Genomic DNA, 144,179 nt, shown 5'->3' with positions numbered 1-144,179 from the left:
ATATATATATATACACACACACACATATACATACACACACACAAAGGTTATATGAATATCAATAATAACACATCCTCACACCTATATACACTGACATAAATATACCCATTTATAAATTAATATATCAGTATCCACAATATACAAAAAAGGAAAGAAAACAAACAAACAAACAAACAACAGCAAATCCCCACCCCAACTGATCCCCAAGTTTAAAACAATTTCTACAGGGTAATTAGCTGAAGCCTAGCAGAAGTAGCAGTGTAGCAAGACAATGACCCTAAACAAGGAAGTAACGTCACCGCAGAATAGCTTCGAACAAGAAAATACATCTTTTGGAGTTGCCATGTCAGAGGAAAGACCTTAAAACCTCACGAGAACTGTTCTCTTCAGACATGCCACAAATGTGTTTGAGCTGAAGACTTCTGGAAAGAGGGAAGGTCCTAAAGTCCTCGTGCAGGTCTGACGCTCAACAGGGCGTCTGTGCAATTGCTGCAAACAGAGATTGGAAGGAGATTGAATCACATCTAGATTTGGGGTTGTTTACTGGTTAGTGAACATGCACACCTGACATGAGCTCTACAGTAGAGTTTTGTAAAAGTGCAATGAGTGCGTGTTAAGTTCCCCCATGACTTCAGCTCCCACACCCTGGGTGGGGTTGGCGAAAGGACCTTTCTGTGAGGAGTTTGCATATTCTCCTCATGTTCCCTTGGGTAGCTAATGTGAGCTACCCTCACAAAAACATGCAACAGTCCTGGGCTATACATGCGCCTCTGGCCAGCCGGGTGGAGGGGATCTGGCTGGAATAACGTGATCCTTCCACGCTCTACGTCCGGCCAGAGAAGCCCCTCCCTGTTTGGTGAAAAGAAGCTGCTCACTCCTCAGGTTAAGAAAGAGACCTGAGCTCAGTGCAGGGCCTCCTGGGGTTGGTAGAGGGAGCAATGCCCAGGACTGACTTAGGTAGGAGCACTGGGTGATGTCTTGATGGGGTTTTATTTTATCATTTCAAAATAAAATTATCATATATCATATAGATTTCTGTTTGTAATTGCAACCTGGCTCACAGTGCTTTAAAAATGTGTAACCTCTGGAAACGTATATTCACAGGGTTGCATTTTTGTCTCCCACCAAAAACCCTCAGTGGATACCCACCCACTACAACCACTCATGTGGGTCAGGAGGACAACCGAACCAAGAGAATTAGAATCTGCCTGTATGGAAGTGCGTGTGAGAGGCTGCACGTGCACGCGCTCAAAGGAAAGCAGAGGAAAGCACTCCATGTGAGCCGGTGTGTGCATACGTACATGGAAATGAATATTCATTCATACTCATGCGCCTGTGTTGTGGTAACCTCAAAGGGGGAGGTGGTAGTGCTGTCGGCAGGTTAATCCAGCCCTCAGGCAAGGCATCAAACTTTCAGATCAGACAATCAATAATTCAGACAGCACCTTGTCAGAATCCATCACAGAAAACCAACCGAGAGACAGGCACCAGCAGGACAAAGGCACAGAGTTGATTTACAGCATTATATCATACACATACAAAATAAAGGTGGACGAAAGCTCCCTGCATAATTGAGCACCGATAAATTGGCCCAAATCGTATGGTGGATCCACATATATGCTTGGGAGACATGCACACACATAACTGCTATTTCACTTCAGATCACATCACTTTTACCTTCAAATACTCTATTAATATTGATTTATAGTTATATGTAGATATGTCGATATATAGATTTATAGTAATTTGTATGTATATAAAAGGTAAATATATGAGCCAGTGTATATATAGCATATCTACTCTTATATAGTTATTCAAGTATATTGTTATACCATTGCTGTGTATTGTTCTCTATTATATTGTAGTATTATAGTAAAGTAATGATAATGTAATACTATACATTATAATTACTTCTATTATTACATACATACATAGTAGCACAACTAAATGCTGTGCATTTGTTTTGTTTTTGTTTGTGAGGTCTGCCCAAGTGCTGTACATATGTATATATATACACCGGTATATATATATATTTGTATTCTGTTTTTTTAATTTTTTGTACTCTTTTTTTATCGTGCATTTTCAAAATAAAATCTTCAAATCAAGAATGTCAGAAACAAATATTGGAGTTCAGTCAGAGATGTACTACTCTTCTTTAGATACACAAGCAAGTCCTTGAAGTCCGGACCACCGTATTAATGTGGCCGTGGCACTGTTGCTGATGCTCTGCAAATCAGAGAAGCATAACAGCCATGTCTGTTTTGGTGTGTGTGATGTGGGGAGAGTGAACTGGTGGGGGGTAAGCAAAAATTGAGGGATGTTGGGCACCTGGGTGTATAATGGCTATTAGAGGTGACTTTCAGTGGGATCAACTCAAAACACTCGCACAAACAAGCTCAATACCACCACCCCCGCCACCCTCCCACCTCATACCGTCACAGACACAGAACATTAGCTTATAACAATATCAAACTACCATGCAGCAACAGTCGGCCAGCTCTGCATTTGCATATGTCATGAAGTAAAATTGCCAACACAAGCATGAACTCCATGCTGATCAGAAAAGAATAATGGATCTTAGTGTTACAACCTTAGAGAAGCAACAACCTACACCTTTTTTTTCTTCGTGCCAGTAGTTATTCAATAAAAAAAAAGAAAAGAAAAAATATAATAATGTGGGAAATACTAAGTACCCCTATACTATTTCCTTAGGATTTAAGAAGACAAATTACAGGAATGCACTACTAATCATCAGCCCTAGACATACCTGTCAAGTTTTGGATTTAAAAATACAGGAAATTTTCCACCACCCGCTGTCCCACCAGCCCAACCGAGGTCCAGTATTTTACATTTTAAGACAAATTTACGAGAAATCCAAAATAACTACCTGTCAACCACTTACAAACTACAATAGAGGGTATGCATTGACGTCACTTCCCCACTGGACCACGCCCCCTTACTCACACTGAGTGTTAAAACATCAGCAAAAATGGCTGCAACTAGTGGAGAAGACGGGATAACAGCCGATTATCGGCTTAAATTAAAGGCAGTTGGACTTGACAGTGACCCGTACAGTTACCCCAAGAACCAGTGGTCCATAGACATTAATATTTGGCCACTAATCCAGTTTCCTGATAGTTGTATGTCCTTAATTTCTACGCCGGGGAAATACACGAAGCAAAGCTTGAAGGCATACAAAAGTCTTGACACTTGGTCCTACTTCAAGGATTTGTTGGCGAAATTAAAGTGGTGAGGACACCGAACTTTATGATTTGACCGTTTAAAGTTAGCTACCCAAAAATCCAACATTACCTGATACAAAATGGGAACCGCAAATCCACGTTTCGGTGCCTAGAATCCAGTTGTTTCTGCGAATTGCAACGATCCATTTGTCTTTCTTAAGCTTATTTTTCGGCAGTCTGTAAAACGATAACTCCGATTTCTCGCTAAATCTATGAGTACAGTCGATTGCACAACAGCTCTTTCCCATTTTAGATGTTTTCGAGTGCTCAAACTTTCAGTTTGAGCACTCGAAAACATCTTTCTGCCACTCAGTGGGCGCAACCCGCTGTGAAGTCGCATCTGTGACGTCATGCGCATTCCTCTATTATTTGCTCATGAAATGCTGTGGACATTCCTATGTATTCCTATAATAGAGTCCCAATGAAAACAATAAGGGGAATTAAAGGGGACCTATTATGAAAAACACGTTTTTTCTTGTTTTAACATATATAAAGTGGTCTCCCCTCAACCTGCCAGCACAGGGGAGACAAAATACCATGAATTTCTGCAAGCTCTCTGACCCCTGCCTTACAGAGTCCCCCAGTGTCACGTGGTTTTTTTTGAGCCGATGAGAATCTGCTCCCGTCGTTACGTAACGACGGGAGCAGATTTCCATAGGTTCGGCCTCCGCTGCTGAAACCACGCCCACAACCAGCTCTCTCCGCTGCTGGAGCGGTCCTTCCTTCAGCCAGTCGGACACGGCGCCGCGGCGGAGCGGATCCGGGTTAAATCATCCAGGTTCCCGGGTGGTCTGGGAGCTGGGTCCTCGGGGGTCTGTCCCAGGCTGGACCAGCTTCACCCTCGGAGATTTTCAGCCGAATCTGTCGGTTTGATCCCCGGTAACGGGCGATGCGCATAGGATGCGCTCCGGAGCCGATCTGTGCGCCCGCCGTGGGGTTGCGGCGCCCGTCGCGCAGCATCCGCCGGGCAGATCCGGCTGAAATTCCGCTGGTCGGTCCCCGGGAGTCCCTGCTACCAGTCCAGGCCGGTTCCTGCGGTCCCGGCCGGTCGGAACCGGTCAGATTCCCCGGTTAAAGCCGCGGTGCAGCAGCGCGCATCCAAAGCGGGGTTTCCGACTAAATTGTCCAGGTTCCCAGCCGCTTTGGGAGCAGGGATTTCTGGGGTACGTCCCAGGCTGGACCAGCTTCAGCCTCCGAGATTTTCAGCGAAATCTGTAGGTTTGATCCCCGGTAACGGGCGATGCGCCCCGGAGCCATGCTGGGTGCCCGGTGTGGCTCCGGGGCCAGCGTTCAGCATCCGCCGGGCAGATCCGGCTGAAATAGTGCATAAATGTTATTTATATACAACTCATATTTTATTTTTCTAACAATAAAGTTTCCATTTGTGAAAATTCAGTGTTGTATTAATTTACAGGCTCGGGCTGCTCTGGTGGAGCGAGGTTTATTCTCCTCCCCTGCTACACGTCATTCAGGGAGCCAATCAGCACAGAGCCTCATTATCATACCCCCCCCTTCCCGTAGAATGGAGCACAGAAAAAGGGGTTAGAAGCGGTAAAACTAGTGACAGGGCCCACAGGCTGGATTTATGATTTATGTAGAAAAAACAAGCTTTAGATTGTTTTTAAGACATTCAAGGCCTGTTTAAAATATACATTAAATGCCATAATAGGTCACCTTTAAAGCACACTTATTTATTATACATATTTTCAGTTTATATACTCAGTGATTCAGTGATTCAGTGATTGTCTTCCGGTTTGGGAACCACAGGATTTCGTCTCTGCTTTTTGTGGATGACGTTGTCCTGTTGGCTTCATCGGACCGGGACCTTTAGCATGTGCTGGAGCGGTTTGCGGCCGAGTGCGACGCTGCAGGGATGAGAATCAGCACCTCAAAGACCGAGGCCATGGTTCTCCACCGGGAAATGGTGGCATGCCTTCTCCGGGTGGGTGGAGAAGTTCAAGTATTTTGGGGTCTTGTTCACGAGTGAGGGAACGATGGAGCGGGAGATTGACAGACGGATCGGTGCAGCGTCCGCAGTTATGCGGTCGATGTACCGGACCGTCGTGGTGAAGAAGGAGTTGAGTCGAAAGGCGAAGCTCTTGATTTACCGGTCAATCTACGCACCTACCCTCACCTATGGTCATGAACTTTGGGTAGTGACCGAAAGGACAAGATCGCGGATACAAGCGGCCGAGATGAGTTTCCTCCGCAGGGTGGCTGGACGCTCCCTTAGAGATAGGGTGAGGAGTTCGGTCACCCGGGAGGAGCTCGGAGTCGAGCCACTACTCCTTCACATTGAGAGGAGTCAGCTGAGGTGGCTTGGGCATCTGTACCGGATGCCTCCTGGACGCCTCCCTAGGGAGGTGTTCCAGGCATGTCCCACCGGGAGGAGACCCCGGGGAAGACCCAGGACACGCTGGAGAGACTATGTCTCTCGGCTGGCCTGGGAACACCTCGGACTCCCCTCGGAGGAGCTGGAGGAAGTGTCTGGGGTGAAGGAAGTCTGGGCATCTCTGCTGAGACTGCTGCCCCCGCGACCCGGGAACGGATAAGCGGCGGACGATGGATGGATGGATGGATGGATGGATGGATGGATGGATGGATGGATGGATGGATGGATGGATAGATTGATTGTCTTCAAGTGAAACATTTACTTTTGTTTTTAATTTGTCATTTTCACTCATGTGGTTCTCTGGCTCCAGCCTGGTGCTGCTGATCAGTCTTTCCCCGTGAGAGACACTAAAAACACAGTTACAAATCTTGTTGTTATTTTTTTTTTTTCAATAGAGCGGTCCCCTTGTCTCAAAGTGTAAAAAAAAATATCTTAATTATGGGCATGCCCAATAGTTGCATGACCGTATTGTGTCCAAAACGAGCCAAAGGGCAATGTTGCTGGCATTTTGCTAACAAGCTAAAGTTGCAAAAATCCCACTGCGCAGCAGCGGGTGTACAACATGACCCCGCTCTGATATGGAAGAAAAAAATCCCCTAAAAATAAAACACGCCCATGAAAACCTGAAAAATTAAGGCGATATATTAGTATCCAGAAAATGTTTCCCTTTTCTTCTTCTTATTCCGCATGCTTTTTCGTCCGTTAATGCAACCCGTTTATCGTAGAGACATCGTACAATTGTTCCCCGACTCGGCACGCTGTGGACTTCAACATATTCAAATTTCATGAAGCTGTTATTTAAGGAAATTTTATGTCAAAATCCATGCCAAATGGCCCCATTCATTCGGATGGGGCTTTTTACTATGGTGAAAAAAAAAACCTATCCGTTAATGTTGCCTGAACCGGAACGTGCAACCACACATAGCATAGATCAACACATGTGGATCAATCGTGCCTCGAAGGGCAATACTTTTCTCAGTCAAAAGCGTTGTAACCGTGGTAACGCTAGATGCCAAGAAGCGGAAAAAAAGGTGAATAGCCGAACTTTATCGTAGAGACATTATTCAAATGTTGCCAGACTCGGTTCACTTAAGACCAAAAGATCTTTCAATCTTATTATGCCAATTATTACAGTTTTTGAGATATTAAAATTTCAATAAAAAAAAAAAATGTCCATTTGACTTTGGATGCTTGTTGCTATGCAAAAGATTATCGTAGGGACATGATTCAAATGTTTCAAAACTCCCCTCGCTGTGGACTACAACATATTCAAATTTCATGAAGCTGTGATTTACATAAATTCAAAGTCAAAATACCTGCCAAATGGCCACATCCCCAAAGGTTTATTAACAACCTTTAACGGTTTATTAACAACCCTAAACTACTTCTTGGCCATTACTAATCACCCTAAACCACATAACCCCGAAGCAGGGGGTGTGGTTTATTAACAACCCTACAAGCAAGCAGCGATGGATGTATCATGGATGGATGGATGGATGGATGGATGGATGGATGGATGGATGGATGGATGGATGGACAAAACAAAAAAAGAGAAAGATGAAGATAAACACACTGAAAACTAAGAAGATACAGGAGAAACCGAAGAGGAAGCCAAGAAAGCAAGAACAGTGAGGACATACAGAGAGAGTAAGATTATGGCATGTGACACAGAAGTTGAAGAAATAGAAACAGAAGGAGAGCATTCTCAAATCAAAGCTGAGTCCCCAACCATGACAGCTGGAAGTTCCATATTTCTTTACAAACAAACGCTTCTTGGTGGAGATTTAAACACTAACTAGCTATTATCATTAATTGATCGGGGGTCATGCTGGGTCTCTGGAAAGTGCCTAGGCAAGGCAAGGCAAGGCAAGTTTATTTGTATAGCACAATTCAACACAAGGTAATTCAAAGTGCTTTACATCAACATTAAAAGCGGCAAGACACAATTAAAACATAAATAACAAATAGAATTAAAGCTGCAAGCAGTGATAATTCCTCGCGCGTGCAATTTTCACCAATAAAAGTCAAGGACTCAAAACTAAGTCCGATGACACCACCTATGACTCTTTATGTCAAACCATTCAAAAGTTATGGCAGAAAATAGGGACTATCAAATATCGACCAATCAGAAGAAGGGGTGGGGCTTATTTGCACCAATTATGGTCAAGGACTCAAAACCATGTCCGATGACACCACCCACGAGTCTTTATGTCAAACCATTCAAAAGTTATGGCAGAAAGTAGGAACTATCAAATATGGACCAATCAGATGAAGGGGGGGTGCGCTTTTTGGCATCTGTCGTCGCCACGGTAACGCTTTTGACTGAGAAAAGTAAGGCCCATCATCGCAGGATCTAGACGCACATTTGGTCACACACCTGGGTGCACGTTATGGTTCGGGCCGCATTAACGGCCAAAGAAATGACATAAATTGCGCCAAAATTACACAATTAATTCAAAATGGCTAACTTCCTGTTCGGTTTCGGCCATGGCACCAGGAGACTTTTCTTTAAGTTACGACATGATACTGGTGTGTACCGATTTTCGTGCATGTACGTCAAAATGTATTGTGGGGCTTGAGGCACAAAGTTTTATCTGTATGGACCAATCAGATGAAGCGGGGGCGCGCTTTTTGGCATCTATCGTCGCCACGGTAATGCTTTTGACTGAGAAAAGTAATGCGCATCGTTGCAGGATCGAGACGCACATTTTGAAGTATAACACACCTGGGTGCACGTTACGGTCAGGTGAAGAAGAAGCCGAAGAAATGGCAGAAAATTGCGCCAAAATTACATGATTAATTCAAAACGGCCGACTTCCTATTTGGTTTCGGCCATGGCGCCAAGAGACTTTTCTTTAAGTTGCGACATGATACAGGTGTGTACCGATTTTCGTGCCTGTACGTCAAACCGTATTGTTTGGCTATATTGCCACGCCCATTAATGCAAACCATTAAATATCAAATTTTTCACCAGGCCTGGCTTGCGTGCAAAATTTGGTGACTTTTGGGGCACGTTTAGGGGGGCAAAAAGGCCCTCATTTCGGAAGAAAAATAAAAACGAGGAAAACCAGAATAAAAAAAACATCTCCTACAGAAACAATAGGGCCTTCGCACTGTCAGTGCTCGGGCCCTAATAATAAAAAGCACAAGTTGTTAAAAAATGAATGGCAGTAGAGTACAGCAGATACACATCGCATTCTTACAATTGCAAGAATTACGTTTCTATACGGTCAAAAGACCGGGTCAAATACAGTATTACAAAAGTAATCTGTAACAATTCGTACGTGAATTAAACCAATTTGTCAATCATAGAGACAACTAGAGACGCTTTATAAATAAAATGGAATTGAATATTGATGATGATGATGATGATGATGATGATTATTGTTTTAGAATCCTAGATGTGTTCAAACTTTTATTGGCACACAATGAATAGATCTTTTCGCTAATATACTGCATACAGATACTGTAAAATGCTTCCTCTTAAAATCCTGAAGTAATTTTGGGGTATAGCATCTTTTTGGTATTAGATATGTTCAGTTACAGTATCTGTATCACAGTCAAATATTTATGCCTAATTGCACTTTCAAGCTGAACCCCTGTTGCACACATTCAGGTACAAAAGTTGTAAGTTTAGTCCTCCATCCAAGAAAACTAGATTTTTTTCACGCTGTGAATGAAAGAAGACTTCCCCCCATGGAGCATCTTAAAATACATTATTAATTATGTATTATATATATGAATCTATTATTTACTATAGTAATTATGAATACATGTATATGTATAAGACTTTCATTCAGGCCAAAGCAAACAGACGTCATGTTAGCAAACACTTATGAAGAAGGAGAAATGCATGGAGAGGCCGTTGCCAAGGCCACATTGACATCAAACAACCTCTCTCTCTCCATCTCGTTTTAATGTCTCTCAGCCATGCTGCAGCCACAGCCACGTCTATCACCACAGCTAATTGAAAGTTCTGTGAAATATAGATGAACACAGGAAAGAGAGCAGACTGTTCCTTCTCTTTCCCCCATGCATCCTCCCTCTCTTCTTCTCTCTTTATCATTTTATCTGTTTATCTTTGTCTTCACTGGCCACGGTTACATGATGTTTTTTAATTCAGAATAAATTATTCTTAATTAAATAATTCCAAATTAAACGATTTTCCTTCGAGTTTACATGGAAATAGTAATTCCGAATTGAGGTTTACATGGAAAACACGTTTGATCGGCTTTTTCCAATTCCGCTTAAGGTCTGGGTGTTGGGAAGGGTTCTGATTGGATAGGGGGGGGAAGTTACGTCTACCGGAAGAAAAACGAACTTAGCCGCTTAGCCGCTAAGACTTTGAAAAGTTCACAATTTTTATGTTTCCTGCCATCTGTTCTTTTAATTATTTCCAGGTCCTCCAAGCTATTTATTAAATAAATGGTCTCTGCTCTTGACCACCGTTTACTGCGTGCTGCCATCTTGAAACTTTGTTTGGAAAACAAGCCCAGCGCGGAATATAAACGTCATGGCAACAGGCGGGCAAGGGAACGAGCAGCGCAGAAAGATCGGAATTAATTTAAAGCGGAATGAGTGTATACATGATCGCGGAATTATTCTATTCAGGTTTAAAATCGGAATAAACCAGCCACTTACTTCGGAATTAAGTTTAATTCGGAATGGCCATTTTTATTCGGAATTAGGTTTTTACATGGTAATTTTTACTCATCTTAAATCAGATTTCATTTTAATTCTGAATTAAAGAGGAATTAAACTTCCCATGTAAACGCACTCATAGACTTGGATTGTCAAATCATAACCTCCAGGACTGAGTCAAACTTTTTCCAGCAAATGAAGCTAATTATTTGAATTTCAGCAAATTTAAGCAGCCTCTACACACCCATAACCAAGAAGCACAAAAGTCCAAAGCTACCACAATTAAATAAAATAAAAAACAGATTACAGTTTGAAAGTTACATTAATACATTTTTTTTATTTGTAAAAAATGTATTCAGTCATCTCATGTGGCTAAAACGGAGCTGTTTGTTCATAAGGATTATTGTTATGTTCAAGGAAACACCTGGGGGGCAGCATCATGTCGTGGAAATGCTTCACCTACGGAAGGACTGGGTGACTTCACAAAATAGATGGCATCCGTATTCAGGAAGATAACATGGAAATCCATCCATCCGCCCGCCCGCCCGCCCGTCCGTCATCCATCCAGTTTCTATACACGCTTACAGGGCCACAGGGGTCTGCCTATCCCAGCTCATTGCAGGGGACAATTCAGGGGTGAAGCTGGACAGGTCGCCAGCTCATCTCAGGCCTAAATCATGAAGATAAATGTCAATACATCTGAAAAATAAAAAATAAAATTAAGAAATGTAAAAAAAAATTTGTATCCGGATGGATTTTCCGGATTTTGGTTGTTCTGTCATCTTGTGTGAGTTGTAGAACATCGGCATCATCCTGGTTCAGTTAGTTTCCAAATTAGGTATCTAACTGCAGCACAATAACACAGAGAAGTGAATGTCTGATGTTGAACTCACTATAAATGTTTTCATCCATCAGCTGAGATCAGATATGTGTGGCGACTGCACTACCGCTATTTCTACACTATTGGAAGATTGACTCCAGTGCTTTTAAGGATTGACACGACTATTAACTAGTCCCCAAAGTCCTCTAACAGAATAACCAGCCTCCAACACCCCACTCCACCTCAGAAAAGTCACGAATAGTAAATATTACTGATTTAAATTGTACTTGATGAAACGTGAATTTTAAATATAAACGATACACACAATTATCAACTTGAAATTGCATTTTTACCATTATAGTACCCGAATTACACTGTAGGATATCAGCATCACTGCAATGGCATAGACCTAGACCCGCTGACCAGGAACCTGGGGTCCCCAGCCACCAGGAACCTGGGAGACCCAGTGACCAGGAACCTGGAAGACCCGGTTACCAGGAACCTGGGGTCCCCAGCCACCAGGAACCTGGGAGACCCAGTGACCAGGAACCTGGAAGACCCGGTTACCAGGAACCTGGGGTCCCCAGCCACCAGGAACCTGGAAGACCCGGTTACCAGGAACCTGGGACACCCAGCCACCAGGAACCTGGAAGACCCGGTGGCCTCAGACCGGGGGGCTCAGATGGCGGTCCCTGGCTTCCTCTCCCGCTCCGAAGGGGTGGAAGTTGGCTAGGCCGGACGGTCCCCGGCCTGAGTCAGGCGATGGGGGTGTGTGGCAGGGTGGAGGATTGGGCGTGGTTTGCGGGGGAGCAGCGCACAGGTGGCGAAGGTTGGATTAGCTGATTGGGCACAGGTGTGTCCAATCAATCTCTCCTCCCTGCCTGGGTATTTAAGGAGTGGGCTGATTGTGCGTAGTGGGTGATGACACGGAGCTGCCGAAGACCCACGGAGACGACGGCTGCTGCGTGGGTGTGTGTGCACTTGTCCGGTGACGAATAAAATCCACCATTTCTCCGCTGAACCTTGTGTCCTCATTCCTGTCGGCTGACCCCAGTAGCATGAGTTGGCTACAAATACCAATAATCTATTTTATGTTTATTAGCAGGAACGACAAGGCATGGTTAGAAATGCTTCTTTAAATGAGCAGATCGATGCATGAACCTCCTGTGATCTGAATTTTTTCGGGGAAACTCATTATTTAACAAATCCAGCTGTACGGACACTTTAAAGCGCTTTGATTCTGAAACACAAGGGAGCTGAGGTCATGCTGAGGACAGAGCAAACGCCCCAGTGAATCTGGACGCAGCGCTTCAGGACCCAGGGGGAACTGAATCATCCACGATGGTTGTCGACCGATGTGCAAAATAACAAGCACTCTTTTGGTTGGGGAACGTTTAGGGGGGCAAAAAGGCCCTCATTTCATCGAAAAAAATGGTTCGCACTATCAGTGCTCGGGCCCTAATAATAATAACCACAATCAAATGCTGTAACAATGCACCTTCCCATAATCATATCTACCTCATACTGCTGCACCTGTCACTTTAAAAAAATTGTATATAAGTTAATAAGTGCTGTCATTTGTCTATTACCTATCTACTGTAGAGTGAGTGAAAATAACCGAGTCAAATTCCATGTCTTAACATGATTCTGATTCTGACATAAAAAATCTGTTTGATGACAAAAATGCACGTTAACAGAAAACTCCTAACGGCTAAACAGTTTCCAACCGCTGGTGTACTAGTGAAGTTCACTGTGCAAGTGAGGAGAGACTATCCCTACTGCAACCAGCAGCTGTTCCCTGGCACCACCTGCTTCTCCAGGGAGCCAAGGCCTACAGAGAAGGGATGCCAGCCCCCAGGCGTAACCCCGGGCGATATGTCAGCCATATGCCCAGCCTGCTGCAGGGCCTAGGCACGGAGAGCAAGAATTACTCCAGTGTTAATACTGAGACAGAGAGGCGCTGTCATTTCAGGCTGTATTCTGGCTGACAGCTCAGCAGGCGCCAGACTAGGTCAAAGCCAGGCCATGCAGGAAGAGGGGTTCAGGCTTGCCCTGCTGAGCACTGCAGCGGTCAAACATCTTTCATGAAAGCAGAGCTAAGGGGCACAGAGCAGAAGACATTACTGCAAGAAATGACAAAGAATGAGTCGTCAGGAATTTAATTAACACAGTGAAAGTAGTGGAGCACTATCCTCCAGGCGTGTCGAGCTGGGCAGCTGTCTGAATCGATGAAAGCTGTGCTCGGCTTTCTCTGACCAGCCAGCCAGCCGGTGATGGTTAGCAGCATATGAAAGTGTAATGAGAAGTCTATCTGTTAGCTCAACATCACTCCGTCTGTTTCACTCGAGCCAGAGCTGCAGACCCAGTTATGATAGTGGCGAGTAACACCTGAGGCACAAACTCTGCAGAAAAGAAATGAAAGAAATAAATAACATCAAAGTGCAGAGGGGGGCAGTATTTTGTGGGATGGTGCTTCTTTGATAGTCGCGCTCTTCCTGCCATCCAGTCTACCTGTCCTCCTGACTGACGCTGCAATTTTCCTGAAGCTGAAAAATAAATATTCCTCCCATCACTTTTGTTCCGTGTGGTTCTTTTTACTTAAGTTTTATATATCCTATATAAAACTTAAGTTTTATTTAGGATGACCACATACGCAAATGTTATGTGTCTAACTGTACATGTACAGTGGATTTAAAGAATATACAGGACCTTATGAATCTGAAGGCTTTTCAATTAGAAAGACAACATCAACAACATTTATGTGGGGCCCTTGGTATATTAAATGCAACTTTCAAAAAACAGAAACCTTTTTTTTTATTATATATTTTTATCCCGATTTCTTTCCCATTGTATCACCCAGTGCTCGTACCTAAGTCAGTCGTGGGCATTGCTCCCCTCTACCAACCCCGGGAGGCCCTGCACTGAGTCTCCTCCTTAGAGCGCAGATATACTTGCTGTTGGTGCTTGTGTTCACGTCCGTTCGCGTGCACCACCAACTGCAACGCCGCTCACGTAGTACGCGAGGAGAGTGCGTCGTACCGGCGGTGACCGATAGGGGGCAGTAAACAGAGCAACAGTTGGAAAAGTGATTAAATATTTAGTAGTAGCAGCAGTAGTAGCAGATTAGAACAACGAAGGACATCTGAACGGCTCGTAGAACTCACATGACACTGGAAGGATCCTCCGGGCGGGGTGTACAGACACTGCAGAATTTGGTTGCTTTCCTCCTTCTCTGTGTTGGCAGGGTGAGGGGAGACCACTTTATATATGTTAAAGCAAGAAAAAACTTGTTTTTCCTAATAGGTCCCCTTTAAGCACAGTGAAGTCATTGTCACGTTCAAGAAACAGTCTGAGAGGATTCAGGCTTTATGACATGGTGTGTTATCCTGCTGGAAATAGCCATCAGAAGATGGGTACACTGTGGTCATAAAGGGATGGACATGGTCAGCAACAATCAGGTAGGCTGTGGCGTTGACGCAATGCTCAATTGGTATTAATGGGCCCAAAGTGTGCCAGGAAAATATCCACCATACCATTACACCACCACCACCAGCCTGAACCGTTGATACAAGGCAGGATGGACCGTGCCATCATGTTATTGATGCCAAATCATGACCCCATCCGAATGCCACAGCAGAAATCGAGACTCATCAAACCAGGCAATGTTTTTTCCAACCTTCTGTTGTCCAATTTTGGTGAGCCTGGATTGTAGCCTCAGTTTCCTGTTCTTAGCTGACAGGAGTGGCACTTGGTGTGGTCTTCTGCTGCTGTAGCCCATCCGCCTCAAGGTTCAATGTGTTGTGCATCCAGGATGCATCCTGGCGAGGCCAAACTGACAGCAGAGGGCATAACTCACCTGTCAAATCTGACAGGTGAGTCTCCTTTTATGAGCTGATAAATTGGCAGGACACACTTGTGTGACTCTGATGAAGGTGGAAGTAATCTCCAAAACATGTCAGGTATTTAAAAAACCTAAATATCCTTGTCCAACAAAAAGAAGCAAATTAAATTATAAAGCCATGGACAAAATGAACTTTATTAAATCATTACGCGAAAGTTATGGAGAGATATCCGTCAAAGAGTGTCGCCACCTGGAAAACCTCACCAGGAAACGGGCCCGCTAAAAATTCCACCTGCGCTGTCGGGATGAGGAGGTCATACCGGCCAGCTTGTACATCAAAAACCCGATCCCAACCAGGAACGCGGAGCGGATGATCAAAAGGGTGCGGATGACTCTGGTTAAAAGAACGGATACGGTGCACGACAAGCAAACTGGACAGCATCAAGAGGGAATTGCAACAGCAAACGGAACAGTTCAAACACCGGTACCCTCTAAACAAGCACATGGAAACAACACTACACGGACACTTGGACAACATACACAAACAGGAATTTACAGCCACAAAAAACCACCACATACGCAAACTGGACAAACTCATCTCACGGAAAAAGAAGACCGAACTGCACCACACGCACATCAACGAAAGATGGATCCACAAAACGTCAAGGTACAAACTCACACAGGCAGAATGCAGCTTATTAACAAAAGGACTCAATTACGCGACCACACCCAAAAACATTCCACATGATGATTTAATTTTGGCAACAGAATTAGCATGTGGGAAAATACAAAATCATGAACAAAAAGCGGCACTAAGTAATGAAAAAGCAGGTATTCTAAAAATGGCCAAACCACCACCCAGCAATATTACCAACCAAAGCCATGAAAACACTAGCTAAAAACAAAGACATTCACAATCCTCCCAGCTAGCAAAGGCAGAACCACAGTCATAATGGACACGGAGCAATATACAACAAATGCTGCAGATACTGGACGACACCCCCTACGAGGTACTAAAGAAAGACCCAACTGAAGACAAGAGAAAAAAGCTCAAGGCCCTTTTCAAGCCACTGCTCCACAGAAACAAAAACAAACAGTCATAAAACCATCTAGTACCCACAGCCAACATCATCCCCAGGATCTACGGCACACCCAAAATAAACAAACCAGGTACACCCCTCCGCCCCATAGTAGACGGTATAGGATCAGTAACATACAACCTATCCAAACCACTCACGGAAATAATAAAACCACTACTGAGACTCACGGACCAACACTGCAAACAACTGGCTACAGAACTCATTAACATCAAAGTTCAACAGGATGAAATGTTCATATAACATTATGTCATATCCCTCTTCACGAAAACACTAACACAGGCCACTATGCGGAGAGTACAGGACAGGTTAAGAGCAGAGAGGATGCTCAAGAGACGCACAAACCTTATAGTACAGGACATCACTGAACTCCTCCAATTCATCGCCACATCCACATACTTCCAGTTCAGAAACACCATCTACAGATAAAAAGAAGGATTCGCCATTGGAAACCCACTGTCAGCCATCATGTGTAGTTTTTTCATGGAAGACCTGGAACAGCAAGCACTCACAACAACCCCGGAGCAACACAGACCATCAATATAGAAATGCTATTCAATTCAATTCAATTCAATTCAATTCAATTCAATTTTATTTATATACCGTCTATTACAACAGAAGTTGTCTCTAGGCGCTTCCCAGAGACCCAAAACATGACCCCCAAGCAATTATTACATAAACATGACATAAACATGATGAGGAACGGCTGATCCAGTTAGTTGAAATGAGGTTATCTCTATGATACCGCCTCATTTCACTACAAAAACCTCAATAAAGTGGCAGCTGGCTGGAGGGAGATGGACAGAGTGCGTCCGATGTCACGCAGTGCGAAGCGATAGTCGGACGCTCGCATGCAGTTACACGGTATTATAGTTGTGGGCGTGGTTTGCATTTTGGTTACGTAATGAAAATGCGCAGAATCTGAATGGCTCGTAGAAGCAACTTCAGACTGGATGGCTCATCCGGGCGGGCTGTACAGACACTGCAGAATTTGGTTGCTTTCCTCCTTCTCTGAGTTGGCAGGCTGAGGGGAGACCACTTTATATTAAAGCAAGAAATGAAAAACATGTTTTTCATAATAGGTCCCCTTTAAGCCAAACAGTGGCAAGGAAAAACTCCCCTTTAAGAGGGAAGAAACTTGGACCAGGACCTGGATCATAAGGGGGGACCCTCCTGCCGGAGGCCAGCTGAGCAGAGCAGGAAAAGAGAGAACAGACAGAGAGAATGAAGAACAGAGAAAGGAGAGGGGGCAGGCCAGGACGCCAGCAAGAATATAGCAGACATCTCCACAGACAAAGTCAAAACAGGACATGACCCACGTGACCCACCTGTCAAATCTGACTGCATGTCAAATCTGACAGGTGGGTCACGCTTCCTTTTAACATCAGCTGATAGATTGGTGGGACACACATGCCATATTGTGACTCTGATGAAGGCGGAAGTAATCGCCGAAACATGTCACGTTGTCATGGTTGACAACCTTCAGTAATTTTCCACTCACCTCTCTCCTGCTTACCCCATCTGCCAGCCACACCCACCTCGTCAGTCACTCCATTCACCTGCTCACTCAGCTCCAGCTCTTCAGCAATCAAGCCAGGTTAAAAGCTCCACTCTCCTCCACACTCACTGCCAGATCGTTCCTTGTTCTCATGCAAGACCTTCCAGCGTTCACCCTTCGTCTGATCTCCCGGTTTCGACCCTCTCTGTAAACCCTAGAGATGGTTGTGTTTGAAAATCCCAGTCGATCAGCAGTTCCTGAAATACTCAGACCAGCCCGTCTGGCACCAACAACCATGTCACGTTCAAAGTCACTTAATTCATCTTTCTTCCCCATTCTGATGCTTGGTTTGAACTGCAGCAGATCGTCTTGACCATGTCTACATGCCTAAATGTATTGAGTTGCTGACAAGTGATTGGCTGATTAGACATTTGCATTAACAAGCGGCTGGACGGGTGTACCTAATAAAGTGAATGAATATGTGTATGTATATGTATATATATATATATATATATATATATATATATATATATATATATATATATATATAATACATATACAATACATATAATACATATACAATATATATATATATATATATTATATTCCGATATTAAAATCGGTTTCTAAATAAATTTTTGCATCATTATGAATACATTAGGTAATTTTTTGTTTTTAATTTTTATTTAATATATGTATCAAATATGACACCTCCAGTATTAAAGGATCGAGAGGATAAATTGTGGCTTGTAAGAACTCTGCAGAACTCGATAAAATGCTTTGGCACTGGTCTGGAGAGTTCAAGTGTGTGATAACAGTGCCAAAGGGGAAAGAAATAAACAATGGTCTTAGCCAGCATTGACACTGCAGGTCTTGATGGCCAGTTTTGATTCATTGCCTATGTTCAATTAATATTTTTCTTCATCTTTAAATGATGATAGATATCTTTTGAGAACTGTACTTACAATGGCCGACATCTGGTGAAACAACCTTCCAAAGTAGATGAGTAGGGCTACTGATCGGTAAAAAGAAATAAGGGATAAAAAACCAGCAGTATTTAAAATGAAAAATAACATTGACATGCCTCCTTAGATTTCTTCAGAATTTAAATTGCTATGTTGTCATTCGGTTCAGTAAAAGTTAATTGCTTCAAAGGAAGCCCAAAGTCTACCTCGTTATTTTTGAAATGGTAAAGTCACAACAGAACAAATTATCCAAGCTGTTATTTTCCGAAGCATTCTTGGATGTCACCAGAGTTTTGAAAGCGGGAAAGAAGGAGGGGAATCTTTCCGTCAGTGTTCTCATCACTCATCCCCGTTGCATTTTTAAGATGCCGCATTAATGGTGAAAATCCAATCTGTCTGCATAGATTGTAGATGCAAATGCTAGTATCTGATTCATCTCCACATATTTAAAATTAGACACAACCTGAAACCGATCTAAAATTATCCATATCCTTGTGTTGTTTTATTGCTTACATGTCTGCTGGTCATTTTCGGTTCTGTGCCACATGGAGCACTTGAACTCTGCAGTGTAAATGTGGCCTCAGAAAAGCAATTGTTGATGTACATCAATCTTGAAACTGTTGTAAAACAATTTTCCAAGCAGTGAGGAGTTCAGTGTTTCTACAATAAGAAAGAATCAGAACTTCACAATTAATTCCCTATTTTCCTATTTTAGTTCACTAGAACCGAACATATGAATGCAACCATATAAAGCATTCAGACAAAAATGCAACGCAGCTGTTGCAGCGCAGGAAAGTAGAAACGTAGAGTGAGTGAATGTGTTGACGGATTAAAATATTGAATGACTGTTGCATGTGAATGACAATGAATGTAGTAGGCGGGGCTAAACTGTTCTCAACATTCTCCATTATGTCGGCGCAATCCTGGAGGTGAAACTAAAATAAAAAACTTTTGACAGTTGAACAGGAAGTACGCTCAAACATATTTCAGACATGTAACTCAAACGTAACAGATGGTTGTCTTCACAGTAAAAACTTTGGAGCTGAGAACTATGCGTTCATCCAGTCACACTGATGAATGTTGAAGGGAAGTTTCTTTACCCACAAGTCTGAGCGGGAAACAAATGATTTTGAGAAGTAAATGTTATAAACCTTTAAATCCTGTTAACTGGGCTGCTTGATGACTCTGTGGCAACTGCAAACAGAATTAAAGCTGCAAGCAGCGATGAACGGGCCCTCGCACTCATGGCCACCGCCCCCCCATAAGCATATCAGAAATGACACCAACCACGACTTTCTATGTCAAACCATTCAAAAGTGGTCAAAAATCGGAATTATCATATATCGACCAATCAGAAGAAGGGGCGGAGCTAATTTGCACCGATTAAGGTGAAGGAGTCAAAACCGAGTCCGTTGACACCACCCACAACTCTGTATGTCATACCATTTAAAAGTTACGGTAGAAAAGGATCTATCAAATATCGACCAATCAGAAGAAGGGACGGGGCTAATTCATGCCAATGAAGGTGAAGTACTCAAAACCGAGTCAGATGACACCACCCACGACTCTCTGTCAAACCATTCAAAAGTTATGCCAGCAAATAGGGACTATCAAATATTGACCAATCAGAAAAAGGGGCAAGGCTAATTCAGGCCAATGAAGGTCAAGTACTCATTAACGAGTCAGATGACACCACCCACATGTCTTTATCACAACCCGTTCAAATGTTATGGTAGAGAAAAATTTTCTAGTGGCGCTGTTGAGCCATTAGGCCACGCCCATTAATGCAAACCATGAAATATCAAATTTATCGCCTGGCTTGCGTGCAAAATTGGTGACTTTTGGGGAACTATAAAGTATCGACCAATCAGATGAAGGGGGGGCGCGCTTTTTGGCGTCTAGCGTCGCCACGGTAACGCTTTTGAAAGAGAAAAGTAATCCGCGTTGTCGCAGGATGGAGATGCACATTTTGATGTATAACACACCTGGGTGCACGTTACGGTTCGGGCTCGGAAGCGGCTGAAGAAATGGCATAAATTGCGCCAAAAAGACACGATTCATTCAAAATGGCCGAATTCCTGTTCGGTTTCGGCCATGGCGCCAAGAGACTTTTCTTTAAATTGCGACATGATACAGATGTGTACCGATTTTCGTGCATGTACGTCAAACCGTATTGTGGGGCTTGAGGCACAAAGTTTTCTAGGGGGCGCTGTTGAACCATTTTGCCACGCCCATTAATGCAAACCATTAAATATCAAATTTTTCGCCAGGCCTGGCTTGCCTGCAAAATTTGGTGAATTTTGGGGCACATTTAGGTGGGCAAAAAGGCCCTCCTTTCGTTGAAAGAAAGAAAGAAAGAAAGAAAGAAAGAAAGAAAGAAAGAAAGAAAGAAAGAAAGAAAGAAAGAAAGAAAGAAAGAAAGAAAGAAAGAAAGAAAGAAAGAAAGAAAGAAAGAAAGAAAGAAAGAAAGAAAGAAAGAAAGAAAGAAAGAAAGAAAGAAAGAGATTCCTACAGATACAATAGGGCCTTCGCACTGTAAGTGCTCTGGCCCTAACTAGAAAATTTCAGGAAATGTTGATATGGGCATGCCCTACTGCCCATTCGTCCCCTCTTGCTGCTTGGGTTTGGGGCTGTAGTGGTTGTGTTCGGGGTGGTTCTATGTCAGTTTGAGGTGTTTATGGTTGTAGTACATTCATTCCTTTGCTCCTCGCAGGGGGTGTGGTTAAGGGTTGTTAATAAACCACACCCCCTGCTTCGGGGTTGTGTGGTTTAGGATGATCTATAATGGCCAAGAAGTAGTTTTAGGGTTGTTAATAAACTGTTAAAGGTTGTTAACAAACCTTTGGGGATAGGGCCATTCGGCAGGCATTTTGACTTAAAATGTATGTAAATCACAGATTCATGAAATTTGAATATGTTGTAGTCCACAGCGAGGCGAGACATTTGAATCATGTAACTACGATAATCTGTTGCCTAGCAACAAGCGTCCAAAGTCAAATGGACATTTTTAAAGTTTAATATCTCATAAACTGTAATAATTGGCATAATGAAGTTGAAAAATCTTTTGTCTGAAGCGAGCCGAGTCTGGAAACATTGTTCTGGAATGATGTCTCTACGATAAAGTTTGGCCGACCAGTAGGCGTCCGAATTTTCACCTTTTTTTCCGCTTCTTGGCATCTAGCGTTGCCACGGTAACGCTTTTGACTGAGAAAAGTGCTGCCCTTCGAGGTACGATGGATCCACATATGTAGATGTATGCTATGTGTGGGTGCACGTTCTGGTTCAGGCTACATTAACGGATAGGTTTTTTTTTCACCATGACATTTGGCATGGATTTTGACATAAAATTTCCTTAAAACAGTGCCTCATGAAATTTGAATATGTTGATGTCCACAGCGTGCCGAGTTGGGGAACATTCGTACCATGTCTTTACGATAACCTGTTGAGTAAGCATCCAAAGTCAAATGGAATTTTTTTTTTAAATTGAAAGTTAAAAATCGCAAAAACTGTAATAATTGGCATAATGAGGTTGTACGGTCCTTTAGTGCCAATCGGGCAGAGTGTTTGAAAATTTGAACGATGTCTCTACGATAAAAAATGGCAGACTAAAAAGGTACGTAATTTTTGCCCTTTTTTTGCTTGCTAGCCGCTAGAGTTGCCACGGTAACACTTTTGACTGAGAAAAGTAATGCCCATCGAGGCACGATGGAAACGCCTCGAAGAAGAAGAAGAAGAAGGCGGCTGCTGCGCAGGGGGATTTTTGCGACTTTATCTTGCTAGCAACATTGCCCTTTGGTCCGTTTTGGACAATTGCACTATGGTCATGCCACTACCTGGCACGCCCATAATAAAACTGGGATGTTTCTATGCGTGGGAGGTGAGAGGATGGGGGTTTATGACTAACTCTCAGTTCTGCATCGTTCACTTTCTAATGTACTAGAATTGTCTGTTCAGTATCCACGTCATCATTGATAAAAGTGGCTTTTGCAGGTAAATATCAGCTTATATAATAACAACCCAAGGTACTGTGTGTGAAGTATGAACTTGCGTGATATTTGTGACCCACCTACGACAGGATCACACAGGCTGACTGTGACCGCATTAAAATCTACTGGGACCATTAATATACTTTTCTGACACAAATGCGACGTGTCATCGTTCAGATGTCACTAAAATGTTCGTCACAAGATCTCTTGACCACATTTACTTCACAGTCAGTTAACATGGTGACAGACTCAGAGTAGGGTTTGTTTCACTTTCTGATACTGGCTGAACTGAAACCTCGGGGGTTAAGTAACCTCGCTCTGTGAAACAGAAAGTTTCAACATACAGGTACCCCGCTTTCTGAAACGGACCCCAGGTGAACTACTAATGAGATCTGTGATGTCGTGACTTATGTATTCTGACACCACCTCCATCTTTAAAACCAAACTCCAAACGTTAGTGTCCAGTAAAGCCTGTAGTTAGTGTAAACCCTAGCGTGTTAGAGTCAGTAGTCATAGCTGCAGCTACAGGACAAGACTAATGGCCCTTTTCCACTAGTACCTACTCTGCGCGCTTCTACTCGCCACGCCCCCGTCTTGCGCGCTTCTACTCGCCACGCCCCCGTCTTGCGCTTTTCCACTATGGGCCCAGACGGGTAAAGGCTGCCCAAGTAGATACTTTTTCTGTATCTATTCTGCCGAGGTTCTGAGCATGCTGAGTCGGCCCTGTATCTGATGTCATCACAATACACGCCACTGATTGGTCGGGGGCGGGGCCGTCAGACGTTTGAATCAGGAAACGGGGAGTCAGTGCGAGAGCAGCCCGCGGCTTCCTCATTTTATCCGACAGGCAATGGCAGCGCAAAAGTCTGTTTCGTGATCCAACTCTGAGGTGCAGATGTTCATAAACCTGGTGGCTGAGGAGAGAATTAAAAAGGGATCTAGACGGGCGATAAGGAACGACCAGATCCACCAGGCGCTCAGTCACTTCTCAGCCGCTCGCGGCTCTCAGCTGAAGGCTGATTTATGGTTCCGCGTTACACCAACGCAGAGCTTACGGCGTAGGGTACTCGGCGACGCGCACCCTACGCCGTAGGCTATGCCGTCGATTAAACGCGGAACCATAATTCAGGCTTTATTTCTCATCAGCGCCGACAAACAAAATTAAAAAAAAAAACGTTGCCGCTTGAAGCTTCTTTCCCTCTCATTTTTTAACTTGATATCGAACACAAGCCACAGACCGAGCAGCACATATATCATCTCCTCCAGGTTCTACATCTTTAGTGTTGTTGTCTTCTCTGTTCTTTGCTTAGCAGCTTCGCTTCAACCCGCCCACTTCTCACCTGGGTGTCGAAAAACAAATGAGGACAAAGCGGGTGGAGGCGGTACGAGGCTTGACGAGCCGTTCCGAGTCGGGGCACGCTGAGTAGGTACTAGTTGAAAAGGGCCATAAAGAAGCTGGTCTTAAGCAGAGCTTCATCCTAGATATGCTGTTATAGGCCTACGCTGCAGGGGGACACCAACATGATCCACTGAGCGGTGCCCATCTCCCCTCCTTCTCTTTCTTCAGCTCAATCCTGTTCTGGGTCCATGGAAAGCACCTAGAGACAACTTGTCTTGTAATAGATGCTACTGTATAAATAAAATTGGATTGAATTGAATTGTATTATAAATGGGGTACAATGCTGGACAAGTAGATTTTTGCTGTCTTTGCTCCTCTGTACAGACACTCCTTTCTCTCACTCTCACAGCTTTTCCATCATCCAATATGGTTTTTCATTGATCTGTCTGCAATCTTACTTGTTTTGGCTTCATAGCATGAGCTGAACAACAAAAAATTATCCCATGGGTCTTAGAAAGTGGCTCAAAGTAGTATTGCCTTGGTCAAGATTAAAATTAGAAAATCTTGAGATGATGAGCTGTTCTTTTTTCCAAATCCCTTTAAGAGGCACGGCCCACCGTGGACGGGTCACAGGTGCGTCACAGGACAAACAAGCATGGCTGCTCACCCAAAATTCCTGGAAAAAAGACCTATGCAAACGTCAGAAAAGTCTGAACCTTTGTGTCTCATTTCCCCCTCCTATTTACTTTAGCATTTTTGGCAGAAAAACCTTTACAACCCCAGTTGCAGAAAGATGTAACTGTGTCAAATGTAAAAAAACAATGGTTTGCAGATCTGACCAGTGGCGGCTGGTGATTTAAAAAAATTTGGAGGGGGCGCACTGGCGAGTGGGGATTACAACACAACTATAAACTCTACTTGAACATACATTTTTTTGTTATTTTTTATTACATATCACTACATATACTACATATACATGTAGCATATTTTACATAAACATATTTAAAATTTTTCAAGTAACAAAATAACATATTTGAACCATTTTTCAGATTTTTTTCAGTTATTATATAGAGATATTGTCTGAAAAATGGTTCAAATATGTTATTTTGTTATTTGAAAAATGTAAAATTTGTTTTGTTGATGAGAAAATATGTTTCTCTATTTTTCTTATTTTTTTGAGGGGGGATATATATTGTTTTTCGGCACTACCTTGTTCTCTATAGCTGATATAACATGAATTACTCCTATGTGGGATCAATAATGTTCTTATTTTTGCCATCTCAGAAAATTAAATATATTACATTTGGGGCCTAACTGTTTCCCAAGTATATTAGTGCGTGTATGAATGAATAAATGAGACGTAAAACGTAAATTTCTTTGTAGAAAGGCGCTTTATGAAAATAAGTCCATTTACTATTAGTTTACAGCGCAGTCTTGCCACATCCAATATGGCGGCGTCGTTGACGTATCGCAGCAGCTCCATGGGGCGGATACGGATAGACGTCTATGGCTGTGACTCCGTTTGTATGCGAGTGACAGATGCAGTCGCGCGTCTACACCATGGATGTATTATAGAACTGGATGGGACACTAAAAATGGCCGCCCATTCATTTCAATGCATTTTGCTCAGCCAGCGCATACGCCGAAAAAATCTCTGACTTCCGGGTTTACTTCCGCATACACGGGCCCATAGAGCATGCGCAGTTGAGTCACCTCCCATGATGCTCTGGGGCCTCCCATCATGCCCCGGGGCAATGACGCGAGTATTAATATAATATGTATTAATATAATATATTAATTAATTTATATTATTACATGTATAGTATTACATATATTATTAATGTATTAATAAAATACATCCGTGGAATGCACGGACACGGCCGTGACGTCACGCCCAGAAAGAGACTTTTCTTTGACTTTTCTGGCCGTTATTAAACATTTTTGACGGATATAAAGTCCATGACTTAAAAATATAGAATACAAAGATTAGTAATTGATGGTGATTACAGCTGGAGGTGTCCTGTGAACAGTTTTAGAGGCTTCTCTTTTACTATTGCGGTCTAGGGGAAAAAAGCTTTCTGGGCCCCATGGGATTTTTTGTTGCAGTACTGCGGCTGGACACTGGAGAAAATCGGCGTGCCTTCTGAGTGCGAGACCCCGGGGCTGGTCTACACTGTCAGGGGTGTGACTTTGATTGACAGCTCATGAATCAATCAGATTGGATGAAGAATGACAGAAAACATGCTGATTGGCCACGGGCGCAGAGAGCTGCGCCCTGAGGAGAGGCTTTGAGTAACCAATTAGAGACCAGCATGAAGTCACATGGAAGAAAAGTTTAAGAACATGCAATACACACTCATTTAGCCGGCGCTCCTCGCCATTGAAACCTATGTATTTCTGTCTGCACAAAAAACAACTCTGAATAAACCCAGTATGGGATGGGAAGGCTTGAAAATTTAAGTCAGACACATTTTATGAGTGCACAGATGTGATGATTACTTTTTATTACCTAATTTATGTGTACTGTGTCTATATATATGTACATATTTGTTTCCCTGTAATTTAAATGGGGATGGCGCCCTAGCGCCCCCTATTGACAAGCCGCCACTGGATCTGACAACCACTTTTTGTGATCACAATAAACCAAAGGAAATATATCAAATATTTAAAATCAGTGGCACCTTAAAGAAATAAGGTGTTTCTGGATTGGATGGCAACTACACACTTAAAGAAAAGTTGGCCCTGGGAACTAAGGTGAGTTTGGAGAGGAATGTGCACACTCTTGCCTGACTCTAAAGGGTGTCTATTATGGTTGTGTATGTATGTATGTATGTATGTATGTATGTATGTATGTATGTATGTATGTATGTATGTATGTATATATGTATATATGTATGTATGTATGTATGTATGTATGTATGTATGTATGTATGTATGTATGTATGTATGTATGTATGTATGTATGTATGTATGTATGTATGTATGTATGTATGTACGTATGTACGTATGTATGTATGTATGTGTGTGTATATATATATATATATATATATATATATATATATATATATATATATATATATATGTATATATGTGTGTGTGTGTGTCTTATCTCAAAATCTCTCCTCCTGTAATTTTTTTGAACCGACTATTGAAAGTCATCAGAGCACGAATCAAATTATCATTTTTGGATTCAATAACTTTGATTAAACTACACTAGTAAGCAATTTATTTCTGAAATAATTTGCCATAAATTGCAACGTAATCTTCATCTACTGCAGCGGTTTTCAAACTGTGGGGCGGTTCTGAGGGGGGGGGGGAAGACAGAGCCGAGCTGTAAACAGACAAAATGGAGAAGTTTTTTGACAAAGCCGGCAGGAGGAAAAGCAGAGGAGTCCACAACAAGCTGTCCACAAGATCTGCAAAGGAAAGCAAGCACACACAAGTCATTGATAGTGTGGAATAGGAATGGAATAGTGATGTGATTATTTGCAACCTGCAGTACAAATAGGAGTTCATGTCTATTAATATATGTTCATAAAATAAGTTCTAAAAAAAAATTACTATAATACTCAGGGAAAAAGGCCTTGTTTCAATTAATAGTTATTATTGTTAGTATCATAATTGTTCGTTGGTATTTGTATTGAAAAGTGCTATACAAATACAATTATTATTATTATTATTATTTCACAGTGTCACCGAATAATTTGCCAATACAAGCACTTTTGTTCATGTTCAATTAATAATACAATATACAATTATAGTTGTGTCTTATTATTAATAGAGTAATGTTTGTACAATTATATACAATTAATTCTAGGTGGGGCCTGACTGAAAAAGTTTGAAAACCACTGATCTACTGTCTGACAAACACAAACAGTTGTGACTTTATTGCAAACGCCCATTAAGCACTCACAAAGCTAACGGAAAAAGTAAATGAAGCCTTGGAGTTGATGGCCTTTTTTTAAACTTTTTCGTGGCAGGAGGTCTTCAAGCGAGCGCCGAGGTTCTAAGTGGGCTGAGTCGGGCTGTATCTGACGTCATCACACTACAGGCCACCGTTTGGTCAGGGGGCCGTCCACGTCTGAGTCAGGAGGCGGAAATCAGCGAAAGAGCGACTCGTGGCTTCTTGTTCATGTTATTCAACAGGCAATGGCAGCACAAAAGTCTGTTTCGTGATCGAACTCTGAGGTGCAGATGTTCATAAACCTGGTGGCTGAGGAGAGAATTAAAAAAGGATCTAGACGGGCGATAAGGAACGACCAGATCTACCAGGAGCTCTGTCTCTTCATAGCTGCTCGCGGCTCCCAGCTGACTTTTCAGCGGCGCAGAGACAAAGAAACAAACAAAAAAAAGCGTCACCGCTTGAAACTTCTCTCACTCTCATTTTTTTAACTTGGTATCGAACACAAGCCACAGACCCAGCAGCACATATATAATCTCCTCCAGGTTCTACATCTTGTTGTTGTCTTCTCCGTTTAGATCACACAATCAAATACGTCACAGCAGCTTCACTCCAACCTCCTACTTCTCATCTGGGTATTGAAAAGAAACGAGGCCGAGGCGTGGTGAGTCGAGTCGGGCTGAGTAGGTACTAGTGTAAAAGCACCATTAAGGTTTATCAACAGCAATTCTGTGATATTAAGGTGGGCTCTTGAAACAATGCCATGGCAAATAAATGTTGTTGTATTGGAGTGTGTGACCTTTGATTGCCAGGCTGTGGTTAATCATGCAGGAGCAGCTGAGATTCTGGACTGTGTGTAGGAGCGCTCAAGCATCCATAAACACTTAAATAACAGGTCCAGTATTTTTAGCTCAGAGTAGCGGAACAAATTTGCACATATTTAATACTGTTACACACTTACACAAATCAGCCGATATATATATATATATATATATATATATATATATATATATATATGTATATATATATATATATATATATATATATATATATATATATATATATATATATATATATATATAATATGTATATATGTATATGTATTTTTTTTTCTTTTTTTTTTTTAAACATATATGTAAGGGGGATAGGAGTGGGGGGGGGGGGTGTTGAGGGTTGGCATCTGCTGCAAGATTGAAATGCGAGAAACAGAGGTAAACACACGACGAGAGAACAAACGAACAGAAACGGGAACAGGCAGAGACACAAACAGCAACCATTTCAGGGGCCTCATTAACAAAAGGTGCACAAAAAACGCACAAAAAACATGCGTACGCCACTTTCTACACTCACGGTCGGATGTGCAAAACGTGATTTGAACACAGAAAGTTGCGGTCTTTCACGCACAAATCATGTCTGCCGTACGCACTTTTCTGAGGTTTTGTCCGTTGGCGACACTCACTGGTGATGCAGTGATGTGCAGAAATATGAGGAAACGTGACGTCAACAATAAGTTCACGACCACATGAAGGACACGACAGTCCCCACATCACCAGATAAATTACACAAGAGTGGTGCTGCACCTATCTCACAATCAACCACATGATCTGAACAAATAACTAAAGGCAGGAGCTCAACGATGGAACCTGCAAATCACAATGGCAACACCGATCACACCAATCTGCTGGTCCAGGACTAAGACTGGACCATCAGCTGGTTTAGTCTGGATCTGCTGGTCCAGGACTAAGACTGGACCATCAGCTGATTTATGTTACCAAGAGGATCCTTCTGGATCTTTGCCCTGAACTGGACCAGCTGCTCCGGGTCAGACCAACATGAACATTTCAGCTGGAGCTGCTGACAGGTCGGACATCTCTGTCACCATGACGACCGTAGGGGACGATTACTCGAGATAAAAGCCAGATCCTAAAACATCCCATAACTGTGTCTGGGCAGAAAAACTTTTGCAGCGAAGTGTGTTTCTCCGGTGATGAAGTCCGGGACTAAGACCGGTCTCTCCGCCTGCGGATGCAACACTCCGAGTTACAGCAACTTTGTTCTTTATTTTTCACGTTTGCTCTCGATAATCACGTTGGCACAACTTGTCTTTATTTCTGCAGCAGAGGAATCAGATTGTGATGCTTCATGTTTTAAATATAAATGTATATGTCAGGGTTTGACACTTCCCCCCAGTTTGTGACTTTCAGTTTCTGTCTTGCCCCGCCTGTGTCCCATCTGCCCTGATTGTGTCTGCACCTGTGTCTCGTCATGTCTCGTTATCCCTTCAGTATATCTTGTCTTGTCATTCCTTGGTTCCCTGTCGGTCCGTACTGTTCTCTCCTCCATGTCTCTTCGTAGTTTTTGTCCTGATCCTGCTCTGCAGCGCTTTGTTTTTGCCTTTTTGTGAATAAACCCTTTTTTTGTTGCAACTCCTGGCTCCTGTTCTCCTGCACTTCGGTCCTAGCAAACCAAACCACGACAGTATATTGTTCACATTGTTATACTTATGAGAGAGGTGATCGCGGACATCCACTATGTGTAAGACTCAATAAACCTGTACATTGGTCTTAATTCGTTAGTATATAAAACGCGTGACAGTAAAGCTAAACGAGGAGCCGTTTCTTATACCACCCACTTAAGTTCTGGTGTCGGTTCTTAAAATACAAACAAGAAAAGGAGAGTGTAATGATGCACTAACGCTGCCAATAAACATTCACAAGCCCTTACGATCATAATAAAACCCCAACTCTTCACGGAACACAACACAAAGCAAAGAACAACAATACCCATAATGCAATGCAGCTGAAATCGGAAGAAATGCGCCAAATAAATAATTTTTTCCAGGCCTCAACTTCTGACAGGACTGTCTGCAGCTCACATCCGATGCAAATTTAGCAATTTTCTTGTTAAGATGAGCAGTTTTTAATGGATAATTACCCTCATTATCATATTCAAATGTATGTATTTGAGGGAGGAGACAGGGTGGAGTGTCGTGCTCCGGCATATACGCATATCCGGTTTGCGATTATCTGTCCCCCAAATCTGTGGACTGAGTATGTAGGAAAGTGAGCAGGTGTGTATGTCTGTGTAACTATGTGTGTGCAAAGTGAAAACAAGGCTTTACCTGAACTGCAACTATAGTGGAGGAGGGAGGGCACAACCCCGCCACCCGAGAGACCAGAAGCCGACAAGGAAGAAACCTGAACCCAGGCCACCAGCAGCCCAACGGAGGACCAGAAAAGGGCGGGAGGAAACCCACCGCCAGCAAGCCCCGCCCCCTCCCAGCAGCGACAGTGGGAATCCCCGACGGGGCCCCCATGATCACGGGAGGGAGTAGCTAGGAAACCCACGGTGATGGACCGACCCGAGCACCAGCCACCCGCCATGGGCCGATCACGGGTCCAGACCCTCCAGGCCCACGACCCCCCACCCAGCGAGAGGCCAGCCAGCCCGGGGAGACGGGGCCACCCCGGCCGTCGATGCCGGTGGGCCGGCACCCGCCCCAATGAAAGTGGGAATCCCAGAGCCAATAGCGTGCCCAGCTGCAAGGGCAGCAGGGGAAAGCGGTGACGGGAACGGAGTGCAGGAAAACCCCCGGACAAGGAGCCACCCAGACACGCCCAACAGCAAAGAGCCCCAAACCCAGGTTAGACAACAGACACCCATTCATCCATCCATTTTCTATACCCGCCTTATCCTTTGCAGGGTCACGGGGGTCTGCTGGAGCCTATCCCAGCTAATTACAGGCAAGAGGCAGGGGTTACACCCTGGACAGGTCCCCAGTCCATCGCAGGACACCCACCCCCACAGACACCAACATACACTCACTAATGGCGCTTTTACACTAGTACCTACTCAGCCTCGCCCTGGTTTTGCGCTTCTCCACTAGGGGTCGAGGCGGGTGGAGGCGTGCCGAGTAGATACTTTTTTTGTACCTAAAGAAGCGGCCTGCTCACTCCTCAGGATAAGAAGGAGACCTGAGCTCAGTGCAGGGCCTCCCGGGGTTGGTAGCGGGAGCAATGCCCAGGACTGACTTAGGTAGGAGCAGACTGGGTGATAAAATGGGAAAAGATTGGGATAAAAATATTAGAAAAAAAAAAAAGTTATTTGAGATCTTTGCCATTGCTGTAAATCTGGACATTTTGACATAGAGGTCAGTGGAGACAGACCTCTAAGTCAAAATGAGGAACTTTTTTGTTTTTGTTTCAGAGTTGTACTTTGCACCCTGAAATGTATGTACCGTATTTTCTGGGCTATAAGCCGCACCTGCATATAAGCTGCATCTGCTCTATTTTTAAGAAAATAAAAAAAAAGGATATACAAGCTGCATCCGCTCTATTTAAAAAAAGATATGTAAGCCGCAGATATTTATGTTGTTAGATTAGTACTTAATGTACAGAACAATTTTGTACTGTAAATGATGTACATGTTTGTACCTAAATAGATACTTTCCTAACAGTGTCTTTTAACACAGCAGCAACTTTGCTGATTAAAACGGGACAGAACCAAGAGAAAATAACCAGTATTTATTTATCTGTTTGAAATCTGCTTCTACCTACTTCCATCTGCTAAAGAAGTAGTGTATTCTTCTTTGCATTTATTTTGTCTTAGTTTTGATTCTAATTCCGGTTAGAGCGCCCCGAGCAGTGAAAGAAAAATCCACAGAATAGAAACCTTTGTATGAACCGCATGGTTCAAAACCTATGAAAAAAGTAGCGGCTTATAGTCCAGAAAATACGGTACATGTTTATAAGCTCACATTGGAAAGAATGTGAAACATGTCTATATAGTGTAGATGACATTTGTTGTGGCTATAAAGGAAGCTCCAAAGAACCAGATGATTTTACCACTCTCAACATTTTCTAAAGTTGTGAAAAAGAAATGTTCTTCAATATGTCCAGAGAGATAAAGGTTCCCTCATTACAACTCTAAATTAAAACAATAATGAAAAAAAGTTTGCTGTTGGCATTTGTTTCCATACTCCAACAAAGAACCTCATTCTTTTTTATTTTATTTTTTTTTTAAGTTTTGATTAAGAAGGATCTGTCATTCGGTGGATGACTAGAAGGATAAAACTGGGGACATGAAAAATAACTTTAGACTAGGAGGTTATCCATCTTCCTTGATTAATGAAACATACAAGTTTTCTCTGAACTCATTTGGATTTACTTAAAAAGACTAAACACAGAGAAGACTTTCTCAGTTACACGTGCTACGCTGCTCTCAGTTCACTCTGTGGTCATGAGATCTATTTTTAAAAACATCCACATATCTTAAAGTCTGATCCTGAACTTTCTTTGATCTTTAAAGATCCACTGTTAGTCGTTAATAAAAGGAAAAACAATATAAGAAATTGCTGGGTCTGTGCCAGTTTTGAACATAAAAGGAAAGCCAGTGGAGTATTAGAAGCACACTAGCGCCGCTCCCCAATGGCAGTTGTAGCTGTGGGAACTGTGCACAACGTAACAAAACTTCATTAAAACACTTGTTTTATGAAGAAAAAACAATACCATTAAGAATGTTGTTACTTGTGTGGTCTATATGGTATAAACATGGATATTTAGTGAGACCGCCTGAAAACTGTGGATCAGTGAACCATGTTTAAGACCATCATTTTTTTTTTTTTGACAGTTTTTTTTTTTATTGACCGATATATACAGAAAAGGTACAAAACTTCAGGATAAAATGCAGTTACAAATTAAGGACAGTAAATTATATATCAAAATAAAATGGGTTGAGGTTTAAGGAGGAAAAATAATGATCAGGAAATATCATTATTTTTCACATAGGCTTCTGGTTTTAACCGCTTTGGGGTTTATGCTGTTTAAGACTGTCTGAATATGATATTCATTTAGCTTTGAGAACAATTATATTTGGATGTTGGCTAACATATTTAGTACAGTGAATATGATATTTAGCAATAATTAAGAGAAGGTTGATTAAATATACTTTGTCGGGGCTTGTCATATCATTTTTTGATACACCAAATAGTACATGTTGAATGCTCAACTTACAGGAAGAATCAACTTTAGCATTTATAAAATGATTAAGGTCAATCTAAAGAACAGGATTCAACCTTGATTGAGACCATAATAGTGAGCACTCATTTCCTTTTTGTGATGTCGTTTCCAGATGCCTCCAAGGCCATCGATGCTGAAGACGCCTCTATGTTATCTTTATTTCTATAAAGAAAAAATAAAATGTGGCATGGCTGGCAGCTTAGCCACCGGGTCGAACCAGATGAGGACCAGGTGAGGATGTTTTTGTCAGACTGTGTGTACAGTACTCGACAATGCTGCAAAAAGTATTTTGTGAAGCCTGCTTATGTTTGAATTTTGTATTTTTGTGATTTTGAGCTTTTCACTTTACCACTAAAGGCAATAAATGTAACAATAATTTTACAATGATTCTCAAATAATATGAAGTCTACTACATTTTTAGATTTAAAATATTGGCTTGTTTCTATAGAAACGATTGGTTGATGGGATGATTGACATGTACAGAGGATACTGGGCTCATTTATCATTAAAACCTATTTATTGTGTCATAAAATAGGCTGCAGCATTGAAGAGGTCTTTGTAGGAGGCTACTGTGATATTTTATTCCTGATAACAGTTCCCAGGTCTTGCAGATTTTTGTTCATCCGAAAAGGTAATGCCTTCTTCAAGTCCATACGTTGGTGGAGGTTAGAAAAAATACATTTTCAAACCTGTTCTTGATCTCAGATTGTTTTCAAACTGAGTTGTTGGACAAACTCTGAAAAGAGAATCTCAGATGTTCTGGTGTCAAACTGGAGGTTTAGAGGCGGCTCAGTCAACTCTGAGGACATTGACATGGACAGCTACAAGAATTAATGGGCTTGAGTTAGTTAGTTAGTTAGTTAGTTAGTTAGTTAGTTAGTTAGTTAGTTAGTTAGTTAGTTAGTTAGTTAGTTAGTTAGTTAGTTAGTTAGTTAGTCGTTTCTGCTTCTCTAGAACTTAATCTTTTAAAACTCTGACAAATTATTAATTTGATGATAAAACAGGGGTGCTACTTGCATTTACACCTACTGGCCACTTTATAATATACACCTGATGTACCTCATATATTGGTGGGCGTGTGTAAATTACTGTGTGTGTTTTGTTCCGATTCAGGGGCTAAATCGATACAGTTGTTTCGTTTTTCGTTTGTGGTGTTTGTGTATTCACAAGGCAACCGTTTTGTAGCGGTTCAAAGCTGTTAACAAATGCCATGCGCGAACTGACTGTTCTCTCATTGGTCAGAAATGAACGCGGAAGGAGTTTCCTCTTCCGCACCCCGGGAAAAACAACAATGGTTATAACCCCTTTCACATAGAGGGCGCAAAGCGCAGACCGCCGCCGGCGATCCCATTCATTGTGTATGTGCTGCCACGGCGCAAGAGCGGACCGCTCTGCCGCCGAGCTCAGCGGCGTGCGAGAAGGCGCCTGCCGCGACGTTTGCGCCGCGCCTGCCTGCCCGAACATTTTTTTATTTCACTGTGCCGCTCTGACATCTCGGCGCGTCCAATAGGAGAGAAGGGAGAAGAGAGAAAGTTGTGTCCAATAGGAGAGAAGGTGGTGGAGGCTCTGCTCTGCGCCCTACCTGGGGATGAAAGCAGCTTATGAGTGAGTTGTTTCGGTTGCTGTGTGGATTATGTTCTTACTGCAAATGAACGGAATGGAAGCGAGCCAAGACCACCTCTCCTAGGCGATCTCAGCTCGCTTGTTTTGTCCCGCATCCGAGCGCGAATGCTGTGTTCACATATACCGAACAAACCGATCTTTAGAGGGAAAAGCTCCCTGTTTCGGAACAACTGCTCCAAACGGGACAGGTGTGAAAGCACCCTAAGTCTAGAGATAACGGTAATGGACACCAGACATACTGTGCAGTTACATGTCACCATCCGGTCTCTGGCCTGCAACCCCATGCAGCTTTCGGAGAGCCATTGGGACAGGCTGTTAGGACTTCCTGCTGGTAAGTATGTTTTAGTGTGCTCGCTGCTGTGGTTTATTACAGCAGAACCTCCCCAGGGATCCAGCTGATGGAGAACATCAAAGCCTGTTTGCTGCATTAGAACAGCGAGGATGTGGGTGGAGGTCATCTCCAATGAATTCTGCCTCATATATGGGACAAATGCCTTCAGCACGCTGCATGAATGCTCATTATCAATTCATGAAGCCATCGAATACTTACTCTCTCTCGTCAAATCATCTCTCTCTCTGTCTTTGTAAAGAGCCGAGTTTTTTTTTCTTCTTTTTAAGCACGAATTCCAACAATTCAAACTTCCGCTCAGTGACAAGCTACGAGTCCCACATTGGAAAAAGGTCCCATGTGTTTGAAGCATCTAGGCCGCTCCATCTTTTTGATCAGCAGCTCGGCTGCGAATTGTGCAGATCAGAAAGTGGATCAGAGGCTCCCTGGGGACCAGCATTTATGCCTGCCACCAGCAGAGGATAGAAAACGTAATTAAGAGTTTGTTAAGATGCCCAAATTCCTTCTCATTTTCAGCCGCCTTCCTCCATCCGCCTTCCCTCCCTCCCCCGCCTGCTCCCAGTAGCTCTGATCTTGCCACAGATTAAACCTCTCATTCCCCGAAAAGACGGAGCCATGGAGGGGAGCTGCATCTCCAGCCGCAGAGGCTGATTATCTAAAAGACTAATTAGTGACTGTGGCAATCCCAGTGACAGTGCGCCATGTCGACATGACGGAGATGGATTATTCTGACTACGGTGTACACGGGGTCCTTTGAAAGGCATAAGAAAGAGGAGTGCATGTGTTGCATGTCTGTTAATTATCAATGTCAGTCATTCTCTATGTGTCTTTATGTGCTTGATAAATGACTGCTCATGTATGAGCATGTATCAATGTCAGTCAGGCAGAAAGTACCTTCAAATCACCGCGAGGCAGCAATTATCCCCTCAACAATACTGACGGGCGTCATGTTACACAAATGCTACTTTACGAATATGGTAGCATTGTGTCAGGGTCAGTTGGGCAAAAATACTATTCATATTATATTAGCTTTCTAAATTCGTTTTTTGTTTTTCTAGTTGAGGTGTCCTGGAATTGACTTTATTTTAAACTGTATTGCTCCTGAAGCCCCTGCCCTGATCATACTGTAAATATAAAAACTGTTGCAGTTTAATGAAACGTTTGAAATTACTGAAATTTGAAAAAACAAAAAACAAGTGTTGCAAGATACAGTTCCTATATAGTATATAAAATACTCACAATACTTTCAAAAAAGTAAATGAAGTAATAATGTCATAAAGTATTGTATCATGATAATGAACAGGGATATATTTAAAATTTTACATCATGTTATATTCTTTAAATTGCAGTGCAAGACACTCCACTTTTTGGTCCACCTGGTATACCTAATAAAGTGTAAATGCCTGTATCAGTAACATGTACATAGAACTCTTAGTTCTCCTGCTCACGGATAATTAGTACTAATATAGTTTGTCTTTTGTACCTTTGACAATATATCTGTGCCCCTCCGCTCTTCTTCATTCTCCCGTTTTTCTTGGTCTACTCAGCTGGTCTTCAGCAGGACGATCCCCCCTTATGATCCAGGTCCTGGTCCAGGTTTGTATTCCATTCAATTAAATTCAATTTAATTCAATTCAATTCAATTTTATTTATATAGCATCTATTACAATACAAGTTGTATCCAGGATCTTTCCAGAGACCCAGAACATGACCCCCGAGCAATTATTACATAAACAATGGCAGCTAAAAACTCCCCTAGTGGGAGAAAAACCTTAAGCCAAAAAGTGGCAAGAAAAACTCCCCTTTAGGAGGGAAGAAACCTGGACCAGGACCTGGATCAGGACCTGCTGGAGGCCAGACTGGGGTGGTCGGAGGGGGGGCGCAGACTAGGACGTCAGCAAGCACACAGCAGACATCCACACAGACAGGTGGAAGCAGCAGTGGGATGATCAGAGGAGGGGACTGCAGGTCAGCTCCGGAAACTCAGGCCTGCAAACATACACAAAAGAGAAAAGGGAGGGCCAGCACAACAAACTACAAGTATGTAGGACAAAAATAATGGCTATGAGATACTTATAATAAATAAAAAATGGAAGATAAGAAGAGAAGAAGGGTGAGAGGCGCCGCCCAGTGGATCATGTCGTTGCCCCCCTGCAGCATAGGCCTATAGCAGCATATCTACCATGAAGCTATGTTTGAGACTAACTATTATAGTCTTGTTCTATAGCTGCACCTATGACTACTGACTCTAACACACTAGAGTTTACACCAACTAGAGGTTTACTAACACCAACTAGAGGTTTACTAAACACTAACTAGAGGTTTAGTAACACTAACTAGAGGTTTACTAAAACTAACTAGAGGTTTACTAAACACTAACTAGAGGTTTACTAACACTAACTAGAAGTTTACTAACACCAACTAGAGGTTTACTAAACACTAACTAGAGGTTTAGTAACACTAACTAGAGGTTTACTAAAACTAACTAGAGGTTTACTAAACACTAACTAGAGGTTTACTAACACTAACTAGAAGTTTACTAACACCAACTAGAGGTTTACTAAACACTAACTAGAGGTTTACTAAACACTAACTAGAGGTTTACTAACACTAACTAGAGGTTTACTAAACACTAACTAGAGGTTTACTAAACACTAACTAGAGGTTTACTAACACTAACTACAGGTTTACTAACACTAACTACAGGTTTACTAACACTAACTAGAGGTTTACTAAACACTAACTAGAGGTTTACTAACACTAACTAGAGGTTTACTAACACTAACTACAGGTTTACTAACACTAACTAGAGGTTTACTAAACACTAACTAGAGGTTTACTAAACACTAACTAGGGGTTTACTAACACTAACTAGAGGTTTACTAACACCAACTAGAGGTTTACTAACACTAACTAGAGGTTTACTAACACTAACTACAGGTTTACTAACACTAACTAGAGGTTTACTAAACACTAACTAGAGGTTTACTAACACTAACTAGAGGTTTACTAACACTAACTACAGGTTTACTAACACTAACTAGAGGTTTACTAACACTAACTACAGGTTTACTAACACTAACTAGAGGTTTACTAACACTAACTACAGGTTTACTAACACTAACTACAGGTTTACTAACACTAACTACAGGTTTACTAACACTAACTAGAGGTTTACTAAACACTAACTAGAGGTTTACTAACACTAACTAGAGGTTTACTAACACTAACTACAGGTTTACTAACACTAACTAGAGGTTTACTAAACACTAACTAGAGGTTTACTAACACTAACTACAGGTTTACTAACACTAACTAGAGGTTTACTAACACTAACTAGAGGTTTACTAAACACTAACTAGAGGTTTACTAAACACTAACTAGAGGTTTACTAAACACTAACTAGAGGTTTACTAACACTAACTAGAGGTTTACTAAACACTAACTAGAGGTTTACTAACACTAACTAGAGGTTTACTAAACACTAACTAGAGGTTTACTAAACAAAAAGGTTCCTCAAAAGAAAAGAGGAGTGCATGTGTTGCATGTCTGTTAATTATCAATGTCAGTCATTCTTTATGTGTCTTTATGTGCTTGATAAATTACAGCTCGTGTATCTACAGTTTCTTCCCTCCTAAAGGATAGTTTTCTTTGCCACTGTTTTACTTAAGGTTTTTCTCCCACTAGGGGAGTTTTTCGCTGCCATTGTTTATGTAATAATTGCTCGGGGGTCATGTGGGGCATAAATAAAATTGAATTGAATCGAAAACATTGCAGTAGAGGTGTATGACACATAAATAAACAATTAATTAATTCATTCATTCATACAGTTAAACTGAAGGACTTTTTTCCTGTCCAATATCATCTAAAAGTGTATTTGAAGAAACATTTGCTTACTTTAAGGGAATGTCTTCTAGCTCTCAAGTTCTCCCGTCCCTACTTGTAGCAAGAAAACAGCCAATGTAATTAGATTCCCAATCTTGTCATCTCTTCCAACAACTGCTTATGGCACTATATCACACATAACAGCACACAAAACAAATGTGTGAATCGTGGCAGAGTCGATTAAGTTTAAAAAAAAAATGAAAGCTTATGAGACCAAATAAGCATAATCTTGGACAGCATTGTAAAAGCAACTTCAGTTCCATGCCTATAAAGACACCCACTGAGCCAAAAATGGCAATCTCTGCTGCTTGAAACAAAGATGCGGAACACACATTAACCTCTTTTACATTGGTGGATACCCTGCATTTAACAGAGGGGTGGCGTGTCGAACCGGCCTCAAAAATAACTCAGCTCTGACGGTACATTTGATCGCGGGTCAGGACTAATGTAGATAAAACTGATGGGGGGTGGTGGGTCATGGGTGGGATTTATAGAGGACAAGATGACGATGTCCATGAGCTCCTCATCCTCAGAGCTGTGGATGTCTTAAATCGGCATGTTACAGAACCGGAATCTGCAACTGGCGATTAAAATGAAGGACGATAGTTTTGCAGAAGACACAGGTGGTGATCAAATCAAATCAAATCAAACTTTATTTGTTAAGCACTTTTAATACAAAATAAAAAATGCAACGTAAAGTGCTTTACATAAAACATAAAACTTAATAATGCTCCCCATGAGGAAACTCTGGAGCTAAAAGCTAAAAGGAAGCAGGATAAGATAGGCTATGAATTAAAAATACACTCTAAAAGAGTTTAAAAGTATAACATAAAATCCTAAAAGTAGGTCTAAAAAGCAAGACCTGCTAAAATAAACATAACAACTTAAAACCATAATACCTGGGTTAAAACAACAAGAACAGCCAGTTAAAACAAGGCTATACGAGAAAGACTAAAAGGAATCGCTAAAAGCCAATTTAAAAAGGTGAGTCTTGAGCCTGCTTTTAAAAACATCAACAGTCTCTGCAGCCCTGAGGTTCTCCGACAGGCTGTTCCACAGACGTGGGCCGTAGTAGTGAAATGATGCCTCACCGTGGGTTATAGTTCTGACTTTGGGAGTGATTAAAAGGCCGATGCCGGAGGACCTCAGGGTCCGCGAGGGTGTATAGGGTAAAAGCAGATGCCTCCACAATCACCTGGATTACAGACCACCTGACAAACAGAGCACAGTTTGTGAGACTGAATGGTTGTGTGTCCGAGCAGGTGGTTAGCAGCACAGGAGCACCACAGGGGACTGTGCTCTCACCACTCCTCTTCATACCGTACACCTCAGACCTCCAGTACAAGGGGGAGTCATGTCATCTGCAGAAATACTCAGATTACTCTGCAGGTGTGCAGTGAATTAGTGATGGACAAGAGACTGAGTACAGAGGACTGGTGGACCGTTTTGTGGAATGGTGTGAAAACAATCATCTCATCCTGAATGTTAACAATACGAAGGAGATTATTGTGGATTTTTTTGCGTTCTCCTGGACAGCAGACTGGATTGAAGATACAAGAGTGATGCTGTTTAGAAAGAACAGAGGAGACTTCACTTCTTGAGGAAGCTTAAGTCCTTCAGCGTTTGCAGCAACATGTTAAATATCTTCTATAAATGTGTCATGGAGAGTTTAATCACATCTGCATCATCTGTTGGGGGGAAGCATCAGAGCCAGTAGCTTAACAAAACTTTATTTATCTGCTCTGGTGAGTGTTCTGAAGCCTCTAGAGACAATTGTGTGAAGGAGGAGACTTCATAAAATGAAGAAGATCATGGACAACCCTGAGAATCCTCTTCACAACACAGTGATTCAGAAGAGTCTTCATTCAGAAGCGTCTTCAGATCCACTGAATCTCGTGTATGTATGTTTAAATACTGCAGGTAAAATGATCAAAATCTCCTTTTGACAACGAGCTTTTTGGAGCTACAACCGTATACAGTACAGCTGGGAATTATTCTGGACTTGAAAAACTTCATTGCTGATTTTTATGTAATGCAACTTCATAAGATTTACATGCTTAGGTAGCAGTTTTTAATACAGGATTTTTTTATATACATTTTTTCCCACATTTCTTTCCTAGTGTCATCCTTTTCTTATCTAATAAGCGCCAACCCATGGCTACAGCCTCAGGCACTTGTCCACCAGTGTCCTATGGTTTGTTTGGGTTTTGTTCTCTCTTTGAAAATCTACTGGAAAATCAATTTCCCTTCGGGGTTTAATAAAGTATCTTGAATTGAATCAAATTGAACTGAATGTATACACACACACACACACATACACATATATATATATATATATATATATATATATATATATATATTAGGGCTGTCAAAGTTAATGCGTTAATAATGTGTTAACTTAATGTCCTCTTGTGGCCGACAATGTTTTTAACGCACGATTGACAGGATGAAAAAAAAAAAAAAAAAAACGCGAATTATATAATTTGTGGTGGTCGACGGCACCGTAGCTTGAGGAAATGTATGGTGGATTGCTGCGTGAACTTTTTTGAAAAACAAGGAAAGATGGAGAATGTAAAGGGACTTTTGAACAGTAAGTTCACTTTCAAAAAGATGCCAGATGGGTTGCTGGACAAGACTAAAGTTATTTGCATGTCGATTTGAAATGAATTACCATCAAAGTATGTCGAGTTTCAAATACCACTTGCAAGCCAAACACACGACCGATGCCCCCCCCCCCCCCCCCCCTCGTCAAAAGCAGACAACGCTGGATAGCAGCTTGCAAAAAAGGCGTTTTTATCCCACTTAGGAGAAGGGGATTTTTTTTTAGCCTTTTATTTTCCTTCATATGAGGTTAGACATAATTACATGGAAAATGTAACTGACCAATGCACTTCTTGTACAATGTTTGTGATGCATATGGTTCATTGTTTTACATTGAGCTGCTTAAAAAAACAAGGAATCTTAAGTTAGTCTTTACAAGTGTAAAGTTGGGGACTAAATTGTGTTTGTATTTATGAAGGAATTCAGGTCAAAAGGTTTTTTTGTGGAAAGTTGAATAAACATTGGCATAAAGCAGCATATTTGCCCTTTCTCTTGTTGTTAACAGTATTAAAAACATGAAAAAATACCTTAAGGTAATTTAGAACAGCAAAAAATGTTTGAATAAATGTGCGAGTAATATGCGATTAATCGCGAGTTAACTATGAACAACATGCGATTAATCGCGATTTAAAAAATTAATCGTTTGACAGCCCTAATATATATACATGTGTGTGTGTGTGTGTATGTATGTATGTATGTATGTATGTATGTATGTATGTATGTATGTATGTATGTATGTATGTATGTATGTATGTATGTATGTATGTATGTATGTATGTATGTATGTATGTATGTATGTATGTATGTATGTATGTATGTATGTATGTATGTATGTATGTATGTATGTATATATATATATATATATATATATATATATATATATATATATATATATATATATACTCTATATATACTCTGTGATTAACTTGAGATAGTACTGAAATATCAAATATCAATGACTTTTACGTGCTCTTTTTGAGTTTTATCGACAGCACGGCACAGTTTCTGCAGATATCATACACTGGTAGCAAGCTCGCATATCAGCCTGCAGCCGTCGTCAGATCACACAATTCCATATCCTGTGAATTATGGGGACATCTCTGAACTAGCAGAGGAACATGGGAGATTAGGAAGAAAAAGTGCATTGAGGCGCCCTGGATGTAAATACGATGAGGGAGCGTGGAAGAGGGGTGTGGGTTTTTAAGTTGCTGTCACCGAGCTGTCAGCATGTCTGTCAGAACAAATCCATCAAGACTCTGTCACATCAGGCTTCATATTTGCATGAAGTACAGCAGGAGCCGTTCTTATTATGCACTCTGTCTCACACACACACACACACCTCTCTAGCAGATGAACTAACTAGCATCTGAGAGGCATATTTTATGGAATGACATAAGCTGGAGATGATGGACAGCTGTTATTGCCTTCTAATGCTGTGTGCATCCGTGTGTGTGCGTGTGTGTTTCTGGCGTGTGTGTGCATGTGTGTGCATGTGCGTGCGTGCAAGCAGTACCAGGTGCCGCCATCTTCCCACTTTTTTCAGGTATATAGCGATCAGCCATCTTGTCAGGTGAGGTGCTGCTAAGTCACTATGTATTATTGTACCTATCTCTCTACAGGGTCGCACCACACATACAGCAGCAGAGGTGGGGGGGTGGGGGGGGGGGGGGGCAATAAGGTCACGATCTCGCGTGTGTGTGTCTGTCGCACAGCGTGGCAGTGCAGATGCACTATAGGCCCCCCGGTGAGGAGGCTTCCTCTGGGACGGGCACAGCTGTGGCATGGTATCGGGTTGCTAACGAGCATTATCGCACAGGCGATAGACTAGAAACACATTAGCCACACACACATACACACAAACACACACATGGGGTGGGGGGGGGCTGTGCACAATACTGCTGAGACAACTATGAGAGTGAGTTTCTGGAGTGATGCACCAGAGGGGAAGTCTCTACAATACACATTTTCATAAATGTAGTAGCTCACACACATTAATACGTTCTTGCACATGTACACATGCGTCACACAAGTCCACACACACAGATACACAGATGTACACTCACCCACGCCCGGTTTGTCATGTTGGATTTCACAGAATAACTCTGTGCTGACCTCCATTACCGATTTATTGTTACACTTTCAGTTTATATTTGATCATTCATCTGTATGTAGTGAATATCATTTTAATATATATGTTATAGGAGGTTTCTTGCTAAAACTGGCAGCCCCCACTCCCTCCTCCTCACCCCGGATGTGTTTTTACTCGAAGCAGCAAAATCAAGTGGTATTATTCAGGTTTGAGATTTTTTATGCTGCACTAAGTGAATACGGTACATGGATTTAAAAAAGTGAACTCATGAGCAGTGCGTCTCAGTTCAAGTCCAGGTGTTTCCCTGCTCCAGCACACATGGCTTAAATCAAGGGGTCATGGACAGACTTGAGCTGACTTTTGGCACTTTTACACTCGAACACAAGTCACAGACCCAGCAGCACATATATCATCTCCTCCAGGTTCTACATCTTTAGTGTTGTCGTCTTCTTCGTTTAGATCACACAATCAAATACGTCACAGCAGCTTCGCTCCAACCTCCTACTTCTGATCTGTGTATTGAAAAGAAACGAGGGCAAGGTAGGTCGAGTCGGTCTGAGTAGGTACTAGTGGAAAAGTGCCATTACATAGGTGGACTGCATTTAACGCGCGGATCCAGCGTGTCGTCGTCCTCTTACATTGACCAACGCGGGTCGAGGGAGGGGTTTGTAGATCATGTAACCTGAGTACAACCCTCCAGAGAAGTTTTTATTCATCATTATTATTTCTTAAAATAAGGAAACAGCTGATGAGAGTAACAACAGCAGCAGGACGTCACAGGTAGGGTCTATATCTGCAAGATGAGTAACTGGGGAGACAAGGAGATCCCCAAGCTACTCAGCCTCAGATCTGAGGACGCCATAAACCGGCGTTTGTCAGGAACCACAAAGGATGATGGTCCATTTTTTGAACAAGTGGACACAAAGATGACAAACTGGTTCTTTACACGAAGCAAAACCCAGTCATTCAAGTCAGTCATACCAATGTTCATCCATCCTCGTTTTGAAAACTACACCTGTCTGATGGTGTATAAATCCTGCTGATGTAGGGACGTCATTCTAAACGCCCACACAGGATACCTTATGTTTCACGGATAACTCCTCCTAACTCACCTCCCCTTCAGGTCTTCAGGCGCGGGCTGACAAATAACACGCTTTGGGCCTGATTTACTAAAGGTTTGCGTGCGTAAAAACGTGTGCAAACTTGACATCACCCGCAAACCAATGTGCAAGCTGATCTACTAACAGCGTGCAAAGAGGACTGCGCCTCTCAAATTAGCAAAATAGCACACGCTGTTCATTTAGTACTTTTGCCCTGATGAATAATCAATATGGGGCGTACCCGCCAGAAAGTGCTAAATACTGGGAGGGGAAAATGCAAATAAGTTCATTTACCACACGCAATGAGATTTACCAAGCCTGAAAGTAATTGCGGGTATTGTGATTGCGTATGTTTTTAATACGTTCGAAAGGAAGGTGCTAATCTGCTCAATATTACGCACCTATGGCTCCTGTTATTGTGGCAAGGAGGCGACATCGCCAAAATCAAAGAATACGCAGAGAGAGAGTCTTTCGGACTCGTGTAAATTTGTTTGGAATGAATGAAAACCAGATAGTTGAAACATATCGACTATCTAGCGATTCCATCTTGGAGCTGTTGAATGAGTTAAGGGCTGATTTGAGGACTGGGGTGGGGATGGCTCAACTTGTGGTGAGGATTCTCCACATGCAAACGGAGAAATATTTTATTTGAATGTTAAATCGAGTATTATTCAGCAAAAGGTTGCCACAGGAGGCACATTCCTTTTTTTATTTGTGATAATAAATAAATCACGTGTTTTCATGGAGAAAAAAGTGTTTCTTATTGCTCTAATATTGCGCTAATATTTGTAAATATATATAATATAAACTCCTAAGTATGTGTTTGTGTAAGTGTGTATAAGGGGGTGCTTTTCACGGCAGGGGTGCTGAATACGGCACAACAGCGCAAACCGTAAGACACGCAACACCTCATTTAAATACTGCGGTTTGCGCCTGTTATCAATTGCGCAAGCATTCTTAGTTGATCACCCGCAAAACACACAACAACAGCACGTGCAAACTTTTTCAGTGCACACGCAATTTAGTACTCTTCATTTAGGATCTTAGTAAATCGGGCCCTTTGTGTTTATATAACCCGACGAACGTTAAACGCCAGCGACATTAGTTGGATCCAATCTAAAAACGCCTAGAGGTGCATTTACAGAACAAGACTAAAGCAGCTGGTCTTCCTCCTACATATGCTGCAGGGGGACACCGACATGATCCACTCCTTTTTCTCTCCTCTTCTCTTACCTTTCTTCAGCTCACTCCACAGTTATTACTTAGAAGTATCTCATCACCACAATTGTTCTCCATTGTTATTGTAGTTTGTTATGCTGGTCTCTTTTTATCTTCTATAGATGTTTGCAGGCCAGAGCTTCCAAAACTGCCTGCTGCCCTGCAGTCCCACCCTCTGATCCCCTCAGTGGTCAGAGGGTGGGACTGCAGATGGTGATGCTGTTCAAGTGCTGTCTACAGCGGGAGAGTCCCTCCTTATGATACAGGTCCTGATCAAGGTTTTTTTCCCAATGTATCTTTTTTGCATACTGGGATTATAGAACAGAACAGAAGAGACCTTTATTGATTCCCATAAGGGATAATTAGATAATAAGGAGGTGCCCAGGTTATCCATTAACAGGCTCTGTTTGGCATGTTAAGCTTCCTTTTGTTTGCTTCTTTTATGCACCACAGACATGAACACTGAATCAGCATGCATTTTGTGTGAGTTGGAGATAAATGGAGATAAACGAGTACTTTTACTGAAATGACAGCAATCTCTCTGTTGATTTGATTATGGTAACATGTAGAAAGTAGTAGTGGCCCAAAATATATTTCAGGGAATACAATGGTACCAAGTGGACCAATAACATATGCTGTAGTCCATGACAAGGTTGCCCTTCAAGCTGCCTTTGACATGAACTACAGCAGATGTGCATGTAAGGCTGTGCTGTGGGGTCCTTGGCTACCAGCTTCAATTTATCGATTTATTTATTATTTCTTTATTTAACAATAGAGGGTGGCATCAGCAAAAATGGCTGCAACTAGTGGAGAAGACGGGATAACAGCCGATTATTGGCTTAAATTAAAGGCAGTTGGACTTGACAGTGACCCGTACAGTTACCCGAAGAACCAGTGGTCCATGGACATTAATATTTGGCCACGAATCCAGTTTCCTGATATTTATATGTACTTAATTTCTACGCCGGGGAAAAACACGAAGCAAAGCTTGAAGGCATACAAAAGTCTTGACACTTGGTCTTAAATTAAAGTGATGAGGACACCGAACTTTATGATTTGACCGTTTAACGTTAGCTACCCAAAAATCCAACATTATGCGCATTCCCTCTATTGCTTGGGGGTCATTCTTTGGGTCCCGGGAAAGCACCTAGAGACAATTTGTATGATAATAGAAGCAGACAAAGTCTCTGTCTTAGTTCTGCTGGACCTGAGCACTGCTTTTGACACAGTTGACCATGTGATTTTACAGAGGTGGGCATCACTGGTACTGCTTTAAACAGATTCATGTCCTAATTCGAAGACAGGAGGTACTTTGTTGAAATTGGTAACACTGTCTCAGACCAAATGGCAGACCAAAAAGGCACATTAATTTCAGTGCACATGTACATAGAAATAAATGAGAAAACAACATAGAGCTTTCCTTATTTGTTTTATTGTACGGTCAACAGATGAGCAGATACATCATCAATAAAAAAGAAAAAAAGAAATTATAGAAATTATAAGACATTTTTTTCAATATGGATTATGTACAGAATGAGATGAAGTCAAACTGAAATAGAATTCATTGTCTTTGTCAAAAAGAAGACAAAGCAGTGAGGGGTCCTCCATAGAAACATGTTCCTCACCAATAAATATAAATTGTATATATTATGTAAGCTGTACTTAGCTAGGCATGGATGATAAAAGGGCAAGTTAGTTTTCAATAATATTCCCTTTACCAGTTCTTGTACATCACTGTTATACACACCCATTCTCACACACCCACTAGAAGCTTGACATACAAGTGCACACAGGCCAGAGAACAAATTACTGGGGGGTTACAACAATGGGGCATCTTAACGCATGAAATCAAAAAAAAAGAAAAGAAAAAAGAAGATGATGTGAATGGAAATACCCGTCATTGTCCTTGATCAGGAGCGAGAAGTGGCTTTCTGGTCAAAGCTCACTGGAGCTGGCTGAGTAACACTTGACATTTGCTCTGATTGAAACAGCCAATTTTACAGAAAGGTACTGAGCTAGAAAATCTCTTACAGTCAAACAGATCCTGCCTACCCATTTTACACCCCTTTTCTCCCATTGATCATCTCTTGTTCCATCTACCTTTTCTCCCTCTTATGTTCTTGTTCCGTCTATCTTTATAGGGACTGATGCCGAACATTGGTTAGCAATTGCTCCTCTGTCTTTTTCTCCAATTGCAAATGGACAAAACAAAATACACATGAAAGCTCTTACTCACACGGTATTGGACAGACCGCTGCACAATCACAGAAAGATCACAAGAAAAGACGAAAAAGTAAAGCTATGGCCAGTATTAGGCAGGAATGCTTGTAAAGAAGGTGCTTGAAAGACTTGAAGGGCACTGTAACCACACCACTTTCCAGCCACTTTACCTTGTCACTGGGCACCACCTATCAAAAATCACCTTCCTAGTGCTTGGCAGAGGGAAAAATTATGACTTTGTGCCAATGAGCGAATACATGCGCTTGCATAAATCATCCATCTTGTTTGGCGGCTAATTACTCTTGTTTACCCTCCGAGTAACCTCAGGATGGGGCGGTGTGATAGGAGGGAGCCTGGGAAGAGGAGATAGCGCAAAATAGTAATCTGCTGATGCTGTTCATCAGTGAGCAATTCACAGGAGTAAAAGGACGTAGCAGGCGCAAACTTGGGTGTTAGTAAATTAACAAGGTTTCTGGAGTTCTTAGAACAGCATCAACATCCTGGCCTGACCAAGACTCCTCGATAACTTGTTCTGGGGTCAGCCACTGAAGGTGCTCTGTTGCCTGGCCAATCAGACACCACCTCAGGATGTACAGCATCTCTCTGATCGTTGCTTATTTCATTATGGGGGAAGCTACATAAATCCACAAAATGGAGAAGAAGAGCCACAGTGGGAATATTTGCATTTCCCTTCTCCTATCATCTCCTCTCGATACAACCCCCTCCTCTAACACCTCCCCTTTCAATCCCTCCCCCTCTAGTGCAGAATGACTTTTATCATCACTTTCACCAAAACACATTAAGCTAGTGTGTCCGGAGTTGAAGAGGGAAGGGAGGGGGTTGAAAAACAGAGTAGCACATTAGATTTACAATAGTGATGCATCAATCTGGCATTACTTTGGAGATTAAAGAAAGGACGTTGCATTTCAATGGAGCGGTGCTGATGGTTACCTGATGGATGACTGTTCTTTTTTACTGAACTAAACAGGAAACACCACTGTTCACCAGGGGGAAAATAAATCACACTCACTCTGGAGTTCCCTTCCTTTGTATACCTGTATAACTTAATCTCTTATTCCCACTACTTCAAAGAAACCGCCCTTTTCTTCAAACCTTAACCTCAAAACTTCCTCTGTCTTTTAACCTGCAGTCTGATAGCAACCCCACACTAAACATATTTATGCAGCTGTTTCATCGTGTTCTCTAGTCAGGAACAACACCTTCTTTGTAGGAAGAGATAATACGCTAAAGTAAATTGCATACATTAAATCAACACACAACATGACTTTGTCTGGTATTTGTTTACTGCATCAGTGTTAGAGATGGATGTAAAGTGCTTGAGAGCTTAGGACAAAAAGGACGAGATTGCCTGGAGAGAAAAGACAAAAACTAAAGGGCATGGATGGTTTGTGTGTGTGTGTGTGTGGGGGGGGGGTCTTTAGTGTTGGGCCATTGCCGGCAAGTTCAAAATTGTGACAAGGCTTTATAAACGGTATGGAAGAGGGATAAAATCCACAATGTGGAAGTGTAAGACTCCCCAGGAAACAAAATGACATTACATATTGTGTCAGAGCAACAGAATCACAGTCAGTCCAAGGATACAGCCACTAGAGGTCTAGCCCAGTGAATGATCTGGTTATATGTCTATTCAAACCCTCAAGCAGGAGTTCACCCTGGAACCCAGCTCTGGTGGCTATGTGCTGGAGGAGAGCAGGCAAAAGTGCCTAAACTCATGCCCATCCCCATGCCCACACCCTGGGACAGAGAACCATCAAAGTTGAAGTCCATGCCTTGCGTGTCCATGAAGTCACTGAGCAGGATGGAGTCGACATCACAGTCTAGACTATGAGGGACGTTCTCCAGTTCCAACTGGGCTACCATTCTATTGTGGGAATTTTGATGTTGGCCCTGGTATCCAGTGCTCCCTGTCTGATGGTTGTTATGATAGTAACCACGCCAGGAATCAGTAATACCCTGATGATGAGCTCCAGGGTAACATTGGTGGCGAGGATGAGGTGCAGATGCCAGACTGCAGGGGTCCTGGGGAACCTCCATGATTCCTGCAGGGTTTGGTGGGAGAGAAGGCGATGTTGGGAGGTGGGGCCGTGGCCCATAGTGGTTAGAGCTCTTGAGGCTATAGGGTTGCAGGATGTCAGTGCTCACCCGTGGGGACAGAGCTTGATGGTGAGGTCCACTCTGCATAGGGTTATGAGGGTTGTGGGGGTTATGGTTGTGCAAATGACTTTGATTGGAGCGAGGGGTGTGGTCATGGCTGGGGTTTACTTTGTTACAATGGTCATGATCATGACTCTGGCCATAGTTATGAGCAGTGTGGGGCTTGTGGCTGTAGTTGAGACTGGCTTGGTGTTTGCGACCCTGATTATGGTTTTGATGGTGTGTTGTGTTATGCTCATGGACTGAGCCATGACCATTATTTAAACTGGGATTGTGAGAATGCTCTTGGCTATGACTGTGGTTATGATTGTGGTTCTGATTATGACTGTGGTTGTGCTGGCTGGGAACGCCATTTCCCTGTGGCAATAATGTGTGGGTTTCCTGTCCCTGACCCAGCACTGTGTCTTTGTTGCAGTATGAAGGACCACCTGTAAGCAGACTTTGCAGGGCATTGTTCTCTGAGTAGCCCCTCAGTGGGCGTTGGAAGCTGACAGGCTTATTTTCCTGGATGGTCTCCATGGGTGTGTGGTGCCGCAGCATGCTCATGGAAGACTGTCCGTACATGGGTCCACAGTAGGATCCCTCTGATTTTGGCCCAGGCACATAGGGATAGCCGTTGCATTTGATTTGTGGTGGCTGGGGGTAGCCACTCTCATCTAAATTGATAGCCCCTGTCAGGTCGGTCAGGTGAGGGAGCTCCACATTGGGACAGTGCCCCCCAGTCCCCAAGGCTGGAGAGCGGGTGCTAGTGGGGCTGGGGTATAGTCGAGGAGAAGCTGAACAAGAGAATCCGCCCTCTTCAGGTTCATCTGCCTCAGCCTCTGCCAGGATTGGGGACAGACAGCCACTCAGCGTGGAGGCAGAGGATGAGGTACGAGAATGGAGATCTGTCCAGGTATCATACTCCTCACCACCTATGCCAACACCTGCTTTCCCTGCCGGACTGCCATGCTCTGGGGACTCCTCTATTACTGCTCCAGCTCCCTGAACTTGTCCACGTCCAGGACCTGTGGCAGCTGCTCTCTTTCGGCTAATGCGACCCTTGGTCTTCAGGTAGCGTGTTCCATTGTCTGCAGAGGCTGCACGTCGCCTGGGTCCCTTCCCCATTTTTCCGCCTTCTGGGTTGATCATCCACCAGGAACTCTTGCCCGTCCCTTCATTTTGCACCCGAATGAAGCGACTGTGCAGGGACAGGTTGTGTCGGATTGAATTCTGGAACGAGAGAAAAAGATGGGAAGGTAATTTGGGGGGAAGGGGGAGGAAGAGAAAGATTAACATTAACATCCAATTGGATATTCCTAGGGACCAATTTATTTCTAGGGAACACAAAGTAAATTTCAAATTATGACTAAACTATCATGTCTGCACAGTAAGCAAGTAAAAAAAATGGCTTAAGAAAAAACAGGAGATGAAGGGAAAGAAAAGAGGGCAGGGAGAGTGGAGGACCAATCGATACCTTCCTTGACCAGCCCCTCCTCTCAACATGCGCTCACTGAGTCATAATATGGACATGGGTGCAGCCTCCACATCAAACCATCACCAAGGTTACAGAAATGAATCACACGAGGCAACCCAATCACAGACAGCCCTTATCGATTGCAGGGCGTCCAAATATGAAAGCCTGAGATTCAGTCAGACCTCTGGAGAGAGGGAGGGAGAAATAGGAAGCAGTGTGTTATGGCAAAAGAAATTCTGGAGGCGCAATGGATTTGAAAAAAAAAACACCAATGCACACTTTTGGAATAAGATAAACAGGAAGCAGTTTGTGGGAGGGACATGCTCATTTAACCTCTTTTTAAAAAAATGTCACAATGAACATGTCCGTAGGCAACCACAGCAGATATTGTTCTGTCAAATTTTTCCTGCAAGCAGCTTTGAAGGGAGGACGAATGTGGTGGATGTGGGCATGGAGTTTGTATGGGGGTTAGAATAAGCCTCTCCAGACCCCAGTTTAAGTGAGTGACGGTTGAATAGTTAATCCGGGGCTCCACAGCAACACTTGAAGCTGGTGCCAACCTGGAGTGAGTTGATGAGATCTATGCCTGCCTAAAGGAGAGCTTAGCAGGAATACACATCATCTCAGCTGGCAAAGTTAGTTTAAGTACAGCATGTTCATCCAAATCTTTCCTGCTTGTGTCATTATCCACTCTGATTTTTTTTCCTGTTACTCTCCCACCCTCTATTTCTTTCTTTCTTTCTTTACCACTTTTTTTTTATTTTAAGACAGGAGAAAACTCTCCAACCATCTAGCTTTTGTCTGCAATCACACACTTTTCTTTTACCTCTCTGGGGAGATCTATCTATTCTACCATGTTGATTACCAGCACATAGCTCACAGTCTCTGTCTCCTGATATCTCGAGCTGTTCTCTGTCTTCATTCACTCCCCGCCTCCTGTCCAATTTTCTCACTCTCAGCCCCATTCATTTCCCTCCCTGTGTTCCAGCCTCTCTTGATCAGGACATTGCTCATTCTCTCCTCCTGTCTTCACATCCATACTCTCATCTCCTTCCCCAATTCCCATCCCCTCCTCCCTCCCCCTCCTCATTCATTTTTACACTGAAAGGCAGGCAAAAATGGCACCTTTCAAGTCAGCCATACCAAGCAGCAGCACATACATACATACAAGTCAGCCACATGACTTCAAAATGGACAGGCAGCTAAAAGAGGCAAGGGGTTCTTTGTTATTTCAGCATATTATAAGCATACAGAACAGCAGGTAATAGCTTTTCCGCAGAACGTTTACTGGAAGAGTCGAGCTCTAAGTGGTTTTCACATCATTCAAGCATCCTGGCGACTACTATATTCATTCATGTTGAAAAGCCCCCTCCAAATGCACCCAGCCCCAGAGCGTGGCTCCTAACAGGTAATTTCATCCAATCCTCCACGCAAATGACGCTGCTCTTACTAGACTCTTCACAGATGTGGAAATTGGATTGTGGAAACATATTTACAATTTTTTGTCTGTTTAGAGAGGCCCTTTCCTAATCACCAGGTCGACAAAAATTGCACACGTTCAACATGCTTTTCAATGAAGCAGGCCAACTGTGCTCCCTAGTGACAGAGTGCTACAGACGGAGACTTAATCAAAGCCAAACTGAACGAAGTTGCTTGTGAAAGAGGGCATCAGTGGAGACGACCCGCATCAGGTGATCTGAGAGCGACCCTGACAGGTTCTTCCGCAACATGATAGCTCTGGCTGAGTGTAGCCATGGCAACAGAGTAAACCAAAAGAGGGGGGAAATGAAGGGAGGGGAGGTGATGCTCAGGAGGGGGAGAGAGGGTGGTGGTGGGGAGGCGGCTGATGCTGTTTGATGCTGCAGGCAACTCCAAACAGCCTTTTATCTGAGTCTGTCAGATTCCTGCTTCCAATCCACCAGGGAGGCTCAATCACCAGTAGTCCCAACGCCTCACTACCTGTACCACACTGTGATTAGCAGTCGTGCGTGTGTGTGTGTGTGTTGTGTGTGTGTGTGTGTGTGTGTATGTGTGTGTGTGTGTGTGTGTGTGTGTGTGTGTGTGTGTGTGTGTGTGCGCGCATGTGTGTGTGTGAGAGAGAGAGAGAGAGAGAGAGAGAGAGAGAGAGAGAGAGAGAGAGAGAGAGAGAGAAGAGAGAGAGAGAGAGAGAGAGAGAGAGAGAGAGAGAGAGAGAGAGAGAGAGAGAGAGAGAGAGAGAGAGAGCAAGGAATAGAGAGGAAAAGACAGAGATTGGGCATCTATGCCATTACTAAAGCAAAAATTATACCACACCATCCTGTAATCCTTCCCACAGTAATGGGCCGCAGCATTTGTTTCCATACAGCTTATCTCTTTTCTCTCTGGCACTGTGTTTACAGACCAGAAAACTTATTGAGAATGTTTTACAAAAAGTTTTATAGAGTTGTCTACTCCAAGTGCACCTTGCTACAATTTACCCTCAGTAAATGTACATTTAGTTTTTCAAACACATCTTTTTCGTTTTGTCTCAGTTTTTATTTAGTAATTAATTACATAAGTGTTAATGTGTCCTGTCTTTTTTATCTGAGTTCTCATTTACCAATATTTAAAATCTGTTACAGATCAGATGATGTTTTTACAGCCCTGATGCGTAACATCTTAGATTAATGGGTATCATGGCTGTATGAAACACTGTATAAAGTACAGTTAAGAAGAGAATATCTGTAGACAGAGACTGATGTGTTTGTATTGAAAAAGCTATTTGTGAAACTTGGGTTCTGACACTCCAAATTTAATATGAGAGAGCAATGAGAGACCATGAACCATCAACAAATTTGATCAAGTAAAATGTAGGAGTCAGATGCGTCATTTTTTTTAAACCTCATATACTGTAGTTACCACATGAAGTTTATCCATATTCTTACGTGTGAAGGCACCCAACCTGAAACTCATCAAGTCTAGACATAAAGATGATGAAAAATGATGTCAATGTAAATTAAATTAATTAAATTATTTTGACAAAAACATGTTTACACTGTATTTATTTTATTTTGTTTTCTTGTGTTTTTAATAATAAAAAAGTAATAAGGGTTTCCATTGACCCTTTCCAACAAAGCTATAGACTATAAGCCATAGAGTCCACAGACAGTTGCTGGTTATTAGATAAATTATATTCTATCATAAAATGAAAACTAATATCTATTTGTTACAACTGCTGGTTGCAAAGGTCTGTGCTCGGACTCCTTCCTTCACTATTATTCATTCATTCATTCATTCATTATCTTACCCGCTTTATGCCTTGCGGGGTCACGGGGGTCTGCTGGAGCCTATCCCAGCTCATTTTAGGTGAGAGGCAGGGGTTACACCCTGGACAGGTCACCAGTCCATCACAGGGCCACATATAGACACACAAACCATGCTCACAATCACACTCACGCTCACACCTACGGGCAATTTAGAATCATCAATTAACCTAATATGCATGTTTTTGGACTGTGGGAGGAAGCCGGAGTACCCGGAGAAAACCCACGCAAGCACGGGGAGAACATGCAAACTCCACACAGAAAGACCCCTGCCGGGCCTGGGAGTCGAACCGGGGACCTTCTTGCTGTGAGGCAACAGTGCTAACCACTAAGCCACCGTGCTGCGGCAGTAGCTCAGGTGGTAGAGCGGGTCGTCCAATGATCGGAAGGTCGGTGGTTCGAATCCCGCTCTGTCCCTGTTTGCTGTCGTAGTGTCCTTGGGCAAGACACCTTACCCACCTTGCCCCGTGTGAATGTGTTTGAATGTGTATGAATGTTGGTGGTGGTCGGAGGGGCCGTTAGGCGCGATATGGCAGCCACGCTTCCGTCAGTCTGCCCCAGGGCAGCTGTGGCTACAATGTAGTTTACCACCACTGGAGAGAATGTGTATGAATGAATAATGATTTCTGTAAAGCGCTCTGGGTGCCTAGAAGGGCGCTATATAAATCCAAGTCATTATTATTATTATTATTATTATTTTCCTGATTAAGTCAGGTGGTGCCTCGTTTTGATTAATTCATTTTGATAATTCAATTTGATAAATAATCTACTTTATTAATTATTAATAATTGTCGAAGGACAATTATTAATGACTCTTTAATAACTGAACCTGCACCCCCTTTGTGGCACAACAACTTGTAGATCCAAACATATTTAGTTCCTTTTTACTCTCTTTTTTTATCTCTTCCATGACTTGTTCCTCTTACCTTCAACATCCTTCACAATATATACAAATTGTAAACTATGCAAATTGGGTGATGGAGTCATTTAATGACTTTTAGAATGGGGAACAGCTGCTTTCCTTAATGAGGAGTTGGTGACACTGTTACAATGTAAACATACTAGTCCACCTAGTACTGGCTCTAGTACTGTCCCTAGTACTGACTCATTTTCATAATTTTCATACGACTGAAAACTGATCAGGTATGTTCAACAATTCACAGCATGTAAGCATATACAAAGGTAGTTTAGAACCCAGTTCCTCAACCGTATCTGTCAACAAAATGTAAAACTGGAGTAACACCAGCCTAATTACCATGTAACAATGTCCAGCTAAAAACATATACTTTTGTTACATGCTCTCAAAGTTATGATAAAGAAAAATGTTGTTTTGTTGACTATAAATGCTGTTTACTTAAAATAAAATAATCTAAACCTAAGACAAAAAGTAAGGATATTTGTGTTTGGTAGATTCTTTCTTTGCTGTAACCATGCATCTTGGCAATGAATCCACCGTTGGAAAGGAGTATTTTTTTCCCTTTTAAATGATGCCACATGATGTGGGATGAGCAACAGACCTGCGGGTTGTGCCTATAAAACATTCGCCAAATCTTCTTTGCCAATGCCAAACAGCCTATTTTGATGTTGCTATTAACTCTTGCTTTGAGGTTCTGGTAACCCCAGTCGCCGCCAATCAGGTACCAATCAGGCACTTAGGTACCATAGGTTGTCTTCTACAGATTTGCAGTCAAGGTTTGCAGAACGGGATGGCCGACGGCTTTCTGCCCAGACAATCTGGAACAGACTGCATGCAGCCAATCTCCAGTCTCATAGGCCTGCTATGACTGCCCTTGAACGTCAGGCTCGTTTGCGCTAGTGTCGGAAACACGTGCCCTGGAACCTGAGCATGTAGAGGAACATTATGTTCAGCTGAGTCCACATTTTCCTCCGGCGGTTTGAGGGGAAAGTGTGGCGAAGACGCAGAGGACGCTATGTTGATTGCTGCACCTGTTTGCCGCACCTGTAAGGCAGAAGTTTCATTGTATTTATTGGTTTGTCTTTGCATGGGTTTTATTTTGGTTTGGTGTGTTTACATGTTGTCCTTTTCTGGCATTCGTTTTACTTCCTGCCTGCTTTGAGCTTAATTACAGATCAGCCACACATGGGCAGCGCTGGTCTGGAAGGAGGAAATGAGGACTGCCCAGCATGGATATAAGCGAGGAACATAGAGAGGAGCTAAGAGCAGAACAGAGAGGAGGAGCTCAGATGCGGAAGGACACGGGACACCAATACCAGGAGCACCGAGCTGCCAGTCCCGGAGTATAGAGAGAGGCAGGTGGAGTGTCACAGCACACATTACCCGAATTTACACACTGAGGTGCTTAGGGATGGGAATTGATAAGATTTTTCCAATTTCGATTCCATTTTCGATTCTGTTTAACGATTCAATTCTTTATCAATTCTCTTATCAATTCTCATTTGGAAAAAAGGAGAACAAACAGGTCGATTAGCATCAACTTTGTTTTATATCTTTGAACAAAAAAATACAAGTGAGGTCTTAAGACGCCCCCAGCCTTGGGCTCCTCGATGGTGTGCCAGGGGTCCCCACAAAATTATTTGTAATATAAAATATGTATTTAATATAAAATAATAATAATAATAAAATAAATATTCTTCTGTAGAAATAAATATAACAAATTATTCTGTGGCAATTACACAAGATTGTCCAGTAACATGTTCAACACCACAAACTTAGTCACTGCTCGGTGACATTCATCTATTCTGCCTTGATGAAAAGGAGAAGCTAGCGGTAGACTGCTCCTTAACTTCTCCCATAGATGAGCTGACGAGCTGCAGCTGTCCGCCAGAGCGCGCCCGGCTTGTCCTCGTGGCCGGGCCGGCCGACTCCGCGCTCCCAGAGCGACCGGGTTGCGGAGGAAAGCACCAGCCGGCCGAGCCCTAAGAGTTTCCTCCCTTTGTTGAAATGTCCACATTGCAAGTCCTGTTTTTATCCTTTAAAATGTAACCAAACTTTCGAGCGTTTATGCCGCTTTGTCACCATGTTTTCCTGCAGGGCGCGAATGCGTGGTGATGTCATTCGTGCCCACTGGAATCGATAAGGAAATCGTTTGAAAAAAAAAGGCAAACGATTCCGAGGAATTGAAACACTTGGAACTGGTTCTCAACAAGAACCGGTTCTCGATTCCAATCCCTAGAGGCGCTCTGCCTGTGGCGTGAGTAGCCTGTGTTTTATTTAGTGACACTCTAGTAATGCATGAGGGAACGGTACTAGACTAGGGTTGACGACTATCCAGACGGAGAAACATTCAGACATTCAGCTATCAGAGAATACCGGGCAGCATAGGGAGCCATGTCTGAAGCAGGACTTTTCCATCTCTCTACTGAACTTTGTTGGCACTTTGGACTATCTTTTAAACCACGTTTAAAGTGTATTTGTGAGGGTTCATAAAAATTAGGTAACTAATAACCTGCAAAGTAGGAAATGGCATCTACTTTTGCTTGTTTTTTTTTATCTTTTTACTTTTGTAATTCTTCTTCTTCTCTGCACCCTCTACGTATTATAGCCAAGCCCAGTCTAGGCCATATTGCCACCTTCTAAAAACTTTATACATTAAAAACTGAATCACTCTCCACCACTACGTGTGAACTAGCCTGGGTCACAGTCTGTATTGAGTGGTATTTCAAGAAACAAAGCTCAAATTAAACACTTCCCAAAATTCTAAACTTTAAATTACAGTGCCTCCCTCCCTGACTATGGATCTCCGGTTTTCCTTGGAATAGAATTCCTACAATGGTCGCTTGCCACCTCATGAATGTTCAGGACAGGGGAGTACAGTTCTAATATTAATTTACTGCAAACAACTGGTTTCATCAGCTACAAAACATTTTATTTTAATCAATTTGGACTATAATTGAAATTCAGTTAAATTGGAATTACTGGATTTAACTGGATTTAAATGGTTTTGAGGAACTGATGACCTGCCCACAGTGTAACCCACCTCTCACTACCCGGCAATAGTATGAAGAAGGTAGAATATGGATGGATAAATGAAATTACTGGACTATAATTGAACAGAAGTGGATAAACTGGACTAAATCGGACAGTATCTAATATGTCTAAATTCACCTGGTGTAGACCTACTCAATTGTGGCCTGAAATTACATTTATTCAGAGAGCTATACAAACAAAACTCAACTGAAATCAAGCAATTCAGCTGAACATTTTGCAAGTGGTGGTCACATTTTTATGTGAACCAAATGAAGACATAAACGATTTTCACTCATCTCTTTATGCAAGTTGTGTCTTGTGGGGAAATGAGAAGGTCACCTAACGCAGAAAAACAGTTCATTTAGCCCAAACTGTAAAACTTTATCCAAACAATCTTCTTTTTCTCTTACAAACCAGAACTATACGTGTGTAATATCAGAACTCTTGCACTTTGAAACTGAGTGAAAGACTCTGAAAATCATCTTCATGACTTTCATGCTGTGAAATATTAACAGGCTTTTATGAATTAAGCAAAGGGAAGAAGGAGAGTCTGCAGGTTCCAATGTCAATCACTGGTTGTATTGCAGTCATTTTTAGCACAGCAACAGAGGACCAGTGAATTCTTCCAGCAGAGTTTTTTCAGGATGAACCTGCTGGGTGGCGGCCCTCAGTAGCTGCCAATCCCAGCATCAGTACCCATATTCACTTATCAGTAAACATGATGATGAGGTGAGGAGTCTAGTCCCTCTGCTTTCAGCTTTTACCTTTGTGCTGATTCAGAAGGAGATGGGCTGTTGCAGCAAGCAGGTGAATGAATATGTCCTCGCTTTCTCTCTGCTCCTCTATGGGGAATCCACTGCACTCTGTATATCATACTTAAATAGTGGCTGATTTTCTCCCCTGCTGCTACACTGCTGCTAAGGGGATACCCAGTCCAGTGCTGAGCTACTGACTCTTGGGTGCATTATTCTGTCTGTGCACAGAATCCCCACACTTATTTCTAGGGATGCCCCGATACCATTTTCTTTCGAGTACGAGTACGATACTTCTACCACAAAAATAACTAGGCTAAAAATGAATTGGAAGACAGGTTTTATTTGCAACAGATAAATTGAATAACAATAAATAAAATGAGTAGAATAACTATTTTAGACCAAAAATAATCTTTCTGTGTAAATAGAAAGTCTCCACACTGTCTTCACATTTAAGAAAATATCAAACATATAACACATCGTCTTCTCCAACTGACAGCGGCTGGTCATCCAGCGCTATATAACGGGTTAGAGCCTCCGTTATTGTAACGGCCCGTGGTTTTGTCTCTTGCCATTGTCTGTCGCTTTTGCAGAACCTGAGCTAATGTTGGCTGTTGTGGTCTTGCAGTAGCATTAGCAAACTCTGTATACTCAACTTTATGATGCGTCTTGAGATGTTTTATCAAGTTGCTGGTATTAAACGACGTATTCTCCTTTCCTCCTCTTGACACCTTAGCAGCACATAGCTTGCAGTCTGCCTTGCTTCTGTCGTCGTCCCTTACTTTGAAATATGTCCCCACTGATGACATCCCGCTGCATTAATTGTCGCTGTCTTGCCTGAAACGCTGCCAGTCTCACTCATGGGTATCACTCTCTTCTCATCACCACGCTGACTGCAGCTCAACATCTCCCCCTAGAGTCACTAATCAGTAACTACAACAACAATGAAGTGGTATCGGTGCGTGGTATCGGAGAATTTTTGCGAGTACGAGTATATGAGACCAGTATCGGCCCCATTACCGATACCAGTATCAGTAAGGGGGCATCCCTACTTATTTCCTTTCTTTGAATAGGACACCAGGCACCAGTTCATGACTAGGTTTGGACAGAAGAAGTCAGTGAAATAAGAACCTCCACAGGTCATTATGACTTTGAAGGTTTTTGTGCTGTTTAGTAACATCTACAACCACCATATACCTTCGGGCGACATCCATGCTCTGCATGTTTAGTTTTATTTAAGATAACTCTGGTGGCGTTTCCCTCCTGGTCCAGTTGAACATGTGTGAATGATGTAACCTTGGTGTGAACCAAATATGTAGCCTGAGACTCCTTTGAAAAGTGGGTTTTGTTTCACTTCAAAACAGATCAAACCATCTGGTTGCTTCCTTTTCAAATGTCTTCTCCTGTGTCTTCTGGTCTGTCCAATGCTGGAAGGCCAGTGTGAATGCCAAACTACCCAGCGGTGGAACCACGCACCAAGCGTTTCCTTAAACCATAACTTGAACGATGGTGATAATGAGGTTGGTTTCTTCCATAGTACAGCCCATCAATAAATAACAAGCAGGTTTCCCACTTTAAAGGAAACATCACTCAAACGGCAATCATAAACACTTTGTCAAGATGTGTCATCAACTCTCGACCTGCGGTCAGAAGCTTAGCTCCTGGTGGCTACGTCATTGATGGACATAGTCGATGGCATGTTGTAATCATATGAGTAAACAAATCAAAAATTACCATTGTTTTTAAAACTTAAAGATTACAAAAATATGGGCAGAACTGACATGGTGAATGTCTTTTAACAGACCAACGGTGAAGCTTGAAAACCACTGCTTCCCTCACTAGCTACTGGACGGAATTTGTTATTGGATTCAGACATTTGGATTGAAAAACCACAGAAAGCGTCAAATTCTTTTATTTTGGTTTGTTCATAATAAAGAAAGGTGTTTAAAAACCCACTCTTGTATCTTTAGATGTTGTGCCTCCTGTGCAGTTATTAGACTTGATCCTCTGCTCCTCCATGTTCATTTAGCACCGAACTAAAAAAAAATCATCAGATGTCTGTTTTCTTCAAAAAGATTTAGACACATATTCCATATCCAATCAGCAATAATGGAACCATAGCTAATTGTCTAGATTATTATTACTTTCAACCTTTTTATACATTTTCCAATCTGGGTAAGCTAGCTAAAACTAATTACACCTATTTCAAATTATCATAGCTTGCATAGCAACAAGAATGATGTAACGCCTCGTACCCCTCTGCTAGCAGAAATTCTCAATTGAGCTTTGTATTTGAGTAGTGGAAAACGTTGTACATTTATTCTACCCAGCAGCAAATAAAAAACGGTTTGAGACACTCACACACCTCTGGAAATTTTCAACTGCTGCAGGATCAGATTGTCTCTGTTGTGAGGTGTAAGTGTACAGGGGGACACACATCCCTTTTTGGACCAGTTTGCAGCAGGTGCTGGCACTGGGCTGGTGCCATAACCAGTTCAGGCCACTTCAGAGCATTTGAAAAACCTGTTTGCTCTTTCATAGACAAAGACAGATCCATGTCATTACATCATTAGATCTCTTCAATGTGGTCTGCACCTCATTTTACTGAACTGAAACATGAAAAGAGTACAATAAACATCTCACACAGTCAGTGCGGATCTTGTTTTCCCTCTTAAAGGAGCATGAGGCTTCTTTTAAGAAATGAGACTCTATAGCGCCACCCTTCGCCACGACGGCCGTTGGGGGTACTGCAGCCAACAGCGAAGCCGGCACGGGAGAACGGGGAGAATGCGCATGCAGCGTCATGTGACATCACATCCGCAGCCCAGCGCGGGAAATTCGGCCCCCGAATTGCAGCACATTTTGCAGCACACAGCCTGTTCAAGGCAACGGAGAGATACACTAGAGGGCTCATTCTTTTTGGTTTGGAACGCTTCATCTGACATTATTACTAGAAAACTTAAAACGTATACGAATTCTTTTCATAAATCCTGCCTCCATCTATTCTTCGTACTCCATGTGTCACAAGTTGGTTTGTTAGCACCCAAATGCAGGAGAGACCAGGAGGCAGGAGTTCCAATAGATGGTGATTTATTACTCCCAAAACAAACCAAAAGTGCTGCTGAGCAGGGTTAACAAAACAAGAGCAAAAATCTTGACAGGACTCACGGAGGGAAGAAACAGTACGGACCAGCAGGGAGCAAGACAAGACCAGATATACACAGAAGGGTTGACGAGACACAGGTGCAAACAATCAGGGCAGATGGGAAACAGGGAAGTCAAGACAGAACTGAAATACAGACCTGTTTTCAAAATAAAACAGGAACTGAAACCAAACCGTGACACCATGTGGGGATAAACTTTGACTCCACCCACACCACCTGCCCAGCTTCCATGATTTTCAATAAATAAGCAAAATTCAACAATCTGACTTTGACTGGGCAGATTGAAAAGCACCAAAACTTCATTAATATGATGTAATTTTGTTATTCTTTGTCCCTTAACACAATGTGGATGACCTGGTCCCACGTAGGAGTATGACGCTCATTTTAATGTATATGTCTGTGAAAGATTATAGTTGCATAATCCATATATGTTTACTGGTATAATCTTAAATCTGTTGTTGTTTTTCTTTCTCTTTGTCTACTGGTCTGTGGTCTCTTTTCCTTCGTTCATCTCAACATGCGCAGTAAAGTGCTTTGGACCCCCAACCCCCTGTCTGAAGAGCTCTATAAGAGTTTCCTGAGTTACATGCTATACATGTGAACGAATGCTGCTATATGTATTTCACAGCTTGATCAATTAGATGCGTGCAGCACTGACAGATACAACCCACACACACAGATACACACACCAGCACCCAAACACACTCCCCCACCCCACCCAAACTGGCAATCACACTTAATCCTTCTCCAGCCTTAGTAATCTCCAACAATCCAAGGCTAATCCTGGTTAATTCTGGGCACTCCTCAGCTGGGTTTCACCCTGAAACCACAGAGACAGGGTGGGGATTGGTTGGATCAGAGCGATTGAGGGTGGGCGCACCCTTGATAGATATAATTGGTTGGGCAGTTATCGGGAGTCAAGAAAAACAAGCACAGGTTTTCACTGACTTCAGAATTTTCCCGGATTGAACCTTGTGCTGTTTGTCACATCACAGTCGCACTGTTGTCTGTGGTCCCTTTAGAAAACATGTTTTTACTCCAGTCCTGAGTGTCATCATGTCCACACTTACACAAGCCTGAGATAATGTGTCTGCTTGCTGTGGAAACCTGAGATAGGAGTAGAGTATTATATCCTTTTCCCTATGAGTGAAATGAAAACAAGAGAAACCCCAAACAGGATGTACAGCATGAGGCATTTCCCAATTATAAAAGGCTTCTAAAAAGTCATTAGCCTCAATTCAATCAGCTCTACCTACCAAAGCTCCTTGCTCAATTCTTCTTAGTGGCCATTGATCCTGATTCAAAATGAAGCACTTAAGATGCCTTGATCAAGCTGCTGCTTAATCTAGCCTTAAGAAGATTGAGGCCTTTTCACCTTGTGTCTCAGATAGACTTGTTACTTTGGCACTGGGTACACAGGCAGTTATAGCACATTTGATATTGCAGCCTCAGTTTGATGATTTAAAATCTTTTAAGCCCCTTTGGTGCAGAGCAAGCGGAAAGAAACACTCTTACATTTTGAAAAAGCTATCATAGACACAGAGTCCAGAGTTTTAATGAAGCGGTATGTCACTAACGCGGTATGGACGGGTTTGCTTTGTTAAAAACAAGGATGCTTCAGATGTCTACAGACTCGACTGCATGCCTTTCAATTGAGCTTGCCCATGGAAACTCCAGAATATGTATCTTGAAATGGCAGGTATATTCACGAGAGCATGGAGGCAGATACAATGCGGAAACTGATTGGCTGATTGGCTTCAGGAAAAGCTCTCTGGGCATTTTTAGGCTTGTCTTATACTCACAGAAATTAAGCCTTTAAAGGAGTCGGTACAATGTTATTTAGTGCACATGGTGGTTTCTGCTTCACATTTTAGAGAAGCCGGTTCTAATTTATGACAAATTCCACGATGCATTCAGAGGGGACTTTTGCGTTTCAAATTCCATACTACTTAGATGTGAGATGTGGTCCAGCACATCCAGCTGAGTGTTGTGGAGACTGCTATAGTCTGCTTTGTTGAGAAGTAGTAGGACGAGGCAAAGACGTTTTCTCCTTTTGCCCAGCCATTATTTATTAATCCATTTCACACAGCCAAGAGTCATTATGCACGGTCCTGTCAATGGGTATCTCTCCATGCTGCGCATTTATTTGATAATAAGTAGGAGTGGGGGAAAAGATAAAACCGCTGACAACGTTCATTGTGGAGCGTTTTCTGCAGGCGGGGAGACTTAAATGAGAGCATCCAGGCTCTGTGTGGGAATGGGTCTCGTCTGCTAAGCCTGTCTGGAGGCAATCGATGGAAATTAGTCAACGTTAAAGATTCACTTCCTGTGACTTATGTCACGGGCAGCACTTGTCGCTTTGAAGTGAAATAAAGAAGTGGGAGGCTGAGGGATTAATGGGGTGGAGAAGGTGTGAGGATGCAGAGTTTGGGTGGGGGCTAATCTGGTGGAAAAAGATGCCTTTCTTTTGATGGAAGGCAGGATATACAAAAAGAACAAAGCACAATACGTTTTTCTGTGTATAAGAACAGCAACAGCACAGACCAATCAGTTTGCATATCTCTTGTCAAGTAAACGTTTGTATCATCTCTTTTTTGTGTCAAAACATGATGAATATAATCTGATCCTCCACGGTAACCAGTAAAGACCTCATACCCATCGTCTAATACTGCAAATAATGGGTGTTGGCAGAGCTTCTTCCGCAGCCGCAGAGCCTGGACACCTTGCAGTCACTGAGTTGACATCAACTCTTCTGTATAGAGGGTATGCAATGATGTCACTTCCCCACTGGCCCACGGCCCCTTACTCACACTGAGTGGCAAAAACGGCTGCAACTAGTGGAGAAGACGGGATAACAGCTGATTATCGGCTTAAATTAAAGGCAGTTGGACTTGACAGTGACCCGTACAGTTACTCCAAGAACCAGTGGTCCATGGACATTAATATTTGGCCACAAATCCAGTTTCCTGATATTTATATGTACTTAATTACTACGCCGGGGAAAAACACGAAGCAAAGCTTGAAGGCATACAAAAGTTTTGACACTTGGTCCTAAATTAAAGTGATGAGGACACCGAATTGTATGATTTGACCGTTTAACGTTAGCTACCCAAAAATCCTACATTACCTGATACAAAATGGGAATCGCAAATCCACGTTTCGTTTCCTGGAATCCAGTTGTTTCTGTGAATTGCAGCGATCCATTTGTCTCCCTTAAGATTATTTTTCGGCAGTGTGTAAAACGATAACTCCGATTTCTTGCTAAATCTGTGAGTACAGTCGATCGCACAACAGCTCTTTCCCATTTTAGATGTTTTCCAGTTGCTCAAACTGAAAGTTTACGCTGCCACTCAGTCTTTCTGCCACTCAGTGGGCGTAACCCGCTGTGAAGTCACATCTGTGACGTCATGCGCATTCCCTCTATAGCAGCATATTCTAGAGGCAAACATTACCCTATCTGTCCAACAGCCAAAGCTTGGTCAAAGCATGACAGCAGTCAAAAGTTCAGACCTCAATTCGACTGAAAGGCTGTGGCAGAACCTTGAGAGAACTGGAAATAAGCAGATACCTGAAAACATCCACCAACTGAAGCAATGTAGTAATGAAGATTGGGCCAAAGCCCCCTCCACAGTTCTATTTATTTATTTATGGCATAATTTTTGTTCAAGAAAAGTTAGATTTTGTTGCTCATTTTAGTTTGTACTTAAGATCCACTATGATCTAGTTATATTTAGGTTTTTACACACACATACATGAAAACAGGATTAAAAGAAGAGCTATGGAGACTGTATGTGCTGAATAGTGACGGTGCAACCACTCAAAAGTCACAGCCAGAGCAGTTTCAAACAATTAGTGGACATAACAGTGACTGAAAACTGAGAAGAAAAATGTCTGACATGTTGGGGATAATTTAGCAGTAGCATAATGAACCACGTTATGCTAATTTGCTAGATGTAAGAAATGTTGCAATGCAAAAGTTCTTTCTTAAAAAAGAATGTGTTTTGATGAACAATTTTTATTTTCTAGCTTCATTGTAACTTTGAAAACGATGGTCCAAAATGACATGTCACGCACCGGACACACATCTTTATGCCTTTAGGATGACAAACAAGGTTTACGGCAGAAGCAGCACTTTCCCTTGTGGATGTGTACTAACTGTGACAATTGGATCAGAGCTTGTGCATCCAGCATTTGAAGGGAGGCCACCTCCTGAAAGCTGCACCAGTTTACCCTCTCAAAGTGCAGCTGAGGGACTGCATCCAGCCCTCAGGCAACAGAAGGCCTTTCACTCCCCTGACTCCCTGTGGAGCTGGGGGAGTAGCAGTCAGGGAAGGAAGGTAGACGGGAAGAGAAGAGAGAAGTGGAGAGAGACAGAAAGGGACCTCAGAACGGTAGATGGGGAGAAAGCCTGAGGGGCCAGGGTGGACAGTGAGTCCAATTCCCATTGAAGAGGCCTTTAATTGGAGCTGCCGGCTTGCCGAGGCCAGGAGCTCCCTGTGCGGACGGACATAAGGATTTGAGTGAAGATGGAGAACCCCGGGGGGGGAGGAGAGGGCAGATAAAAATAGAGCCGGGAGATTAATGAGCATCTGAAAGCAGGGCAGGAGATGGGAAAATCCTCCCTGCGCTCCAGTGATGCCCGGTCCACAGCCTGCAACAAGTCTGATGGATCCAAAGTGGCAATAAGTGGAGCTTCCTTCCTGTTAGCCTTCGTTACATGACCAACAGGGAGGTGGGAGGAAAATGCTGCTCTGTTCCAGGGATTAGTGTACATTAGAATGCTACCTATAAACACCCCAAAGATAATGCATATTTAAAAAAAGACATAATACACAACTTTGTAGCAAACATTTTTTATGTGATTATCATTTTATTTTTAACTAGAGATGCACCGATCGATCGGCCCCCGATCGGGAAGGGATCGGGCCGATAATGGCCCTATCGGCTTTGATCGGAGATCGGAAAAATAATTGTTCAGAGCGGCCGATCTGATGACGTTTACAACAACAAACGCCGCCCGCGCGGGCGTTCCCGCATCTCAGACCAAGCGGTCCTGAGGGAGCGTGACCGGCCTCGCCGGTGCGGGACTTTTACAACGTCTGAAAAAGACAACAAATTTGCAGTTTGCAAAGTGTGTCCAAAGGAGATACCATGAGGAGTAATATTACAAAAGAATCACAACATAACAAAGCTTATTAGACATTTGAAAGTTCTTCAGACGGAGTAGGCTATATTGAGTTTTCAAAGTTGGCTGCCGCAGAAAAAGGGGAGAGAAAAAAGAGAGACTTATAAACGACAGGAAGAAAAATAAAGAACTACATCGTAAGGTAATGAATTCATATGCTTTGCTCATCAGCCACTTTCTGTTGTAGCAGACATCAGGTTTAAACACGTTTGCAGCTTGGATCCGCGGTGCGCAGTGCGCGCTGCCGCGTCGTAATTATTTCACTGATGAAATCCTGTCGGAGTTTTACCAGAATATTAACAGTCCAAAGCCTCACGCAGGACGACAGTCGTGTCAGTCGCTTCAAGAGTGACATTTGGAGCTCTAGTGTGAAGAGTTTTGCTTCACTCACAAGAGTTTCCTCACACGCGGCGGATGCTATCACTAAAGCTTTCACAAAGCTTAATAATTCACAATTAATTTTTATTTTAAGATTTAATTCCTCTTTCCACAGGAAAACTAAGGTTTATAGTTTGCAACTTCTATCAACTTTTAGAGAGTGACATGTCTGCTGTGTCTGTGTTGGTCACATAATTATTACCACAGGAAAGCTGAAGCTACTAAACTACACTTACTCTTTGTAAGCCGAGTTTACACCTAATCTCCTAATTTTTATACCTAATAATACAATGTCAGTGTCGTGTACATGAGACAACAATATTATTATTATTACCACTTTTGAGTGGTTGCACCGTCACTATTCAGCACAGACAGTCTCCATACACTTACAGAGGGGGAAGACTTAAGTTACGAGGCACATGTCTAACTGGGACAGGAAAGCTACAGTTGAACACATGCACTGCAATACCGTCATTTGAATTTCATGAAGGTGGTACAGTATTATTAACGAAACCCCACCAGAGTGATTACAAAAAAGAAGAAAAGAAACCCTCTCTATTTAAGTAGTGGGAGTAGGTGTATCAGTGGCGTCCACTTTTGACTCATAAGGAATCACCTCCTCAGCTGTGGTTTATATCTCACCCACGGGTGCTTTCACACGCGAGGTGTAGCACCGGTACACCTGTGGGAGCCAAAGGAGAAGCTGATAAACAGCCCAGATCACACCTGCCATCACGTCTCCTGAGAGCATCTCCAAGAGAGCACTCAGCTGTCAGATCCGTCCACACAAGGCTGCGCTGCACCTCCAACCACTGTGTTCACCCACAGTTCAGAGCTGATTATTACCATTAACATACAATCAAGTTTAACATAGCCTACTATATATCAGAGGTGGAAAAAATACAAAAAATATTGTACTTAAGTAAAAGTACAAATTTTCTGCTTGAAAATTACTTAAGTAAAAGTAAAAAGTACCCATTAAGAACATTACCTAAGTAAAAGTATAAAAGTACCTCAACTTAAATATAATAACGTACCAAAAGTACATGGTGTAAAATGTACTTAAGTACAAAAGTAAAAAGTACAAAGTACAAAGTACAAAGTACAAAGTACAAAATTATTTTCAAAAGGATTGCAAAGAAATGAAGAATCCAAGAATTTGCTACAACTCTAAATAATGGTGATATTATTCTGACCCCTTTAGCGTTTGTTTCCATTACCCCATTTTAATTTCTCCCTTTGCTCATCACTGCTGCTGTACTCCATTGGCCCCGCTGACAGCTACACCCCCAGCCTGTAGTATGCAGTGACAACATTAAGCAACCCCAGCTGATAAAGGATGAGACTTTTGAACTTTTAAATGCCAAAACCACCTTAGAAGGGGTGGAATCAAAGAATGGTGCGCATGGACACGCGTCGGCTGCCGCTCAGGCTGATTTATGGTTCCGCGTTACACCAACGTACCCTACGGCGAGGCTCTGCGTCGATTTAACGCAGAACCATAATTCAGGCTTCAGTCCTCATCGGTACTCGACGCGACGGCGGTTCCTCCGGCCTTCCGGCCCGCTTCTGCGGCGCAACTCTCCCGGGAGCTGCGGCTCCTTCTCGGTATATTCACGCGCCCCCCTTCCTTCCCGTCTGCCTTATGGTTCCGCATTAAATCGACGCACACCTTACGCCGTAGGCTACGGCGTAGAGTGTGCGTCCCGCGTACCCTACGCCGTAGCTCTGCGCTGGTGTAACGCGGAACCATAAATCAGCCCCCGCTGTGCTGTTCTTTAATTTGTAGCGAGTAACAACGTGTCCAATTTTAAATATAGCGGATTAAAAGTACGATTTTTTTCTTTGAAAATGTAACGAAGTAAAAGTACAGAAAAATGAAAGTATCAATAAAAGTACAAATTCTCAAAAATCTTACTTAAGTACAATAACGAAGTACTTTACACCACTGCTATATATATATATATATATATATATATATATATATATATATATATATATATATATATATATATATATATACCCCTGAATCTTACATACATTCTTACATATACTGATCAAATAAAAGCAGAACAACTACTTTCTCTCTTATGTTTAAATTCTGACTTCAACTCAATGCACATAACTTGAACTTGAACTTGAACTTGAATTTCCAAACAGAGCACTGAGGCTTTGACTGGTAAACATCCTCCCAAAGAAGAGGTGATCGACTTCATCTGCACCTCAATTACAGGATATAGTTGGATTCCAACTTAAGTGGTACTAAATCGTGACCATGATTATTCAACACTTTATAATGAATATTCATAATTTAATTGGTGTATTGTTGAATAGTGAAGTGCTTTAAATAGCTTTGCTCCTTGACTGCTGCTTAAAGACATTTTAAAACTACACCACATTTTATTGCTTCAACAGGGAATGTTATTAGCCTGATAATGTGACTGCATTGTTAGTCACCACCTGACAGGACGAGGATGACCTATAAATCTTAAAATTTAATCACGCCTTCTTGGATTGAATGAGGACAGTTGAACCTCTCCCTTGTTTTCTACAATAGACTCACTTCACAAGCGTTTTAAATATGCGTCTTGAACACAACAGGGCGGGATGTTTCCCGAACTAAATCTTCTTAATTTTCTTAACTTTAACCTACATTGTTTTTTCTCTTTCTTTAATTATTTTCTTTCTTTTTCTTTTGTCCATGCTGCTTTCTTGATAAGTCATAGAAACTGCTTGCTTTTGTGTCAAAACTGAAATTAATTCCTGAAGGCTCTTGTTTGAGTCTTGATATCTACCCCCTTCACTGGTCATTAGTGACTGAGGCTGCAGGCGCCCCTTAAGAGTCACTATAACATATATATATTGATTAAACCAGCTATCGTCTGAGAAGTTGCAGTCACATCAATCAAAGTACAAACTGTTGAAACTGCTGAGGGAGTTATGACAACTAAAACTTCAAATGAGAGAAGACTGATTGACCAACCAAACCTGCAGTTGGCTGCTTTTTAATGTATCCAGGATTCCCTTGACCTGGATCACAGACTCTATAAAGAGCTTTTTCACTGAATATTTAGCCTTTGAAATGCCATAATGTCGTAGTTTGTTAAGCAAGACAATCTAGTGCAAGTACCAGGACCTCAGTGGAGGAAAGGAATAGCGATGTTGGCTCTGTCCTTTAAGATTAGTCCGTGTGCATGCTTGTTACTATTTAGGTGGCAGTTGCGTTTTATTTTTATGTGAATATGAGAGTCAGAATCCTGCCAATACAGAGGTCAGTCACAATAATACAAGTAGAGGCTTGAGCATGTTTTGAGTACTGTGTCTCGTCATGGTTGACATTTAAAGGTAAACTACAGTAAATGTTTCCTGTTTTTGAGATTATTCATGAACACAGCCGCAAACACAAGGCTGAATAGGGAGTTGCAATGTCATTTGGCCAAAGCATTTCATGAAAGCAGCATTGAAACATCAAGTAATTGTGTCAACTTTTGGAAAAAGCTAACTTTGTCACCTCATGAACTCCCACTGAAACACCAAAGCAAACATTACTCACAGTACTGCTGAGCTCAGGCATCCCTTTTCCATTCAGGCAGCTTTAAACAGGCCAAGTAATGTTCACAACTTTTAAATAACTCAAATCTTTGAGAGGAGCACATTTCTAAGATCACATTGTTAAATCAAGGACATTTTGAGGGGAACATTATCATACCCTCCTCTGTAGAGGCAGCCCATGAATATCTATTTGTGCTCATATTTAGCACAAATAAATGTTAAAAGAAGGCGGGATTATGCAGCAAAAGCAAACAGTCTAAAAGTGTTTCATCAGCTGGCCTCACAACGTTGACAGCATGCATCTCACCCATCACACATCTCTTTTTTCAGTAGCATGGCATGCTGGGACAGCTCATTACTACAATGCCAAGCTACTAGTTGCTAAGGAGACCTGAGGGAGAGGGAGTGTTCTTGTTGCCATGGTAGCAAGCTTGCATCCTGCCAACTGTCTTACCCCACGAGACCTGACCATCGTAGACAGAAAGAAAGTGAGATGGGGAAGGAAAGTGAGGGCAGGATGGTGCGAGGCGAGAAAGACCAGAGGGGTTACAGTTAAGATGTTGAAAGAGGAGGACTTGTAAAGATGCCTCGGAGGCAGCAAGCTTGTTGGAGAACTACTCTTGCAATAACGCACGGGGAAAATTGATGGGGTGAGACATTGAAGAAGGAGTCTTTTTAGAAAAAAGATCCCTTCTCTTTTTTGATACGGTCCATGTACGTGGAGCAGGATTCCACTGGGAAACCCAGCTGCTGCATAGCCAACCACTGATGAATCCAGTCATTGATAAATGCATCCAAACGACGCAAGGCACATCATAAACACAACCCCATCTTTACTCCCTCACTCCTGCCCTGAAACGCTACCGCCGTCTCCGAGGGAGCCGTGTGCCTGCCGGCTTTTACGGCGGGAGCTGAAGATCTGACGGAGCTTTTGAACATGTGCCCACTGAGCCCATCGGTCACGGGAAAAAATCTGCTTTCCTGAGAGTGAGTAGTAATGAAAGGTGAACGGGGGGAGAAAAGGAGAGCAGTGAGGGATGAGAAGAAAGATTAGACTGATTAGGGAGCACAGACGAGGGGAGAAGAGGAGGTCATACAAGGTGAGAGACGAAAAAAGTCCTCAGTCTCAAATTCAAATTAGCCTTATGGGCTTTCAAGGACATCGAATTGTTTCCATGCTCATTTTCTTCCCGTGTGTCACTGCCTCACCTCTTTCTGGCACACATCTTTTATTTTCTTTTTCTCTTTCTCTAACTCTATTGGTTCTTATTAAATCATTCTTTTCATTGCCTAGAACCGGTTTTGTCAGGAAAGCTACAATTTCAGAGCTCCAACACGGTCACACCTCTAGTTTCGGTACTCCAACTCCTCTATACACACCAGTGTTTCACTGAAGGATTCAAAGCTGAGTGCTATATGTAGTCGAATCACCAAAGCTTCAGACTGAACTTACAAATATTTACAAATAAAATCTGTCTTTGTCCATGTAACTTCCCCCAGTGTTAGGGTGCTTTCACACCTGTCCCGTTTGGAGCAGTTGTTCCGAAACAGGGAGCGTTTCCCCTAAAGATTCACTCAGAGGAAGGCCGGGCTGTGACTCAAATGCACTGCATGATCATCGGGAGGTGCAGAGACCACTACGAAAGCAATGTTTGCTGCACGAGAACTTTCAAGAGTGTGCTTACACAATGCCAGGGAAGAAAGACATCAGAAATTGTCTTAGGGTGCTTTCAGACCTGTGGCCCGTTTGTTTTGTTCCGATTAAGGGGCTAAATCAATACAGTTGTTTCGTTTTTCGTTTCGTGGCGTTTGGCCACCGTTTGTAGGGGTTCAAAGCTGTTAACAAATGCCATGCATGAACCAACTGTTCTCTCATTAGTCAGAAATGAACGCGTACCCCTCTTCCGTACCCCGGGAAAAACAACAACTATGGAACATCGTAAGCGAGTTATGAGTGAGTTGTGTGAGTTGCTGTGTGGATTATATTCTCACTGAAAACGAACCGCTCCAGGTCTGGAATGGAAGTGAGCCGAGACCACCTCTCCTAGGCGATCTCGGCTCGCTTGTTTTGTCCCGCATCCGAGTGCGATTGCTGTGTTCACATATACCAAACGAACTGATCTTTAGGGGGAAACGCTCCCTGTTTTCGGAACAACTGGACAAACGGGACAGGTGTGAAAGCACCCTTAGAGAAGTAACTGTTGTTAGCTAGAGTCTATAATTATACAACTAAAAATATTATTTACAAGTGGAGAACCCTGAAGAGGGTTGTCAGTCTTCTCCGGGCTGGATGTGTGAGCATGTTCACCCACAGTCAGACCATGCATTGCTGAGAGAGAGGCCAAAAACCCAAGAGTTCATCTCAAACGCTACAGACCGTGTTAAGTTCATGACAGTATAATTAGAAAAAGTAATGAAAAGGAAAGTTTACCAGGACCAATAGCATTGTTTCCATTAGTTTAGCACTAAAGACGTGTCATTTAGGAAATAGTGTGCATGTCACTTTGTGGAGGCGGTCTGGTGAAGCTCCATCCCTCTTTCAACATTCCTCCATGAAAAAAAACGGACGGTCCATGAAGTAATGACTTTCCTTCACTGAACTTTGATCTGTGGGAGGCGTGGAACCCGAGCTGAAACCTTCCCACTTCTATAACACTCCTTTGGCAGAATGGGAGCAGACCCGAGTCACACACATTCCTGCATCTTTTTTTAATGAGCTCCAAAGCCTTTTTGCTGATCCAAACCATGCAATTCTTATCTTTTTAAAAAGAGTGACAGAACTGGTGATCTTAATTTGGTTTGGGTGGGGCTCGGCTGGGCTTGGCCCGGCGTCGGAGGCCTCTGCAGCTCACACATGCACCGCACAGCCCGCATACTTCTACTTCTAGCCAATTCCGTGCAACATGCAAACATGCGGCGACTGTCCTGACCAATTCAAAGCGCTGCTCTCTCCCTCACTCCTTCCTCACTCTGGTTTTGATCTCTGTCTTTTTCGCTTTCCCTCCGTGTCTCCCGCTCTTTGGGTCTGTTATTCGTTGCAGGGGAATGTGGCGTCTGTCTCTTTGTCACAGACGCTGGGAAACATGAAGCTTCATCACCCTCGTCTGAGTCTCGTCTTTCTCTCCCCAGTCTCACTCACGCACATACCCAGACACACACACGCGCACACACACGCAGGCATGCACACGCACACACATACACACACACACACACACATAATACACAGACATAGGTTTATTGACTTATTCATGCATGGGTTTGTTTCGGGGGCAGAGCTCCTGTCCGCCCGTCTGACAGGCACTCTGTGAACCCTTGAGACACCCCCTTACACACACACACACACACACACACACACACACACACACACACACACACACACACACACTTCTTTGTTTCAACACACACTCACACACATACACCTTCCATCGCCCCATCCTCACGTAGTAGCATAGTAGCACAACTTAATGATGGGCGTTTGTTTTGTTTTCTTTTGTTTGCCTTGATTTGCTTTGATTTTGACTATATTTATATATATACATATATAATTGAGTATTATATCACAGAACAGTTATTAAAGTAGATATGGGTGTTTTATAAATAAGCTTATTGAAACTTGTCTTATTATATGTAAGAATGTATGTAAGATTCAGGGGTAGGACTGGATAAGTGTTTACTTCAATCCTACTCCGTTTCGAACATGTTGGTGGATCCGTGAACTATTATTATATGAAGTGCTGTACATATATATATATATATATATATATATATATATATATATATATATATATATATATATATATATATATATATATATATATATATATATATATTCTGTTTTTTTTTTTACTTTTTTGTACTCTTTTTTTATCATGCATGTTCGAAATAAAATAATCAAATCAAATCAAATTCCGACTCGTAAGACCCTTCTAGCCTCAGCGTGGCGACTGGGGTCCTCGCAGAGCAACCGGAGTTCAGTCACGGTTCTCCTCCATCTATTCCCTCCCCTCCTCTTTCCATTCCCACCTCTTTTTTCTCTCCCTGATGGGGAGATGGGGGAAGGTACGCCCACATTTCCCTGAACAAAGACAGCCCAATTAAGTCAGTTTGAGTTTAGGTCTGTGTGGCGGAGAGGGATCGGAAGCGAGGTAGCTGAGCAGAAAAAGCAACGGCGGAGGAGAGAGCGGTGAGAAGAGGGAGAAGAGACCAACAGTGGTAGAAAACAGGGAAAAGGGGGGCTGAAAAAGAAGTAAAGAAAGAGGAAAAAAAGGAGCGCAAGTCACTTTGTAGCGGAAGCGGGTTAACTTCGTTTTTAGCTACTCAGTGTGAGACTATGAAATATTAATAACTGGCCCAGCCATATACTTCAGAGGCCGGTGGTAAAACTTAGAGTCTAATGAGATGCCGCTCATGAATTGCAAATGGGTATGCTAAATTGTGTGTTTTTGTGTGTATTTAAGTATCTGCACATGTGTGTGGGTCAAGCTGGTAACTAGGGGGCGGAGTAAAGCAGAGCTTTCAGTCTTTCAAAGAGCAGACAACAAACTTCATTAGAGGGCTGAAGTTCTTCCAACGCGCTGTTGCACTTCCTCCAGCTCGTTTTTCTCCACAGTCCAAACACTGACAACGCTTCCAAATGTCCCAATAATTGAAACAAAATGGAAACGGGTGTTGTTTCTGCCTTCTTCTTTTGCCTCTTTTGCATCAGCTTCGTTATTGTGTTCAAATGTGGCACAGCCTCCATCAGAAGGATGTACGCTGCTTCCTGGATTTAAGGTTACCTCCTTTTTATCCCTGACCGTTATATCACAGTTTGGGAGTCAAAGTACAAGATCATTGTCCATGCGTTTCTATAGAGGGAATGCGCATGACGTCACAGATGCAACTTCACAGCGGGTTACGCCCTTTGAGTGGCAGAAAGACTGAGTGGCAGCGTAAACTTTCAGTTTGAGCAACTGGAAAATATCTAAAATGGGAAAGAGCTGTTGTGCGATCGACTGTACTCATAGATTTAGCAGTTATCGTTTTACAGACTGCCGAAAAATAAGCTTAAGAAAGACAAATGGATCGCCGCAATTTGCAGAAACAACTGGATTCCAGGCACCAAAACGTTTGCGGTTCCCATTTTGTATCAGGTAATGTTGGAATTTTGGGTAGCTAACGTTAAACGGATATTAATGTCCATGGACCACTGGTTCTTGGGGTAAATGTACGGGTCACTGTCAAGTCCAACTGCCTTTAATTTAAGCCGTTAATCGGCTGTTATCCGTCTTCTCCAATAGTTGCAGCCATTTTTGCCAATCAGTGCGAGTAAGGGGGCGTGGTCCAGTGGGAATGTGACGTCAATGCATACCCTCTATTTCCAAAAGAAAAAGAATGAAAGCCAAAGTCAAAGCTGCATTTAAGGCAGACGTCCTCCCCAGAGCTGCTCTGAGAGACTGCTGCTGTTGAACAGGTTTGTTTCACATTTGCGATGTGAAGTGTCTCACTCGAACACGGTGACATCCGCTTTACAGGTATTTGATTGCAGCAAAAGGCTGGACAATGGTGCTGCAAGAAACTTAAATGAGCTGAACAAATCCTCCAGATGGGAATATGAACATGTGTGCTAACGTTCAAAAGTCTTGTTTCATTTTGCCCACAAATGATTGCCCAGTCACACCTTTTCCAGAGTGGTAGTTACAGATACATTTTTTTTCACACAATCCACAAGCGGATGCTACAGAATGAAGGAATCTTGCTCAGGGAATTGAAAAAATCTTTTTTTAATATGCAAATGTGCCATCGTCCAATTACTTCTACACTGTCATGCATGAATGTTCAACAGATAACATGCACCAAAACAACAGCTTAAATGTGTATACTATGTGCGTCTTGTGTGTTTTCTTTCCACTGGTCTGAGGGATATAGCAATGTTATAGACCAAAATATACCAAAAAATGTTAAAGAGGGAAGAAAGAAAAATGTACAGTAAGCAGACAGAAAGCTGAAAACTCTACTTGTGATGTCAGAGTGTCGGTGTACAGATATATACATATATCCTTTGTATTTTTTTCCTGCAAAGGCTAATTTTTTTTCCTTATCTGCGTCCTCTTTTGTCAGCTTCTACCTTGTGAAATCGACAGTGTCTCCATACCTGATTCATTGGCCCTCTGAAAGTCTGACTTCATCAAATTTGATAGTGACAGTCATATATATACTGTCTTTGATGAGTGCCAGCAAAGTCAATGTGTAGGTTTAACAGCGGCATTAATCTGCCTGTTTAATGGTGTTGTTGAGTGGAAGGTGGTTGGCGAAAGATGCAGCACTAAAAGATGAGTTATGGCTGCTGATGGTGAATGATGAAACGGGGAAAAAATGCAAATCATTGGCGCTGTGGAGGAGAATGGAGACAGAACCTTCCTGTGGACTGTATATGGAAGAAGGCCTTCGTGTTTTTAATTGGCTTTTGTAATGTTGATTTGAAATAATTATGTTTATCTCTAACTAATAATTATGAAGTAGTAATGCCGTAGGTAACCCCGCTTCCATTTAGCTCTCCCAGCTCCTCGGTGCAGGAGCACACGGGCAGGAGATGTTGCAGACCGTTCAAAACGAGAGTATAATCATGAGCAACACTTTTATGATGTGGCAGCGCTTTACTAAAGCTTTTGTAGATCAGCCAAAGTTAGATAGATCAAAGGAGACATTCTGGCCTATTTTTAAAAGTTGGTGTTATTTTCTTATATCTTAATAGATTTTCTGTTACCTAATGGGGGAAAAACAATACAGGCATCTTTGCCAAATGTTTGACCTCTGTTTTCAGTGGTTGGTGTTAGGGGGAGGAGTCAGCATCATCTTGTCACTCTTGTCTTTGGTGTGGTGTGTCTCTGTTGAAACTGGCACACAACTTTGCACGGCCCACTTCAGAGGTACAGTGAATACAGGATGAAGTAAAGCCGAGATAAGATGCCGGATAGATCCAGTCTGATCTGAGTCTATTGGCGCTTTTACACTAGTACCTACTCAGCCCGACTCGACTCGCCCTCGTTTCTTTTTAGACACCCAGATCAGAAGTAGGAGGTTGGAGCGAAGCTGCTGTGACGTATTTGATTGTGTGATCTAAATGAAGAAGACAACAACACTGAAGATGTAGAACATGGAGGAGATGATATATGTGCTGCTGGGTCTGTGACTTGTGTTCGATACCAAGTTAAAAAATTAAAGTGAGAGAAGTTTCAAGCGGCAACGCTTTTTGTTTGTTTGTTTGTTTGTGTCGGCGCTGCTGAAAAGTCAGCTGGAGCCGCGAGCAGCTATGAAGAGACAGAGCTCCTGGTAGATCTGGTTGTTCCTTATCACCCGTCTAGATCCCTTTTTAATTCTCTCCTCAGCCACCAGGTTTATGAACATCTGCACCTCAGAGTTGGATCACCATCAGACTTCTGCTGCCATTGCTGGTCGAATAAAATGAACAAGAAGCCGTCGTCAGAGTTGCTCTTCCACTGATTTCCGCCTCCTGACTCAGACGTCTGACTCCAACCCCCCGACCAATCGGTGGCCTGTAGTGTGATGACGTCAGATACAGCCGACTCAGCCGCTTAGAACCTCGGCAGAGTAGATACAGAAAAGTATCTACTCAGCACGTTAGACCCCTGGTGGAGAAGAACCAAACCGAGGCGAGTCGAGTCGAGCTGAGTAGTTACTAGTGGAAAAGCGTCATATGATGTCACAGAACTCAAAAGTAAATACATGATGGAAATTGCAGGATTATGGGGGTTCTGTTCTGCTTTTTACAAGCTTTCCAACTTCCTGAAAGCGCTGTATTCAATAATAATTCTTTTTCAAAAGTAGGACCTGAGCAAGCCCACCAATCATTCATGTAATGCGCTTTAATTGACTTCACCGCTCCACAATCAGGGAGTTAGATCAGACCTGGATCTCACGCACAACGTTTTCCTTTCCCTTAGTGGTGACCTTACTTTAATAGGATATCTTTTTCAGATGGCCCAGAAGTGTGTGAGATGAGAAGCTGAGCATTATTGAATGAATATTATTGTGATGATATGCAGTGAAACTGCGGCTTGGCCCCAGAGATATGGACAGATGTGATGTGTGTTGACTAGGCCTGTGTTGAAAAAAACGATTTTCCAATTCTAAATCGATTCTCATATTTATTCCTAAAAATCTATTTTTTTTTTTAACATTACATTACAATTTTTGGTAATTTTTTTGTTTATGCCCAAAAAAGGAATGTTTTGTTGGACACAAGAATAACTAGTGCCATGTTTTTCCCTTTAAATATGCTTAAAGGTATGAAAACATTAAAGTTTTCAGTTATAATTGTATAAATTGTCTATATTTCATTACTTTATAGACTGTCTTGGGGTTACATTTGCATAAAATGTTAAAAACAAAATTCTCAAAAATTAAAAACCGAAAAAGACCAAAAATGGAATGTGGAATAAACTAAAAGCGATTTCATACGTCATCTGTTTTGTTGCCCTGGATCTGTTTGATAATTCTGCCACATGATGTTTCTGAAAGCAGTTCTATCAGCATTCTGGGAGGTGATTGGTCCTTAGAGCATCATTAGCTGCCAATACTTGCTGTTAAATCTCAATATAATACTAGTATTAATATGTTGCATAACTACACAATCATATAATTCATGCAACAGCTCAAAAAACTGTTTTAATAACACCAACCCAAATCGATATCGGAATCGAATCGAATCAGATCAAATCAAATCTTGATAATTGATTCTGAATCTCAAGAATCAGAATCGAATCGATTCTTGACATTTGAATCGATCCCCAGCCTTGGTGTTGACTCTGATGAAGGAAAAAGGAATCACCAAAACATGTCAGGTATTTAAAAAACCTAAAAGTTCTCGTCTGACAAAAAGAATTAGCAAATGAAATAGTGTTGAATCCTGATGGGAGCTGATGGGAGCTGATGGGAGGGCGGCAGGAGGACAGAGCAGAGTCGTGGTTGCGTGACTGAGCACAGCACAGGTCTGTCTGCGTAATTCTCACAAGACGGATATTAAAGAGGGAACGCTCAGTGCTTCCTTTCACTCCGTCCTTGCACTCTCTCTCTCTCCCCCTCGCCTTTCCCATTCTCCCATTCCCTCTCTTTCCCTTTCCCCTCTCCGTCTCTGCTAATGATCTGCTCTGCCTGTCGCTGCCTGGCTGACTGATGCCCACTGACAGCCTCACTCATGCAGAAACCTGCAACCCCCTCCTCGCCTTGAAAAACTCACACACACACACACACACACACACCAATGAAGTCCTCCGCATTTCAAGACTATACATATTTACTATGCATGTGTGTCACACATGCAGCGTGCACGCCAGCTTGCATAAGCGCTTGTGGTGAGATAGATCTACATTAACTAATCACGGCCATTTGTTCACTCACATGTCAGCAGACATATATGTAGAGCAGATGACAAACACGCAGAAATAGACAACACATGTGTGCGTTATCCACAGAGAACAGCCCTCCTCTTCCTTCAGTTAGCATGCGTATTTGGCAGCTGACTCACAAACCATGCGTCTTTAAGGAAATGATAATTAAACTGAATGAAAAGTGGCACATTTCAGTGAAATTCCTGCAGTGTCAAAATTGACTATATTGCTTGCTTGAGCTAGAAACTACGATAAAGAAACTGTGTGGTTGAAATGTTAAATCAAGTCAACAAAGATGCAGGTTCTTCGTGATACGTCTCATAAAGGCCACTTTCTGTACAGAAAACGTATCAGATTATCTCCCAATGAACAACGGCAGGGAAGGACTGACACTCTTGAAGATGGGGGGCTGAATGAACCCTCGGTTTTAACAGGTGGTCAAACCAAAAATGACTTCAAACAAGCTTTCAGTAGTTCTGCATCATAACTGAACGACATTCTGGAGGAATTTTAGACGATTCCTCTTCCCAGAGCCACTTCGGCTCACACACATTTGGAGGATGTCTGGTGTGAGCAACAGTGTTGAGGTCATTCCACAGCATTTCTACGAGGTTACGGTGTGGGCTCTGACTGGGCTCTGACTGGGTCTGACTGGGCTGTGGCTGGGCTCTGACTGACAATAGTAGACTTCTCCTACCCAGGACCAAACTCATCATATCCAATAGTAGACTCCTCCTACTCAGGACAAAACTCCTCCCACCCAGGAGCAAGACAGAGCAAGATGCTTATTTGGGCCCACTGCCATCAGATCATTTACTAGCAGCCATTTACCTGCTGCTTAAATAGCGTTTTCACTTTTGTTTTAGGTCTTACAAAGCACGTACTGTTTCTAATTCACCCATGCAGACACAACACTTCTCCTTATTAAGTATGAACACATTTTATATATACATTACTTTGTGTCTACAATTACAAACCAGGGAGCTCATCCGGGGGTAGTGTGGGGTTAGGTTAAGTGTCTAGACCAGGGGTAGGCAGCCCTGGTCCTAGAGAGCCGCACTCACCACCACTACATTCCCCTGTCCACACTGCCCAAGAATAACCGCGTCCAGAATCGGCCTCTTTGCCCACCTTTAGACCCACAAGGACCAAGAGGGAGGACAGTCATACACGACTATGAGTGACCGCCGATGATGATGACTGTATTCCACATCGTAGCAGTACACAGTATCCATTTTGTAGGTACATAAACGGTCATATGTATGCAGTAGGCTAAAATTAAGTATGTGACAGCATAACTGGGGGTTGTTCATGTTGCAGCTCCACCTGGCTTCCAGGTGGCCCATTACATTGTGGGATACAGACTGGTCAGCTGTTGAACCAGTCACACATTTGAAATGTTTATAGTAGTATACCCATTTGTACTTTTTTTAACCAACAGATTGGGTAATTATTCAACTATGTCACATTAAGTACTACCTTTTGGCTTAATCAGTACATACCTGTAGTTCATTTGCTGTTTTTAAAACAGCCGCTGTCTCTCCACCTTATTTCACTGTTGCTGCATTCACGCTTTTCAGTTATTTTGAGGCTTGATTTTGAGGATTTATTTGTCTTGGATTTCCTGCCCGTTACATCTTTAGTTGTGTCCTAAAAGTTTCTACTCTTTCCCTTATGGCCTCATTTCACTCTATTTGAGTCATCCTCAATTTATACTGGACAAAAAATAAAGAAAAGAAATGGCTCAAATCTTCAAATAAAATCTATATAGATTCTATAAAAGGTTTTAATCTCCAGCTATCAGAACTGAATTTATTTTATTTTATATTTCATACCAACGGGACCTAAAGTAACAGGACCGAGCTTGGATTACATGGGGAGGGAAGGAGATGGGTGGGGGGGGGCCGGAGAGACAGGAAGAGTGTGGAGTTCGTTCACAGCGGGCTGTCATCAGGAGCGACGTCAGCCATCAGATGACCAGAAAGCTCAACGTCGCGTTCCCACTCCTGACCTATTTTCATCAAACTGACACAGAAATCCAGAGAGAAGCTTTCTACTGCTGCTAACCTCAGTCTGCCTGCTCGGCACTCACACACACACACACACACACACACACACACACACACACACACACACACACATGCACACACGCACACACACAAACACACATACACACGCATGCACACACACACTCTCACATGCACACGCACACACACACACACACACACATGCATGCACACACACACACACACACACACACACGCAAACACACACACACACACACACACACACATGCATGCATTGCACACACACACACATGCATGCATTGCACACACACACACACACATGCATGCACACACACTCTCACACGCACACACACACACACACACATGCATGCACACACACTCTCACACGCACACACACACACACACTTGCACACGCACACACACATGCACGCACACACGCATGAACACGAACAAACGCTTGCACACACACACACACACGCATGCACACGAACACACGAACAAACGCTTGCACACACACACACACACACGCATGCACACGAACACACGCTTGTATGCATGCACACACACGCACACTCACCCGCACACACGAATGCTAGCACACGCACACACACGCATGCTAGCACACGCACTCTCACACGCACACACACACACACACGCATGCTAGCACACGCACTCTCACACTCTCACACACACACACACACACACACATGCATGCACACACACACACACACACACACACACACACGCAAACACACACACACACACACACACATGCATGCATTGCACACACACACACACACATGCATGCATTGCACACACACACACACACATGCATGCACACACACTCTCACACGCACACACACACACACACACACACATGCATGCACACACACTCTCACACGCACACACACACACACACTTGCACACGCACACACACATGCACGCACACACGCATGAACACGAACAAACGCTTGCACACACACACACACACGCATGCACACGAACACACGAACAAACGCTTGCACACACACACACACACGCATGCACACGAACACACGCTTGTATGCATGCACACACACGCACGCACGCACACACACACACACGCATGCACACACTCTCACACACACGCATGAACATGAACACGCGCTTGTATGCATGCACACACACGCACACTCACCCGCACACACGCATGCTAGCACACGCACACTCTCACACGCACACACACGCATGCTAGCACACGCACTCTCACACGCACACACACACACACACGCATGCTAGCACACGCACTCTCACTCTCACACACACACACACACACACACACACACACACACACACACACACACACACACACACACACACACACACACACACACACACACACACACATGTCCATCATGCAAATCTGCTTATCTATGATTTTAAGCTTTTAAATGGTGTTTGATTAATAATCTCCAAAATGACATGATTGTAATTTATTCCTACTCAGCTCCAGCCTGAAAAGCTTTTATTCCAATCTGTCCAAATATGTCGTTGAAATAATGAATAGTGAAAATACTTTTCCCTGACCTGTCTTTGCGCTAACAATAGACAGAAGGCCTCCAAGCTTTACTTCACATCATGAGCAGACACCTTTACCAGGATCGCAAGGGTTTTAACGGACATTTCAAAAAGAATGTAGGCAAATCATTTACACTGAAACACAGTAAATGATCCTGCTCTTCAGACACTAATGGCTTGTACTTTCAACAGGCTTTTATCAGCTATAATTAAAGTGCAGTAACAGACATCTTTAATGAAAATGGATTCAATTGTCAGCAAATGAATGTGACTTGATTGATGTTGAACATAACCTCAACATTACTGAAGTACACTGCCAACAAAACCCATTAAAGGTGAGTGATAGTACTGTAAAATGATTGAGTGTAGCTCCTTATTAACATACTCTTTTGCTCTTCTGCTGGTTTAACGGGTACGTCCTTTAGTTGCACCCCACCACCACCATCACAAAAGAACCAAAGTGGTCATTCCCCAGCTTTGTTAAATTAGTCCATCTGTGCAGAAACTGCATGGATTTGTATCTTTGTGAATATTTTTATGAACAGCTTTGTTATCTTATCCAAAACCCCAACCACAAAAGTTAAATGACTCACCAAGTCACAACTCTCTCCTGCTCCACCCATCATCATCGACGGCTTCCCGGTACCCTCCTCCTCTCAAGTCAAAAGCCTTGGCAGCATCCTGGACAGAACCCTTTCATTTGCACCTCATATTCACGATCCAGCACTGTCCCAGTCCAGCACTGTCCCGGTCCAGCACTGTCCCAGTCCAGCACTGAAATCCTGGTCCACTCTTTCGTCACATCCCGCATTGATTATTGCAACACCCTCCTCACTGGCCTCCTTACCAAACTCACCGACAGATTGCCACTCGTTCAGAACTCGGCCGCCCGGATCATCTACAAAAACCTGCTCCTCACCTACAAAGCCCTCCACAACCAGCTCCCACCTACCTCTGTGACCTCCTACATGAATACACTCCCTCCGCTCAACCTCGGCTGGACTTCTCAACATTCCCACTTCACGCCTCAGCACCATTGGTGCCCCATGGGTGCCCCAGCCTTCAGTTGCTCAGCACCCAGACTCTGGAACTCCCTCCCCCCATACATAAAACAGACAGACTCCATCACAACATTCAAAACCCAACTCAAAACCCACCTTTTTAAACTCGCTCACTCACTCTATTTATTGGTCTATGCACTTTGTTTATGCTGTCTGTTGCTGCTTTTTTGCACTGTATTTCTGCTGTTGTAATAACTGTATTTTATATAATGTGTGTTTATCTCTTGTAAGGTGACCTTGGGTGACCTGAAAGGCGCCTCTTAATAAAATGAATTATTATTATTAAATTATTAATATACAAATGTTAGCTTTATTTTACATTCAATACTATTTGAAATCATTTTTCAGGTTTTTTTTTCCCTTTAGTGACCGATAACTCATTATCCCAGTCAAATTAGTTTAGTTCAAATAAAATCAGAGGTTGTCAGTGGACGGTGCCTGTCATGAAATACCTTGGAAAAAATGTTACGTTCTTCAAGTTACTCAACATTGAGCTTTCACGTTTTCACACTTTTATGACTGTAGTCGAGGCACATGCAGCAAGTTCTCCCATCACCTGCTTTCACTTCAAAGTTATTCAGGGCTGCAGGGTTAATACAACAAGAGTAATGGTGGGGAAAAAAATGTATATTGCAATATATTGTTGCGCTCTCTGTCGAAATAAATAATCGATAAACTGACAGTAAATATCGATATTTTATTACAAAACACAATGGATTTACACGGTTGAAACCGCACTATTGTTCATGCACTTTAATTTGTCCAGCTGTACAGTGTTTACATTTACAAGCCTAGGAGGCAGTGAGGCACAATCAAATGCACTTTCTTTATACATTGTATGAAGTTTTGGCATTAAATAAATGCATAACTACAGACGTTTTCCTTTTTATGGGTATTTTTTTCTTTTTCAGTCACATACTGTATATAATGATAAGTCGTTGATGAAATTTCTTACAATATATCGAATATCGTAGATATCGTGTATCGTGATATTATCGTTATCGTGGGCCACATATGGCCACAGTATTGAATCGTGAGTTACCCGTATCGTCCCACCCCTAAACAAGACCGTCTTACATTCCTTCATAAAGCCACTTAAGAAGCGTCTTTATTCTAAGTTGCTTAATGGATGAAGCAAAAGAACATAAAATTAAGTTCTAACTTAGTTTCAGATCAATGATCCCAGGATGCTCAGTCCAGGGATTGGACGTCCATGTTCTAGCGTTTTTTTCCACCATAAATGTAAGATTAAGGGGGACTAAATTTATGTGTGACTGATTGTAAATATGACATCTAGTGTTGCCACCTGTATAACTCTAAACACTAAATTTACTACAAAATAACTCTTTAATGCAACAAAAATAGCTCAGCACTTGTCAAAAAGTAGCAGTCACTGTTTTTGTGTGTCCCCCACATCTCCACAAATGTTGGGTTTGAAAGCTGTGATCGAAGCCGTCCAGCGTGTTTCGTAGAGCCTCGCTCTCCTGCAGTATTAATCACGAGCCTGCTGTCCTCTGACTGATTACTTAGCATCAATCTTAGTTTGCGGAGCCCTCTGACAGCAGAAAGCCCAGATGAAGATCTGATTAAAAATGTAAGTGACTCATAATAGGAGCACACGCCTGGCCTCTGAGCCGATACCCTGACGGACAAAAGCACAGAGAAGGGATCTATCTGCTCATCTCCAACGGCCCGTCCATGCGATTCAGGCCTAGTCTCTGTGAGCGGACCTGTTGTGAAGTGGAGATATCTGGATGACAACTAATAGTAGTGCTGGGGATTGATTCAAATGTCAAGAATCGATTCAATTACGATTCTTAAGATTCAGAATTGATTATCAAGATTTGATTCCATCCGATTCAATTCGATTCCAATATTGATTTGGGTTAGTGTTATTAAAACTGTTTTTTGAGCTGTTGCATGAATTATATGACTGTGTAGTTATGCTACATTTGAATACTTGTATTATATTGAGATTCAACAGCAAGTATTGGCAGCTAATGATGCTGTAAGGACCAATCACCTCCCAGAATGCTGATAGAACGGCTTGCAGAAACATTTTGTGGCAGAATTACAAAACACATCCAGGGCAGCAAACAGAGACGTATGAAATCGGTTTTAGTTTTTCCCGCATTCCGTTTAAATTTTTTCCATTTTCATACTATTTCGGTTTTTCATTTTTGAGAATTTGATTTTTAGCATTTTATGCAAATGTAACCCAAGCCAGTATATAAAGTAATGAAATATAGACAATTTATGCAATGATAACTGAAAACTTTAATGTTTTCATACCTTTAAACATATTTAAAGGCAAAAACATGGCACCAGTTATTCTTGTCCAAATACCAAAAGTTGTAATGTAATGATGAAAAAAAATCGATCTTTAGACATTAGAATCGATTTTTAGGAATTAAAATGAGAATCGATTTAGAATCAGAAAATCGATTTTTTCAACACAGGCCTAAGTAATAGAGATCAACGTATATGCGTGTGTTGATGTAGGTGTGTGGTAGTCATTTCCAACTGTGGAGCAGAGAGGGAGTTACTCTGAGAGGCACATGCTGCCTGCAATTAAGGTGGAATCAGAGAGAGATATGTGCTGCCTTGATAATGAGCCTCAACTGAATTATTAACTAGAGCTGCACCCCCTGGACTTGCACTCCCATCAGGCCCAGCTTCACAACAAGAAAAGATACACAGACATACACACTGAGCTTTCAGATCTGTATAAACCTTTATCGAACCCATTTTAACATGAGCAGATATTTTTTTTTAAATCTAATTTGCACTAAGAATAAGGGCAACACATTAGTTGAAGGGGTCCTCATAAGGCATTATAAAGCCTTCGAAGCCCAAAATAAACACATCACAAGTGCATAATGACTTATTAAAATTGGTGCACTGTATAATGAGCACAATATGCTGAAAGTTGGGGGGTGAATACTTATGAAGCAACTCTGTCATTAATCACATTAAAATTTAGTGCAATTTCTGATGCATGATTACATTTTAGCATTTGCATGGGACTCCGGAGGGATTATAATCAACGTGATGCTTCACTGAAGTGACTGGAAACATGAGGAGGACTTAACTGCATTCGAACTGTGTACTTTCTAACATTCTGGAAGTGTCTCCAACCTTGCAGATATTTCTTTTAGAAATTGTTATTGGTTTTACATTAAACAATATACATATGTTTACAGCGTTACAGGTTATAGATAATATAAGCATAGTATGGCTGTAATATTCAAATACTTACAAGTATACAAGATCCCTCACCCAGCTATCCCTCCCCCACCCACTACCCACCCCAACATTCCCAACGATCCCCATTGTCCCTTTGAGTCCAGATGTACGTAAAAATGATTGTCCAGTGTAAAAAATACATTTTAAAATTAAGAAAAACAAAACAAAAAAAAGAAAAGAAAAAAAGGAAAGAAAGGGGGGAAAAAGGGTGGGGTGTCAATCAAATTGCAAAAAAAATGATGAAGGATATTATGAGGGGAAGCCGCCACCGCACTCTAAGAATAATATTCTAGCTGTCATTCAGCGGTGTTTGTAAATTCTCATAATACTCTAAAAAGGGAGCCCAAATTTTCCTAAAGTTTTGCGAGGAGCCTTTAAGAGTGTATCTGATTTTCTCCAGCTTCAAAAAATGCATAACATCTCTAATCCACCTGGTGAAGTTAGGTGGAGCTTGTTCTTTCCAGGAAAGAAGGATGAGACGTCTGGCAATCAAGGAGGAGAAAGCTATAATTACATGAGCTTTGCCTTTAAGGGAGTGTGTTTCAGGAGTGAGTCCAAATAGGGCAAATACAGGATTGGGGTTGATGACTTTTTGAAGCATCGTGGAATAGGCGTTAAAAATGTTGGTCCAGAATGTGTTAAGTTTGGGGCAGGACCAGAACATGTGGATATAATCTGCTGGTTGACCTTTACAGCGAGGGTACGAAGGGTCAACAGTAGGCAAGATTTTGGCTAGTCTTGCAGATATTTCAAACAATCACCATACTGCTACACATAATTTTGGAAGAAAAAAAAAACGTTTTTGGTTTCACTTCCTCACTTAGTCGAATGTTTAACGAATGTGAACGATGTATGTTGGGATCCAGATTACAGGGAAATGAAATGAACAGCCGCTCAGAGTTAATGTGTAAAACACATATACAAGCTGTTGGCGGGTAGAGACAGATGGCCGTCCTTCGTGAGCCTGCTTCTGTTTTTATTCATTTAAATGGGTAGTCGTGGCTCGCCCACTGTCGCCTTGTGCTTGCTCAGGATGAGAGATTGCACCAAAAAGAAGATTCAGTTCAACATCTGGAGTTCCTTTGCTTTCTTATCTCTGTTTTTTTGTTGTTTTGTTTTGTTTTTTAATGAATTGGCATGAACTTTGAATTTGGACTCAGTTGGAATTAATTTAATTCAAACTGGATTAAAACTAAATAAAATGTGATACATACTGTACATCATATAATTTGGACTACTTCTAAAATGATTATTTGCATATTATTAATGGACCAACATGTCAGCACAGGCCAAGGTCCAGTTTATCTGTAAGGCACCAATGCAAAACAAGAATATAATTAAAACACGTTACCTCATAAAGCTGTCAAATTAAATACATTCCAGTCCTGTAAAACACACCGTAGAGATGCTGGTTGCTACCCTTGAAGAAAAGACAGAAAATAAAACAACTACAGTACCTACCTGACATTCTGGACAGTAGCATTATCCAGCGTGTGTGTGGCTACTGCTGTGTAAAATCATTTGGAAAGAGATAACGGATGGGAATGACAGTCTGAGGAAAAAAGGTTACTCTGTCATTGTGTGAACTTTTTTAGACTGTTTAAATAGTGGAGTGTCAGCTGATCTAAAGTTTGCACCCAAAACGGGCCGCAGGCTAACATTAACCTGCTTATCTCCCTTAGAAACCATTATTCTGTAGAATTTCCAACAGCTTGACAGAGTAGTATGCAGTTCCACTGCAGACTACTGGAGACCCTGAAATTTCACATGTACCCCAGCAGTGGGTAGCATAGAGCTTTAAAAACTATCTCAAAAGGTCCAGAAGTCTGACTCTGCCCCCTGAAACCAGCTGCTGTGATTGGAGCTGTGAACACATGGACGTTTCCATGCAGTCAGTAACCTTTTTCTAACCGGAATATTAGCAATAACCCGGTTGCGCATGGCCATATAAACACCAATAACCCCTTTGAATAATTGGAATTTGCTCATATTCCGTTTTTTAAAAACCAGAATATGAGCCCTGGGTTACTCCTTTTCTAATCCAAATATTTGGTCATGTATTCGCCTAACGGGATATCCCCATCAAAAGGAACGGGAATTTGTTTTCTGCGCATGTTCTTTTCGCAAGGAATCTTGGTCTTTTGAGTCCAGGAAGTTCTTATAAACATGGAGAAACGCAAGACCAGGAGGAGACTAATCACTTCATAAATGTCATGAAAGATATGAACATTTTGGCATTTGTAGACGGTAGAAAGTAAAGGGATAGTTAGATTTACAAAAAGATGAGTGCAAAGTTGCGCGAAGGCGTACTTCTACTGGGCTGTTCATTATCCGCCGTGCTGCTGTTATTGTTGTTTTGGATTGGGATACAGGAAGAAGAAGCTGAAATGACGGGTATTGCGTCATGACGTTCTCCGTGCGTCGCTGGTTTGATCCAGATATCCCAAATGATTAATTACCATGTATACAGGGATAACTCTGTTTGCTCACACATGGAAACAGATTATTCCCAATGTTTCAGTAACCGGAATATTGACCTTAACCCGAATTTTGACTGCATGTAAATGTAGTCATGGTTGAACTGGGAGCTATTATTATTGTCACCAAAACATCCCATGGAACATGTGAATGAAAATTGAACCTTTTTTCCCGTGAAGTGTTGGTTTTAGCAGATTTGAGATGTGGGTTGATTAACTTGTGCGAGTGCGTGTCAGGATGAAGCCTGCTGGCCACGTTTTAAGGAGCTGATCACATGAAGGTACAAGTAAAATTGTCTGAGTTCACACAGTGTGTGTGCCTTGTGGATCTTTTGTTGTGAAGACCACTTGTTTTCAACCTTCTTCTGGCGCTTTTCCACTAGTACCTACTCAGCCCGACTCGCTTCGCCTCGGTTTTGCGCTTCTCCACTAAGGGTCTAACGTGCCGAGTAGATACTTTTTCTGTTTCTACTCTGCCGAGGTTCTAAGCTGCTGAGTCGGCTGTATCTGACATCATCACACTACAGGCCACCGATTGGTCGGGGGGTTGGAGTCAGACGTCTGAGTCAGGATGCGGAAATCAGTGAAAGAGCGACTCTGACGGCAGCTTCTTGTTCATTTTATTCAACCAGCAATGGCAGCAGTAGTCTGTTTGGTGATCCAACTCTGAGGTGCAGATGTTCATAAACCTGGTGGCTGAGGAGAGAATTAAAAAGGGATCTAGACGGGCGATAAGGAACGACCAGATCTACCAGGAGCTCTGTCACTTCATAGCTGCTCGCGGCTCCAGCTGACTTTTCAGCAAACAAAAAAAAATAAAAAGCGTTGCCGCTTGAAGCTTCTCTCACTCTCATTTTCTAACTTGATATTGAACACAAACCACAGACCCAGCAGTAGGGATGGGAATTGATAAGATTTTTTCGATTCCGATTCTCTTATCGATTCTGCTTATCGATTCGATTCTTTATCGATTCTCTTATCGATTCTCATTTGGAAAAAAGGAGAAGAAACAATTTTAGTATCAACTTTGTTTTAATAAAACAAAGTTGATACTAAAATACTAAAAAGAAACAATTTTAGTATCAACTTTGTTTTAATAAAACAAAGTTGATACTAAAATACTAAAAAGAAACAATTTTAGTATCAACTTTGTTTTAATAAAACAAAGTTGATACTAAAATTGTTTCTTTGTTTCAATTTCTTTGTTTCTCCGACCTTTTTTGTTCAAAGATATAAAACTTTTATATCTTTGAACAAAAAAAATAGTCCCCACAAAATGATTTGTAATATACAGTAAAATATGTATTTAATATAAAATAATAATAATAAAATAAATATTCTTCTGTAGAAATTAACGAAAAACAATAAATTATTTTGTAGCAATTACACAAGAATGTCCAGTAACATGTTCAACACCACAAACTTAGTCACTGCTGGTGACATTCATCTATTCTGGCCTGATACTCTTCCCTGCCTTGATAAAAGGAGAATCTAGCGGTAGATGCTCTTTAACTTCTCCCATAGATGAGATGATGCTGCAGCTGCGTCAGGAGCTCCGCTGTCCGCCGGAGCGCAGCTCTTCTAAAGCATGATTTATGGTCCCGCGTTAAATCGACGCAGACCTACGGCGTAGGGTACGCGGGACGCGCGCCGTACGGTGCGTGTCGCCGCGTACCCTACGCCGTAGGGTCTGCGTTGGTGTAACGCGGAACCATAAATCAGCCTTACCACATGCAGGCTGACTCCACGCTCTGACTCCACGCTCCCAGCGAGTCCTAACAGTTTCCCCCCTTTGTTAAAATGTCCACATTGCAAGAATTGTCGCCCTGTTGTCATCCTTTTTGGTAAAATGTAACCAAACTTTCCAGCGTTTATGCCGCTTTGTCGCCGTGTTTTCCTGCTGGGCGCGAATGCGCACGTGGCGCAACGTGCTTGGTGACGTCATTCGCGCCGACTGGAATCGATAAGGGAATCGTTTGGGAAAAAGGCAAACGATTCCAAGGAATTGAAACACTGGGAACCGGTTCTCAACAAGAACCGGTTCTCGATTCCCATCCCTACCCAGCAGCACATTTATCATCTCCTCCAGGTTTTACATCTTTAGTGTTGTTGTCTTCTTCCTTTAGATCACACAATCAAATACGTAACAGCAGCTTCACTCCAACCTCCTACTTCTGATCTGGGTATTGAAAATAAACGAGGGCTAGGCGAGTCGAGTCGGGCTGAGTAGGTACTAGTGTAAAAGTGCCATTTGAGTGTAAATCAAAAGGCCAACAATGTAATAAGAGTTGACAGAAGCTCTTAAAATTGCCTTTAAATGTTGTCTGATCATGGTCATTATTGAGCATCCTTTGGCCATGATTGGCATGTCACGTCAGTGTGGGATAAAACAACCTGCTTGTCATATAAAATGCTGATGGCTTTCATGTTGTACTGAAATTACAGAAATTCAAAACGGTCGCTGGTAGAAGCATCTGCATTCATTTTATTGTCAGAAATCTATGAAAACCAATAACAACCTGCAGCAGGAGATGATAAAAGAGACTATTTACAAAATAAAAAAATTAGATTTTTGACTTGTTTTACTTGTGATGTAAAGTAGAATTGATGTGGCTAATTGGGCTAAAACATGCAGAATGACTAAAGTTGGCACCATTTGCTGAGTTTAACAGTTGACAGCACCCTCCTCAGCAATGACTTTACAACTCTGTTTCTAATAGCTGGCTTCAGCAGCTGGACTCTTTGGAGATCTTTTCTTTGCATAATTTGGATGTATAGGAAATGCAGCATACTGGCCACGGCTACATGATGTTTTTTAATTCGTAATTAATTATTCCGAATTAAATAATTCAGAATTAAACTATTTTCCTTCGAGTTTACATGGAAATAGTAATTCCGAATTGAGGTTTACATGGAAAACACGTTTGATCGGCTTTATCCAATTCCGCTTAAGGTTAATTAAACTTCCCATGTAAACGCACTGAGGGCCCGATTTACTAAGATCCTAAATAAAGAGTACTAAATTGCGTGTGCACTGAAAAAGTTTGCGCGTGCTGTTTGCGTGTGGTTTGCGGGTGATCAACTAAGATTGCGTGCGCAATTGATAACAGGTGCAAACAGCAGTATTTAAATGAGGTGTTGCGTGTCTTAAGGTTTGCGAGCGCAAACTCTGCGCCATGGAGAGTGGATGGAAAGCACAGTCACAAGTCACAAGCGCAAAATGAAATTTGACGAGTTGGAGTTAGAGATATTAGTGGAAGAGGCAAATAAACACATTAATGAACTACAGCAAATAAATTTAAACATCACCAAAAGAAACGCAATATCGGAGAAAACCTGCGATAGAATAAATGCAGTTGGTAACACAAAAAACGGAAAAACGTCTGGTTTTTCATATTTCAATTTTAGGCACAGATCAAAAATACGAAATAGAAAAACGGGCCACAGGACCAAATTTGATTTTAATATTGAATTGGTCGGGTTTGCGTGACCCCGCGGTGCTCGGCATAATCTGAGGAGAAAAAGACATCAGACACAGAGCTGGAGAGCGCTTTGATTCATCTATTTATGAGTTAAGTTTTTATTCAGATGTCCACAGTATATTGCAAATATTATATATTATATAGCAAACACTGACAGTAAATGTGTGACAGACGGGACCATCATATGGCCGAAAGAAGAGAAGTGTTCAGAACAGCGCACAGAGCGCACACTAAAGGCTGATTTATGGTTCCGCGTCACACCAACGCAGAACCGACGGCGTAGGGTACGCGGCGACGCACACCCCACCGCGACCCTACGCCGTGGGCTACGCCGTCGATTTAACGCAGAAGCATAATTCAGGCGAAGCTGCAGTCTCTGCGCTGATCCTGACACAGCGGGTCGGAGCGGATTTGGTCATGATGTTTAACCTGTGTTTTGTGATTAATAAGCACGGGTTTTAATTAAATGTAATTTACGAAGGATGATTTCACGTTCAATAAGATAAATAATCAATAAAATACAAAGTTTTGGCACAAAGGCTTGGCCTGCTTGTGGGTGAGTGGAGGGGGGCACATTAAAAGAAGGTGGCAAGATATAAGGCGAAGAACTAAAGAAAAAGTGGCCTTTAATAAAACTTGTGCAACCATTTTTAAAATAGCATGCAGCAGAATAAAGACTCTCTCTCTGCGTATTCTTTGATTTTGGATGTCGCCTCCTTGCCACAATAACGGCAGCAGCAGATTAGCACCTTCCTTTCCAACGTATTAAATACAGACGCAATCACAATACGCGCAACTACTTTCAGGCTTGGTAAATCTCATTGCGCGTGGTAAATGGAGCAATTTGCATCTTCTTCTTCAGTATTTAGGATTTCTGCCGGGTACGCCCCATATTGATTATTCATCAGGGCAAAAGTACTAACTGAATTGCGTGTGCAATTTTGCGCATTTCAGAGACGCAGTCGTCTTTGCACGCTGTTAGTAGATCAGCTGGCACTTTGGTTTGCGGGTGCTGTCAAATTTGCACACGTTTTAACACACGCAAACCTTTAGTAAATCAGGCCCTGAGTGTGAAGTGGAGAGGCAGCCGTAAAAGTCCACTCTGACCTGAGTCTCTGAAACCTGCAGAGATCAACAGTTTGCTGAATGAGATATTTTCAGACTGTGCGGCTCCAAACAAAGTGCCAGGGTTGTATTAGGTCCGAGCTTCTGAGACACATATGCGTGGTCTCAGGCACAGAAAAGTGAAGAATAAAAATTTAATTTTTTCATAAAATATCCCCAGTAAGGCCTTGTTTTGTGCTGAACTCTCTTTGAGACTCAGAGTTTTTTGGGTTGTTTTTTTTTGTTTTGTTTTTTTTTTTTCGAAAAAGCACTCCTCTAATCATTTACAGCAAACACCAGTATTTGAAGCTGTGAGGTCTAGTAGAAAACAGAGAGAATGTGCACTGGGCCGACATTTTAAAACACAGCACCAGGCATGGTTCCCAAGATCCGTCTGCTTCACTTACTGTTTTGTGTCTGGATTCGGTTTTCTCTCTGGAATTTCCGTCTGTAAAGTGTTTCTCAGGGTTTTATTCCAGCTGATTTATTCCAAATGATTGAAGTGTGAGGGCAGAGGGTGACAATATTACATTCTCTTCCAACCACTATGACTCATATTATGCACCAACCCCACCCCGCCTCCGCTGCTGGTGCATCCATGCCCTTTTCCAGATTAAAGTCATATCTATTGAGATGCCTTTTGTAACTGACAAGGCGGCTGATCCCTTAAGATCAAATTCCGTCTGTCTCCGCACAGCCTGCTTTCCATTTGAGAACTACAATTCTTCCAGACTGCTTTTTACTCCATTCCCAGGACTGATCAGATGACTTTTACCATTCAAAGACGAGCTACCCTTGGCTTCCAAATTTCTTTTTCTCTTCTCCACCCCCAACGCCAAGCCCACCAACAGAAGAGCTGCCTCTCCTTCTGCTGCCTCTTTGGGATAATAACAATAACCGTGTATCACAGAGGGCTTTCTGCTGAGCCAGTGCCAGGCCGGTTGGCACAGCCTCTAAGCTCATTCCACCATCCCCAACCAATCCCCCCCCCCGTCTTGGCCGGTGCTGGAGCATCACAGGCACTCGGGCTGCTTTCAATGTGCTTAGCAGCATGGGCCACCGGCACCACTCTCCACCTCTCTCTTTCTCTCCCACTCAATTCAGAATCCATCTGAAAAAAAAGGATTTGTTGGCAGAACAAGCAATCGCCTTCTTCATACCGTCTCTTTGTTTCCTCTTGTTCTTCCCATTTCTTTCTCTCTATCTGTTCTCTTACTTTCCTTCTTCATCTTCTCAGCAGAAGAAGGTGATGGCCATCAGCATGGCCAGTGACTCCCTCACATCAAGGATATTTGAATTCATAGATCCATATCAGGGGTAAATTGCCATTTTTGAGCTCAGAAAAGAGACATCCTCTGCCCTTGACCAAAAAACTGGACAAAGTATCCTGGAGTCTTCAGTTATCCTGACATCTGAAATGTCTGTGATGCATTTTGATCAAAACACCACAGGGATACTGTGCAGTAGTTCCCTCTCCCATGTGAGCCAACTGGGCACAAATCTGTTAGATGCATCAAGTTTCAACATTTCAATCTTGGGTATAACATCATGTGACAAGGCGCAACACTTGCAAGTGACATACACCTCACGCACATATGCCATGTATCTTGGCCATGTGGGGTGTTTATAACAGAAGCGTTGTAATCACGTGGCCATGACGTAGGGACTGCGTGGTGTGGGCATTCTCTAGGGAATTTCCTTCCAGCAACAGCGGTGTGAAAGTCCATTTGTAAATTAGAGGACAGTTTTAATGGACTGCATGAGGCTTACAGTGACTGATCATATTCAAATAGATACAATGCTGTGGCATCAGTGCACCAAAAACACTGCAAAACCAGCGGAAACTCACCTTACCACAGGTAAGAAAGTCACTAGTTCTAATGTTAAGCATCAGAGGTGATGCTTTGTGGAAAGGCCATTGTCTAGAAAAAATTGAACTGTAATCAAACACCTTGAAATGCACTAATTAACACACAATGTAACTCCAATATATGAAAGTATATTAACTTCACACTGGACAGAAAAAGAAAGAAAGAAAGAAAGAAAGAAAGAAAGAAAGAAAGAAAGAAAGAAAGAAAGAAAGAAAGAAAGAAAGAAAGAAAGAAAGAAAGAAAGAAAGAAAGAAAGAAAGAAAGAAAGAAAGAAAGAAAGAAAGAAAGAAAGAAAGAAATGTAAATGTAAGAAAATAGAGCAACTTTGAAGCAGAAGATCATATTTTGATGAATGAACTCAGATTATAAGTAGGAAGTTAGAAAGAATTTAGGTCTTAAGAAACACATTTAAAATTCAGTAAAGCAAAGAGATCCTTTGCTTTACTTGATATTTGGCTCGTCAGAGCAGAAAACAGCATATTGTCGACACTGACTAAACATATAAGATGTAGGAGCCTCTTAGAAGCCGCTGATTTTTCATTTATTTTTTCCAACTGCTGTACTGAAGTCCAGAGTAAAACATTAGACTATCAGCATCCTGGTGTTCAGGTATTCTTACAGTATTCACTGTCAGAAATATTCCATACAGGCCATCACACATAATGACTACTGAAGAAAAACTAGCTTTTAAAGTGCTCGTCTGTTGGAGCCAGAAACTTTTTGGAGGTGCGGTCAGATGAGATGCGTTCAAACGTGGTTTTACGCTTTAATGAAACACTTCCATGTCATGTGTGAGGTCAGGTTTCTGCTTATTAGTTTCAGCTTATTATGAAAGTTCATGACTGCTTTAAATTTTCGTGAGCTATGTCTAAGGTCCCTACTGCTTAATAGTACGCTGGATTGACCTGTGCTTCTGTAACCACTGTTATACTGGTCTATCCAAGCACCCAAAGATTTTTGCAAAGGAAGGGTTTGAATCTACGACGGAGTATTAGGGCCAAACTAAGAAAAAAAAATTGGAAATTACGAGAATAAAGTTATAATATTATGAGAATAAAGTCATAAAATTACAAGAATAAAGTCATAATGTTGTGAGAATGAAGTCGTAATATTACAAGAATAAAGTCGTAAAATTGTGAGAATAAAGTCGTAATATTACGAGAATAAAGTTGTAATTTATGAGAACTCTAACAGGAAGAGCATCTTCTCCCTGTGTTAAAATGAGGAATATTGAGCATCTTGTGAAGTTATATTTTGGTATCGATTTCACAAATAAGGAAATACTTAATCTTTTGGCACATCAGCATCGAATTATTATCAGTATAAGGACTTTAAAACGATTGCGCAAACAACTGCGTCTATTTCGCAGAAGAAACCACACAGACTTGGAAGAAATTGCGTCTTTTGTGGAAGAGGAAAATCTTTATGATCATCGTCATTGTTTCCTGAGAAACAACAAAACCACTTTGAATGGCAGCAGATGGAACCACTGATAGCCTTGCAGTCGACCACTACTATACTATACTATACTATACTATACTATACTATACTATACTATACTATACTATACTATACTATACCAGACAGCTCCTCTTCTACAAAAGATGTATGTGCTCTTCCTGTTAGAGTTCTCATAAATTACGACTTTATTCTCATAATATTACGACTTTATTCTCGTAATATTACGACTTTATTCTTGCAACATTATGACTTTATTCTCGTAATTTTACGACTTTATTCTCATATTATTATGACTTTATTTTCGTAATTTCCCAATTTTTTTGTCTTAGTTTGGCCCTAATACTCATATGAATCTGATGTGAAACTCCACATTTTATCTGGACCTTCCAGGTTCAGGCCAGACCACCAGTCGGGTCCCAATAAATGTTGGCCAATCTTTAAGTGCGTGACTCAGTCACAGGGACAGGGGAATAAGGCATCACAAACGGGAGATCACGGAGCAAACCTGGACCAGAAGCACTGCAAATCAAATGAGAGGCTGTGGAAATGAGAATGCGTGATCTCTGTTTGGATCGAAGAGTCCTGCCCGAAGATAAACTCACATGCAGCTGCAAAGCTGCTGAAATATAGCTCCTCTAAAATGAAGCCATAGAGGGTCTGCATTGACGTCACTTTCCCACTGGACCACGCCCCCTTACTCGCACTGTGTGGCAAAAATGGCTGCAACTAGTGGAGAAGATAACAGCCAATTATCGGCTTAAATTAAAGGCAGTTGGACTTGACAGTGACCCGTACAGTTACTCGAAGAACCAGTGGTCCATGGACATTAATATTTGGCCTCGAATCCACTTTCCTGATATTTATATGTACTTAATTTCTACGCCGGGGAAATACACGAAGCAAAGCTTGAAGACATACAAAAGTCTTGACGCTACTTCAAGGTAGGATTTGTTGTAGAAATTAAAGTGATGAGGACACTGAACTTTATGATTTGATCGTTTAATGTTAGCTACCCAAAAATCCAACATTACCTGATACAAAATGGGAACCGCAAATCCACGTTTCGGTGGCTGGAATCCAGTTGTTTCTGCGAATTGCAGCAATTCATTTGTCTCTCTTAAGCTTATTTTTCAGCAGTTTGTGAAACGATAACTCTATGAGTAGAGTCGATCGCACAACAGCTCTTTCCCATTTTAGATGTTTTCCAGTTGCTCAAACTGAAAATTTACGCTACCACTCAGTCTTTCTGCCACTAAGTCTTTCTGCCACTCAGTGGCCGAAACCCGCTGTGAAGTCGCATCTGTGATGTAATGCGCATTCCCTCAATTCAAACAAAAATCAATCATTGTCTCCAACTGATCCAACAAAAGGAAATAAACATGCTAAAAGAAGAAATGAGAAATCAAAAACAAGAATTGGTGCATATTTTAATAATAAATTACCCTCATACAGACCGGTGCCTGTTTTCTGTGTCTGTTATTCCATACAAGTCTGATTACAACAGCCGTACACCCACAGTGTGTCCTCAACGAGCTGCTTTGTGGAGCCTTCAGGTGGAGTCAGAGAGCTCCTACGTTCCCCCCCGCTGCTGCTTCTGTGCAGCATACAGCCTGCAGACAGGCCACAGCTCAGCACACGCGTTCCCACGCAGAGCCACTTGTGGCACAAACACAGCAGTGTGCTTCTGTGTGTGATGGAGAGACAGAGCACACACATACACACACACCTCCCCACCACCGTCACAAGCCCCACCAGCTCTGCGTCCACCTACAGAACTGGACCGACTTAATTTGACCAAAGCCAGCCTCCCACCTCAGGTGCAGTAACAAACACTTGACCACAATTAGTGCAACACAGGAAGAATAATCCATACGGCCATCATCTCAGATGTTGTGCCACAAAGGGGGTGCTGGTTCAGTTATTAAAGAGTTATTAATAATTGTCTTATAATAATTATTAATGATTAATTAAGAAGATTACTTATCAAAATGAATTATCACAACAGTGAAGGAAGGAGTCCGAGCACAGACCTTTGCAACCAGCAGCTGTGACAAATATGTATAAAATAAACACAAACAACTTCTCTCATTCCAATTAATCAGAATGTATTTACACAAGTGTTAAAAAATAGTGCACTTGGGATAAATTCCGATGCCTAAACTACACATAAACAACAACTAACTAAACATTTACAAAAAAGAAAGATGGATGGCTGACAAAGTCACGTGGTGACTGAGTCTCGCCTGATGAGATTTTGTCTCATCCAGTGAAAAACAAACTCGGAGGCTTTATGATCAAGATAAGAGTGTGCGTGTGTGTGGGGGGGTTAGTAGGAGAGGATGAGAGGAGACAAGTAAAACTCAAGACACTAGAATAACTTCTCTACCACTACCAGAAAACCAAGTTCTTGTGATGTTTCCCACACAGAGACCAATGTGAAACTAGCTTCTCATGTGCGCTTTGGTCATTCAACTGAGAAATGAGGAAGGGCTTTGTTTTCTGTTGTGGAAGAACATGTCATCAAGATCCAGCAATGTGGATGCAGCAGTAGACAAATGAAATGAAGTAAACAAACACACTTAAACTAATAAACACAGTTGTGACGGGATCAGTGGCCCGGCTCACAACGCAAAACTAAGCTAGTTAAATGTGTTAACTATGTTTCTCTGCCCAGACACAAAACAGACTCTTACGTGGATCTTTGTAGTTGCTGTTCTGGCAGGTCAGCGTTCCTTGGTGAACAGCTGGATGGTTACGCTCTGCAGGTGATCCTGATAAAGAGCGTCTCTCTCTCTCTCTCTCTCTCTCTCTCTCTCTCTCTCTCTCTCTCTCTCTCTCTCTCTCCTGCTCTCCTCTTCTCTGTGTGGATGAGGGGAATGCATGGGTAAACCAGCTGGGCCTCCTTCAGCTCCAGGTCGGTCCAAAGGCGTTCACGTCGCAAGGGTCCCTCATTCGGCTCATCTGGGGCTCGGAATGTTTGCAATTTACAATAATGGAGAAGGCTGGCCCATAGCTAGTATCTCTTCATGCTAAAATAGGAGCTGTGGCCTTCTTCATAGCTCACAGAAAACTCCAAGGGACCATGGACAGGTCTGAGGTTGAAGAGATCTTGGAAGCAAGAGAGGAGGAAAAGAGAGAGAGAAAGGGGGGAGCCTGCTCTTTATAGCTGGGCCCAGGCTGCCATAAATTGGCGACGTCCCCTCCTGCGTTTTGGGCTCTATGCCCAATGAGGGTGCTATTCCTTATCACCGAAGGGCCATAAATGCAAAGCTTGCTGAAGCTTTGAGTCATTATGGAGGTTCCTTTGTTTCAAACCATGTAGTCGGTTGTAAGAAATCAAGGCTGGCCTCAGAGTTAAGCCTCAGAACTAGGCCTCAGAATTGAAATCAGGTCTTTCCATGTTCAACAATGGCCCAACACAGCCCCGCTGTCACACATACTTCAGCTAAACTGAGTGCATGTACAAAATAAATCATCACATTACAAGTAATCTGTGGGAAAAACCACAAGAAGTGTTTTAATGTGTGAGAAGAATCCCATTCACTACTGAAGCCTCAAAGACTGACACCGAAACACGTTTCTCAAACTGCAACTGTGTCAAATTAATGTAATTCATAGGATAATGTACACTTTTTTAAATCTAGGGTTATACATATGATTAAAAGATTAAATAAATAAAATCATTATGACCTTACCAGGACTTAAAACGGATTGAATACAAGAATACATGTAAAATGATACTCTGCCAGTAGTCTCATTCCCATCACCCCTAGACTTGCGCAAAACTAAATATCGAAAAAGAAATCCTGCAATGGAAACTGCAGTACGTTGAAAAACTCCCAAATATCAAATTACATTTTTTATGCTTATTTACAAAAGTGTCATGGAAACGCTATTTGCTAATTTCCACGTCTCTTGGAGGGCTGGACGTGAGGTAACTCCATGTGATGTAACCGGTCCATCTAGAGTCATCAACATCTTGTTTCCAGCTGTTTTTGGTCTCATTAATACCATGTATCTGTCCTGTAACACTACTTCATCATTAAACATCAAATCAGGGCTTTACCTCATAGTCATCATCTAAATGATCATCCGCTGGCTCATCATCTGATTATCTCAACAGTGGTAGCGGCAATCACAATAATTTTTCAAGGATTAAAGATGTTTTTGTCCATGTTCTCCAGCGTTGAGGATTTTATTTTTGTTGTTTTGAAGGGCGGTCTCGCGGGATGAAATATGGAGAGTTAAGAGACTAACGTTTATTTGAAAACACTGTTCAATGCAAACACCGACCCAGCGGCGCTTCCTTCTTTGCAAATTCAGAGATTCAATTTCCTTTTGCGCAAAAGTGTAATGGAAACACAACTATAGTCTATCGGACTAACACTAAGGCACAATGCAGTCACAGTGTCCAGCCTATAATTGCCGTATTTTCCGCACTATAAGGCGAACCTAAAAGCCTTTAATTTTCTCAAAAGCCGGCAGTGCGCCTTATCATGCAGTGCACCTTATGATCATTACGGTAATTTCTGTTATCGTAGTCAGGGGGATTTGGGGTACTGTAGTCGTGTCGCCGAAAAACAGCGCTAAAAACGGTGCTAAAAACGCCAGTAACGGCGGTTTCACAAAGGCAGGAATCACCACAGACGTTCAAGACAATAGCAGCGACGCCTACTCGCATAATGGCGACTGTGACGAGCCGGGAACATTGGATGCCGCACTCGCCCAGCTGTTCTATTCCGACACGGAAGAAGATTTCGAGGGATTCAGGGATGGGGACTGAACTAGAAAAGTTCCCCTCCGCATTTGTTTTAGGAGTGAACGAAGTTTTCAGAAAGCTGATTTTTATTTTGTTAATAAAGTTTGATTTACGTTTTTTTTTTTTATTTCCTGTAGCGCAGCTCCATCAGGTAGATACATAATTCAATCCCAGCTACTATAGTACAGTATCTTACCGTATTTTCCGTGCGCCTTATATATGAAGTAAGTTAAAATTGGCCATTAATTGAAGGTGCGCTATACAGTATACCGTATTTTCGTGACCATTAGGCGCATAAAAGTTTTTTTTTTTCAAAATTTGCCACGCGCCCAATGACGCAGTGCGCCGAATGTGTGTTGTCGGGGGCTCTCACCGCGGCTCCCTCGCGGGAGCGCTTTGAGAAGCACCGTGCATTCTGGAGGAACCGCCGCCCGAGTGGCAGTCGACACGTCCCCGCAGGCGGGGAGGTCGGCCTGCCCGGCGGCGGGCTCCGTAGTTTACTGTTGTGTTTGATTGCCACGCTAGTATGGATGGACCGATGGAGACCACAGTTTCACAAAGAGTGTAAGGCAGCATCATTTCCGAGGGGCCGCACGGCACGGAAAGTGACTCTGACAGCGAAGAAAGTGGAACAGTTTTCAGGACTCAGCCCATCGGGCTTCATCCGGAGCCTGATCGCGCAGAGACCGGGAGAACTGCTCAGCGCGTGGCCAGAGAGCTGCGCGCCTGGTTTGTGCCCGTCGCAGCACACCCAGCTCGTGCCGACGCGCTGATCAGTTCTCCTGGTCTCAGCGCGATCAGGCTGCGGATGAAACCCGACACGCTGAGTCCTGACAACTGTGGCATATTTGATTTAGCGCAGCTGTTTAATTCAGAAAACGGAGGATGAAGACTTGGATGGGTTTGATTATTGACGCTTGTTTTAATTTTTGATTATTCATTGGTGATTTAAAAAATGTTAGTACTTTGTAATAAAGACTTAAATACAGCACAATCAACCTCAGTTTTGCTCCCGCTCTATTTTTAAATACGCACACTTGTATGCTTGTGTGTGTGTTGTTGTAAGGCGGCGTGCCATTTGTGTGTGTAGACGGCGCCTTTTCGTTCGGTGCGCCATATGGTCGCGAAAATACGGTAATACGATGCGCCTTATGGTGCGGAAAATACGGTAATAACTTTTAGAGCCAGGTTCAGCAACCACAACTCATTGTTCCTGTGTGACTTTATCAGTCTCGCACAACGTTGTATAAGAATCACTAGGCCCTTTAACACTTTTAATGTGCGGATCTAGCGTGTCGTCGTCAGGAGTCTTAATCACGGGTCAGGACTAATGTAGACAGAACTAACGCGGGGTGTAGCAGCAGGACGTCACAGGTAGAGTCTATATCTGCATGATGGGTAACTAGGGAGACAAGGAGATCCACGAGCTACTCAGCCTCAGATCCGAGGACGCCATAAAACGGCGTTTGTCCGGAACCACAAAGGATGATGATCCATTGTTTGAACAAGTGGACACAAAGATGACAAACTGGTTCTTTACAAGAAGCAAAACCCAGATGTTCATCCATCCTCGTTTTGAAAACTACACCTGTCTGACGGTGTATAAATCCTGCTGATGTAGGGACGTCATTCTAAACGCCCACACAGGATACACACACGAAGAGCGTTGAAAGTTCACTACTGCTTCACAAACCGGAACCGGAAATGCGTTGCTACCAAGTAGGGGTGTAACAATATATCGTGCCACGAAATTTCGCGATACAAAAACGTCACAATACGTGTCGTGGAGGTGACAAAGTGTATCGCGATATTGGGTTATTAATATTAATCTATTGTGTTGACTAGAAACGCGCATCCGACCGCGACCGCGGCCGCGACCGCACCTTGACCCGGGAACCAAAATCTTACTCCGCTCAGAAGAAACTAGTCCCGTCTTGTGGTCCCGTTTTGAGCTCTGAACTTTTACTTATGTAAGGTTGGTGTAGAGTTAAGCCTTACCTTGTTAAATTAAACCTTTTTCTGGTCGTGAGTAGGATAAACACGGGGACAACTTCTGCTGAGTTCCAGTCTACTTTAATGTCCGCTCAACAGCGTAGGATTTTAGAACATCAACACAGCACCTAGTGCTGTATCACTCCGCCCAATCTAAAACATATTAACAACTACAGATAAACTGACTAGTGTCATTATAGTCCCTGATTTACATCAGAATATAAAGAATATATTTATAAAATAATGAACCTTGAATTACCAAAATAACCTTCTTAAGAAAAATAAATCTCCTCTTACACTTATAAGGTTAGCATGAATCAATCTTTTTTATGATGTAAAATTGTATGTATTTATTTACTTGTATTTATTTATTTAATTTTAGTTGTTAAATTAGAAAGAAAAAAGTCAAATCATACATGAGAGAAACTATTCAGTTTGTGGCAAAATATGTTTACTGAAGATGCATAATGCAAACCTGACATTTACTTTTAGTTCAGTTTGTGGAAAATGGTTGGCCTGGCTTTCTCTTTAAAACTTAAACAGTTATAAAGCATTACAAACTGGAACAATAGGGCAAATGGACAGCATTGTTTTGTATTTTGTGTCTTTCAAATAAAAGACATTTTTTTCCAGTCATATGTTCCTCATTCAAGGTTGTTAAAAAAATACTGCTATAATATCGTATCGTATCGTTATCGTGACTTCAATATCGTGTATCGTACCGTATCGTGAGATTAGTGTATCGTTACACCCCTACTACCAAGCAAACCAATCGCAGCCCTCTCGGTCTGCGTTGGGTCCACGTCGCCTCGACGCGTAGTTACATTTTTTGGGAGGTGCACGTCAGGCTACCGCGTAGGCCACAGAGAGACTCCCGCGTAGCCGCGTACCCTACGGCGTAGGCTCTGCGTTGATTTAATGCAGAACCATAATTCAGCCTTAACTCACCTCCCCTTCAGGTCTTCAGGCACGGGGTGAGAAATAACATGTCTTGCGTTTATATAATCCCATGAACGTTAAACGCCCATTCATCATCTAGCGATATTAGCGGGATCCAATCAGAAAACGCCTGAAGACATCATCTCAACATCCCTTTGGCTCATTGCTGAAAACATTTCCCTAATGAAGAGTTCTCTTAAGGTCCTGCTACAGCATTACAACTGGGTTACAGTCTAAATTTTGACTGGACTTTGCAAAACCCTCATTGTGTTTTTTGTTTGTTTTTTATTCATTTAGGAACCTTTTTTCTGAAGCAGGTTTTGTGTGTTAAACCTGAATTGAACCTCAGGGTTTTATATTTTAGATCGGGAGGTGCAACATTTTTGGTTGTTCTGAGGCATCTCTGAGGGGTCAAAGGTCACCCATCAACATTCAATCCTTATCTGTGAACAACTCAAAGTTTTACTGGCATGTTCATCTTCCAGTCTCATTAAGACACACACTGGAAACACAGCCTCCTGGCGCTCTTAAACGTAAACACAAAGGAGTTCTAGTGAATCTCAAACATCTGTATGGGACGGTCTCTGTGCCTGGTTCCCAGGAAGGTCACACTAAACACTGCCTTTTGCCTGGAAGTCATTTTGTTGTGAACATTGTGGTTTTCTTTTGTGTTCACATTATTTGGAGGGCTTTTCTCTGGCCAGCAACTTAATCAGTCCACCTGCTTGACTGAGCAACAGCACTTCAAACAGCCCTTAAAGACTGCTTTTAACAGCAAGACCACACGAACACCCTCCCCTCCCCCTACTCCAATTAATGCATTTCTGTCTAACCAGAAACATACAAGAATTTCTGAGGGAGTGCACGTATTATTTTTAATGTGTGTGCGCGCACAGGCTTCAGATCTCATTAAGGATGTTGCCAAATGTTACAGTCCACAATGTGTGTGTGTGTGTGTGTGTCTTTTTAATCTCGTTTTTTTTTCCTTTGCTGTTATTGTTGTTGAGGAGGGTTGTTTTTCACCTCAGACTTGCAGTAGTCGCCCTCCACCAATCAGCTTCCTCCACAGAGCGGCCAGTCAAAGCTGCCTCACAAAGCCGTTGACGGGGGTTAACCAGGCATCGGTCTGGGCATCCCTGGTCAGGGCAAACAAAGTCCTGTGCTAGTAAAGCCCTTCTTTAGTACCATATTTTTTTAGGATGGAGCTCAAGGAACACTTTTGTATTGGCGGAACAAAAAAGAAGAGAGCTGGTGACACCTTTCATGAAAGAAAACAAATGCATTGGCAATTTGGCAACATGACAGGAGAAGCAGAGGGGGTATTAGAGCAGCTCATTGACATACTCAGATGGTGTGAATCCTACTGCAACCACTGTTTTCTGGTGTTCCTCGAACTTCATACGGCATCCCCTGGTTGTCTCACTAAAGGCAGAACTTGAGTTGAAATGACCTCAAAAAGCATGAAACACTGCACTAATTTTACAGAAACTATTCACTTGAAAACAGAATCAAGAAAAAATGAACTGGGAGGTTTAAAACAACCCGGAAAATATGAGGCAGGGAACAAAGCACTGTAGAGGGAAATAATGGATCCAGCGTTTGGCCCATGGAGGGAAAAAAAGAACTCTTTTTCTGCTCATAATTACTTTTAATTTAAACATGCTTGCATAGCACAACTCAACAACAAGGTGATTGAAAGTGCTTTACAGAAGCATTAAAACATCACATAGAAATAAAAAGTATGATTTAAAAGATAAGCAACAAGAAAGAAAGATGAGAGAAAGATAAAAACAGGCATTTAAATATGAAGTTTTGAAACTCAAGCGTAAAAGTATTAGGGCAGATTGGAGCTTTATTTAAATGCAGCGTAAAATAGGTGCGTCTTCATCAGTGTTTCAGCTGATCTGAGGCTTTCTGGGAGTTTGTTCCAGGAATGTTGAGCATAGAAGCTGAAAGCAGCTTCTCCATGTCTGGTTCTGACTCTGGTAAACTGATAAAAACCAGATCCAGATGACCTGAGGGGTCTGGAAGGTTCACACTGGGTCAGGATGTCCCTAATGTATTCTGGTTCTGGACCATTCAGATCTTTATAGAAGTTATGCACCGATCGATCGGCAACTGATCGGTATCGGCTGATATAGTGCCCCTATCGGTTTTGATCAGAGTTCTCAAAATAATAGTTCAAAGCAGGCCGATCCGATGACGTTTACAACACCAAACCCCCGCCAGGGTGTGCGTTCCCACAACTAAGACCCAGGTCTCCTAAGGGGGCGTGGCAATCTCCACAATTCAACAACACTGAAAACGGCATCGCCAGTACAGGAGTTTTACAATGTCCGAAAAGGACAACAAATTTGCAGTTTACAAGGTCCAAAGGAGATAAAAGAATTTCAACACAACGAAGCTGATAAGACATTTGAAAGTTTCTCACATCAAGGAGTATATCAAGTTTACAAAGTCGGCTGACACTAAGGCAGAGAAAGAGAAGGAGCAACGCCGCTAACTCAGCTGAACGTAACAGAGACCTACAGTATAAACGAAAGCAGCAACAGCAAGAAAAGAAAGAACTTCATCCTAAAGTAATTGATTCATATGCCTTGCTCATCAGCCACTTCCTGTTGTAGAAGACATCGAGTTTAAATGCCTCGTTAGCTGCTTGGATCCACGGTAAGCGCTACAGAGTCATAAATATTTTATTGATGAATGTCCGCCGGAGTTATACCAGACTATATACAGTCACATCCAACCCTCACCCTGAAATCTGCTACAATCATCCCGATCCCCAAAAAGTCACCCACAGCAAGCCTCAATGATTTCCGCCCTGTAGTACTTGCCCCAGTCATCACTAAGTGCTTTGAGAAACTATCTTAAGGCACATCGAAGCCTGTCCCCCCCGACCCTGGACTCGCAGCAGTTTGCATACAGGGCAAAAAGATCCACCGAAGACGCCATAGCCATCGCTCTCCACTCGGCGTTGAGTCACCTGGAGAAACAGGGGAGCTACATCAGGATGCTCTTCATCGACTTCAGCTCAACTTTTAAGACATTCGAATTCCCAAGCTATCCATCCTGGGGCTCCCACCATCCACCTGCTCCTGGATAAAAGACTTTTAAGTGAACCGACCCCAGCATGTGAGACTCGGTCCTCACCTCTCCTCCTCCTGCACTCTCAGCACTGGCTCTCCTCAGGGCTGTGTCCTGAGCCCACTACTCTACTCCCTCTACACATCTGACTGAAGCCCCGCCCACCCAGAGACCACCATCGTCAAATTTGCTGATGACACAACGGTGGTGGGACCGATTACAGGGGGAAACGAGGCGGCCTACAGAAATGAGGTCCCAAAACTTGGCGAGTGGTGCATTGAACCACCTGGCACTGAACACCACCAAAACCAAGGAACTCATCCTGGATTTCAGGCGGAACAGAGCCGCCCCCGCCCCCCCGTACATCAACGGTGAATGTGTAGAGCACTGGTCAAGAAGGCTCAGCAGCGGCTACACCTCCTGAGGTGCTCAGGAAGGGGCGTCTGGACACACAGCTGCTGGTGACCATACCGTTCCACCATCGACAGCCTGCTGACCTACAGTATGCTGTGACAGTGTGGCACTCCAGCTGCACGGAAGCAGACAGAAAGAGGCTGCAGAGGGTGGCAAACACAGCACAGAAGATCATTGGCTGCCCGCTGCCCTCCCTGTCTGATATCTACAGCTCCCGCTGCCTCAGCAGGGCAAGGAACATCTTAAAAGACAACCACCCCGGTTTCCATTTCTTTGACCGCTTCAGGTCCATACGGACCAGGACAAACAGACTCAGGGACAGCTTCTTTCCCAAAGTTGTGAACATTCTGAACTCATAAGCTACCTCTACTGTGCAATATTCTTTCATCCATTCATGTGCAATATTCTTTCACTCATCTATGTGCAATATTCTTTCATTCATTCATTTTCATAGTGTATATATATTTATATTGTATGTTTCTTATTTTGTTTTTACATAGCCTTCTACATGTGTGCACTTTTATGGAGCTGCTGCTTAATCTCATTATATTATAATGACAATAAAGGCTTTCTATTCTATTTCTATTCTACAGCACTGACATCCAGTAAAACTTAGACTGACTTTTTTTCTATATAACAGTTTGCAAACAATATGGACTTCAAAAATCATTAATGCCAAAGATTGGAACTCTTGCCAGCAGTGGGAATCCCATCAAATTCACCCCAATGTCAGAGGAAGACAACAAAAAAAAAACGATTATACAAAAAGCTACATATAAGATCCTCAAGGGCTCCCGGAACATGTTAAATGTCTATGATTGTGTAATTTGAAAAATACTGAAGAAGTGGTTTGCTTGGAAGAGTTACCAGGAGAAAGCTTCTTCTGACTCAGATTCACAAAATTTCATTTGAACAAACCACAAACATTATCGATGCCCTATGAACAGATTAGATCAACGTGGAGTTCTTTGGCCTTAATGCCCAGTGCCATGACTGGCATAAAATCAAACCCAGGATTTCAGCAGAAACTACTCATATAGCTAATCACAGCAGTGAAGGGGAGATGGTTTGGGATTGCTTTGCAGCCACACGACCCAGACACGTTGCAGTCACCCACGTAACCATGAACTACTCTGTGTAGCAAAAGTAGAGGTTAAGAAGTTAAGAAGCACACCAGCACATCTACATAAGAATGTCTGAAAAACAACAGAGTCAAAGTTGTGGAATAACGCAATAAACTGTAGTGGGACCATAAAGAGTTGTCCGTATGGGAATGTCCAAAAACGTAATGAAATGGAGCAACATGTGAAGAAGAATGAGCGGAAATTCCTGTTTATGAAAAACCCATAAAGTCACACTGCTTCAACTTATTGCTGTCAAGGGTGGACCTCCAACCTATTGAATCATGACACCTTTATTATTAATATTAGAATTATTATTATGATTATTATTATCATTATAATTATTATTAATAGCACTATTATTACTATTAATAGCATTATTATTATTTATTATTATTATTGTTATTATTATTATTATTAATATTATTATTATTATTATTATTATTATTATTATTATTATTATCATTATTATTAATAGCACTATTATTACTATTAATAGCATTATTATGATTATGTATTAGTATTATTGTTATTATTATTATTATTATTATTATTATTATTATTACTATTACTAGTAATATTATTATTATTATTATTATTATTATTATTATTATTATTATTATTATTATTATTATTACTATTACTAGTAATATTATTATTATTATTATTATTATTATTATTATTATTATTATTATTATTATTATTATTATTATTATATATCTTCCGTCTGAAGTTGTATTAGACCTTTTTAAATAATAGTTTTAGGTGGAAAAATAAAGCTAGGGATAAAAGAGTTGGTTCTAACTTTTACAAAACTATGGACTCGAACTAAAGGATATGAAAGGACTTCACGGAACCCGACAGAAAACAAGATTATTAGTCCTAACACGGAATGGGTGGAACACTTAAGTAGATTAAAGCAACCAATCTATTAGATTAAGCTCGTGTTATTTGGAATGAACAAGATAATCTGTAGTTACATCTGTTTACTGTGACACCCGATGTCATCATGTCGTGTTATTGTGCTTTTAAGCCGCCAGCCGTGTGCCACGCTTTCGCACAGCCCGTGCGTAATTCGCCGGGGTGGGGGGGGCACGGTTAAACCCAGGCACCCACGGGTGGCGTGGGGAAGGCTAAGCAGTGGAAGCTGGGACCGGAGGCGAGCCGTGTCCCCCGCGTGACCCGCCAGCAGCTCGCGGAATCACGGGCTTCTGAAAGCAGACGCCCCGCGGACGCGTCACGGCGCGCCTGTCCAAACCACGTCGCGGTGGAAGGTGGAAGGTGGGAGGTGGGAGGTGGGAGGTGGGAAGTGGAAGGTGGAAGCTGGGAGGTGGGAAGTGGAAGGCAGTGGCGTCAATTCAGTGGAAGCTAAGGTATGGCAAGGTGACGAGTCACAGAACTTAACTAGAGTATCAATCAACACGTCCAGCAAATACTTATCACAGAAGTCTGCTATGGAGCTTATCTGTGTGGTCAAGAAAATTGGAACTTTTTCAAATGCAGTCTTGCTCACTGCAAAAACTCAAAATCTTACCAGGAATATTTGTCTTATTTCTAGTTAAAATGTCTCATTTTTAGTCAAAAAATCTCATTACACTTAAAACAAGAGTCATTACCAGAAAAATAACTTGTTATTTGACCATTTTCACCTGTTTCAAGTAAATTTTCACTTTAAATAAGTAGAAAAATCGGCCAGTGGGACAAGATTTATCTTCTCATTACAAGCAAAACAATCTTGTTCCATTGGCAGATTTTTCTACCTATTTTAAGTGAAAATCTACTTGAAACAGGTGAAAATGGTTGTTTTTGAGTCTTGTCTTAAATGTAATGAGATTTTTTTTTAAAATAGACTAAAAATGAGACATTTTAACTAGAAATAAGACAAAAATATTCTTGTTAAGATTTTGAGTTTTTGCAGTGTATAATAACTAGTGAAATCGATCATGTTGTTCTTATTTGCATTTGTAGTTATTCCATAAATGTATTTAAAAAAACAAACATTTACATTTAACCCTTGAAGCAAAGGTGTGGCGGCTGCCATACCTTGCCATACCCAATTGACGCCCCTGGTGGAAGGTGGGAGCTGGGAGGTGGAAGGTGGAAGGTGGGAGGTGGGAGCTGGGAAGTGGGAAGTGGAAGCCTGGCTCTGCGTGGCTGCTCCTGTTCGCGCAGGATGCAATCCCTAAAAGCCATGAACTCAGTGAACCCTGTTCCAGACACACTCACCGCCCCCTTTCCACGCACTGCGTGCTGCGGAGTGACACGGAGACACACTAGGGCTCAATTACGTGGCTTTCAAATATGCAAAAAAAAAAAAAGAAAAAGAAAAAAAGAGTTCTGTTGCAGACAAAGGGTGAAGCTAAACTGTATAGTACCATAACCTGTAGGAGAACCTCGCTGCATGCGTGGCCTACCTTCCATCCCGCGGAACTGTTGCTGTCGCCTTTATCCTTAAAATAGGGAACAAAGCGAACCATCCAGTCGTATATCTGGGACAGAGTCAGCCTCTGCTCCGGCGCGCTCTCGATGGCGCGGGTGATCAGGTCTGCGTAGGACAGGTTCCCCCACGCGTTGCGCCTGGAGGACTTGGCTTTGCGCAGCTGCCCGGCCGCGTCGAGCGCGGCGCCGGACACGCACGCCGGAGAAGGAGCGGCCGCCGCCGCCGCCGGGGCAGGGACCTGCTGCACCTCCGCCGGCGCGCCGCCCTTCCTCCCGGCCCGGCACGCCGGCACGTCGTACGGCTCCACTTTGACCGAGGCCAGGGCCAGACCTCCGCGGCTCGCCGCCGCCGCCTCCTCCTCCTCCCCGCCCTGGAAGTCCTCCACGGCCAGCGGCCAGGCGCACAGCCGAGACCGACCGCGGGGCTCGAATTCCGAATCGATATCGAATTGATGCGCGCTCATGCCGCCGTTCTCCATCATCATCAGCATGATGAACGGGGGGATCAAAACCGGGCAAGGTCACTTTAACACAAAAGCCTGTCAATGTTGACGTCTGTTTGGGAGTTAAAAATGCCAAGAGTGGTCCTCAAAATTGTAAAAGAAAACAAAAAAAAGAGTCCAGTGGTGATGTTTCACGCACAGAGATGCTGAGCGGTGTGGGATATTCTCACTCCCCTCGGTGTAACAATGTGGCATCACATCAGGACAGATACAAGTGTATCCGATCACGCATCAGCAACAATATGAGCCTCTTTTCCATGTTAGTGGCACAACACGCTGCGTGGCTGCGCGCAGGACCAGGACCAGGTCAAACATCCACGCACTTGATGTCTCCGCTCCCGCGCCGGCTGCAGCAACAGTTGATCCTCCAGACGAATGAGGTCCAGAGAAGGCTCATCCAACTCCTGCATACGATTTAAATGCTTTTTTTCTCCGAGCTCCAGTCCCAGTTTTTCAACAGAAACTCAGCTGCGAGCGCAAATACTCTCTCCGGGGGGGGGAAAAAAAAGCAGGCGCTCATGAATCATTTATATGTCGTGGATTTCCAGACGAGAAAAAAGGCTCCTCGTGGTTTTTTTGCTTTGGAGCATCTTCTGTCTCCTTCTCAGACGGCTCACTTGTAGATGCTTCTACCTTTGTCTTCCGCTTTTCGTGCACATTATCACATGGGTGTCGCGTCTCTGCCTTTATACTAGGAGCCCGTGTATCTCTGTAGGCTTCACGCCACTTAACTGAAGCCTGGAATAAAGTGGAATAAGTGCTGCTTCCATATAATTGGACGCCGCCTGGATCAAGTCACTCCCCCCCAGAACAGGTTTCTAGAGGGGGAGGAGGAGGCTGGAGCAGATATTCCCAATACCATTCCCAAAAGCACACACTTACACACTACAGACAGAGAATGCATTCTCAGACTCGGAGACTGTCATATATTTAAATTCTTCTTTCTTTTCACAAGATGTGTTTTAATTTATTTACTGCTAATTAAAGATAATTGTAAATTACATTTTCCAGCTTTGTTTTTCTTTTTAATATTCTCATTATTCTGTTCATGGAATCAATTAATTCTCGGTGGAATGTGTCACTTTTAATGTTTTAATGTGTGAAATTGCGAAAGCTGGTGTATCCAAGGAAGTTCAGAAAAAAGAACCTGTTCTTTCCTAATTATTAGTGGCAACAAATAATGCAAATAAGATCAAAACTATGAGAGCGTGTGGTTATTATTGTTGCATTTTCCCTTCTGCTTCATCGCATACATGACTTGTATAACAAGTGAAGTGCTTAAGTTTAAACAGAGTAAAAGTATATATAGCCTACTCCTTGCAATTAAGCACCTTCTCCATTAATTTGCTACTAAATTTCAGTCAGCCATAAACACGCGTGCTTAAACTGGTGACGCGGTTTCATGTCTCATGTCTTCATTTGAGACACCCTTCCAGCATTCACAACGTTAGCGGGTGGATCCGTGGAGGAATTGAACCTCCTGCAGCACCAAGCGCTTGTCCAGGAGCAAACTTTTTTTTCCTTTTTTTTCTTCTTTTGTCTGCATATATATGAATGGTCAATACCATGTCGGTAAAAACCTTAGGCATATAAATGCATTTTTAGTATGTAATATATATCATATATATTTTAATACATAATATATATTTATTTTATATATATATATATATATATATATATATATATATATATATATATATATATATATATATATATAATTATTTATTTTTTTATTATTACTATTTTATTTTAATGTGAAGGAGGGGTCGGGGTGTGGTGTGACATCTGCCGCTAGTCTAAAACGCGAAAAACACAGGGAAACGCACAACGAGCACACAAGCCTTGGAGATCTGTAAGAGAAAAAACAAACAAACACAGAACAAGCAGAGACACAAATATGGGCAGAAATATGTGCCACTAGAAACTGAATTTGAATCATTTATATCTGAATTTGAATAATTTATATTTGAATTTAAATTGCTCAACTTGAATAATTGCATTAAAAAACTGAATCTGAATCACATAATTTGAATTTGTATTGTTTAATTTGAATCATTGCATTGAAAAACAGAATCTACATTCAGCGAAATATCTAGCTCCCATTGGTCGTTTATATCGTTGAAAGAAAATAGAGGTTATAGTAGGCTACTGAAAAGGAGTTCTATCTGCACTCGATTGCTGTTCCTGCGGAAGACCCGGATGTCTGGCACAGTGAAATTGAAATTGAATTGCAAGAACTGAATTTGAAATGTGAGAACTGAATGCAGATTTTCTTTTCTAGTTTCTAGTCACATATTTCTGCCCATACACAAACAGCAACCATTTCAGGTCCCTGAGACTGAATCAAAGCTAGGCTACTGCGATTATCTGTCCCCCAAAACTGTGCAGTGAGTATGTAGGTGAGTGAGCAGGTGTGTATGTCTGTGTAGCTGTGTGTGTGTAACAGTCAAAACGATGTTCTACCTGAACTGTAACTATAGTGGAGGAGGGAGGGCACAACCCCGCCACCCAAGAGACCAGAAGCCGACAAGGAAGAACCCGGAACCCAGGCCACCAGCAACCCCACAGAGGAGAAGAGTTCGGGAGGAAACCCACCGCCAACAAGGTCGGGAGCAAACTTAGCTAAGATGGTTTGTAGAACGATTGTACTTCTGGTGTGATTGGGTCTCTCTAGACCAGCTCCTCCAAGGTAAGCTGTATGCCTTGACTGGATTTTTCTTTTTACAAGTCCATTTTGTGATGGAGTTACTTTAGATCGTTGTTCTGCTGTATCATCATCACTTCCACTTGCTTCATCTGGCGGACAACCATCCTGACTATGGCCAAGGTTACATGATGTTTTTTAATTCAGAATTAATTATTCCGAATTAAATCATTCAGAATTAAACTATTTTCCTTCGAGTTTACATGGAAATAGTCGTCCCGAATTGAGGTTTACATGGAAAACACGTTTGATTGGCTTTATCCAATTCCGCTTAAGGTCTGGGGGTTGGGAAGGGTTCTGATTGGATAGGGGGGCGGACGTCTTTACGTATTTACGTCTACCGCCTCTGTTCCCCTAGCCTGGGACGTAACAGAAGAAAACAAACTTACTCGATTAGCAACAACATGGAGGACCACATTATTAGCATCCTTTTTGGATTTGTTTTGATTTTATTTTTGAAGCAGCAGCACCACAAATTCATGTCGATGATTTTCTTTCGTGTGCTGAGGAGGAGTCTCTATCTGCGAAACCTCCTTCATTTAACCTAGCCGCTACAACTTTGAAAATATCACAATTTTTATGTTTCCTGCCATCTGTTCTTTTAATTATTTCCAGGTCCTCCAAGCTATTTATTAAATAAATCGCCTCTGCTCTTGACCACCGTTTACTGCGTGCTGCCATCTTGAAACTTTGTTTCGAAAACAAGCCCAGCGCGGAATATAAGCGTCATCGCGACAGACGGGGAGGGAACGAGCAGCGCAGAAAGATCAGAGTTAATTTAAAGCGGAATGAGTGTATACATGATTGCGGAATTATTCTATTCGGATTTAGAATCTGAATAAACCAGCCACTTACTTCAGAATTAAGTTTAATTTGGAATGGCCATTTTTATTCGGAATTAGGTGTTTACATGGTAATTTTTACTCATTTTAAATCGGATTTAATTTCAATTCTGAATTAAAGAGGAATTAAACTTCCCATGTAAACGCACTGATTATCCTGGAAGAGATTTTGGTCAACTACATGAGTGCAGGAGGCCCAGGTCCAGAGGCAGGGTTAGATCTTGCTTTTGGAGGTATCTTGTGCAACGGAGGAGCCACAGCACTAAAATGTCTCCATTTCTGGACAGCTTACCTGACGTTGGAGTGATGGATGCCTAAACCTCTGCAGAACTCCTGATGGTCTTCAGGCAGCTCCTACCTGTGAGGCACATCAGTAGGAGCATCTTATGAACAGACTTCAAGTGTTTGAGTGTTTTATGTGTCCAAATATCGGACTCCTTTGAGCTTTTTTAAAACTACCGTAGTTTATTTTACAGATTTGCGGACTTTGTCCTTTAGCAACGTGGATGTTTAATGGGTGTGTTCAATAAAGATGAAATAAATTACAATAGTTTGTGTGTAATAAGCTTAAGCACGGTCTGTTTGTTATTGTGATACATGAAGGTTAGATCACTTGAAAGGACACTTGAGGGAGAAATACTTTTGTTTGTTTGTTTTGTTTGGCTCTGTAGACTATTTGATTTAGCTAATAATGTGTAAAAATTATTTAAGCAACAAAAACAAAGGTGGAGGACTCTCCGAGATCAAGGTTTCTCTCTTTTTCCTGGTTAAAGTACTGAATGCTACATGACAATCTTTCATATAAGTAATTTAATCCAGACTCACAATCAGACCGACAGGAAGCCAAACGTAATCAAACCAGAATAGATTTGCATCACTTTAAAGTTAAATATAGCAAATATTGCAGCTTTTGACACGAATGAACACAGCTACAGACCTTATCCACAAACATGAGCTCTAAAACAGAAAAACCTTTTGCCTATCAGCACTCAGAGTTGGCCAAATCACGTAAAGCCGATGCTAAACATAGAACCTCGCATTTTCTTCAAGCGGGTTGCTTTTCTTCTACAGTTGCTTTTAATCAGAAGCTTCACAGAAAACTTCAATCTTTTATTTCAAGAGGTTTTACTCTTCTCACAGGTCAGTGTAAATAAAGTTGAAAGAGTTCGCCATTGATAAATTAACAATAAACAACAGAAAATTAATTAAGTAAGATTTGCCAAAGAAAAAACAAAACAAAAGGAATGCTGTCATAAATGTGTACAATGCAATCAAATACTCACTGACAGCATAAATCTACTGTCTACTGCCACATTCTTTATTACGTGACATAGGCTGATTATACTTTATTATCTTTTTTTTTTAACCTAGCATTATAACCTTAGTTATGTGGAATCCAACAATCAGGAGGAATTTAACTTAATTTAACTCTCTTTATTGTGCATTTTTTATTTTAGTTAAAAAAAATGTCTATTAACATCTGGCGAAGGGACTGCCGTTGGAAATTAGCCTTTCGGCTAACTCGAGTACATTTACTTTCTGCAAGGAAACGTTGATCAATGTACACTGTCCCTTTTTAAAAATAAATAAAATAATAAATAAATGCAAACTATAAATTTGACCTATATCACAATTTAAAAAAATATACAAAGAAACATTCTATTCAAAATACAGATGTGAATAAACAGGTAGATATGTACATTTATTAAAATGTGTAGATATATAGATGTATATTATGGATATAGATATGTTAGATGTTAGATGTATATGGATATATTGAGTTGTATTATATGTACAGTATTTATATATCTATATCTCTATTAATATATACTGATTTATAGTTATATGTAGATATGTCGATATATAGATTTATAGTAATTTTTATGTATATAATTGGAGGTAAATATATGAACCAATGTATATATAGCATATCTACTCTTATATAGTTATTCAAGTATATTGTTATACCATTGCTGTCTATTGTTATCTATTATATTGTAGTATTATAGTAAAGTAATGATAATTTAATAATATGCATTATAATTTCTTCTATTATTACATAGTAGCACAACTAAATGATGGGCGTTTGTTTTGTTTTGTTTTGTTTGCCTTGATTTGTTTCACTATATTTATAATTGAATATTATATCACTGTATAGAACAGTTATTAAAGTAGGTATGGGTGTTTTATAAGTAAACTTATAGAAACTCGTCTAGTTGTATGTAAGAATGTGATTCAGGGGTGGGACTCGATAAGTGTTTACTTCAATCCTACTCCGTTTCGAGCATGTTGGTGGATCCGTCTGCCCGAGTGCTGTACACATATATATATATATATATATATATATATATATATATATATATATATATATATATATATATATATATGTGTATATATATATATATATATTAAGAGAACGTTAAGTTGACAGCCCTAATATATATATATGTGTGTATTCTGTTTTTTTTTAGAAGAAATGGTGGTTGTTAAATCTTACTCAGTTGTACCTGTAGTTTGTTTTTCTAACCACATATCTATAGGTGGTTCCCATTCCTCTCGCCCTCGCAGGGGTCCGAGTAGGTTTTTCAGAGGTGGATGCTTGATGCTTTATGCATGTCTCCATTACCAGGAACAGTCCTGCAAGGGAAGCTCAGGAACCTGTACGACGAGGTAAAAGTGTTCCTGCGGTAGCAGAGGTACTCAGGTTGGCCAACAGCAGCCGTTTCTAAATTCCTAAAAACGTAAGTCCAGACTTGCGTTCTCGGGAAGGCACTTGGCAACTACCAGTGAGGAGAACGTACTTTGGAGAATGCATGTTTCTCTTTCTGCAGTTGGAACAGCAGCGTACTTGTGTTCTTCATGACATCACAGCTCCGCAAACAGGCTAGCACATGTTGCACTGCACACATATCAACTACAATTAAATTATTTATAAAAACAAACACCCTAAACACTACAACAACTGAGAAAGGACCAGATATTGCTTTCACTTAAGTTTGTATAACCATTACTTCATACAATATGTTTTTAATGGATTTAACGCATTTGTTTGCCCGCCGTGTTTTTAAATAAAGTTCAGAAGGACGCCTAACATAAAGGACGCTCATAAGTACAGTTTACATCCGAGAGCTACAGCCCTCTACTGGCAACATTTAAAACTGCAGCAAGCGAGAAGGCTATCAGAAAGACAGGGAAAGATGCTAATATATCACTGTGGTGGTCTGAATACATCCAAAGTACTTAAACAGGCACAGCTCACAAGTCAGTAATCCTTTAAAGAAGCACTGAGTCTGAAATGACTGGTTACTTCGTTAAGCGCAGTACCATGGCGATTACGGAGGAGGAAGTGATAACAACTAGGCATCGACTGAGCCGACTGTCAATCAATCATATTATAAATAAATGTAATGCTTTATATAAACTATCCTGGCGTGGTACAAAAAAGTTCACCCCCCTCAGAGCTGTCATAGGTGTGAAATCAAATGATTAAGAACGAAATGTTTTTTTATAACCAAGCTATAAATATGTTTATTTCTGCTCTAAAGTTGGATATTTTAATTTGAGAGTCAATGGAGACTGACTCTCTTTTGCAGCCAGCCTCTAGGGGTCAAACGAGGAACTGCAACGAATCTTAGTGCCTTGTGTGAGCCCCAACCCGGAAGTGGCTGGCGCTTGGCTGGGAGGTGGGAGAGGGTCTCCAGATTGGTTCGGTAAATGGAGAAGTTCTGGAGCTACTACACACATTAAAAATCCTAACAGCTGGAGTGATGCAAATAGAAAAAGAATGAGAGTTGTTTGATTTGGCGGCTGCCATCTATGACCACAGAGTGGGGGAACAATCGTTACTGCCTCCTCTCTGCTGGAGATGATGGATGTTGATACTATGATGCCGCTTTTCCACTAGTACCTACTCAGCCCGACTCGACTCGACTCGCCTCAGTTTGGTTCTTTTCCACTAGGGGTGGAGGCGTGCCGAGTAGATACTTTTTCTGTATCTACATAGTAAAGGTTCTAAGCGGCTGAGTCGGCTGCATCTGACATCATCACACTACAGGCCACCGATTGGTCGGGGGGTTGGATTCAGACATCTGAGTCAGGAAGCGGAAATCAGAGAAAGAGCGACTCTGACGGCTTCTTGTTCATTTTATTCAACAGGCAATGGCAGCACAAAAGTCTGTTTGGTGATCCAACTCTGAGGTGCAGTTGTTCATAAAGGCGGAGGAGAGAATTAAAAAGGGATCTAGACGGGCGATAAGGAACGACCAGATCTACCAGGAGCTCTGTCACTTCATAGTTGCTCGCGGCTCCCAGCTGACTTTTCAGCAGCGCTTTCAAAGCGTCGTCGCTTGAAGCTTATTTCACTCTCATTTTTTAACTTGATATGGAACACAAGTCACAGACCCAGCAGCACATTTATCATTTCCTCCAGGTTCTACATCTTTAGTGTTGTTGTCTTCTTCGTTTAGATCACACAATCAAATACCTCACAGCAGCTTCACTCCAACCTCCTACTTCTGATCTGGGTATTGAAAAGAAACGAGGGCAAGGCGAGTCAAGTCGGGCTGAGTAGGTACTAGTGGAAAAGCACTATAAGTTTTTCTGCTGTTTTTGTTGTTACCTAACGGATGCTGCTATAGCCCTCCAAGAAACACACCTGAAACTGGAAGCGTTAAATCCCTTGTGTACCTGCCCAAACAGAACACTTCTGCTCTGTGGAAACGGGGCTCGAGACACGTGACTCAGGAACCACCGGAGCACTGAGGTGCTGTCTGTCTGGAAGGTTCCAGCTCATGAAATGGCTCTTTCGTTTGTTTGGGGGGCTTGAACAATGCTTCACATATTCCCATTTTTTCCATCTCTTTATTCTGTCTATTAGTCTAAAACCACATTAAATCCACACGAGGACATCAACAGAGACAATCCTTTCAGTTTGCAAAGTCCAGAGCATCAAGGCCACGTGATTTAACATTGTAGGGTCAAAGACTCAAACTCCCCTCCCTGTTTTTGTCACACCATTGCCTTTGGTGAGTTTGAGTCCATAAAAGAAGCTCCATCAATGGCTGCTCTGTGTGCTGTGCGCTCCTCTGGAAACCCCCAGCACTGATAGAGCCTGCTACTCTCTGACAGCCGGTTGTCAGTGACAACCGTAACCTCCAATGCACCTAAATGGAATGCTTTCATGAGAACTAAATGGGCCTATCAAGAAGAGAGGGCCGATCTGTGTTCGTGTGTGAGAGAGGGACAGACTCCAAGGAAAAAAAGAGAGCGATGGTGTAAATGGGAACAAACAGAGCAAAAATTCAAAGCACATGGCTCTGTGGTTTTCGGAGGAGATTTTTATGTGCTTGCAGAGGAGTTGTAACAGGAATGTGGTGTGACTCCTATAATGTGGAATGAAAACACTGAAACGGTGCCAGCAGGGTGGATATAGGGTGTTCAGCTGTGGCTTACAGCGAAATCCTCGCCATCACAACTACACGATGTACCGCCGCGGTGTAAATATAAGAAACATTAGTCACTGAGCTGGACGACACGCGATGCAGATGGAGAATTACATCATTTAACACATGAGAAGTGAAATTGTGAAGTTTCCTGTTGTTATATGTTCAAAACATGAACCAAATAAGTAGAGCCTTGACGTTCAGATTTTCCTAGGATCTCTGATGTTTCATTATTCGATTGGGATATTTAGTGAAGTGGATCTAGCTGTGGCTCATGTTTATCCATTGTCCCAGTGTTTTCCCAAGATCTTCTATTCATGATATGCACAGTGACTGTGGCCGCCACCCTTCTCACCCCGCCTCCTCTTATTGATCTCTAATTCCACTCATGCCTACATGACAGGAAGTAATGAAAGGAGACTAATCTTGCACACCAAATTTGTCTTTATCCGTGCTCTAGGACTGCATACATCATTCATACTTCAAGGCACAATGGAGTATATTCAGAAACAGAATCTCACAGCCACATAAAAGGAGCCCAGCGCCTTATTTAATGTACATGTAGATATTAGTTCAGCATAGCACAAAAGACTAATATATAAGGGGGAGAGCCTAGGTGGTTAGCTGTCATTAGGCAATCATTTGCACACGTTCCGGTGAGTTCAGCACGTTTTCTTTTGTTTGTTTTTCTTTTTTTTCCTAAAAACATCATAAAATGATCTGATCATTGTGGGCCTTCTTATTAGACAATACATCTAGACAAACAACGCCAAACAGCTTCTGTAATAAAGGGAATGTGTGCGACTTCACAGCGGGTTACGCCCACTGAGGGGCAGAAAGACTGAGTGGCAGCGTAGACTTTCAGTTTGAGTAACTGGAAAACATCTAAAATGGGAAAGAGCTGTTGTGCGATCGACTGTACTCATAGATTTAGCAAGAAATCGGAGTTATCGTTTTACAGAATGCAGAAAAATAACCTTAAGAGAGACAAATGGATCGCTGCAATTTGCAGAAACAACTGGATTCCAGGCACCGAAACGTGGATTTGTGGTTCCCATTTTGTATCAGGTAATGTTGGATTTTTGGGTAGCTAACGTTAAACGGTAAAATCATAAAGTTCGGTGTCCTCATCACTTTAATTTCGCCAACAAATCCTGCCTTGAAGTAGGACCAAGCGTCAAGCCTATTGTATGCCTTCAAGCTTTGCTTCGTGTATTTCCCCGGCGTAGAAATTAAGTACATATAAATATCAGAAACTAGATTCGTAGCCAAATATTAATGTCCATGGACCACTGGTTCTTCGGGTAACTGTACAGGTCACTGTCAAGTCCTACTGTCTTTAATTAAAGCCAATAATCGGCTGTTATCCCGTCTTCTCCACTAGTTGCAGCCATTTTTGTCAGTCAGTGCGAGTAAGGTGGCGTGGTCCAGTGGGGAAGTGACGTCAATGCATACCCTCTATCGATGTCATTTGTCTGACAAAAATAAAGCCAAAAAGAAAAAAGTCAGTTGCTGCCAGATGGTGCTAATCATTAACCTCTGATGAAAAAATCTCTGTCAAAGCAGTTTTTGGGGCCAGAGCATTCAGGTGTATGTTAACACAGTGACAAAAAAGAAAAGCATCATAAAAGTCCAGAAGGGGAGTCGAGTCGGGCTGAGTAGGTACTAGTGTAAAAGTGCCAGTAGTGTGGTAATAGAGGGGTGATATGAGGCCTAGACACCTCACCCTCACAAAGCTGGGTCATGCAACAAGACGACGATCCAAAAAACACCAGCAAATCCTCATCGGGATGGATGGAAAAACAAAAGAAACAAGACTTTGGGCTGGTCTAGTTCACATCCAGACCTCAACTCAGATGCTGGGGGGAGGCACTTTTGAAGTAAACGTCTAAAACCCTCGACAAACTGAAGCTGGAAGACGAATGGGCCACGATTACTCTACAGTCATGCAATAAGCATCTAGTTCAGCTGCCAACAGTGCGTCCACAAGCTACTGAAGTACTTGGTATTGCGTCATGTTGTACATGACCGTATGTGTGCTTTTGTAAGGCTCTAACATGACCTACTTTGTCATTTAGGTAGGGAGACTTGTTTTGAAATGAACCACAATGTTTCCACATTGCATGAGAAGGGAGGTTGTTGGAGCTGCAGAGTTGGGCTAGCTGCCTCGCCTGCCATCAGTAATCCTGGGTAAAAATATGATCATACATTATTTCTTAAAACATTTGGGACATGGGAAGTATTGTACACTATTAAAATGACATCACAATGCCCTCAAGAAGGAAAAGTACATGGCTAAATGATTTTAATTTTCTCATGGCACTACTTTGCAGCACAGCAATCATCGACGGGGGCTTTTACCTTGCTTTTTAATATTCCAAGAAGCCAATTACTTTGGAGTGAACGCTAATTGCCTCTTCTCCATAGGTCTTCCACTTCCATTTCCGTGCCTTTTCCAGGGAGCCAGTCAGGCAACCTGCCGGATTATTGACGTGTTTACCCGTGGAGACGGGTGGGGGGGTACCACTCCCTGCCTTGGGAAACCCTGAGGCTTTCAACTGTTGAGTAACACCGACTGCTGCCAAGGCTGTCTCCAAGCAGGAGAGTTGGAAAGTGCTCCGATGTGCTCATAATGAGGCGAAACAGAAGGAGGGAGACATTTGCACCCGGAGTTTGACTCACCTGTTTCACTTTATTTAATCACGAAGCCAAGTCTCTCCTTTCCTGCCAAAACCAACACAAAGAGGATAAATCTGTCGATACCTAGCAGTTCACTCAAAGGGCTTCAACCACAAAGCTTTTAAAAACCCTCCAGTGGAGCATTGGCCCCTGGTTTTATCCATAATTGTTGGTAATAACAAAAGAAAACTGCTGTTAATGCCGAATGTAATTTTAAACTTGTCATTATAACCTTTATGTGCGGTTATGGCACAATCGTGAGCTGAGCTTCTGCAGGTTCTAAATGCTTTTCTTTCCCATTTTATTGCAAATCTCAGGACCAGCTTTGTCAGCTTGAACAGCAGGTACCACCAGTTGTCCAGTACACCATTCCAAAATCAAAAAATCATAATTAAAAAAGAAAGATAGACAGCAATGCAGCTATTGTTACAGTCACCATGATGATGGTTTCTTTGCAGGAAAAGATATTTCACATTATTTTCTAGTTAAGAGGCTAATTAATTTAATTTGTTAATATTCATATTCTTTAGAATTTCCTGTCTCCAACACATTCAAATTTGAGTGCTTGTAAGTAAGTCTGTATACTGTTTTTATATTGTTTATATATATATATATATATATATATATATATATATATATATATATATATATATATATATATATATATATATATATTAATATTGTTTTATATATTTATTGTTAATACTGCACTGTTTTTTGTTGTACTGAAGGCCTGCACCCTACCTTTCGTTGCACTTGTTACAATGACAATAAAGAGAATCTTGATTTTGTAAGTGAAAGAAAAGAGTAATAATATTTCTTGAAAGGAGTGATGTCCACAGGTAATTGCAGCGTTGATTTGGAACAAAACCAGTGTCTGAAAAGCTCAGTGTTTGTAGTCCACCTAACCTTTGGGAAAATCATAGAGATGTTTAGGAAAAATGTCCCTGAAAGACTGCAAGGGATGCATGTTTGTCATTCTACAGTATATCTTTGAAAAGATTCAAGGAAGCTCAGGGAATTTCGATGCATATATCCCTGACGAGGACACCGGAGGCCTCTGATCCCTCAGACATTACCAAATCAAGAACCGTCATTCATCAATATGCAGAGGCGGAGCTAGAGGGGAGGCCGGGGTAGCACTGGACCCCCCTGAAATCTGATTGGTCCTCCCAAGTGCCACCCCAGATGATTGACATATCGGGGCACCGCGCACATCTTGTCGAAAGGAGCCAGTTGCGTTTTGAAATCAGTGACTCCTGACTGCTATGTCCCTCCTGTACAGTAGTTGGCGCTATGTACCACAAAGATCTGTAATCCACCTTATTAGGAGGAGAAGAAGAATTGCCACAGAAGAAGAGGAAGATTTGAATTAGCGTCAGACGTTATCTTTGCTGGAGGGCCTGGAGCCAAATTTGATCTTGAAAATGGCTAAGAGATCGACAAGATAAAAAGAGGAAGAGGAGGAGAAGGACACATATCCTTGATGGACAGTGAAGTCCTCAGTCACTTTTTAAAATCACTTTTGTGTTCAGATAGGAGATCGTTGTGCTCCGGGCCATGGGTATCAAGCTAACGTTAACGTTACATCTCATGGCGTCTACAGATCACCACTGTCAGTTTCCAACGGCCGCTCCACATTAACGTCTACATTTAATTCGGGTTGCCGCTTATATTTACGTGTTTCTGTTTGTGAGTGACTAACTGTGAGTGAGTAAAGCCTGATTTATGGTTCTGCGTTAAACCAACGCAACCGGAACTGCGTTGCTACCAAGCAAACCAATCACAGCCCTCTCGGTCTGCGTTGGGTCTGCGTTGGGTCTGCGTCGCCGCGACGCGTAGTTACATTTTTTGGGAGGTGCTTTTTCTTTTGTACTTTTGTACATTTTGTACAGATTGAATAAACTTAAACTGTGCTTAATATGTACATTTCAACATTTAGCGACTCCGATTGCAATTGATTGTTCGAGAAACTAATTCATTGTCATAGTCTGTGGACCCCCTGAAATAGCCTTGGCCCCCTCTCGCCACCCCAAGGTTAAAAGTCTAGGTCCGCCACTGTCAACATGATATGACCACGTGGACGGGAGAAAAAGGAAATAAATAGATGTCACATAGATAAATCTATAAACAAATATGACAAATCATGAACAGCAAAGATTTGATTCAAAAGGAATTTTAAAAATGTATTTCTCGCTACTATCAGCTACTATTGCAACAACAAATCATCAGTAGGGTGAACCTAACCTGTCTCAGGACAGTCTAGAGGTGTTGATGTCATTCTGAATAGAAAGCAATATTTTTAAGTGTTTATTTAGAATTTAGGAAAATTAAATTTGAATTAAAAGCAGTCATTCAAATCAAACAGTCAATAAAGCCAGGAAACACAAACACTAAAAAGTATTCCACTAATAGGGAACGTGAGCTGGGATAAGACTGTTGTTTTTTGTTTTGTTTTTTATAGGGATGCTGCTGCATCTGCTGCTGCAGATACTGCTCTCATACTCGTACTCGCAAAAATTCTCCGATACCACGTACCAATACCACTTCATTGTTGTTGTAGTTACTGATTAGCGACTCTAGGGGGAGATGTTGAGCCGCGGTCAGCGTGGTGATGAGAAGAGAGTGATACCCGTGAGTGAGACTGGCAGCGCCGTTTCAGGCAAAATAGCGACAATTAATGCAGCAAGATTTCAGCAGTGTGGACATATTTCAAAATAAGGGACGGCGACAGAAGCAAGACAGACTGCAAGCTACGTGCTGCTAAGGTGTCAAGAGGAGGAAAGGAGAATACGTCGTTTAATACCAGCAACTTGATAAAACATCTCAAGACGCATCATAAAGCTGAGTATACAGAGTTTGCTAATGCTACTGCAAGACCACAACATCCAACATTAGCTCAGGTTCTGCAAAAGAGACAGACAATGGCAAGAGACAAAACCACGGGCCGTTAAAATAATGGAGGCTCTAACCCCTTATATAGCGCTGGATGACCAGCCACTGTCAGTGGGAGAACACGATGGATTTCACCGTCTTATCAACGCACTCAAGCCGCGATATGATGTTTCATTGATATGTTATATGTTTGATATTTTCTTAAATGTGAAGGCAGTGCCAGTGTGGAGACTTTTTATTTACACAGAAAGATTATCTTTTGTTTAAAATAGTTATTCTACTCATTTTATTGATTTTTATTGAATTTATCTGTAGCAAATAAAACTTCCAATTCATTGCATTATTCATTGCATTTTTTAGCCTAGTTATTTTTGTGTAGAAGTATCGGTACTCGGTATCGGCAAGTACACAAATTAAAATACTCGTACTCGGTGTGAAAAAAAATGGTATCAGGGCATCCCTAGTTTTTTACTAAAAAAACAACTGCTGACGGTGACTCAGCGTAGGGGGAACATGGTGACCACCTTCACTGGCTGCTCCTGAGGCGAGAGTAGCAGGCGTTGGATTGTTCACCCTCTAATAAGGCCTCTAAGGGGGGATCTCACCTGTCTGGGGAACGGGAGCTGGGTTTAGACAGGTTAGATGACTCCCTGGATATGTTATATAGTTGTCCCATTCATCACTTATTGTGTGGATATCTGGGGAAATACATACAAAACAATCACAGACAAAAAAGAGACATTAGAGTTATAAACAAAGCAGATTATCGTGAACCAACAAATAAATTGTTCATAAATTCAAATGTGCTTAAATTCATAGATTTAGTGGACCTTAAAACAGCGCAATTTATGTTTAAAATCAACAATAAAACACTTCTGACAGCATTCAGAAGCTCTTCCAAAGCAGAGTTAGCCAATATGAACTCAGGGGAACATTTATGTTCAGGAAAACAAAGGCAAGAACCAACGTTAAACAACAATGCATCTCAGTGACAGGAGTTAATCTGTGGAACAGTTTAGATACACAAAATGTGTAGCACAATTCAAAAGCTCCTATAAATACAAAATGATTAATACATATAAAACAAAGGTATAATACACATAGGCATGTACCTATGGACATGTGTATGTATGTGTGTGTATGTGTATGATGTATGTATATATATGTATGTACGTGTGTGTATATATATATATATATATATATATATATATATATATATATGTATATACAGTATGCGTGTGTGTGTGTGTGTATGTATGTATATGTGTAGGTATGCATGTATGTGTACGTATGTGCTTATATATATACTGTATGGAATGATATTTAGTAATGACATGTGGAATATGGCTGTATGTTTGTGTACAGTTATTTGTTTATACTCGGGCAACTTCTCATATGGATTTATTGATGTATTTTGTTTCATTCACTAAATCCTAAATGCACTAGTTTACAAAAGCTAACTTTTTTTTGTGAAAAGGGTAGGTGTCTTAAGCTTAGGCTTCAGTCTACACCTTTTGGTCCTCGACTTTTAGTTAAAATTGTGTGTATATATATATATATATATATATATATATATATATATATACCAAAAATTATATATTTCTTTGTATTACACTGACGATTTACACTTGTACTTTGGGTTATTTGTGTTGTGGAAATTGAAAGGACCAATAGACTAAACTAAACTAAGCTAAGTTTTACCCTACTGATGATGTGTGAGAGTTCTCAACTACACAAGACTATAGCAGCTCAAGTCATTGATGCAAATGTTCAACTTGAGCAAAAAAGAAATAACTCACTGCAGGGCTTTAAGAGAGAAAAGAAGCCTGCTCTCTGGCGTCTGGTCGGGAACTCTTGGCTAAATTATGCACTGGCTTTAGGCAAGTCAATTACTCTTCTCAACTTTGGATCTTGAGCAACCCTCTAGCTTTTCTTTTTTTCTCCCCATCCATAATAACTCTTTCCCCGGCACTTCTTTACAACCAGTGGCACTTACATAAGCACTGCTGGAGCTGCAGCACTCCAGCAGAACTCACCTCTGTGACTACATTTACATGCAGTCAAAATTGGGGTTAAGGTCAATATTCCGGTTACTGAAACATTGGGAATAATCTGTTTCCATGCATGAGCAAACAGGGTTATCCCTGTATACATGGTAATTGTAATCATTTGGGATATCTGGATCAAACCAGCAACGCACGGAGAACATCATGACGCAATTCCCGTCATTTCCACTTCTTCTTCCTGTATCCAAATCCGAAACAACAACAATAACAGCAGCACGGCAGATAATGAACAGCCCTGTAGAAGTCGTTTTGTTTCTTGGCCCTGTAGTTCGCCTTTTTCAGCGTCTTCCAGCGGTGCTTGATCTGGTCTGGCGTTCGTACAAATCCTGCTTCACGCAACTTTTCGCTCACCTTTTTGTAAATCTCACTATCCCGGTACTTTCTACCGTCTACAAATGCCAAAATGTTCATATCTTTTATTACATTTATGAAGTGATTAGTCTCCTCCTGGTCTTGCGTTTCGCCATGTTTATAAGAACTTCCTGGACTCAAAAGAGCAAGATTCCTTGTGAAAAGAACATGCGCAGAAAACAAATTCCTGTTCCTTTAGATGGGGATATCCCGTTAGGCGAATACATGACCAAATATTCATATCTGGTCATATTCCGGTTTTTAAAAAACGGAATATGAGCAAATTCTGGTTATTCAAAGGGGTTATTGGTGTTTACATGGCGGTGCAAAACCGGGTTATTGCTTATATTCCGGTTAGAAAAGGGTTATTGACTGCATGGAAATGTAGTCTGTGTGGGAACGCTGGCGGCCGAGGACCGGCGTCCAATGATGCCGCCCCAGGAAGGCCTCCGCTCGTGGGCCTGGACGCAGGCCAACGGGGCTTCCCAAGGTCACTGAGGTGCACACACAGAAGATACTTCTTTATTGTAAATCTATTTCATGTGGAAAAACAAAGGGCTGCATACACACAATGCATAGAAATCTCAGCTGTTTAATGGTAAGAGAAAGATTACTTTATTCTTTATTAATATTTGTAAGAAATGTATCCATATCAAAAACCCTGCAAGTTCTATACAAAAAATTATGTTACAGTTCAGAAAATCATAGCTACAGCACAAGACATGCTCTCAGAGTTAACTTTTCACTGCCAAAAATAAAGACAAACTATGGTAAAAGAGCGGTGATGTACAGAGCTACGTCTGCATGGAACCCAAAAATGGTTATTGGTGCAAACTATGATAACTATACATGGTTTGAATTTGTTGATGTTATAAAATGTATGAATATGTATTGATTTTATTTATATCTAAATGTTAAACGGAAAGACTTTTTATTTTTTTCTTTATTTTCTGTTTTTCCTTTCTTTTTTTATATGCAACCTCTTTAGGTTTGCTTTTAATTTTTGTTGTAATGTACTGTATATTATGTGTCAGACCCCAGGAAGAATAGCTGCAGTTTTGCTGTAGCTAATGGGAATCCAAATAAAACTATAAACTATAAACACATCCCTTCTTCCTCTTTTAATAGGTCGGAATCCCAGCATTGTGTTCCTGCTGCATCGTACCCTTTGATGAATACAAATACAGTTTTAGATATATTTTAAAAATCCCCCTCGAGCTTGAATGGGGAAGGGGTTCAGGCAGACACGATGACAGATTTCTCTCTGCCATACCTGACATAAAGAGCTTTAGTTAACACTACCCGACACCTACTGTTAATCCTATTTCAAATTGCACTTTCAACCATGAAATCCACTCACAAGCTGGTATTAAAAAAAAAGGGAAAAAAGGAAATACACAGTGATGCAGTGCTGGGGTCTTACACAGATAATCTTTCCACTGCCACTTTTCTCCTCAGAGTAACAAAAGGAGGTACAATTAAAGCACATGCAGGACTTCTTAGTAAAGATAAAGAAAATAAATACCAAAGTGGAATTTAATTATTTTTATTTTGACTTTAAACTGAATTTTAAGGGAAATAAAAAGGAGGAATGACACTATCGGTGAGTGGTGCCAGACATATGGCAGACGTTGGAGGGAACCTGGTGCTGATGCTTGTTCCTGGTAAATGGTTGATTTGAGCCAAACCCGTTAAGCTTGCTGGTGGTGGTTTCCCATCATCGGTCACATGAACTCACCCAGGAGGTCTGTTCTGCAGGTCAGCAGGTATGTAGTAGTCAGGAGGTTGGCTGGTATGTTATGTAGTAGCTTCATCAATTTTGATTTTTTTAAGGGAGCATCTCAACTCAAACCACGGGTTGTCATAACCAACAGCAATGGATGAAACACAAAACATACATCCTCGTAATTAGAAGGTAGGATAATAATTCTGGCTTCTGTTGCCAGAGTAAGGGTTTCCTGTTCCAGTGTAATGTGGTTTTCCAGCCATTTATCCAGTACTCGAGTTGAGGGGGGATGAGGAGGGATGGCATCCCCCCTGAAATAAAAACGGTCAAAATCATCCCCCCTGTAAAACTGCCATCCCCCCTTTCCATCCCTTATGTCATTTAATCAATGAATGTGGTATTACTGCTATTTCAACATTTAGAGTCATCACCATAAAAATAACTTATTTGACAATTTTCACCTGTTTCAAGTAAATTTTCACTTGAAATAAGTAGGAAAAATCTGCCACTGGGACAAGATTTATCTTCTCATTACAAGCAAAAAAAATATTGTTCCCCTGGCAGATTTTTCTACTTATTTCAAGTGAATATCTACTTGAAACAAGTGAAAATTGTTGTTTTTTTCCAGTGATGAGTCCTGTTTTAAGTGTAATAAGATTTTTAACTAAAATGAGACATTTTAACTAGAAATAGGACAAATATTCTTATTTTGAGTTTTTGCAGTGATCCATTTTACTTATCCTGTGAAGGACAGAGTCATATTGATAAGTTCAGAAAACTGTTGTTTATTGTTGTGTTTTGATGTATTTGATGTAAGCCCAGTGGATATTTAAAGCTTACAGAAGGCTGCATTTAACTGCTGCTATGTCATTCCTGCAGGTGTTTTGGTCAGTGCTATTATTTGTAATATATTATATTATTTGTAATGAGCACAAATTATCTGTCCCCATATGATAAAATCCACCATCCCCCCTGATTTTTTTTTACAACTCGAGTACTGCATTTATCCCTCTATTTTCTACACCGACCAACCTGTAGCAGAGTAGCCTACACCCCAGACAAGCGGCTAGAGGTGGCTTTTTCTCTACGTCGCCTCTGCTTATTGGTTTATGAATTATACATTTATGAATTAACATTTCAATAAAGCTGAAATGAATTAAATTTCAAGCGCACGGAAACATTTGTTTTACAACCAAATAGTCTTGATTTGCTTTACCAGCCAGAGCTGTGAAGAGAGATACTATCATTTTAGCTGCATCCACTGAGCTGATGTTTGATAAGAAGTCCAGAGGTGGACAGTGACTAAATCATGGCCCAAAACAGCAGTTATTTCTGTAAAACATACAAGGTATGGAAAAGTGAGAGAAGAACTTGTACCGGTGTGGACGGGAGGCTGCACGGAGAGGCGCTAGACAGTCTGGTAACCCGGCTGTGACAGACGATGGCAGGGTGTGTGTCATCAGGTACCATTCCCCCTGTCTCCACGCATATCCACGTTTCGCATGGCTGATCAGGGACGACAGCAGCACTGCTCCCAACCTTCAGTCAGCTGCCACACGAGGTCACGGCAGAAGACAAAGCATGCGAGTCACAGACTGTACAGGCCAGACGCACGCCACATCCATGCACGGGCATTTGTTGTCATGCTTGCATTGAAAGTGTAGCTCCACAGCAGCCAGGAGTTCCCGCTCCAGGAAGGTAGTGTGGGCGCCGGGCGGCCGACGGGAACACATGCAGATACTGAGTTTAATTTCAGTGTAACTTCTATTTTGTCGGTGGTCAAGGATTAACTGTGGGGGACGACAACAGAGGAATAAAAGCAAGACTACTCGGATTAGAGTTTTAAAAAATGAGGGAGTTCAGAGGGTCGTATATCATTAAGAAATGGAGAAAGTTAATTAGGCAGCTCTGATAATTATTGCCATGGCAACCTGAGTGCACTCATGCAGATTTGATTAAGGAGGTGCCATTTATTTGGACTGGCTAGACAACTGCGCCAGCACAGAACTAGAGAGACCTCTAAAGGTGGAAACTGGTTCATTTGTTGCCTGAGCATCCCCAGTGACGATGTAAATATGTGATATTACATCAATAATATATACATGTATATATATATATATATATATATATATATATATATATATATATATATATATATATATATATATATATATATATATATATATATATATATATATATATATATATATATATGTGTGTGTGTGTGTGTGTGTATACTGATTACAGACTCTATAGCTGAAAAATGCATACAATTTTGCAGTTTCATTTTTATTCTTGATTTGATTTTGATTTGTTGATTTTATTTTGTACATGTAAAAGACAACAACTCAAAGAGAAGATAAGAAAAAAAAAAAAGAATTTAATCCTTTAACACTTAATATCTTAATTTACATGTGCAAAAAGGAGTAGGAAGAAGTGTAAACTTATTTAATCCTACCCCCCATTCACTAATCATTTCAAGAATTTATAATAACTAACTACACTATAATTATACTCACACACATACAATACACACATATATTCTGGAAGAAATATGCAATAGTATATTGCTCTTGCAGCCTCGTGCACCTCACAGCAGAATGAGTTTCCCAAGAAAATACATACCTTTTCTTCTGAGACAAAAGGCTCTCGACAGTGTATGGCATTGAGAAAATAAAGTATGTAGAGAGGTTGTGATTTCCATGAGTTTGGAGAGGAAGGCACAGAGGAGATGTTAGTGGATTCCAGAACACATGTTGCCCTCTGGTGGAAAAACAACAACATTTAAACCGGCGTGCCGCTCTGCTGAGGGCTGTGTGGAGCGTCTGTGTGGCCGCAGCCACATCTTGTCAGCATGTGCAAAGTTAGTTAGCAACCCTATGTTTCATTATTTTGCATATGTGCTGGTGTTCTTAAGATCTTTGTCCTATTGCACGGCCCAGCTTTGACCAGACTACCTACCAGACAAATGTCTGCATGTGTGCATCTAAGGGTGCTTTCACACCTGTCCCGCTTGGAACAGTTGTTCCGAAACAGGGAGCGCTTCCCCCTAAAGATTGGTTTGTTTGGTATATGTGAACACAACAATCGCGCTAGGATGCGGGACAAAACAAGCGAGCCGAGATCAGCTAGGAGAGGTGGTCTCGGATAGCTTACATTCCAGACCTGGAGCGGTTCGTTTGCAGTGAGAACATAATCGACAAAGCAACCGACACAACTCACTCATAACTGTGGTTCAACCTTTTTTTTTCCCGGGGTATGTCAGAGGAAACTCCTTCCGTGTTCATTTCTGACCAATGAGAGAACAGTTGGTTCGCGCATGGCATTTGTTAACAGCTTTGAACCGCTACAGACGGTTGCCTTGTGAACACAAACGCCACAAACGAAAAAACGAAACAACTGTATCGATTTAGCCCCTGATTCGGAACAAAACAAAAGGGCCACAGGTCTGAAAGCACCCTAAGATACTCGGGTATACAGACAAGTTCACAGTCTACAAAGTGGCCAGGTCCTTTGCTTGACAATCAATGTGGGGTGTTGTGGAAGTGCAGCTATATGAACTCCAGTCATGCTTCCATGTTCTCCTGGCAGCCATTATAAACAAACAATACTTGTTCAGTCTTCTTCTAATTGTGCCGTCATGGATTTTAACATTCCAACATGAGGCCTGTAGGCCTTTTTTTTGTATCGCTCTGAACATTGCAGGGTCTGACCTTGGAAGAATGTGCTTGGAGGATCATTCAGAACTGTCTTGAATGTGTTCCATGTCAGAATGGTCATTATTTGTGCCCTGGTTTGATCATTTTCCCAGACTAGAGATGCACCGATCAGGGTTTTGAGGGCTGATCACCGATCACTGATCTCCAAAATCAGTATCTGCCGATCCCGATATTGCCGATCACAGCGTGAAATCCATAAATTCTTCAATATTGTTGTCTCATGTACAACACTAACATTGTATTATTGGGTATAAAAATTAGGAGATGAGAAAGTATCATGAATTGTCTGTTTTATTGCAGGCTGAGGCAATATGCAATATTTTACCCTCAGAGACTCTTAGAGACGACTTAGACTTAAAAAGGGGAAATGTAGCTCACTAGTTTAAGCTTTCCTGTGGCAATAATTATGTACAACACAACATGTGCAGTGCAACAACACACACAACAGCAGACATGTCACTCTCTAAAAGTTGATACAAGTTGTAAACTATAAACCTTAGTTTTCCAGAGGAAAAAGAAATAAATCTTAAAATAAAAATTAATTTAAAATTATTAAGCTTTGTGAAAGCTTTAGCGATAGCATCCGCTGCGTGTGAGGAAACTGTTGTGAGTGAAGCTCAACTCTTCACACTAGAACTCCAAATGTCACTCGTGAAGCGACTGACACGACTGTCGTCCTGCATAAGGCATATTTACAACACGGCAGCGCGTACCGTGGATCCAAGCAGCTAACGTGTTGTTGTAAACGGCATCTGATTGGCCTGATTTGGACTATTATTTTCCGATTTCCGATCAAAACCGATAGGGGCATTATCGGGCCGATACCGATCGGTGCATCTCTATCCCAGACCGTTGCAAAGCCACAGTTGCTTCTCTAACATCATTGCTAACGTCTTGTCATTTCCATTTACAGCATAGATGTGCACGCCTGCTGATGATCAGGTCATGAAGGGCTGATGTTTCAGCTTCCCCTCTTACATTCTGAGGAAGTAGGGACAGGGGGACCGATACTGCTCACAATTTATTTTCTTAAAAAAAAAAAAAAAATGTTTTGGGCTTTGTTTGTGTTCAGGAAATAATCTGATGGTTGCCAAAAAAACACCAAATGCTGTTGTCAGTCATTCAGAGCCACTACCTGCTGATATATTAGATATATTAGAGATATCAACTTTTGCACATGACTGTGGTGGTTACAGGGCAAGGCAAGGCAAGTTTATTTGTATAGCACAATTCAACACAAGGTAATTCAAAATGCTTTACATCAACATTAAAAGCAGCAAGACATAATTAAACAGTAAATAACAAATAAAATTAAATAAAATGATAAAAAAGAGGTAAAATAATAAGAAGCACAAGTTGTTAAAAAGTAAGGGCAGTAGAGTTCAGCAGGTACACATCTCATTCTTGAAATGGCAAGAATTACATTTCTATACGGTCAAAACGTACAAAGACAGGGTCAAATACAGTATTACAAAAGTAATCTGTAACAATTTATGCGGTGAATCAAACCAATTTGACAATTCTACGTCACAATGCCTGCATTCAGGGCTTATCCATAAGCTTATCCATAACAAGAGCGGAGTAGTAACTTTAAAAATAATGGAACAAACCACTGCACCTTTCAGTGTGGATGAAATGAGCCTTTCCAAATGCAGCAGCTGTCACAAACCAAGAACTGAAGGAACAGATAGATGCTCACAATCTTCAGAGGATATTCTAATCAGCGGGAGATGAAACTGACACACCGAGCACGTGCAAGAGACATGCTATCAAAATCAGTCTGCTAAAAGAAAAATAAACACTTAATTAACACTGTGTGTGTGTGTGTGTGTGTGTGTGTGTGTGTGTGTGTGTGTGTGTGTGTGTGTGTGTGTGTGTGTGTGTGTGTGTGTGTGTGTGTGTGTGTGTGTGTGTGTGTGTGTGTGTGTGTGTGTGTGTGTGTGTGTGTCATAGATTGGCACCATGCAGACACATGTAAATACATGAAAGTAATGCAAGCCCGGTGAGAGATTTCTCCAGGGACCTGCTAATCTCACACACAGCCAAGTGAGAAGTATGGATTATAGTTTCATTGTAGAAATATCAAGCACAGATGAATTCTAATAACAGTCACTCTAAGTGTTTCATAAACATCTGATATGGGCTTTTTCTGTGAAAGACACATTCTGGTTTAAAAATAGAAAACAAAAGAAAAAACATTTATTGGACTGTCATGAACACCAGATTTCATCCCGAGTTCTTTTGAAGGCAGCCTTCACCTGCAGTTCCTAGCCTTGTCACAGTCTATTACGGGTAGATTCGCTATTCCTTTGGAAGCTTTTGACATTTTCTTTCTATTTTTAAGAGTGTATCCGCTGCTGACCAAATATAATTCACACAAAGAGGAATTCATGAAGAGAATGCTCAGGAAAAGTGTACAAGACCAGGAACGATGAGCAGGGTAGTTAAAGCATCCAAAATGTGGGCAAAAAAGGCAAAAAAAAATAAGAGAATGCAAAATAAGTACGTAGATATTAATATCCATCCGTCCACTTTTCGATCAATCATCAACCTCACAGCTTCCAGCAACTGTATTGATTGTACTGACCAGAAGAGGAGTTATTCATGGAGTCACCCAACATCCCTCTGCTCATGCAATGACTGAATTTACTTCCGTCCATGCAACTGAAAGAATGTAGCCGTTCTTGTAGTATGTAGTAGTATGTTCAAGGAATTTAATTGAAATTTTATTTCAAACATGAAACAGTAGTGAATACAAAACAAAACAATAATAATCAACACATGTAAGAAAGACAAAAATATATATATATATAAATAAAAACATGCATCCTTCATAATTAACATGCGCGAAAAGGAGTAGGAAGAAGTAAAAACGTATTAAATCCTACCCCCTAAACTATTTCATTATGATCAAAATTAACGTAATTTCTATACAAAAAACAAAAGATATCTATATATACATATATAACACATACACACACACACTCATATATATATATATATGTATATATATATATATATATATATATATATATATATATATATATATATATATATATATATAATCAACCCAGTCTCACATAAAAACCTGCTTACGTTGGTCCAAAGTGCAAAAACGTAGAAGGATTACAATATTAGCCCTTGAAATGTATAACTGTTACATTTTTCTAGCCCTTGAAATGTATAACTGTTACATTTTTCTGCCTATTCGTTTTGCGTCCAAGCCACGTGACTTTTAAGATTCTGGCCGTGACACCAACAAACACGGTGGACATTTTTCATTTTTGAGTGAAAAAAAATCTATATTTTGAGTTAGTTTCTGCATAGAAATGCGTTTTGATTACATTTCTAGCAATACATATTTTACTTTCATAATATTCACTCAGTAAATGTACATAATCTCTTGCTTGCTCGTGGTTGCAACATTTTTTCAGATCTCGTCAGAATAATGTAAAACTGGAACGTTTTAATAACGTGATGTGGTGGATATACACACACAGGACAATTGTTAATTCACAGAGTTATAATTCACGGCGACCTCGCCCATGTTACAATGCCTTGTTGTTCCTTTTACAAGGGATATTCTTCCCTTTAATTATACGTGCTACTTTAAGAGTAGAGACACACCTCGGAGGTGATCACGTCTTTACCTGCGCGAGAGTTTGCTGTTTGGGGGTTTTTGTTTATTCACTGTGTTAATTGAATTAAATGGAGTGCTCTCCAAAGAGGAATTAATCTCCGTCGTTTCTCTGCCTACATCCACCGCACTCCTACATTGGTGACCCCGTTTTTCTCTCGGACGTTTCCAGAGATTACTACTGAACATGTCTGCTTCACTGAAGTTGCCCGACTTTTGGGAACAAAACGCGAGCGCATGGTTCGCACAGGCTGAGGCTCAATTCGCCATTAAGGAAATTACAGCGGATGACATAAAGTTTTATCATGTCGTGGCATCACTCACCAGCGCGACTGCAGGGAGAGTGGTGAGTCTGCTAGAACGTCCTCCGACACGGCACAAATACACCACTCTGAAGGCACATTTACTGGACACTTTTGGACTCTCCGAATCCGAGCGTGCGCGCCAGCTCCTCTCTCTCCCCGCTCTCGGCGACAGCAAGCCTTCTGAGCGGATGGATCACATGCTGGCTCTGCTGGGAGACCACCAGCCCTGTTTCATTTTCCAGGAGATATTCCTGCAGCAGCTGCCTGATCAGGTTCGTTTGGCTCTGGCTAACTCTTCTATTACTGATTTTCGCCAGTTGGCCAGGGAGGCTGATAAGTTTTTCTCCGCTGGGAAAAAATGTTTTGCGGCCACGCCCCCTTCTACCTCAGGTGCCGCCGGTGATGCAATTATGCAGCAGCCTTTCTCCATCTCTGCAACTACAGCTGTGCCCCGACGTGCAAAGCAGTCAGGTGGATTATGTTTTTACCATGCCAAGTTTGGCAACAAAGCCAGAAAGTGCATAGCCCCCTGTGCTTTCACTGCATCGGGAAACGCCCCGGCCGCCACCTGTTAGCAGCCATGGGTGTCGGCCAGACCTGCGGCTTGCTGTTTATCACTGACACTCTCTCTGGTCATCGTTTTCTCTGTGACACGGGCGCCCACATTAGTGCACTGCCAGCATCTGCCACGGACATCAGCACAGGGCCACACGGTACCCCCCTGGTGGCCGCCAACGGCAGCACGATTCATACATTTGGCACACGCACTGTGACGGTGTGTTTGGCAGGTCAGCGTTTCACCTGGGATTTTGTGTCAGCAAAGGTGTCCACCCCCCTCTTGGGTGCTGATTTCTTTTTGGCCAATAAACTTTTGGTAGATGTGAGCAACCGCCGCCTCGTCCACGCTGAGACTTTCAGCTCCCTGCCCTGCGAACACAGTGACGCCGCCCCTACAAGGCTGTCTAGTGCCCTCTCACCGGCTGATGTCTTCTCGCACCTCCTCGAGGAGTTCCCGGAGATCACCGCACCTACGTTCTCGTCCGCCTCCACGAAACACGGCGTGCTGCATTACATCTCCACTGATGGCCCGCCTGTGCACGCCAAGTCCCGCCGTCTGGACGCACACAAGCTCGCTATAGCTAAGGCGGAGTTTGACTCCATGGAGCAGCTTGGCATCATCCGCCGGTCCGACAGCCCCTGGGCCTCTCCTCTGCACTTGGTGGCTAAGTCCAATGGTGGTTGGCGCCCGTGCGACGACTTCAGCTGATGTGGCCAGGGCCTTTATTGGTTCCTGGGTCGCCCGGTTCGGGGTCCCCTCTGACCTCTCTTCAGATCGTGGCCCTCAGTTCACCTCCGACCTCTGGACTTCTGTTGCTCGTCAGTTGGGTGTCGCTCTCCACCGCACTACGGCATACCACCCGCAGGCCAACGGCATGTGTGAACGCTTTCACAGGGACATGAAGGCCGCCCTCAAGGCTTCTCTCACGGACGACGGCTGGGTGGATAGACTGCCATGGGTGATGCTGGGGATTAGAACTGCGCCTAAAGAGGACCTCCTCTCTTCCTCGGCGGAGTTGGTTTATGGCCAAACCCTCAGGGTCCCAGGTGATTTTGTTCCCCACACCACGGTCCCCTGGTCTGCATCTGACCAACGCCGTACCTTGCTGGACTCTGCTCAGGTGTTCCGGCCCGTTCCGACCTCACACCACTGCCTGCCTCGGGTGCACATTCCCCCCGACCTGCGTGCTGCGGAGTATGTTTTCGTCCGCCACGATGCCCATCGGGGGCCCCTGCAACTGCCTTACGATGGACCTTATCGGGTTGTGGAGACTGGTGATAAGACTTTTGTCATCGACGTCGGGGGCAGGATGGATCGCGTCTCAGTGGACCGTCTGAAACCGGCCCACCTGGATTTGGGCCGCCCAGTGGAAGTGGCTCAGGCACCACGGCGCGGCCGCCCCCCGGGTAGGCCTCCCAGGGAGCTGGTCCCGCCCCCTTTGGCCTCCCCACACTGCCAACCGGCACCTGCTCGCCGTCAGCAGCCTGCTGCCACCCCCCCGCCTCGACCCCCTCCGCCTGCTCAGGAGCTTCGGAATAGTTTTGGGAGGGTCATACGGGTCCCTGGTCGTTTCACTGGGCCTGTTCTTGTGAATTCTGGGGGGACGTGTGTGG

The 144,179-nt window shown here is 42.1% G+C and overlaps 1 protein-coding gene across 1 annotated transcript; it reads right to left on the bottom strand.

Moving 5' to 3' along the window:
• Positions 1 to 48,034: 48,034 nt before the first annotated feature.
• foxo6b (forkhead box O6 b) lies at positions 48,035 to 116,354 on the bottom strand. Its single transcript, XM_061741195.1, has 2 exons — positions 115,115 to 116,354; positions 48,035 to 52,211 (listed from the first exon to the last, which is right to left on the bottom strand). Exons 1-2 carry the CDS (start codon positions 115,628 to 115,630, stop codon positions 50,493 to 50,495), a joined length of 2,235 nt encoding a protein of 744 aa, XP_061597179.1. The 5' UTR covers positions 115,631 to 116,354; the 3' UTR covers positions 48,035 to 50,492.
• Between the last annotated feature and the right edge of the window lie 27,825 nt (positions 116,355 to 144,179).

The sequence above is a fragment of the Cololabis saira genome, chromosome 15, assembly GCF_033807715.1.
Source record: "Cololabis saira isolate AMF1-May2022 chromosome 15, fColSai1.1, whole genome shotgun sequence".
Lineage (NCBI taxonomy): Eukaryota > Metazoa > Chordata > Actinopteri > Beloniformes > Belonidae > Cololabis > Cololabis saira.
The sequence above is the reverse complement of the archived record's forward strand: the minus strand, read 5'-3'. Positions and strand labels throughout refer to the sequence as shown.

What these genes read in the sequence shown, in the direction of transcription:
- foxo6b (XM_061741195.1), bottom strand. Translation starts at nt 115,630, where the DNA reads ATGCTGATGATGATGGAGAACGGCGGCATGAGCGCGCATCAATTCGAT. An exon ending in ACAGTTCCGCGGGATGGAAG is followed by an intron (nt 52,212 to 115,114) that starts GTAGGCCACGCA and finishes CTCTCGTTCCAG; the next exon opens with AATTCAATCCGACACAACCT.